This window comes from Vanellus vanellus (assembly GCF_965231255.1).
Source record: "Vanellus vanellus genome assembly, chromosome: 26".
NCBI classification, from domain to species: domain Eukaryota; kingdom Metazoa; phylum Chordata; class Aves; order Charadriiformes; family Charadriidae; genus Vanellus; species Vanellus vanellus.
In genome coordinates, this window is record NC_138931.1 from 5,732,548 (window position 1) to 5,845,238 (window position 112,691).

Sequence of the window (112,691 nt, forward strand, 5' to 3'; positions counted from 1 at the left end):
GCAGATCAGGACATCTAGTGAGTTGATTGCATAATAATTTCTTCCATAAGGCCTATTTTTAATACTGTAAAAATGCACAGCTCTCTCCTTCACAACACCATAAGCAAATTTCTGGGTCCTACGCTTTGGCATAAACCGGACAGGAAATACGCATGTAAAACTGAAAGCTTTGCCCGATTATTCCATTTGCCAAACCACAGCAATAGTAACAGCCTGACAGATTGCTTTGCTGAACTTCACGCATCTGAGAGTTTGCAAGACAAGCGACCGAAGGCACCGTGAGTCCTTCCACCGACTCCTCCAGGCTCCAGCACCAGCCCCCGGGCAGAAACACGTCCACGTCTTACGTGCCGCAGCGAGCAAAGAAACACACGTGCGATGCCACGGCTCTGCGCACATCAGCGCTGCACAAACCTGGTACCAGACGCCGCCTGCTCGGCTCTCACTCCACGCGCACGTAACCTATGAACGCGCACGACAGAATCGCTCTGGAGCCAGTGCTGCCGGGTTCGCCGTCACTGCCGAGCAGCGGGAATACACAACCTCGCTCTCTTCCCCAAGCCCCCGCTGAGAGGAAAGGAGTCGCAATAACCCTTTAACCTGTGGAATCCCTTCCTTTCCAGAGCACTAGCAAGTCCTGCTTGACTTGCTCTGTAATTAATAAACCTTTTAATTCATCTCGTAATGCATTTCCCCAGCCAGGATCAGAAAATATGGAATATTACTGGTTTGGAAAAGCATCTAAAAAATAAATGGGGGGGATGGGGGACAGCGAGAGGAGGAAAGTAAGAAGCAACTGAAAAGGATATGAAGATCCTGAGAGCCAGGCGTTCCGACTAACTAACATAACTTAAAATGGTTCAACTATATATCACTGCAAATAGAGTTCTGACCAAAAAATAATAATATTTTTTTATATATATATATATATTGCTATGTCATTCATTTCAACTACGAGGTTCGAGGTCCTGTGCGAGGCGGTCCTGCGGGAAGCGCACCTCCCAGCTCACAGCAGATTAAGGCTTTTGCTTTCCCGCTTTGGAAGGGAAGGGCGCTGAAGCAAACGGATCGCCGCCGGGCAGCTCTGTAGTCCTGGAAGACAGAGGGACAACAGAGACAGATCCTGCTATCGCCTGTCTGTTGGTCTGAGAAACCACTTTGTAAGCAGCTATGGGCTTGACTTCGAGACCCTGCCCATCTTCGGGACTGTAGTGACGGGAATATTTTGACAAGGATTGCGGACGGAAAGGCTGGTTCACCACAGAGCCCAGCGCCGCCTCCTGGGGCAGCGCGTGTCCTCCTTGGTTTCTCTCGCTGGCAGTGCCAGCCTGCTCTTGCAGCACCCCTTTGGAAGGGATGTTCTCCTGGGTCTCCACGGCTCTTACGGAGGAGGGATGAAGATTGCTTGGCTGAGTAAACCCGGCAGAGGGATACGGAGATCTCGCCGAGGCTGCGGACCCACGCATCGCCGAATCCAGACTTGGGAACAGCGGGTTAGCTCTGGGTTGGACATCGCCTCCTTGACTTAGGAAAACGGGTGCTGCGAACGGTTCCTTAGACATACTATGGGAAGTCAACTCTTCCACGCTTTTCTTTTTAGTGAAAGGGGCCCTCAGAAATACATCTGCTTCTTCCGGATGTCTGTGAGCCACGTTGCCCTTGGAGATAAAAGGAGCTTTGGTAAAGACATCCACCTCATCAGGCACTTTTCTCGAGCTTCGGAAAGGAGCCGTGGCAAAAACATCTGGCTCGTTAAAAACCTCCCCGGTGTGTGACTGGAAGGCAGGGAACAGCGTCTCCCCTGTTCTACTCTGGGAAGAATGGGAGTGGGGATCTTCTTTGGAGGCCTCCTGTCTTTCCCTGGGCGCAGACTGCAGGAACCCCGCACACAGCTTGCAGGTTTCCTCCTCCTCTTCCGAGTCCATCAGTAAAGGCCTGGACCCGCTGCAATCCAAAATATCTCCTTCGTGGTCTGTGCCCTCTCCTTCGCTGCTGTAGAAGGAGCTGTTGCTTGAAGGACCATCTCTCGTTAAATAGTCTGACTCCGAGTTGTGCTGTGTTTTCAGTATCTCAGGCTGAGCCTTGTACAAAGCAAGTCCATCGTTGCCAGAAGGTCCTTTGGAGAGTTCAAGAGCTACAACTGGGAACAGGGCCGGATCCCTCTGCAGACCTAAAAATGCAAGAGAAGAGTGTTACTCAACAAACTCCATCTCCTTAGTCATAAGAATGAAAGGTACGTCTTACACAAGAAATGTCATGCTGTTCAGATTTAAACCACCACCACGCATGGAAAATGGGAAGGAGAGGGAGGGCAAATAAAAGGAAATAAAAATGCCAGGGGAGGTATTCACAACACACAAACCGACACACAACTCAGCACCGCCTCACAGCTCGGGGACACCACAAGTACCAGTTTGGAGAAAAGAGATGGAAGATGTTTGACACACAAATGGGCACCCCCAGCACTCTCTCGGCACCATTCCACAAGGTTTGCTCTGCCACCCACCACCACCACCACCACCACGGGAGAGGCTTTCACGTTGTAACACCGCTGCCTGGAGTGAGGCTCCAGCAAACAGACAGCTTTTGTCATTTCATTCCGCACTGTCGCTTATCGCCTGCCCTACAAGCAGACAGAGAGCTTGGCACAGCCTCGATTTCTGTGAGCCATCCCACGGATACGTGGGATTACACTGTGGCATGTAAAATACACAGGGATGCCCTACAATCTGCTGAAATAACAGACGCGTTTCAAAGAATGAAGGTCGGCCTATAGCTTTTCATGGATCCTGGTAACTATAGCAGCATTCTTTTAAACCACTGCAAGACAAATGATTTTAAACGCTCCATACCATGACTTCAAATCAAGTTTCTAACATAATTGTAACGATCTGGCTTGCTTCTGCGTTAGCGTAACAAGACAGTGCGGGGAGAGGCTTGCTCTTCTGCTCTTCTCCAGTTACAAGAGCTCAAGATAGGGTTGGTTTTGCCTTACAACACAGACAGAACAGAAGATATCTTACCTTCAAAGAACTACTGGCAGCTTAGGAGTATGTCATTGGGCTCATGTTAGCAAGAGGATAGGAAAAAGGCACGTGAAAACTAAGCAGTACGAATTGCAGGAAGAACGAGGAGGGTAAGGAGGTGGTTTGGTATCCTCTGAGCGATGGCCATGCGAGGTATTAACCAACCCCCCCCATCACGACAAAATAGCCTCATCGCGGCCAAACTCTGCCCAGGTTTGCACACCCAGCGCAGCGCGCAAGGCACCGCTTCTTGGTCGAGTCTGTAGACGTATACGAGTTAACCCGCTCTCAGGCACAATTAAAGACACAGCAGTCATTCATTAGGCATCAAAATCGGTATTTATTGTGAAACTATTCATTAGGTACATTACACTGCTAAACAACGACAGTGTAGATATGTGAACATTTTATAAGTCGCTCTACAAAAATACTCTCTCTCTCTGCTGAAGCCTGCGTTGTCAGCACTGGCTTAACCTTAGATGCCAATCTCAGATTACAGGAACGGTACGACTACGGCGGTGGTTTCTTCCAGGAGGGTGGTTATACATTTACCAGGTATTATTGTGAGATTTTGGGAATACGGGCTGAAGCAGAACAAGACCGGTTGCCACATCACGCAAATGCCTCTGAATTACCCCGTCCTCGCTGCAATACAGCGTACAGGAGAACAAGGAAAGGAAAAAGGCATTTATCACGGTGAACATTATGCCAACACAAACCAACGACCCACTTTTCACGAGAACAGAGCAAACAAGTCATTTGCTCAGAATTTCCTTTTTAAAGAGTTACTTGCGTTAGCAGGCGTCTATGTTCATGTAAGCGATGACGTTTAAGACACAGTAAGAGAAGGGTTGACAGGACATAAGCCCGCTTGCTTAGGACAGGAGCAGCATGCTTCTCTGACCTTGGAGGTGCTGTGCGATAGGCAGAATGCTCTGTTTTCAGGAAAAATTACTTTTTCCCATGCTTTCTTGCTCTCTCTACCCACCATAAGCAAGAAGGGCACCAAATACGCTTGGAAGAAGTTTTCTCTCTCGCTAAGGGATGTACGGGAGTTACGAATGACTCTGGGAGGGGAAAAGGGAAGCGATGCTTCAGTAGGAACTCGTTCCAGCCTTCAGTTAAGAGCTGGTTTCACTCCGAGCTGCGAGGGAACACAGCGAGCAGGGAAGGGCCCTGGTAATTTGAAAACAACAGAAAGGGGCACAGCGCTATTAAACTGCAGTGGGTTACCTGAGACACTGGGGGGATTTACTGACAAGAGAGGAGCACCATCTACACTCCCAGGTTCTATTTTTCTGGTGTTGAAGGAGAAAGACCCGGCTTCAGACACCATCCTGCAATAACTAATCTCAGGCACCTTTTCTTTGCCACGTTCTTGGGTTCCCTCAGTTTGTTCCTTTAGCAGAAAGCAAGGGGACAGTCCCAGGAGGAGCTATGGCAGCAGCACCACAAGGAAGACGACATCACGGCAGCATTTTCCTTTAGTAACATCTGGCTGCATGTCTAACCAGAGAGCGTCTTAGACATCTCCTCTGACAGTTGTTAATCTCATATGTTAAAAAAGGTCTGAGCTATGCTTAGCCACTGAAACACGCAATCAAACGAAAAAACCCCAAAGCCCTTTGTGTGTGAAGGTCAGGTTAGAGCTAACGAGACGAGGTCAGTGCATTCCCATAAGCAGCCATAGCTTTGCAGGCGAACGTTTCAGAGGTGTGTGCTGCATCACTTGTAGGATGAAAGAGAATTTAAGTCCGCGCTTAAATTGAAGTGAAGCGCTCGAGGGACCGTTTCACATGAAAAGGCACAGCAGCTCTGTTCTGCCTTACAGTAAAGGAGAGAAAGGGTCACTCCACGAGCTGGTGACAGCACGAGGGCAAAGGACAAACCTCCTGAAACTAAGACAGTGTGGTTTTGTTTGAAGCCCTGCCCCTTTGCTGTGATGGCTCGGCTCCCGGTCACGCCAAGGGGACACTGTGCACGAGGCCTGGAAAGGTTCAGGCAGATGGTTTGCGTGAATCAACACACAGAGCACCCATAACCCCTCCTGCTAAAAGAGGGGCTTCTTTTGCAGAAGCAGCACTTCCCAACATCTGCCCGTGCCAGGATGGGCACCGTCAAGGGGCAGCTGCTCTTTTGTCGCCCCATCCTCCTCCGGACTGCCGCGAGCTGTGTTATTTCACAGGGAAGCATCCCTTATGCACGCTCAGGTTTTAACACACGCATCCTCCTAACAGCTGCCAGCATTACAGCATAAAATCTTTACAGAAGCTTGAGTTCATAGATAAGGTTTCTCCCTACCCCCGTACAACATTTGCGTAATTTTTTATTCCCAGGTGAGATATACGTACTAAAGAAACAACTCCTAAACTATACTCAGGCTCCTTTTCTGCATGGAGAACCTTCATAATAAAACCCGTTATCATTTGGTACCCCAGGAACACACCCTGCGCGTGTTCAGATGGGAACCTGAAGAAGACACCGTTTACCCCTGAGGTACAGCACTGACCCATGGAGTTCCCCCATCTTTTAAGGAAAACAGGGCACTGAAGTGGCAAAGTACCAAAATAACTGTTAGGAAAGCTATAAAAGATTTCCTTTCCCTATTACAGGGGGCTGGGAGGAAGCAGAGCAGCCACCAAGACGATGATCTCGTTTCTGGAGCAGAGCCCAAAACAAGAACGTCAGTGGAGACAAAGGCATTCCTCCACTCTAAAGCTGCTCCTCCGCCAAATAACTCTCCTGATGTCACAGAGCCGAAGTCAGAAAGGTCTCAACATGTGGTAACTGGTAGCTAAGGATCACCACAATTACTAGTATGTGAGATTACTGGTTTGGCATGTCAAAAGGGTCAGAAGACTTCTTACTCCTTCATTCTTGAACCAGTGGAGTTTTTCCGTGTGTTCTGATTCCTAGAAGCAATATCGTTAAACACCAACACAGAACTACCCCCACGTCGTGCTGGAGGGAGGAGTATCGAAGCAGAACATCAAAGGTCAACATCACCACCACTGTGCTGCTGTACAACAATCCGGACAGCAGAATTAAGCGTTTCTGCCCAAAGTCACCACACCGTGGCAGAGCTGGGAGCAGATCCAGGCTTCTTCGGAGCCAGGAGATAAGGAATTTCATGTTCCGGTTTTGGCACGCTTGTACAGCCATTTGCACCATACGCAGTGAGCGAGGGCAGGTGTTACACGCACCGCATTCCAGCAGTTCATGAACAAAACTGACCAACTGGAGACCACCAGCATCATTTGGTTTTCCCCTCACGCGTACTGCGCACAAGCCAGGGGTTACGTGCGCATGCCGTTTTTAAGAGGCAGTCTGTGACTATCTAAGAAAAACATAAAGCGAGTTTTCAGGGGTTAAACTCCCTCCTGCAGAGGGCAGGAGCATAAGTCACACATCAGCAACGTCCTTAAAACAACCCCAGCCACGCAACCCACCCTTCCTCCCAAGGAACAATGAGATGTGACGCTGCGCGTGGAGCCTGCGCTCCGGTGCGTAGGCACGGCCGTCCCCAGAGCACAGCTGCTTTCAATTACAGAAACAGAAAATAAATACAAAGAAAACCTTCCCCCTCCACCCAAGTCTCCGTTTCTGCCAGAGCGCTGCAGTTTTCACGGGCAGTGCCCACACACCTCAGCAAAGAGAAGTCACGGGAAAACTCCTCTCACCCGACTGTTGGTAATGGAGCTGCCCGATGAGCCTCATTCATCAGAACACTCCCTCACCTCAATTCACACCTCCCCCACATCCGTGTCAGCTACTCCCCAACTCTGACCGATTCCCAGAAGAGTTCTTAAACTAGAAAACATATTGGCTAAAAAGAAAATAACTTCCCACAGCCATGCACACGCTTCAGACGCTGGAGCAGCATGCTCTGTGCTCGAGGACATTTTCTGTAGGCAGAGGCCCACGTGCTCCACATTTCATGTTTGCTTGGATACCCCAAAACCTGCTGAACTCTGCCTTTGGTCTGAATCGCAGCTGAACTTCCATTGTGATAATTTTTTTTATTATTTTTAATTGATTTTTAAATAAGGTGATTTTGGAAAGTTGCTGGAGGCAATAACCTGCGAGTGTTCAGGCTGCAGAATGCCACCATCACCCATTTACAAGAAGCCCCCTCTAAAGATAATTGTGCTCTACACAGAGATCCACTCAAGCTGCCGCGTGCTTGTGGCAAACGGGCTGTGCGAGGAGGACACAGAAGGTCTGCCACAAAAGCCATCCCTGCTAAGATTCTTCCACCCATCTCTCGAGATTTCTCCAGCAGGCTGCGCAGCGCCTGCAGCCCTGGCCAAGTCCTTCATCCTTGGCCAAGTCCCAAGGAACCCCGTGAAGACTTGGACAGCCCCAATTCAGGAAGCTGCACCTTCTGGTTTTGGAACAGATGCTCCCAACACAGTGGATATTGTCTGAATTGCGGGTGCGACACTTGTGCTCATCTGGTTAAAAGACGAACTGGGGAGATTTCCAAAGGCAGCTCAAAACCCAAACCCCCTCAGAGAGAGAAAGAACCAGCATCTGAGTTCCCACTATTCCTTTTAACATCTCGCCACCCCAAAGCCAGAGTTTATTCTTGCAGCCAAAGCACAAACTTGACTTGAAAGGAAATTGCTGAGTGTACTGTGGTTGCATTTGTAGTATCCTATCAGGAGGATCCATCAAAATAGTCAATGCCAAGAACACTACTGCAAGCTCCAGCCTGTTTGGGCAGAACAGCTCCTCTGCCATCCCGCCGTGACCAAACAGCACGTACCGGGCAGAGAGAAGAACCACCCTGCTGTCATTCTGCTGACTGTAGGTTTGTGTTCTCTTACTTAACACCACCTGAGCCTACGACCCTTAAAAGGGACAGAAACATCTCCCATGGCTTCAAACAAGGCTCCGACCATCGCTATACGAGAGAATCACTCTTTGGGTACCAAACATCCCCCATGCAGACAGTGGATGAAAGTTCAATTTGTTCCTTCACAGCAGCAGATTTCACACAAACTCCTCATTTTTGACACTAACCTAATGCCTGTAGGACAATCAAATTTTTTTTGGAAGCTTAAAATTAATCCCAAATATCCACTCATTTCATCTCTCTTGCATTTTCCATTCATTCTGCAAACAAGTGGCAAGTATTTTCTGATGAAGGAGGTCTGGATAATAGGCATCTCTAAAAATGTATGCTTCCATTGTATCGTATTTCCCACCCAGATCCACGAATAGCTACTTGAAAAAGCAATAAAATAAACATTCACATCTGCTTATTTAATAGCATTATTAACAACCCAGTGCATTTATAATTTTTTTCCAGAACCCTTGAACAAGTGCCATTAGATTTAAAATCTTAAACATTCTTTAAAAGTACTTTAATTCACAGAAATCTTTGTTTCTAATATACAGTAGATGGTTACTTTTTAAAATCCATTCTCTTTTCATATAATCTCAGTATCTGACTATACAATAACTTTCTATCTATAGCGTCTTCATGTTTTCCAGTCCAGCTCGCCTGTGCTTTAGGAATATAAAACAAAAAAATAATAAAGTTCTATCCACAATTTTACTAAGGTCATTTCCATAGTTCTCATGTAAAGCTTCTCTTGGAAAGTGCAGTATACACATGTAATGATACAACACACTTAAGCAATACTTTTATTATTAAGTGTAGATTTTAAAAGAAGAGTAATGTAGAGCAGACACAATCGATGGTAGTTCTATTTACAGAATTTGTTAAACTAAGTGTTGGGGTGGGGGAATAGCGGAGAGACCGGAGATAGGAAAGGAGGAGTCACGAACTTGGATTTCTTTCCTTCTCAGCGAGAGGTCAGTACATACACATTTCAGTCGTTCATACTTTCGCACGTGGGGAACTGCACTTTTACTAATACAGCTACATACACATACACAAGGTTAGCAGTAAGCTATTAATTATTCCACTACAGAGGAAGAGTCCTTCTGTTCAGAAAGAGCTTTCAAATACAAGATAGAAATTCCGGACTTCATGACCATAAGCCAATGAAAACAAGTGTAGCGTATCCAGCTAGTTGACAAACTAAGCATGGGAAGGGAAAAAGAAAAGGTAAAACCCATCACGTTGTAGCAGCACTTATTTCAACCCATCTGAACCAAGCGCGTGCCTGTTCCACAAAGACTGACGAGTGGAATAAAGCCCACAGTAATCTTTGTCTGCTCAAACAAATGGTTCCATACTTAACTGGTTTGCACTATATGCAGTTACAAGAGAAAACGGGGAACCGAGAACAGATACCAGATGCTTGACTAAAACCAGGATTAAAAATAGACAAACAACCGTAGGACAATTTGTTTCATACACAATTTACAGTAGGCTGGGGGGGGAATTTTCTTTTTTCCAGTCAAACACAGAAAAGAAGTCACAGAAAATACATCTGCTGCTGCCACAATGCCCTTTTCATCCAAAAAAAGGTCAACAAAATGCTAGTCACAGCCATACTCACATGTATTTGGTTCAAAACCTTGTTATATTTCACTTAGGGTCATTTTTGCAGCTTTAACAATCTGGTTTGGTTTTTTTTTCTTTTTTTTTTTTCTCTTTTGTCTTTTCCCCCCCTCCCCCAAGGAAGCGCAGTTCATTCACAAGCAGGATTGTTAAGTAGCAAACCATTAGCTGGGGGCAGTCCGGAAAACTCTCTTCATACGCACCATCACCAGAGGTACTAGGCAAAGACTGCTTCAGAGGAACTCGGTGCTTTCTCCTCCTCTGAAGCATATCCTGGCAATTTAGACACATCAGCTCCCCTAACCTGTACGCTGCAGGAGAGGGACATCCCTACCGATTTCACCCGTCCCCTTCCTCCTGCCCATTCATCAGAAAACAGGAACGAAATGAAAACCAAACCCAAAAGACACAAACGCAAAGATTGGAACACAGTTGTTCACGCACTACTCTAAGGAGAAAGGAGTCCGTGGTACGCAGGGGTCATACATCAGCTACGATTATCTAATTCATTTACAGTTAGGCTTTCCATGGTGCTATGAGTACATCTCAGCAGGGCGGCTAAGGACGGTGCTCCCTTGAGACGCGGGCTAGCAAAGACAGGTGCAGAAGGAACCACAACGGGTATTTACCAGCTTTAGAGAGGACTACCTGGAGAACCGAGACAGAATCTTTCCCAGGGCATGGGAAGACAGGGAGAAAAGTGGGTGACTGTCTCCTGTTGGCAGATTTGGTTTTTCTTTTAATTTAAGGGGGTGGGGGGGGAAAGACCCAAAGAACCACAACTGAAGGTAACTCTTCTGGAAATGAAAACGGAGGATTAGGTACGTTACAGAAACTGCGTCTGCTACTGTGTCACTGCTACAGGTCTATGAGCTGATCCACCAGCAGTAAAGACCTGGCTATGTTGGGAAGACTGGACTCAGAGCTTCCACTGTTGTTTCTAGAATGCCCACCTGAAAGTGCGAGAGATAGGAATTCAGTATTGAACAGGACACACACACACGACAGTTTCAGATGTTCAAGAGCAAGCAAGCAAAAAAAGTCAAAGCAAAACAGAAAATTTGCTCAAGCTCTTCTCATTACTTGCATCCCAACAGCAACAACATTCCCCTGCTTGCTCTCCCACCCTCTCCCCACCCCCCGCCCCCACTCGCCAGACCTGCATGGAAAAACATCACAGCATCCAACAAGTCTCTACAACCCAGTTCTTTTTCCCAGGTTTCCCATCCAAGATGCGGATTTCTGTCCTTACTGAAGGATCTATAAAGCAATTACAAGAACTCCCACCACCTATAGAAAGGACTGTTCAAAGTTTTGACTCTTGAGAATGAGTTGCTGTTTTAAGAGCATCTTTGAGTTGCCAACTACCTCAAGGGGAGCTGAGCTATCATGTGGCTTTCTATAATTGGGGCTTTGATACTGAAGGAAAGATGCTCCTCTTTATTCAAGGTAGCCTATCTTGGCCCAGCTTTGGTAGAAATTTGTCTCTGGCTTTCAGCAGGAGCAGAGTTGCTAACGGCTGAGAGCTTTTCCTAATGACTGTCAGCCTTTGCAAGCTAGCATTAGAAGCAGAGCCGGGGTACAGCACATTCCGGCTGTAAACAAAAATGGGAGTTAGGGAAGTCAAAAAGTTCCACCAAACTAAAAAAGAAAAAAACAAAACAAAACAACCCCCCCCAAAAAAGGGAGCCCTAAATTATGTTTTTAGACCTATGCCAGCATATTGGAAAATCTAATCAAAACTCTTCCCCGGCGTGACTGCAGAGAGAAGACCTGTTTGACTGACCAGGCTGCAAAACGCTTTCTGTCCCTACAAGAGCTACAAAATGCAGCGCTATTACTTCTTTTAAGGAAACAGTGTGGCTTCTTAGACTCAACCCTACGTAAGGCCCCACGTTAATGTGATCTAGGTGACAGGAATGCTGTAAAAGGAGAAACTTCCCAGTCTCTGTCCTAAGGATTCTGACTGCTTCAAGTTCTTCAAAGGAGGTGGGTACCGTCTACCGAACTTCTCACGCTCGGTTCCCACAAGCACCTTTGAAAGACATGAGTTGGAAGGGAATAAACTCACTTTCAGCAGGAGTTTCAGAGTTATAAAGGATTATCACCATCACCTCCCTTCCTTGCACCTCATGCCGAGTTCACTTAAAAGTCAAAGGACTTCCTTCCATTGCCTTCTACGCTAAATAAGAATGTTGGAGAACGCAGTTCTCCATTGCACTTCAGCCACAGCGGTGTTTGTGCACTCTGCCTGGCAGACCAGTAGAAACTACTTCATGGGACCCAAAGAGGCTTGTATGTCTGTTATCTTTTTGGACAAGCAATCTTCTCACAAAGAGAATTTAGAGAAATTTCAAGGGCGGTGTAAATCAGAGAAAGACTAAGCTCACCAAATACTACAAGGACAATATCTTCTAGTTTATGATTTGAATTACTTCACATGTGCTACAGCACCACTGCCCCAGAACTCCTCCTTTTTTCCTTCCCTTTTTCACCCCCGAATCCTGGCTTACCTTGTGAATTTTTGGATATCAACACTGGAATTGGGTCAAACTCATCTTCTGTCACTTTTTCAGAGCCCTCAGGAGCATCAAAGCCTGATATCAGGTTAGTATCTTCTGCAGCATGAAGGAGAAACAGCAAAAAGGAAAAGAAGCAAAGATAGCAGAGAAGGCTGGTTAGAATTGCTACAAAAGCGTTAGAACCTCTTTACGTTTTCAGAGACGGGGTTTAGAAGCAGGAGTTTCATTCAAAAGGTGAAATAAAGTTGGTAAGTCTTTGGTAAAGAAGGTAAGAAGTAAGAGAGCCAATTAAATACAAAAGCGGAGGGGTTGTGTGGAAACAAACCTAAGAGCAAGCCAAGTCATGAGAACCAGAATCAAATTCGGCCGATCTGAAGGCTTAACCACTGGCACAGTTCAAAGCTGTGGTAAAAGCCTGGGGCTTAAAGTTCCCGAGGAGAAGGTATTCTTTGTCATCATCCAGTGGCTGTCAGGCATTAGCACAGTTTGAGAGCACAATCTGGCTCTCCAGTTACCCGCTCTCACGCACAGGGAGAAGAAAAGGGCTGAGAAAAAAAAAACCAAAAAAAAAAAAAAAAACACACACACAGAAGAAATTCCAGTCATCTCCGTGAGACAAAACCCCTGAGCTTTCACCTACGGTGATAAAACAAGAAGTGCAATATGAAGTCAGATTTCCAAGGAGTTTAAACGCCTGAAGATGTAACCGGATACAGAGAGAGTTGTTTTTTTTTTAAAGGCCCCAGAGCAGTTCTGGCACATAATTCCATTGATTTCAAACCACGTCAACTGCAGTTTGACACTTTCAACAATCTCCACAGTGGATAAGACATTTATCTGCCTTATCAGGCAATTACATACCTATAGGGACTTTCACACTCGCGCTGTGCATCACCCTTGGTTACTTTAGACACCTAAAATACCTTCCAAAATCAGGTCCTCAATTACAACATGAAATATTTCTGAAAGCCTGGCGAGGACACGTACAAGTCACCGGTTTCCAAGGAACAGGAACGTTCCTGTTTGACTCCTACCATGAGTAATAGCTCTTTACCTAAAGCTGACAAATACGCTCACAGGTTTTGTGTGAGGTGATGCAAGAAACCACTTGTGGAAATATGCTGTCCTCTGAAGGATCAGACCCAGAAAAAAAAAAAAAAACACAACACAAAACAAAACAAAAACCACCCAGACATTTTATAGAAGACTATCCTGTACAGTGTCAAAAACACAGAGACATTTCACCTTAACGGAAAGCTCTGTCTCTGGAGTTATTTATTTGTGGCTCTTCTCAGCCCACCTGGGAACCTTTGCAAGCATCCGATTTCCTTTCCACTTCATTCACACACACGGCTGCTCGCAGCTCTGTTGGCTGTACAAGAGCTGCTGAAGGAGCACTCCCCAGTCACGGACTATCTTTCCTAAGGAAAGGGAAAGGCCGGCGAGCGTCCCGGTTTGGGCAAAACTCCTTCAGAAGCGTTTGAGCTCACCACAGTGACTTTATCACTGTAAGCAGAAAAATTCTCCCAATACATTCAGCTCGGTGCGGTATTCAGCAAACGCATGTTAAGGAATCCTGAAGGCTGAGCGAAAATTCAGAGGCCAGAAAACAGCCCAGTAAAGGACAGAGGCAAGGAGCACCAATCCCTGCCCCGACCACCGCTGCTTTCTCAACTCCTCCCAGCCCTGCTGATAACTTCCAGTGTTGCGGTTCCACGGGCTGATTACACCCACGGACCGCAGCAGCCGCCCCGCAGGAGCCTTCCCTCACCAAAGCCAGGATTGGATAAAGAAAGCAAACAAAAAGAGAAGATTGAGACAGATGTACAGCTAACAACCACACCCAGAGCTATAAAAGCAGGGTTGGAAAAGAAGCCACAAATGAGTTTTGAAAAATTTTAATATTTTGCCCCGCTGCCCCCAATAGAAGTCTCATTTTCCTCCTCAAACGTGAGCCCTTCTCATCCCGGAGGGAACTGCAGAGCAGCCTGGGAGAAGGCAGGCAGGAGTCTGTTAATTCCTTTTCTCATTAAGTCACACCGACAATGTTTTGGCTTTGCTGTGTTCCAGACATGGAGTAATGACTGCTCGACATACATTTCAAGCCATTTACTCAAAATAAAGTGGCATGGAAGTGTACTATAGCAATGAGCAATCAGAACAACTGCTTGTTTAAACCCAAAAGCTCTATGAAAAACACAAACTCATTCTGAAGTGCCATCAAGTGTAAAAATTGATTACAGACCGTTTTTACAGCGATTCCTCTGAGGACAGATCATTTTCTGTTGCTATAGGGATACTTCCCAAACGAGCTAAGCAAAACCCATCAGCAAGGGGCACCCAGTAGTTCGCGTTTGCGCTCTGGGCCTCTTTTCAAGGCAATAAATAGCACAGAAATCCCGGTCTTCCCTCTCACCCGGGTGTACGCGTACTGCCCAATATTCACTACACGCTTGCCTTACGCAAGAGTCATCCGCTAACACGTAGCATTGTCCCCAAGGGACACATGCGCTGCTCGCAACTGCTGCAGCCCATAATAGGTATGTGCAAGAACAGAGCAGGAAAGTTCACGGGCAAGTGGCACCGCAGCTGATAGCTCTGCAAACTACTCCAGTGCCACTGCTCCAGCCACGCTGCGCGGAGAAGGGCCAGGTTTCAGCTGGGTGCTCTGCAGCTTGGGAAACAAAGAAAAAATAAGCCATCTGAGTTAGGGCCCAGGTCCCCCGGGTTTTCTACTCTCGCTTGTTAACGGAAAGAGAACAGAACCCTCATCACTGCACAGTATTTCCACAATTCCACTCAAGCTCACAGCCCAACGTCTGCAAGGGCTGGTCTGCAGCTCTCGGGAACTGCCACACACTGTCTGCTTCTCTTCTTCAGCTCTACTTTTTTTTGTGTTATTATGAAACTCTTCCATTTTTCAGTTGGATATTGCACTTAAGACTTTCATTCCTATTTGCTGTGACACTGGGGTTTGACTCAAGAAGCCTCTCCTGATAACCTCTGAAAAGGAAAACATTCTCTAGATGTGAAGGAGCTCAGGCACATGCCTCGGACACTAACTCTAACAAACTGGGAAAAAAAAAAAAAAAAAAAGCCTCTCGTTTCAAAGACCTCTGACACCAGTAGAGATGATTATCGGGCTCCCTTCCTGAATTAGTAACACGGCATAAAACCAGGTCTTAAATCCCATGTGAAAAAGCAAAGCCAGAATGCGTTCGCTTACAAACCTGAAGGGTTGCACACAACAGCCCACCCTTTAAGCCCACTGGGTCCCTTCTGCTGTATCCCCGTCTCCTGGAAGATGCCATCTGTCTTGGCAAAGCTGGGCTTTGCAGTCAAGCTGAATACTTTTATCTATATTTTTCCCCTTATGTACTTTCAACGTGCATTTCAAGTTTCACCAGCTTGGGAAGAAAACAAAATAATGGCTTGGGGGGAAAAAAGGGGGGATAAAACCACCACCAGAAAATGGGTCAGAGCATCTGCTTGTGTAAACCAGTATGGGCTTCACTTCAGGACAGCTAAAGACCGCGTCCGAGGACTGATTAGGTGTTAGAGACAGAGAGTCAGTTTACCTTTGTGAGGTTGAGCTGCGAAAGCTACGGGAGCAAACTCATCCAAGAGGTCAGCAGCAGGGTTAGAAAGCAGAGAACAGTCAAGCAGAGAGTCTTCCCCAGTGAGAGAGTCTGAATCCAGGTTAATCCAGAGGCCGCACGGTAGCATTAAACAGGACACAAACACCGTTAAGCTCATATTCTCACATTCCTCTTCCCGTCCGCTTAGTGTACAAACAGAGCTTTGATGCGAAGCCAGCAAAAAAGCTACCATTTTTGGCGCTGGAAAGCATTCCTTACTGCTCCGCAGTGAGGGCAGAGGGATTCCCAACGCCTTTAGCAACACATAACACATTCTCCGGGGCTAACTGCCCTCTGAAGCCGAGCGTGCAACAACAAAATCCCCCACAAGAGACAGGTTGTAGTAGGGGGAGCGAAGGGGAGCATGGGGAGGGAGAGAGCGTTGCAGGGACTCTCTGGCGAAACGAAGCGCACTGCCCATTTCGCCAGAGACCTCTGAAAAGAGATTGAGTCTGCCCGCTGGGAAAGTGGCCAGATCGAGCATTCAATTGCTTACTCCCATGCCCCAATGGGACAGACAAAAATCCATGACTGCTCCAGATTTCAAAAGCACTTCATCGGAGCAACGCTCTGGCACCTACGGGTCTGAAAGGGTGGGCTGAAGGAACACCGTGCAATAACACTGACCTTCAAGGAACCATGCAGCATCCACTCACAAGACACACAAGCAAGCCCAGTTTACACTGGTGGGCAAAGCAGCAGAGATGCTTATGTTCAAGCAGACAGTGCTTTTGGATTTACAGAGCCCCACGCCGGTACGATGCGTCCCTGTCCCCCCAACACCCTCCTGCCTCACCAACCTGTTCTGTTGGAGGCGACCGACTCGGTCTGCGACACAAGGCGTTGGGGCAACGGAGCCTCGAGGCCCGGTATGAGACTCTCAACGGCTACGTCAGGTTTTCCTTTCCAAATGCGCAAAATACCAGAGCAGAGAAGAAGCCAGAGGTTAGTTCGCAAGACACAGCACAAGTAGGAACTAAGGCGGCAGTTGTCTGAATCCTTTAGTGACCCTTTAATAGGTGTCAGCTACACTGGCAGCAACAAGAGGCTGAAGTTAGACCAACGTTAATTTAATCACAAGAGAAGACTGTTAACACATCCGTGGTTGTTGAGTTGGAGTTTTCCCGTGGGTGGGTTGGGGTTTGTTTGTTTTTTGTTATTTCTTTTAATTTGTGCAAGCCCAATTTGAAATACCCAGAGGGTGGAACGGGAGCGTAACGCCTGCCCTGCAGCTGAGCAGAAGGCCTGGCGCCGGGCAAACAGCTATAGGCTTTTGCAAGGTCCTTTTCCCAGCAAAAGGAAAACACTGACCTTTAAAGAGTCCCCCTGCATTAGAAGTAACAGATCATTAACACACCTACTGTGGAGCCCTTCACATATGCCCAGTTAAGCATGTAAAAAGCCAAGACCTGCGATCTTTTTTCCATTTTGAGTGCCCAGTGGAGCAAAGACTGCAGACCCTGGGGAGAAGCGATAAAGTTTTGGAACTCAACGTCTTATTGAAAACACCAGTCCCCAGTATGGTCTAATGTTGATGTCCATTCCGTAGATACAAAAGGAGATGTTTACAAAGGCTGGATAGAAAGATTTATTTTAATAGAAACCACAAAGGGGAGGGGAAGAGACATGTCACTGTCATACCAGCCAGTCTTGGGTCTTGTCTGGGTCTCTTCCTCAAGGACCAACGTCAAGGTAATGACTAAGAAGTTAAAGAATAAGGATGCACTCAAATGCTAGGACCAGAGATGGTCTAACTGGTCAGCCTAAGAGAGATTCATGAATATTTTTGTTTGCATAACAGTGTGTGTGTGTGTGTGTGTGTGTCTGTGATTTGCAGGATCATTATCTAAAAGTATTCAGACAACTGCCAAAAATTGCAAAAGGGAGAAAAAAAGCCTTTCTATTAAGGTGAGTCATTTCCTACCTTTCTATTCAAAGCTACAAGGTTGCGACCCAGGGGACCCTGGCTGGGACCCAGAGCCACAAAAGCAGCTGATTGCAACTAACTGCCGCCTGCAATTATTAGTCTTTAGTACATTTGGCAAGTAGACCAAATACAATTCTACAACACCCCAAAAATCTTTATACTGCCTGGAGCGTGTTGCATCCGGGCTCAAGGCAGCTTAGCACATTCATTTGCAGCACGTGCCCCAGGTCAGGGGCAACACTGTCCTTATCCTGCTGAGGGAGGACAGAGAGACAGACAGGCTCAGTGCCTGGACCATGGTTTCACAGGAAGTCTTCAGCAGAAACAGAGGGATTTTTTTTTTCAATCTTCTCCTTCAGTAGACAATTCACTTTCTTCTACCAAGACCAGAAGAATATGCAAGGCACAACCATGCCATGCTATCATGCCAAATCTTTAAGTCTAGAATTTAAATGCAAATACCAAGTCTTCGCTGTTCAGATGCCAGTCTTACAGGGAAATAGCAGATCTGTCTCAGCATAATCCATAACTTCCTATCGCACCACGTTTCACCAACATCAGCGGGTGTTTTGAGAGCCCAGTGGGGGTAAACACACAGAGTTATCATGCAGGACAAGACGTGCCATGTAAGACAGAGGGAGGAGGCGCCCTGAGTTTATTTTTACCATTCACAGCGTCTGACGTGCTACCGAAGGGGTCAGCGAGAGGCAGGATATCAGGGAGCAGAAGCGCAGTCTCAGGAGATTTGAGTCCCTCAATCAGTTTTTCTGGGTTAAGTGGGAAAAGAAGGAGGGAAGGCAACAGAAAAAAGCAAAAGCAAAAAAAAAAAAAATACAAGAAAAGAGAACGTTAATCAGGTACTCAGTTTAGTGGTTCATAGTCCAGTGTGTCAGCCTCAGAAGAGCATCTGTGCAATTTTGTGTAACACTATCAGTTAGAGATATTCGAGGGCAGCTCTTCACCAGCTGGCCGTGGTCATCTAAGACAACTGAGGACACCCTCACCCACCGGGTGCTGCTCTCGCTGAGGAGCCACTGTAAAATAGCACGCAGTTCTTTCTCCCCTACCCAAAGCACAAAAGCTTAGTGTGACCCACTGACGGTCAAATTTGAAAAGAAAAGAAAATCCGCAGGTTTTTCCCCTCTCACCTTCCTATGCTGGGGAGGTCTTTGTTAGTCTTTGTATAATGAGACGAAACAGAAGAGATGATCAGAAGCGCAGGAATGCTAGAGCTAGGTACACAATACCTATTAATTTGCTCAAGAATGGAATATTACAGCCCTTCAGAGCTTAAGCAAAACCAGAAATCATTGAGACACTCTGGTGCCAGACATCTGAACCAGCCCTTGGGTTAAACAGCTGTCTAGTTACCCATTAATTATTTCAACTATCAGGTTTCAAATCCGACATGCCATTCACAGCAGTAGAACTCCTGTGGTTCCTATTATCCTTCACACAAAGAAATTTAGATAGCCTGGGCAAAAAATTAATCTCAATTATTAATCTGGTGGATTAGTGATTTCGCAATCATACTAACCAGGTTTTCAATAATGAGCTTAATTATTTAGCTTTCACCAGGGTTCGACTTCCCAGAACAAGAAGATAAATAACATTTTCAGGACTTGGTAGAAGTAATCACCTTCAGCAGAAGCACTGATAAAATTTGCTCCAAACGGGCAAATACGGCCGTTTCAACTGGTTGAAACGGCTGCATTTATAATCTAACATTGGAATGAGCTGTGCCCCTGCCACAGTTACACCTTCACAAAATATTTACATCTATATTTTATGTCTTGAGTGTAAAGCCTGGTGTTATTTATTAGCCAAAGAAAATGTGCCCGTGACTGCACAAAAGCACAGGCTCTGGAACACTGCTGTATAAAAGACAGACCACGCTGAGAAAGCCAAAGAAAAGCTTAAGTTGCGCTGTTACATACATGGTAATAATATCAATCTTTTTTATTGCCCTTTCTAAATAATAAAATAGCCCAGCAGCTTTCAAACTACTTATTCAAAGCAGGACAAATTCTACTCCCCATGAAAAACTTCACAAGCCAACCCACTAAAGCAACCAGGAGGGGAAGGCAACCTAAAAAGCAACCCAAGAAGCAGCTGTTATATCATTGAAGGCCTGAAGAAGGTCAACTGAAAGAAAAAACCTGATGGGAACAGCAGCCTTGAATGTACTTGAAACCTTCCCACCTCTACAAGGAATACTCAGTTTTGAAGGTCACCAAAGCAAAGGTGCCCCGGCTGCAGAGGTGTCCTCCTTGGCTTCTCACTGCACCAAGAGGCTTTTTTTCCCTTGGATGAACGGAGAGGTTGGGAGCAGGGGCTCGGCAACATAAAGAGGCATTAATGCTCTCAAAAGGGGGCTAAGGAGGATGGAACTGATGATGGCATGTTGGGAAAACATAACACAACACAGGCGAGAGACTTGGGGCCAAGATGCCGGGGAACATGCTCAATTCCTTTTCCTGGAAGGGAAGTGGTGAGATATCAGGTATCCACCCAGCGTACAGCTGCCTAAAACAGTGTTTTAAATCCATGAATCCAGACAGCTAGGTCACAACTGTGGGAGAAATTATGGATTGTCTCAGAGTTGATTGTTTCAGATTGGGTTTGGCTCCTACTTTGAGATGAAGTAAGCTACAAAGTGACACGTACGTACATTGTGAATGCATTCCCATCTTAGAGGTTCAGGCCGAAGACACTCCTTTCCAAGCAGACTCTTACAGAATGCCGTCTGCCAACGCCCAGCTCTTAGCAAGGCACTTGCGTCAACCTTTACCTTCAAACCCATATATACAGTAATCATTCCTGTTATGACCCCACTTCCAAGTGTCTTGCTGCTTGAAGTGCACCTCCTTCAACCTTACCTTTCCAAACAGTTTCCTCCTTTTCCAATACCGCAGATTTCCCATTTAACACAGCAGATCTGCCCCTTGGTTGAGTACCAGAAAGTTGCCTATTGAGCTCAGCCACACTTTTTAAACACGCTATTTTCTATTATAAGAAAACACATGGTGGTGTTCTCCCTACATGTTAGTTTTCCCTCCTGTTCCCTGGGCTCAACTGGTTTTATGCAAAGCTTTAGACTGTCGGTGGTTCTTCGTCTTATTTTGTTACTTGTCTCACGAGATCTCCTTTCTTGTTCCCTTCACTGCTGGTGCTGACCCGCCAACGCCGTTACAGGTAGCCACTGCATCTGTATGGCATGATTAAAAGGAACTTTCTCCCTTTTGAGTGAGGCTGAGGAGTTCAACACAAACAAGAAGGTGTCAGGATGAATGGGAAAGGAGATACCAAAAGTAACAAAAATGAGACGCCTCAGTCTATTTTGAGGCTCAGCAGCTTATTTCCCTGGTTTCTGTTTTGTGTTGCATCTTGTACTAACCTGCAGGAATGAGATAAAGTAAAGGAACAGCAGTCGCTCTACATGGTGGGGAAATTCACATTCAACTAGGAGCAATGGAAGAGTTAGTGACAGCCCAGCCAAACCCACAGCTCTGCGTTAGTCAGCAGGAATACCTTCTCTGCAAGAGTTCGGTTTGGTCCCCGTAACACAACACACGTGTGCTAAAGGAAGCTTGTCTGAACCCACATCAGACATTCAAGTCCAAAAACACTCCATGCCTCTGCAGTGGCAAATAAACCCAGCTCCTAAGCCTCTGCTCCAGGGATCAAAGCAGTAACTCGAGGGCATCTTCTGCACACTGGACTGTTTCCCTGTGCAGGAACGTTAGGCTGCTGCAGTTTAACTATATGCAAACCTAGAAAGAAAATAATACCGCATTTTGGGTCCTGCCCCCAAGGGAATTCTCCAGCAGAAGTTTAGTTTGAATTTCCAGGAAAAAAGCTGCCTCACCTGCGAGCAAAGTCCCAGCTGAGAAGCCAGTAATGCTAACTGATTTGAATGAGTGAGAAATACAGCAGTGCAAGAAGAGGAAAAACCGGGATAACTAGTCTTGTTTCTGTTATCTGTACAAACACGACCGTTCCAAGTCACGCATATATGAAGTGAGCATCTGCTGCAGAACAGACTCCACCAATAAAGCAAACAGCACGCAGGATGTATCTGCCATTTACAGAAGAGATGAAGGGTACGGCCTCGGGTATGGACTTCTCTGCAACACCCTCTCCCATCTGCCACCCCCTTTGCAAAAACCTTCTACTGGAGGAAAACCAAGAGGGATGTTTTGCCACTACAGTTCCAGTTTCTTTTGACTCTCCGGGCACGTGGCCACGCAATCACAAGCTGCGTTTTACAAGCGGTCACGATGGCAAAGAAGATCAGTTATGCAGCAATGGAACAAGAAATAAGTAAACAAATACAAACAATTCTATGCTGCAGTTTCAGGGCCCATTGCAACTGATTTTGTGCATTTACAGAGCTCAGCCTGGAACGTGACAGGACAAAACACGTTCTGGCATATCAATCACCATGTGGTTAAATTCAGGATTTTATAGTATCAGAGGTCCTTCTACCTCAAACCCAACAGACACATCCAGATTATTCACATGTAGGCATACGGACAAGCCCGAAGATAAAGAAAGTTAAGAAAATGTAACCCAACGCAAAGATATTTTATACCATACAGCTCCTGAAGGGCTCTCAGGAATGGCTTTTATCAAACTCCAGCTGGGAAACATGTGCTTTAATCGGTAACTCTGCTCCCAACGTGAGGTTGCCTCTTGGAGGCATCCTTTTCCCGACAGCCTGCCGAAAATCTGCCAGATGCTTTCCAGGTCACAGGGAAAGTAAGCTTGATTCAGGTTCAATGATCTGATCATTGATATTTCAGTTTCTGTCGGGTTTTCTACTTTGCCCGTTCTCAGGCCTGACAGGATGGCAGCAGCTTTGCTCTGGCACTGCAGCAGCTAGTAGGGATGCTGGCTGAGTGAGACGTATTAGCAAGTCTTAAGAAGGTGCCTAAGCTTAAAATCACGCAGGGAGGATTAAAAAGTGCCCGATCAACCCTTTCCAGACCTAAAACCCAGCCACATATTGCAGCCTTTAGACTAATGTTTCACCTTCTTCCTAAGTTCCCAGTTCCTCACAGTAAGAAATAACCGATTGTTTCCTATCATAGAGTAAGCAAAATGTGTCGCAGAAAAAGCAAAGGAAGAAGCCTCGAGCTAACAGCCCGCAGAGGCATCCCCAAATGGCAGGCGTTGGTAGCTTCAGAGACTGGAAAACCAAATCACTTCCACCTGGAATGAGAGCAAGAGCCTTTCCTCTGATTTGCACCAACATAAGAAGGAAGTAACGCCATTTAGCATCAGCAGAATCAAGTATGGATGTACATCAGGGGACAAGAAAGCAAGATCAGTCATGCGTAGGTTGAGGAGCACAGCTTTGGACAATCCAGTGAGAAAGTTTTGACCTTTTGTCTTCAGATCCCTTCTTTTCTAACACATGCACAAATCTAATTTTTGAGATTTACAATTAGTCAATTTGCACAGGCTTTGCATCTGCAACACCACCACCGCCAGAGATTACAGGCTGGCATGCTGCGTTTATACTTGGCGATATACCGGTTAAGCGACAGAGTATATGCAGAAAGCACTTTAAGAAGGACTCAGATTATGAAAAAAAAAAAAAATATAACTCAAGAGACAAAGGAGGCAAATGGGGGTTTTAGTTAGAGCAGACTATTAGAAAGAATAAAGAGACTCCTAAGAAACTTGCGAGTTAAAAGGAACAGAGGGCAAAAATCCGACATTCGTTGGTAACACACCAAACAATCAAGATGCAACATCTCAAAGCCAAAGAAGTCCACCAGCCAGGCACCGCACACAGAAAGAACGTTACTCACTCGTGTACTGCGGAGGAATAGCAAAAAGAAAGACAATTCAATAGAGCACACAGCAGAGTTCTTTTCTTCGGATGTCAACTGAGAAAGAAAGACAAGGTTGTAAAAATCCTGCCAAGTCAACTGCGCTGCGAGTGGGAGGGCAGGTATAGATTAGTCACTCAGGAAGAATTCTGCCTATTGATTAATCAAGTATTAAAGATTAAAGGAAGCCCTGCACATTATTCAGCAACAGAGGACTTTGACTAATCAAGGGAAGGCACCGGACTTTCATTTTCCCAATGGAGTTTCTGTCAAATGGAATTGTTTCTTATGTAGCACAATGAAAAGAAAAAACCCATAGCAATTGGCATGCTTTAAATACACATGCACACAACACTGTAAACACCATGGAGAATAGTAGGACAACATTTAACAGTGGCTCCTTGAGAGATCAAAATCAAACAATTTTAGTTTAACTTTCAAGATCTCAAGTATTTGTCAACTAATACTGCTTCAGATCAAACTCAAAACCCAGATGGAACCACCACGAGATACTATGTACTCTCATTTAACTGTGATTCCAGTGGTCCATTGGCTTTGTTGCTCCAGAGCATCAAAACACCATACTGTACTCTGTTAATAACACGGCAATTAGTTTGTCGAGTTACTAGTTCCCCTTTTGCATTTTCCCAACTCAAGATGTGAACTCAAATCGTCAGTACACATCAATACGTGTTTGTGCAAGTCTGCAATTACTGTATCTCAAATCTTGCTACAAATACAAGTTCTTATTAGAAATACAGTTTTTCTTTTACAGTTGTTATAAACACGCTGACATAGGTGGGCATAGGTTATCTTCTCTGAATTTCTGGGCCTGGGGTAGGGAGAATTACGCTCATTAAAACCATTTCAGCAAGCATTTTGTGCCAAAATATAGAATAGCCCTCCTACATTAGCAATTGCAGCCCTGCTAAAGCGGCTGAACTGGTGTGTTTTGACAGGGATGTCACAGATTTGAGTCCTAGCTCGTGCTTCCAGGTGCAAGAAACTGCCAGTTTCAGCAATCTGATCTCAACACTTCACCGTTCTTTCCCATTTTCAGTTCTCCAGACGTTGCGATAGCCTGAAACTTACCTCCAGCTCACGAGGCTGCTTTCGCACGCTGCAGAGAAAGCCTGGAACCCCACGTCCTGAAGGCCGCGCATGAGAACACAGTGAGAAAAATCCAGTTTTGCTTAAAACTCCTATTTTTGAAGCCAATTATGTTTTGAGCAGGAAAAGTCATCCGGGCCACGCGTTTTTGATAGTTCTAGAAACAGGCCAAGGGTGTGGACACATTTTGTTCTGAAATTGCACTGCAAGATATCTACTTCCTTAGCCCTGATAAGCATCCTCCTGGGCTAATGTGGAAACACACAGGTCCCTGAGTATTTGAAGGAAATAGGCAAAAATAACCCTTGAAGTGCTCTTTAAAAGCTTCAGAGAACTCCAACATGACAATGACTCTTTAATAAGCAACGCTGTTTGCCTTTTCATCACAGATGAGAATCCAGCGTGTGCCCAGATGGCACAGGCGTGCTTTCTTGGCCCGCGTTTCCTTCCCCAGCTACATCTGCATGTTTACTTAGCTGTGCCGGCCATGGAATTGCTCTTATCTCACCTTCCTTTACGGCCAAGACAATGTCGCAGAGGCCGCTTGGTGTTGCTGTTCTTCAAACAAATAACTAACTCCACTAAAGACACATTTGTCTCTCAGCTGCAGCGAAGATGCCGAATTATCACAGGGAGTAAATAGTTGTGTAAATTCACAAAGAACGACCCATCCTCTTTTGAAAGAGGGTAGAAAAGATTGACTCATTGCGCAAAGAGAGCATTGTACTCGGTACCGATGCGGAGACGCCACCAGCACCACCGCCCTGCACACACACGGGCTCAGCCCGCACATGAATCAGTGCGGTGCAATCCGCGGCACGGGGGAGTTTGTCCTCCACCCAGAGAAGAGCAGAGCTTCTCCTTCTCAGCTCTCGCACCTCAGTGCTGCTGCTCAACAACTTCTTGCTCGCTCTGCTGCCAAGGACCCACACCCACCACCTCATCTCTCTCTTCTGCAGAGCGGAGAGAATAAGTCAGGACTGCTGATAGCACCGGGTACCTGGGAGAAGAACATTTATCTGGAACTGGAGCAAGGAGACAATCCCCTCCCACCCCCACCCCCCAAAAAAAACCAGCCCTCAAACAATTGGAAAGGAGTATTTTTGCCAGTATCTCAGAGGGCATTTCACTGGGTCCACCCTTCACTTACTCAAAAACTTGTTTACCTGAGCAGATGTGGCTGGAGTAAAGAAGATATATCTAAAACTTTTCCTGACATTAACGGATGTCTGAAGAGCGCATTTCTAATTCAGCAGTTAATAAGGGACTTGGGCTAAAGCAGAAGTATTCCCATGCTCTGGGTCAAACCTCCCATTAAATACTTCTGCAAAGCAGGTTTTGAGGATGGAGTCCAAAGTCTGTTCATGCCAACAGAAGTGAAGTCAAAAGAAACAAAACCTACTGTACGTAACGGGCATAAAAACTCCAGACTTGGGACTATTCACAGAGCGAAGCCTCAATGACAAAGGGAAAGATATGCCTTGAAGCTTCATAACTCAGTTTAATTTGAGGTCTCCAGAATACCCTGTGCAAAATTTAGCCTCCCATGCTCGTACAAGCTAAATTCACACTGATGGACATTTAGTAGCCACACGTAGCAGAAAAATTACTATTCTGATGAAATACTCCATTATGATTAATCAGCAGTGAAGCCTGCAATAAGCTTATTAAGAAGAACTTGGCTCGCTTTCCTACACATGCACAAGGAAAAATGTTTTCAGCATGAATATTTAATTCTCCCTTATTTTAACAGATGTTTTGCCATATTTTTACATCCCTCATGCCAGCTCCTCTTACTAGTTACAATTCCATTAAGAATTGCAGCTATTACGCATCGGAGAAGGAGGAATATACTGAAAACCATTCTACTTCCACTTGATTATTGTCCAGAGCTGGCATTTCTGCCTTCTATAGGGTGCTGTTACCTCTTCTCTAGAAGCACTTACTGAGAAGCTCATTACCCACAACAAACAAAAGACAACCTCCTCTATGATATTGGGCATCTCCAGCGCCATGATCCACGCAAACAGGACAGCCTGCCCGAACTTGCTGCCCAAGGTTTGTCTTTACCATACACATTTAAATGACTACACAGAACCAAACGCGTACCATATCCTGGGCTGCATGAGAAGTGCGGCCAACAGGTCAAAGGACGTGATTCTGCCCCTTTACTCCACTCTCGTGAGACCCCACCTGGAATACTGCATCCAGCTCTGGAGCCCCCAACATGAGGACATGCACCTGTTGGAGAGGGTCCAGAGGAGGCCATGAAGATGATCCGAGGGCTGGAGCACCTCTTATATGAGAGGCTGAGAGAGTTGGGCTTGTTCAGCCTGGAGAAGAGAAGGCTCCAGGGAGATATTTTTGCAGCCTTCCAGTCCCTAAAGGGGCTACAGGAGAGCTGGGGAAGGACTTTTTACTGGGGTATGTAGCGATAGGATGAGGGGGAACGGCTTCAAACTGGAAGAGGGCAGGTTTAGATTAAACATTAGGAAGAATTTTTTCACTTTGAGGGTGGTAAGGCACTGGCACAGGTTGCCCAGAGAGGTTGTTGAGGCCCCATCCCTGGAGGTGTTCAAGGCCAGGCTGGACATGGCCTTGGGCAACCTGGGCTGGTGGGAGGTGTCCCTGCCTATGGCAGGGGGGTTGGAACTGGATGATCTTCAAGGTCCCTTCCAACCTAAACTATTCTATGATCTCACTAATCTTACAAGCCAGCAGTTGTACATAAAGCCACATCTGTTGGCTGTAGCTCCACAGCAGCAGGATCCTCCATTTGAACATATTTAGGCTGTCTGGGGATGCACCCTATGGCTATTTGTCATCTGTTAAGCATCATTTCCTCGTTTCTCGGGAATCTGTGATGGAAAGGTTCATCTGTCCTTCTGAGCATACAGAGGAAAGGTGGGAAAGCTCAAGGAGGTCTCCAGCCAACAGTCATGTGATGCCACCTGCACCCTCAGGTGCCAGCACAAGGAGCAAGTCTGCAGCTTAAGCAAAAAAAGCAGCTGAGCTCTCAGCCAGATCCTCAGCTGCCACAGGTTTAGAGTGCAGAGAGCCGACAAAACTGGCTCTGTATGACAAACAGGCAAAATACCAAATCAAAGCCTCACTTATGCCTCTACTGAAAGCCTCCCTGAACAACCCCGCTCTTGTAACCACGAGGTAAAGGCTCACGCTCTTCCTCCTGAAAGGGCTCCGCGTGCTCCCAGTCTATCAAAAGACAGACGTAAAATGTTTTCAAAGCAATGAGATTCACCATCAAGGTTCTTCTCAGAAATAAAAGTATTCCAAAGAGAAAGCAAATATTTAACAAGCATTCAAGGAAAGTCAGCTGCTTCTGCACAAAGCGAAGGCAGCTTGGATGCGTGCAACTGGAGATGCCAATATACGAAGAGACTAAAGTCAAACCCAGCTCTGCTGACCCGAGGGGCACACCTAAAAGAACACCTTTCCCATGCAAGCCAGCACATCCCTCCCATCCAAGATCTCTCTACTTGCTGTGGGGAAGTTTCTGCACAGGTAATGCAGACATAATAAAACAAAGATGACCCTGTTCTGCGTGACAGACACACAGATTGAAAATCAGAGTCCAAATTCAGGATTTTTATCTTTTCTGACTGAATTTACATGCACGGACAACCCCCCTCTGTTTTCCAAGCTAAGGATAAGTTCGTAGCTCTCGTCCCTGAAGACATCCATGGGCTCAAATTTTATGTAAAAAAAACCCCAAATCCTAAATCAGAGATGGTCTCCTGCAGGTTCCTGCAAAGACAACAAAGCCGCATCTCCTGCACACCCCTGCCCCCCGCTTTGCCCCCAAGGAGGGGGATCCACTGAACTCAACAGGACCAGACACACACAGGCAGAGAGATTAGCGAAAGAAGGTTTAGCACCTGCCTGCAAAGATACGCAACCAGTCAGGGACAGATTTGTGGGACGAACAATCTGGCACCACAAAACCTGCAGACAACTGCTGCTCCGCTAATTTGTGCCCAAGGGCGGGGTTGAAAGGCAATTTCTCCGTAGTGGTTTCTGTACTGTAAAGAATTCGAAATGTCCCACAGCTAAGGCTGCGACTGTTGCTTCTTCTGGTTGTGCTGTATCAAAATGCGGTAGGCAATAAGGAAAACCACCATCTTGGTGTGCAACTACACGCATCGAGCATGCTGGCAGAGAATTAAATAGCAGCCAGGGTTGACAGACTTCAAGTCAGGAAAACCAACCCTTCCTATAGCATTTTCAGGGGGAAAAAACATGTAGTCATCTGCCTTCTGTAGGTTCTTTTCGAATTATAGCTGGGCAGTTCAGCTCCCGGCAAGCGCTCACACAGGGGAGAAAGCCTCTAAGTTCCGCTTCCTTTCTCAAACTGCAGCGTTCATGAGTAAAATCCTTTTTGAACGAAAACACATTTCTCGTGCTCTTTGAGCATCAACCAGAAGGAAGAAAGTCCCACACGCTTATGGAAAAAAATAGATAATTTTTTTTTTCCCTGAATTGCTTAACTTTCCATGGAGAGATGCCATCTTTACAAGCACAACGTTTCAAAGTTTGGGTCCTCTACTGTCAAACCACCAGTGATCCACAGCTTGAGCTGAGGACAAGGGTGAGAGCTGTAAGAAGTACTTGTTCTCTGGGGCTAGCTGACAAGAAGGGACCTGTCACACACATTTGCCAGAGGGCTCAGAGAAACTCCAAGATAAAAACATTCCTATATTCCAAATCCCACTGATTTGCAAATAAGCTCCTAAGCACTTACATAATCTTGTGCTAAAAAGTGTTGGCTGCTGCAGTCAGAAATGTGCACACAGGAAAGGTTTTTAAGTAGTACCGCAAAGCAAACGGAAATAGCTACCAACTGCACCAGAAAATTTTGCCAAACCAGAAAAGGTTACATGTTAACTTGTGCTTCACATGAAGTATACATTCGCAATAGACGTTGGAAGCCAAAGAAACACCGACTCTTAGGGGAAAGAAATATGAACAACACTAAAAACTACAATTTCAAAGTTGGAGACCAATTTGAAAATGGCTTAGGTCAGAACAGGTGATTACTTAGTGATTATTTTGGCTTTGAACACTGAACCTTTAAAGACACCAACACTGTTGGCATTAGAAACAATCTGACAACCCCAGAGTCTGCCACGAAAACTAAGGGCTGTCGTGCTCAGCACCGCTCCCACCACCACGCAGACGTTCCCCGGCAGAAAGCGCTACACATCATTGCTACCGCTGAGTTCAGCGGAGCTTGTCAGCGCCCAGCACCATTGCAGGTGTGCCTAGAAATAGAACTGGAAGATTAAGAGTACAAAACAAACAGGAACTTGCCCCCCTCCAGTTACCTGGCGTGTCGGATAACGGGAGAGGAATGAAAGGATCAGGCACAGTCAGAAGAGGAGGGCTAGTGTCCAGACTCAGAATGTCTTTCGTTTTTTCAGCTGGTAACCAGGGAGAGAAAAGGCAGAGTGAAACAGAGAAGAGAGAAAAGCAGAAAGCATCGAGTGAAATCTCAGCACAGGCACAGCTCAATATTACAGAGCCCAAGCAAGGGCCTGACAAGAACACCACACACACGAACGCACTCAGAACAAGTTTACGTTGGTAGTGAAAAGAAAAAAAAAAACAACACCCAAGTATTACCATGTAGCTCTCCAAGACAATTTAACCCACAGATCTCAAAACATTCCTTGAAAGGAAGTACTATTATCTCGCTTTACAGCGGCACAAAAGGTGAAATGTCTGAACAAAGGGCACACAGCAGGCCAGCCCCCACGTTGGGCCTCTTTGTCTGAAATAAAAGATACAGCATCTTGCATCAGACCAGCTGAGACAGGCTCATAGCTACAGGCAAAGAGAAAGAGAAGGGCTAAAAGTGCCCAACCCAGCGCCAGCACCGAATTTCCTAGACACCTTCCTATGCCAAATCACAGGACAGGAGAGTCAAGGGGCACATTTTAAAGACAACTGCTAAAAGAATCCAATGTGCTACAGCGTCCAAAAAGCCCAGAACACACAGATGCTTCTCAGGCTTTGCAGAAGGTTCGTTACAGCTGAATCTGTAGCTGCTGCTACTCAACATTACTCCACAAAGGCTGATGGAACATCATAAACTGTTCACAGGGCACTGAACAGCTGGACAAACTCAGAACGCGACATCCTAGAGCACTCTTGCGTCATGGACTTCAACTGCTTAATTCTCAGGTAGAGCCAACAATACCCAGCTCAGTTATAAGCTCCTCTAAATCTCTTTTCATAAATAGAAATAAGCATAAATGGATTTGTCACTTCTTGCCTCACAAAGCATTCTTCAATCTCTTCCCAGGACTCCTCGCACCAAGGGTTGGTGCACTTTGGTGAGGAAGCACCAAACAGTTGCATTTGTCACCGGTAACAACGGCTGCGTAAGACGGGGGAGAGGATTACTTGCATTTAGGGCCCTGGAAGCAGTTTTCCAATACTGAGTTTGGCAGGTCTCTGCTGCATTCAGCGAGAACCAAGGCTGAAGAACTAGAAACAAGCAGCAGCACTCCCCAAGCTTTTTCAGCATAGAAGAGGCTGCCCACGGCAAAACCTTGGTACCCCAGCACCAAAGGAGACACCAGACAAGGTCACACGTGCAGAGGCCTCTGCAGAACAGCTCCTCAGACCAGCCAGGTCTCCTGACCTCTGGACCCAGTGCAAAACTTCTTGCCTTCACTATTTAACATGTCAATTATAAGGACTAACTGTGCTGTCCTCTGAGGATTTTCCCTGCTCTCTCCTGTCTGATGTTCTCCTCATTGGGCAGCAGAGACATTATCCCCCTCTCCTCCTTCACGCAGCCTAACAACTGCAGGCAAGGAATATCCTCCAGCATGTCTGACCAACGTCTCCGAGTCCAACTCCCTTATTGCACGCTACGTGTTACTTCTAATTATGAGCTGCATGGAACTTCCAACACGTTAAGAAGCTTTCTTGTGAACTTAAGGGGCTCAATTAGTTTCTTCCCTCACCAAAAGCCTCACCTCTGCCTACAGACAGTGCCTCCTGTCTCCACTACCCAACTGTGACAGGTACATGTGCTATTCCTGCCTTCCCTTCTTTACTGAAGGAGCAACCCTACCCTACAGTTCTCAGAGTCAAGGCTCAGCTCAATTTATATCAGCTTTATCTTCCTTTTAAAGAGGCTATGACAAAGAGTTGCCATTTTTCTGCAGTGCTGTCCAGGGCATCGCCCTCTAGGATGTATTCACAAACTCACCCGATCCAGCAGTGAAGGAAGAGCCACCGAATGCATCTGCTTGGGCTGCAGACGAAGCCGGCTGGAAACCCGGAATCAAGTTCTCTGTGGAACTGCCCATCTTTTCTGGAGCTTTCCCTGAAATGCCAGACATAGATTTAGGGGAAAAACTTCCATTCTGAAGGTCGCTTACCTAGATTTTTAGGACACTATTTCTGAATGTGACGTAAGCCTCTTCCTGCAAATTGTAACTTGCAGATGAAGCTGAGTTTAAACTGTAGCTTCTACAACCAACTGACCAAAGCCACTTTAAAAGCAGTTAGTACCTTTGAGGATCATGCTCATTTAATTGCAATTGCTCAGCAAAGAGGACAGGGACTGAGAAGGGAAAATTGGAAGGATTTAGCTCTTACAGGCACAGAGGACCATGATAATATGGGAGCACCCCAGCAGCATCTGACCAAAAGCATCATCATTCCATATGCCATCTTCCGTTTTGAGAGCAGGCTGGCATCAAACCATCTCCATGAACCTACCGTCACCTAGCTTTGCAAAGTCCTTGTTCAGCAGCTCCTCAGCTGTGAGCTTGGAGAAGTTATCATCATCGAAGGGATTCCACGCGGAGACATCGGGCGGGTTATAGACATTCTGCTGTGAGGTCCTTGGGGAACCCGAGGGTGTGGTGGAAGCAGATCTGGATGTGATCATCCCAACCAAACAACAGTCGTTAATAACCCATCTGAAATCCTCTGGCCAGCACTATGAGCTGGTCCAAGCTACTGCATTACAATTAATTCCTACTTAAAACAGAACAAGTTATTGCACTCGCATGCTCAGAAAGCTGAGACCGGTCAGCCTTAGCTACTCATAACCTGGTTGAGCATTCTAGTGTCAGGGACTGAAAGGAGCATCGTAAACATCCCATTTGAAACAATTTTCTGCAATGCCCATGTGGAGGCTTCCTGCCTGCAGACACTGTAAAAGTGACCTAGCAAGGACTCCTGGTGACGTGCTGAAGCTGAGCAGCAAGCATGAAGCACGCACCAGGGCTACTGGTGGAACAACTGAAAAGACACCAGCTTTTGTAATCCAGAGGAAGGCCCTGCTCGCTTAGCTTTTGGGGAGCACGGAAGCGCTCAGGAGGACTTTGCCCATGGGGAAGTTTTTTCAGCAACTTTCTGCCAAGCCCTAAACTGTGGTCTTGGGAAGGCAAAGACTCATTTTGACCTCAGAGTTTGCTGCCTACCTTCCTCTCAGAGCTTCACCTAGGAAACCTCCGACGAGCCTCATCTACACCCTCCTCCCTCTGCGCCCTGTGACACCAAGCGAGCAGCCACCTACTTGGACTTGTTGAGACTGGCCTCAGCAGCCGCTGCCTGTAGGAGCTGGGTAGACTTGCTGGCCGGAACCCCAAAAACCGCACTGTGGGTCACGTCGCTCAGAATCCTCCTGTGTCCTGCACGCTGCGTCTTGGGGGAGGACGGAGGGGTGAGAGAGCCCAGCTTCTGCCCTTGCACCGCTGCGGGGGGAGTGGTTTGAGGTTTTTGCTGTTGCCTCATTTGTGCCTGCATCTAGGAGAGAAAGTAAAATGGTACGTCCTTGCTCGTGAACAACAATCATGATAAAAAAAACAGCTGTATGCCGGAGAATCTGACCTTCAAGTCATGGACTGGGGATAGTCTGGATGGGAAAAAAACAAACAAACAAACAAACGAATTGGGGGTGGGAGAATTTGCTGTATTTCAGGATTAGTACAAACGCACAAGCGGAGACTTTCTCACCTTTCTGTGGCGCAGCTCTAGAGGCAAAGCCCCTATTAGCGCTCGTCATGAAAGGCTAGCTGGTCTCAGAGACTTGCTCATGGGTAAAGAGGCTGAGATCCAGGGCAGAGGTAAAAAAAAGGAACCAGATCCTAGTGTGCAGGAGTCTTGTCATAAGGACACGTGGAGTGGGGTAAGGTGAAGAGCAGCGCTTCTTCCAGCAGATAATGTGTGATTGGGGTCAAATCCCTAAAAGAGTATAAGTCTTCTGCAGAAATCTTGTGCAAGCAGCTTTCTTTGGGGGGGTTCTTTGGGGGGGAAGTGCAAGGACCAAAGGAGCAACATTTGTCATTAGAATCTAGAGGAGAAAAACAGGCACGTTTGGTTTAGGTGTAAGCCAAGATAGCCCCGCTACAAACCCTTTGGAAACTTCTGATCTTATTACCTCAGTCTTGTGTTAAGCTCACAAACCCATAAATATTTGAAATACTGTTTTGTAGTGATAAACAACAGCATGACTTCCAATTATGTGATTTATTTTTTTTTTTCCCCCAAAATCTGTCTGTCAGTGAGATATCATGGTTGGATTTAAAGTAGGAAAACCAGGATGGAAAGAGCAGAAAGCTGTGCCTGTCACCTCCCTTGCCTGGGCACTAGCTCCCTGTTCCCCGCCCTGTATCATCCCAGGCCATTTTCAACCAAGGAAGACAGAGGAAACGCTTGGAAAGACCTAAGAGGGCAATGAGAAGAGAGTTACATCCCCAGTGTGGTGCTTAACTACAGTGGGGCAAGGCAAACAAGTGGTTAGCCGTCTTGCTTTTCATCTGGCATTTTCAGGCAGGCTAATTCACTGCGGCTGAGCAGCAAGCTGACCTGACTGCTTCTGATGCACCCACCTTACGTCTCGCTATATAGGTCACTGCAGAACAGTACATTTGATGCTGAGAAATAAAAGGGCAGTGCCGAAATCTCCACAGAAATGAATGCGGAGCTTATTAAGCTGAAGTCTTGCAACGCAAAAATGTTTTGACGGGTCCTGGCTTGGTATCTTCTGCTCAGAGACTCTGCTCTGCAGAGACCATGTCTCACTATCTTTTCTAAATGAGCCAACGACTGCTTTTCCCCTCCTGACTGCTGCAGGAGTGGAAAAGTGTCCAGACGCGTCCATTCTGATCAGCCTTCTGGGGGGATAAGGCTAATTTTCAATCCAGCTGATTTAATAAAATTAAGACTGTTTTTGTGCTAGTGAATCACAGCAAAGCTCTTTAGAGATGCACTTCAATACTACATTTCAGGCATTTCTCCTCTAAAAGGAACAGGGCAATAGTGGGCATCATCCAAGACCTGTCTGCATGGACTGATAACCTCCCACCAATTTCAATAAGCTGACCTGCCCCAGGTCATTCAGCAAATAGATAACAAGACCAGGAACACAACAGCTCCAAGCTTGTCACCTACCCTAACAACCAGCTTAGTGCTGAAAATTAATATTAAAGCGAAGGGGGTGAATATGACGGAGCCTTGAGACACATCAGAGAGTAAAGCAAACAATGCTTCCCCAGCACTGCTCAGGTCACTGGCTTATGGAGTTTATTAGTCAAATTAATTCCTGATGTCACTTGAAAGGAAGCATGTTCACGAGATTAATTATGTCCTGAATGACTAGCACCTCACGAACAAGCAAGCGCAAATTGACCCTTAGTTGGACTCAAATATTGCGTACCTGAAGTGGTTTGTTACCAGATACCGTTTGCTTTGCACATGTGCAACCCGGCACAGCAAAATAACGGGCAGCCTCCCCTTGCCTGGTGCCTGCACGTGCTTTCTTTCCAGCACGCAAGTAGAGTTAGGGAAATCCCTTTGTATTCCCAACACACAAGCGAGAGTGGATGGGATTGTACAGGAACGAAAGCAAAAGGCACAGCTTCTTCCCATATGTACTGCAGTGACACTCTGGCAACGGGGATCCTGCCCTCTGGCACAGCTTCCCCACATTTAGCGCCGCAGACAGCTGGCTATTTCCCTGTTGCAGACAGCCATATTTTCCATTAAGTAAAGAGCATTTATTTTGGACGCACGTTCAGATGATTAGTGAAGTGGATGATTTATTTACTTATTTATTTTTAGATATGGTGCTTCGAAGAGTTCCCTTCCCATAGTATTCATTAAAGAAACAACTAGGAAGGCTGCTTGCACCTTCCTCTGCATCAGAGCCCCGACTATGAGACAGAAGTTTTCCAAACAAGCAGCATCATGAAGAAGTTCTGTTGCCTGGTGCCCATCCTGATGCATTAAGTACAAATAAGTTTTAAAAGAGTTGATCACATGTCTTCTAAGGCAGCATGACAGGAGAGGGATAGAGAGAAGCTGCATTAAGCAGCTACTTATATCTTCTTATCTGCTTTCAACTCATCACCTACTCATCTTCTTTCTATGGAACCAGAGCACAACACCAGAGTACAGCAACCCGTTGGAAAGAGCAGTCCAAACAACTGCACGTGTCTCCGGGGCAGCAAGGTTAGTGCTGACATCTGCGACTCAGTAATAAAGCACTAGGGGCCAGCAGGCTCTGGGGAACCTGGGCTCCGTGGGTCTGAAAAGCCAACTGCCCCCCTGGGATACTCCTGGCATAAAGGACCTGGAGAGCACTTGCCACAACTTCAAATCCTGCTGCCCCGCTCCTTCCTGCAAGGCTCTTGCCACTCTTACCTCCTGCGGCGGCGCTGGCTGGGCTGCACTTTGCTGGGCCTGGGGCGGCTGCGATGGTGCCGGGACTTGCTGCTTTTGCTGAACTGCTGCTGCCGTCTTCTGCTGCATCGCTGCCTGCTGGGCCATCATCTGCTGCTGCTGTTGCTGCTGCTGGTAATAGTTCTGCATCAGCTGCTGCTGTGCTGGCGCTCCTTGCTGCATCACAGGGAACTGGGAAACAATCAGTTGTTGAGCTGCTTGCTGTGCAGTTGGGAACTGGGGTACCACCACCAGAACTCAGGGCCAGCCATGGGAACAGTTACAGCAAGTGGCAAATCAGCACCGGGCTGCGATGGCCTGGAGACCATCTGCAAAGGCGAGGTGGAAAACAGCTTTCTGGTCTAACATTACATCCTTTCTGTGTTACACCTGCCTGCACGGAGCTCCCACGGCACAGACTCTCCCATGGTCCCAAACTCCTTTCTCCATTTTTAGCAATTCTAAACCTTTCCCCAGCATAGGAAGAACTACTGTCCCTTTGCTTCCACTGTTAAATATGCTTTAGCAGAGATCTGTGCTGGTATAAACACCTCAGTTAAGCACGCAAGTCTGTCACCTAGACACATCCCGTCTAACACATCATGTGTTCACAGGCCTCCCTGTCACCGCAGCCTACCGCACACACAGACCTGGGTCTCACCACTGAAGAGGCACACCAGGCTTCTGGTATCACAAACAGCAGAAGAGAAACTGTACCCCTCTGCTCATCAGTTGAGCGTTGACCCCAAGACCCTGAAACACTTGGAGCTGTAAAACCTTAACCGGCACTGCTTATGTTATGTTTGTACTTGACAAAACTATCTCAAGGTCTGCCACACTGACAGTTAAAAACGCCAGCCTTGCATAGCAAAGTCTTGCTAGAGAACTGGAGACGCATTAGAAAAATGCTTAAAAATGGCACGTATCGTCCTAAAAATCAGGGAACTTGCCATAAATGCAACGATACAGCCTTGCAGGCCTCTAGCACAGGAAGCGCGCAACAAACATGGTCACACACCTACCTGCTGAGCTTGCATCATCTGCTGCTGCTGGTAATACGCAGCCTGTTGCTGTTGCTGCTGCTGCTGCTGTTGCAGAAGCTGCTGCTTCAAGAAAAGCTGCTGTTGATGCTGAGGTGTGGCTTGTGGCTGAGTAGAAGGGACCTGGGGCTGCGCCTGCGAGGTCTGCTGCGCAGCTGGCGCCTGCTTGGCTTGTGGCTGTGCCGGGGTCTGTTGAGGTGCTGCTTTTTGCTGGGGGACGCTGGCAGGGAGCGAAGGCTGAGCACCACCCAGGGCAGCAGGTCCTGCAACTGGTAGGACAAAAAATAATAATACAGATCCATTAGACCAACGTGCACCACAGCCCTGCGGTACAACAGCACCCAGCAGGAAGGCACCGCATAGGGAACATCGTTTCACCTTGTGGCTGAATGGTTGCTTGAGCTGTGGGTCTCTTCCTAGGTGTCAGGGCTGGCTGAATGGGTAAAATTCCAGGGTTGGGTTGTGTCTGGCCTGCTTTAGGTCTCTGGCGAGGTGCTATGGAAGTTTCTGTCGTAGGGATGGGATCTGTCAGCCTATAAAATAAGGGGAGGAATAAAAGGAAGAGCAGTGAGAGCACAGGCTTTGATAGCCTGACAGTTGGCGCACGCAACACACGGTAAGGGTTTAAAAACTCATCCATACTTCAGCAGTACATGACTGATAAGGGCGAAACACTTGCGGGCATCCAGACACACACCCCGACTCTTTCCAGAAAACTGCAAGCACAATAAAACTTAACGGATGCATTCACAACAATTAATCCAACGCTATCATTTTGACTTCTTTGCCAATTGTGGCATGTTCTCCTGTTGGACAGCTGGAACTTGTCAAAATCACTCAACTCATTCAAATATTTGCTACAACATATTGTTTAAATCCACTTAGAGATCTGGATGAGCAGATGAAGGACATAACAAATTAGCTTAAGAGCAGCTGGTACCTTTGGGCAGAATTGTCTAAATTGCCATCTTTACAAGTTCCTTAACTTTAGTACATCGACCCCAGACTCAGGTCATTGGACCTCTTCTGACCTCTACTCAATATTTACCGAGCTCCAAAAATGCACAGCAACAGAGCCAAGAAGCGAGACACCACCCTGCCCTTCTGTGGGTACATTTGCTTGTTAGATATCAAGTTGTTCTACTTACGTGAGGGTAACTGCACTCAATTATTTAAACAAACAAAGCAGACTCCTGGGACTGACAGGCAGGAGGAGAGATGCCCTATTTCAGAGTCTGAAGAAAACTGCTGGTTTTGGAGTGCCCACTGCCGTACTGCTCACTTTGCAGTACAATAAGGTACAAGTTTTGCCCTACAGAATTTACAAGTCTCCATTATAGTATCATAAGCAGAGCAAGCAGCTGCAGGAGAGGAGAAAAACCACAGCAGTACAGTGGTTTCCACACTAATTGGGCTTTTCAGATGGAGACTGCTTGGGCTTTCGTGTCCCATTCCCCCCACCCCCGAATAAATTACAGGACTCTCGCAGAAATCACAGCAATTTCATACAGTAATTATTGGGTCAGGTTATCATCTGCCGAGGGTGAAACTCAAACAGCACTAGTCCCCAGTGCAGTTTCCTCAGCAGACTTGCGTTCTTTGGGCCAATTCCAGGCCCACTGCAGTCTTCCTCCTGACTTTGCTCTCAGGTACTCTGGGTACTGCCTCCGGATGGATGACACAGTAGATTCATCTAAGCGCACGAACTTCAAGTGCTGCTGTCAAGCAATGTCTCCAGTACAAAAAGCCCAGCTGTTGAGTCATGCTGAGTATCGCCCCAGTCACACACCCTCCCCCTGCAGAAAAATTTCCCCTAATATCTGCATCTTCTGCCTTTCAGATCAATGGTTATTTATGTCGTTGAAGCAGAAGCCTCAGGACTGCAGTGTTTGTCTCCACGTATAACTGTAAGCCCACAAGCTAAATATACCAAACACCTTTCCTAATAAACAGCAGAAAGACAACAGATAATAAAAAGGGAGAGGGCAGAGCATAATGCAGATGTGGTTACCTGGCCTTTGGTTGACTCTTCTTTGCAGCAGCTTCACTCGCTTTAACCGGATCTGGGAGTTTAGCGGGGATTGGAGAATTCTGCAGATCCCAAAACACACCAAATTTTGTATTTTAAGGACAGAAAACAAAGTCAGAAATATTTTTCAAAAGCATCACAATGAAATGGGGAGACTGGGGGATCCCCAAAGCAACTACTCCTCATGCTGGACACAGGACAAACCGCTCAATGTCAATGTCATGAGGAGACAGTAGTTTGGGAGAGTCTTTATCAGGGAAGAAACCAGTTCAGCTTTTTGACCATTTACTACATGTGGAATCTAAATACGAAGCTTCATAGCACAACCTGGGTATTTTTAAGACAACCTAGGGACAATAGCAGCGATACTTATTAATACTGCTATAAATAATACACACACAATGGTACCAAACCCATGTCTTTTTCATAAAGAACATAAATAACCACCTGAACATGGGGGGGGGGGGGGGGGGGGGGGGAATAGGTTTCCTCTTACCTGGAAACAACAAAATAAAATGTCATGTCAGAGATGTCCACCACACCATATGAAAAATACTTGTCAGCTCTATTTTTCATTTGAAATCTATCAAGATACACTAAGAAGGGGCAGATGGCTGTGTAAGGTCTGATGCAGTTCAAATGTAAGAGTTGGCTAGTCCCAGCCAGACGGCAGACACAGAACTGCTACGTTTAAAACCAACTGCAGCACAAATTACACACGCTATGATGAACGTGCCTGGAAATCAAATCAGTTTCACGAGCATGGCCTAATTTTCCATGTTCACATGCACAAGATCTCCTGGTTGGCCTCACACTGGTCACCGGGTGAGGAGGCAAGTCAGGGACAAATGGAAATAAACAATGTATGGAACAAAACCCGATTCCTGACCCCACGCCAAAGAAAAAGGAAAGACCCTCCTAATTACAGAACTGGGGAACAACCGCCAGAATGCAGCAGAACACTCAGTATTCAGCAGGTGCCACCCCCAGTCTCCTCCCAAGCCCACCCCTTTGCTACTCACCTGGACGTTCTGGACTGGGCATTCCTTCTTTGCCAGTTTGAATGCGAAGTAGGAAACCTGATAAATATCAGGTCTCTTGTCAGGGTCTGGCTCAAGCATATACCCTTTAAAAGACAGAGACACTAGTATCAGAGCAACGGAACAGACAGATTCACATGAGCCATTTGTGGCAGAGCTACAGTTGGCATAACCAGGTGCCAACAGGGCGCCCTGCCTCTTTCCAAGCATCCGGCCAGCAGTCAGCGGGGCTGAGCTGATCATCAGGCTCAGAGAGAAAGGGGCAAAACAGACAGTCAGGATGGACTAGGAGACATTTTCCAATATAGCTATGAACAATTTGTAGCTGCTATTGATCAAAGGTTCTAGGGCAAGGAGGGGAAACGCAGCCTGCCCGCTCAGGGAACAGCATTGGTTTCCACTTCTGCATTTCCAAGAGAACCCGCAGGAAGAGAGCTCGATCCAACTCCGGTGTGTCAGTGGGGCAGGGAGACAGGGCAGCCACATATACCACCACGTAAGCAAAGAAAACACCAGGCTGTTCTGCAAACACATCCAACTCTGTGTTAGTCAAGATTGTGGCTAGGAAAAAAAAAAAAAAAAAAGCTGTGCTGAAAACAAGAGAGCTGCCCCAGCTCTGCCAAGAGTAGTGCATTGTACCCTTAATTACACATTCACTCTAGTCAGTGGGTTATTTATAAATCATTTCAGTTCTGTTTCTCAATTCACAGAAGATTAATTCTTATCGCCAATCTAAGCCTCTGTGGTTCTTTTCAGTTCCTTATCCAAATAGATTTAATACTGGAGAAATACGTTTCTGCATAAATAGGCTTATTGTGCAAGTTTCTGTAGGACTCTTAAACCAAACGGTTGTCTGTTTTCCTGCCCTTCCACAGAGTCCACTACAGCCTAGCTAAATAGAAATCTCTTCGTCATCATTTCTTTCGAAGAGTGATCTCCTAAGCTACTAAAAGATCACTTTATCCACCCCTGCGTGCAAGAAAATCTCTTAAAAAAAAAAAAAAAAAAAGACAAACACCAACCGGTTCACTGCAGGAGCAGGGAATATGAGAAAAAAAAACCAAACTGCTATTTTTTTTTTTTTTTTTTAGTCCTGCAGAAGTAGATTATACCACTGTCAGAGACACTCACGGATGAGGCAGTGCATGTCCTGCGAGTGTCGAGAATTATCTGGAATGGTGAAATTGCCATCACAGATTGCCACCTGGCTCTCCCCAAACGGCAAGGTGAAGTAACACAGCTTGTACAGTAAACAGCCAAGGGCCTGAAGAGAGAGAACAGGGCACAGGATTTAATAAAGCGAAGCAAAGCAGAGAACGGTACAATTCAAATACCATTGTAGGTAGCAGGGAAAGCGCTTTGCTTGGACTGCGCTAGGGGTTCCGCGTGACATCAGACCTGTGATCAACTTGAATACAAGCACAGTTCTGCGGGAAGATAAATAACGTGAAGAGCTCTCCCTCACCAGGCTGAGATGCTGTAATCTGGGGGATCGTGTGAGTACCACCATCACACACCCTCCCCAGCTCCACACACCACTACACATAGTGTAACCCTCAACGTCATTAAACAGGCAGAGCCTGCTTCTGCCACATACTGGGAGGAAAAAGTAAAGTAATAGCAAAAATAAATGGTAACAGTCATCTTTAATACATCTATCCTGACAAGGAAAAATCCAAACCATTTCCAAGCTTAAGTTCAATCGCTATAAATATGTACCAGGAAGAGATATATAGAGAAGTCTGCAGGCTGTTAGGTTATATCACCCTTCCATCTATTTCTGTGCTGCCTTCAACAGCAAGAACCACCACCTATTTCAAAAGAAAATACAATTTTTGCACGAAAGGCTAATTACGAAACACTCCCACCATCTCAGAGGGGAGAGGGGGAAGCATTTCCTAATCCCAAGCAACTCATCATCATCTTATATCTTTTGTCATAGTATTTCACAACTAAATGGCACTCTGGTTTAAAATAACCTCGATGAGATTTAAGGAAGGGAAGGTTACAAGCGGGACAAGTGCTGTGACGAGCCTTGAAATCGAGGCCCCGCTGTGCACACTCATTTGGAAATGCTCAGTGGGTCACTGGAACAGAATTCCTTCCATGTCAGGAAGGAAAGTGCCATTTGAGCCTCTGGGTCTACGCCTTTCCACATTATCACAGGGAAGGAGTGCAAATCCTAGGTTCTCCTCTGGCTGCCTTTGAGGCCCTGACAGTCTTTTCATGCTGTTACAGCTGTGACCTTCCCTCTCCGCGTCTCTAACACCGGGGCAAGTGACCCGGCACTGGTACGGGGCCCAGTTCTACAAACCTCCCGCTGAACTCAGCGCTGCAAGAGCCCCACAGGAGCTGCTGAGTTCCTGACTGCAAGCTGAGCTCAGAGGGGACAGAGGACTCTTCCCAGTAGATGTCACGCCAGGAATTTTCCCCTCTTGTATATGCAGATGCAGAGCTATTGAGAATACATTAAAACTCTCCTTATACTGCTTCTGCCTTGTTACTTCCTAGCTCAGGGCTTCAGAAACCAGACAGACATGCTCTGAATTAGCATTTTAAACACATCCCGTTTGCTGAATTGCCACTACGCTACAAACAGCACATCCTTTTTTTTCATCTCCGTCCCAACTAGAGGGAAGCCTTCCATCCTCAACCAGGTCAGCCAGTAATGGATTACACCGCAGTTGCATTTTGCTCTCAACATGAAAAGCATGGCACGATTGCACCCATCATTAGAAACAGCAGTGCAAAAGCTTGGTCTTTGGCCAGGTTTGACAACTCAGACCTCTGTTACACTGTCCAGGATAAGCATACTATTGCTCCTGGGATGAGGTCCATTTTCTCCATTTTCTACTAAATTCTGACCGGTAACTTTGGCGAGCCAACCCAGGCACAATAAGTCACAATACTCTGAATTTTCTGTTTTAACTCTTAAGATACAAAATCAGGTTTGCACCGTTCAACCCTGAAATTGCATACATCTCTAAATTAGAACCACATGGGAGGGTAGCATGCAAAGAAGCATGCGTGTTTTATCCGCAAACCACCCTGCTCAGCAGTAACTCATCAGAAACGTCAGGCAGAGGAACTCTTTATTCAGAAACTGTCCAGTCTCTCACAGAAACTAGGTTAGCCCCAGCCAGAAAGTTACCCTGTCATTATGGTAATGAAAGCAAGCTGCAGTCTGGTTGTATGATGTTAAGCAGTTTTTATACGTACCCAGATGTCTGCTTTTGTAGTAATAAGTTTGCCACTATAGAGGTTGACCATTTCTGGTGCTCTATAGGATAATGTAGTGTACCTGTAGCAGAAAGATCTATCAGTGAGTTTGAAATGGTTATCAGATGCATTTTTACAATGTCACATTTCCAAATAATTCAAAATTCATTCTTTTCCTATTCATTTTAGGGAAAGGGATACTAAAGACATTAATTTATTGGAAAATCTTTTAACAGCAGCATCTGCTACACAAAACCATAAAATACTAATGACTGCAAACTGCCCTGTGAAACTAAAGCAGTAACCAAGATCCTTTCTAAAGCAATTTACTCACAAAACAGTACAGTCATTTTAAGAACTAGAACAGAAATATTCAAGGATTCAGAGTATTAACAAGGTCAGTAGCCAAATGTCCTCTGCAATGTCCTCACTGCTGGGGCTTTGGCCAACTGTATTACAAAGACTGTAACAGGATACGTAGCTCCTAATAGACTTCCCTACCAGGAGTCCTGCTCACAGTCACTGTAAACACGGGAAAGATTATTTTGTATCTCAAACTATAGCTAGAATCTGCCTCATTTTAACAAAGAGAAAAGCTGGAAACTGTGGCACAGTTTAAGAGACTCTTATGATAAGATTTCCTATCAGTAGGTCTATAATTTCTGCTGTGGCACCTTGCACGCTGTTTACCTTGATCACAAGAAAGCACTGCCAAAGGCAAAGTTTCTGTAGGTTTGTTAATAAGCGTACAAATAGGGCATTCCACAGGCACTGCAAAGCCAGACTAGGAGCGCTCTAAAAACTTCAGTCAAACAAGTCTAGGAAATCCAGGCAGGCATAATTGAATCCTAACAAAAAGGAGGCATTTGCACACATTTCTAACGTGCTGCTTTCTAGCCAGAATATTGTATTAGCAGAACTGGAAAGTTTGCAGCAGTGATGGTGTTAAAACTAAAGCAAGACCAAGGACCTGGAATCTGCTCCGTTCCTGATCTAGGTCCTACTGAACTGCCAGCTAAGTTCCCTCCGTAAAGGCATCAAGGTGCGCCTCGCTGCTACCGCTCTAGCTGGCTGTGCACAGGGCAGGAGAAGGAGCCATCAAACACCTCAAGGTCCTGACATGTTCTACAAAGAACTGAGGAGTTAGGCCATGCGTTCCCTTAGTCACTGCAAAGATTTATGACGAGCGGCTCACGGAGGACAGGGATTTTGTCATCTGCTGTACCGCAGTTCAAAGAAGCTAAGACAGATGAGGGACAGAGACAGACTGACCCCATATATAACTGAGCATCTCGCTACCTCATCAAGGTGGGCAATGTCTCTGCATTAGCACACTCAGTCTTTCAGGTCCAAAGCAATTCCATCAAGCTCAATTTATTGTTTCACCTTCCCCCAGGCACTTATTTACCTGCAGCAGACACCTCTACGCAGCAGCATCCAATCTGCTGCAAGAGGCCTGAGTAAAATTTAGTCCCGGTAGAAGAAAAAATGACCCTTCAAATACATACTATGTCCGAGTTGAAAAGGAAAAGCACACTTACTTTTTGATCTCCTCCTCTACCGCATTCACCCCTTCTGTCTGAGGGTTCTGGAATTTGTTAGTAGCACTTCCAAAGTCACACAGGACATAGTGGCCACGATCATGCAGCAGGATGTTTTCAACCTACGAGCATCACAGACAAATACAGAATCGCTCAGACAAAAAAAAAAAAAACACACCACCAACATTTCACTTTCTTTAGATGAGCCAGGGATTTTAGCACCTGAAGACATATCAGACATGTCTGACATAAAAGCATAACATGACAGCAAAGAAAATATGCATCAAAACTCTGTCACATCTCTTAAAAGAGAAGTCAAATCATGGAAGCATAGTTGTAACACTTCCTTCCATCCTGCCACCTCTCCTTTCGCGAGCACATCACCTTGCCTCTACTAAGACTACTATGTGCTTCAGGACAAGAACTGTGTCCCAGTGGCCTTAGCGCTCAACTTCCCTGAGCTACTACGACGGACAGTCTGGCATTTGAATTTGGGACAGCTAATACAAGCCGTCCACAGCTTTATCAAGGGCTGTAACCCCTCACTGCCTCACGGGGCAGAGAGACAGCAAATGGATGGCAGCACACACGCTTCTGTACTTTATGAAATGATACTGCATCTCTCCAGTTCTCTGCCTGCATTTCACCTGTCACTTAGGGTCTCATTCAAAACAAGCCTCAGCTTACGCTCACAGTTTAGTTGCTCGTTATCGGAATGTGCTGGGTACCCCGTACTCTCTAAACAGTGGCTCTATCAGCAGAGGTTCATCCAGGCTGCTGAGAAGATGACCCCTTTCTTTCAAATACTATTTGGTAGCTTGAATCAGACAATTGAGACCAATGCTGGAACAAACACCTGGGATAGCTGAAAAGAAATATAAATAAAATCAGCAGAGTCACTGCCTTTCCCCTAAATACGCACACTTAATCACGCATTAACAAAAGTCTAGCCTGTGTCTACCTATAAAAGCTGTCTAAATGTTACAACACCAACATAAGATGTGGGAAAACCTGGGTTCGGTTCTTTGCTTTAGCAGACCGTCCCTATATTCCAGCTCCTCATCTGTACAGTGGCATTAACAGCATGTTCTCTCAAGGGAATGCACACAATTTTTAACATATTTATCTTCAATCAATGTCAAATGCTCAGATACAACAACGAGATAAAACATACTGCTCGTATAGTTAAAAAAAAAAAAAAATAATCATCACATAAATATTCCCTAACAAAACCTTTTGGAAGTAGACCTCCCCATCAAGGATGATCTTTACAAGAAGGAAAGAAAAAGGAGTCAGCATTTTAAGCCTCAGAAAATGCAGCCAAATTAGAGCAGCTGAGGGGGGAAATGCTGGCTTGAAACCAAGGGTTAAACACCACCCCTTCCCCCCTTCGCTCTCCATCTGCTTTGAATAAAGCATTGCACACAGATGTTCTCCCTCGCAGATCAACACTGACAGCATTATTCCCTATTCCCTGCAAATGCTCATCAAACATTTCCAGAAGAATCCTTCCACTTTATCCAGCTGAAAAGTCTGACGTGACTTCTCACTGAAACGTCCTGCAAGTTTTATTAAACATCAGCTCTGGACTATCCGGCAACCAGGCTCGTTCAGTAACCTCCAGGAAAAAAGAAAGAAAAAAACAAACAAAACAGCAAAACAAAGTACCCGAATTACAGCTACCGACTGCCAGGCCAGCGGACACTGTCTTTTTAAAAGAGCATGGAGGTGCCTCCTTCCAGTCAAACCCTCGGAAAGCTGCAATCCAGTTTTCAGCACTGCTGAGCGCTTACAACTCTGGCTGAAGTCTTTGATATGCCCAACGCTTAAAGTCAGATTTAGACCCCAAACAAAAATCTTTAAAGGAAGCTATGAGTTGCCTTAAGTTTTTTTTTAGTTACAGAATGTAGCTAGCTTCGGTCTCTACTCTCCAAAACAAATGCCTTGCTTTGGTAAAAGCTTAAGTAAACTGCTAAAAACACTGCACAGACAGACTGGTGAGGCATAAGGCTTTCCTTAACTAGCAAAATCAACACACATTATCCTCTCATGAGAGCAATGGCTTCTAAGGTCAGTATTTCTAAGCAGCAATTTGGGAGGGATGCATGACCAAGGTATGCTCTCTGACTGCTTTCCAACACCTTCGGTCTTTTCAGAGATGTTTCAACCTCCCTTCCTCCCCTGGCACCATTGTACTTCTGAAAGCTTGTTTAGTATTTCATAGCAGAGAGATGAATGCAACACGACATCTAAGAGGGCTAAGTGATTTTGGCACAGGCATATTCTTAACATGGTCGACGCAAGGGCTTAGCATTAGGGAACTGGACAATATCGCCCTCTGAACACAGAGCCATCCAAGCTAATTCCAGGCAAAGGCTTGTTGGTAGCATCAGGGTAAAACCTGGCATTACAAGGAAGGGTGATGGAAGGCAGAGAGATAAGAGCAGCACAGCGTGACTGCCTTATCACACCACAGAGAAGTGCAACACCAGGAGGACTCCTGCTAAAATGAAAGCAGAAGAAACTAAATCCTTAACATGAGAGCACAACCTTCTGGTTATTTCAGAAAGCAGGGGAAGGAAAGGAGAAAGGTATCTTGATCAACAGCATCCTCTGGGTTGACTGACATAGTATTTTCCTGTATCCCGCTGTGCGTTTACTACAAGAAAAATCAGGCACTCATCTGCAAGTCAGACATCTACTCCCGGAACCAGATGGGTTCAGACTAGCAGAAGCATCACAGGTAGAAGTGAGAGAGCTCTCACTGCAGAAAGCTCCGAGCTGCAGAAATCTAAGTTGGCTCTAAGTTGGTGCTTTGAACAACATGAGTTCTAGGACGCGAGACTGAAAAAGACAGGGTTAAATGTAAAACAAGTTATGCAAACAACTGCCACTAGATATAGGGTAGTTGTGGAAATTGTTATCATCAGCCCTAGATAGATTTTCCCCTCCCTCCAACCTCACTAAGCCCTGCTCCGCTGGGGGCTGACAGTCAGTTTCTGCGCATAGATTCCACCTTCGCAGCAGAGACTTCCCAGGCAGAGTAATACAACAGACAGCCATAAGAAGATTTCACCATTTCTTCTTCGATGTTAAAAGACCTAACTTAAAGACACAGAAAGTGTTCTCACTCCAGAGAGAGAACAAAACTAAACTTTTTAGGGAATGCCCTGCAACAGCAATGGCCTACGAACCCTGAGGGTGGGGAGAATACCTGCAATAAGCACGCAAGGCAGACCTACTGCCAGCAGGCTTACTCTGCCTCCGCAGGGGTGCTAACGCAGGCAGAGGCGGCACACGAGGGGCTTCCTAACTTTTAGGAAAAAGCAGTATCAATATATGCCTGGTTTTGCGGCAGGCAAGCAAGGCACATGAAACTAAACATAGCACCCTGTACTGCACATCGTTCAGCTGTGAACACACCGGGACAGACTGACCTGAGAGTTCACCATCAGATCAGGAAGGAAGACTTTAATAAACAAACTCAGGGATGACATACTGTCCTGGTTTGAGAGACAGAGGACTAATTTCTAATGCTTAGGAAAACTGCGCTTTTAGGAGACTCTAGTGTTTGAATTTGCGAAAATATTTACTTTATAGCCAGCTATGATATGTGGGTTTCAAGGTCTCAGTGTTTTCGAGCTCACCAGGTGCGGGGATGAGGAGGAGTGAGACTCGGGCACTTGACCCAAGCTGGCCAACAGGGTTATTTCATACCATGAAGGTCACATTCAATATGAATTAGAAAGTTTGCTGAGAAGTACTCTCTCTCCCCTGATGGTGGCGGTCCAGAGAACTTCTTGCCCAGTGCCGGACCCCTGAGCCCTTCCCTTCCTCACAAAGCCGCAGCGCTCACAGTGTCCCATTGCTGGGAGTGGCCAGCTTCCTACCGACAGAATGGGCTGAGGATAATCCTTGTATATTTTATATTGGTATTGGGATCAATACTGGTTCTGTAGTATTATTAATGTTAATTATTTAGTTTTATCCTATTAAATCTGTTTATGTTTCAACCCTCGTGCTTCCTTGTTTGTTCCTGATTCTCCTTCCTGGGTAGTGAGGGGTCATCAGGTGATAGAATAATTGTCTAAATGACAATAAATTGTAGTGGGTTTCTCAAACCATAACATATACTATCTTTTTGGTAGGCTTCATTCGCAGCGAGATGCCCACTTTCGCCTATAGGCGCGCTGCTTTTAAGCACCCTTAGGTGCAGTTGTCCCCAGCTGTTGGTCGCTTCCTACCAGTTGGGAGATTGTGCCAACAGGAGGTAGTTCTGCTTCAGGCAAATCCTGTTGGGTTAACTCAAAATCACAGCCGCAGGCCGCTGAAACCAATCCAGCTGCGTTTGTCTGAAAAGGCTTAAAGATTATTCACAACGATTCCTTCTGCTGGCAGAGCTCTCTGGGCAGGAACTTCCAGTGTTAGAGCAACATCAAAGAGCTGGAAGGCAAAAAAAAACCCCAGTCTCCATGCAGCTGTCTGCAAAGTCAACATCTGCCCACTCTTCAGCAGGGTTATGTTCACCCCACCAGAACAGCTACCCGAGGGACGCCTCTCCTCATGCTCAGAGCTTGTACAAAACTTTTCTGAACCTTAATCTCTCTCTTGGAATTGTTCTGGAACTGCAGCTCCCCCTTGGCATTACTAAATTTGAACTCGAACAAAGTCAAAACAGATCTAAATCATTAATTGCGTGTTAGTACTCAGATCCTCAATTGTGACTGGAGTTCCAGAGGGTCATCACCACAGAAATAATACAATATTTAAGTGGGAAACATGTCTCAGAGCAGAGAGGAGCCAAGTCTCTGACTTTGGGCAGAACTTACCAACCAAGAGCCAGACCGTGCGAACTTTACTGATCTAAGCACGCAGCGCAGGCGAGACATCAGTCCCTAACAGTCCATTTCAATTGCAACTCCGTGTCAAGAGTAACACTCAAGATCAACACACTAATCCATCACAGATGTCCCAGAATTTATTCACATGCCACACAACGAGTTTGTTCTTTATTGAAAAACCCCAGGGATCCGTCAAAAAGGTAACAGCAGGGGTTAATATCAACTGTAGAGGTTCCTGTTCCTAAGCCTCATCCCCTCACCCCAGTTTTCCTTCTTTATACAAACTCCTGTGTGATTCCCACAGACCTTAACAGCTTTAAATCCAGGCCTCAAATTTGTAAGACTCCACCCGTTTCACTCTAGAAACACAGATGTCTGACTTGTTTCATATATCTGAACTGGGGTCGCAATCGTCTGAAACATGTTAAAGCATACCAAACCCTGAAGAATTTTTCCCCTGCGCTACCTGGCTCTCGCTGGCACGCATGGCGTCTTTTGCTCCTAAAAAACAACGGCCAGCGGCACACACCACACATCTGCCAAGGGCTCTGAAACCAGAACCTGACCCACAAAGCACATCTGAATTTCAAATGCGCACAAGAGCCTCCTTCTTGACTGAATATATTATTCAGGCATTTTACGAGTTAGTTGAGAGGAAAGGGAACGTCTTTTTGTTTGTTTGTTTGATTATAGGCATGGGATTTTTCAAAAGCTCTCCCCACTGGCCTAGCTCTGTTCCCAGCTAAGCACACAGAGTTTTACAATGCACTTGCACGGTCAGAGTCAGAGGCCAGCTTCAAAAGCTTCTAAGGACTCCTGCCCCAAGGCCAACATCTCTGGAGGGATCCTTTTAATGTGGGTCCGGGAAACAAGTTTACAGCACGCTTTTTGTGAACTACCTTATACGATCAGTAGTATTTCAGGTGGTATGAAGTCACTGTGAAGAATTCATCAGATACATTCTGGCACATCTCCTGTGCAAAACAGAATTCTTCACAAACATTTGTGTTTTTTAAGTAGATCTATAGATGGTAAACATATGGTAAGCAGCAATGAGAGGCTCATTTCTTTTTTTATCTTCCAATAGAGAGAGGTATTTATGCCCACTTTTCCTCATTACTAACAACAGAAACACAGCACTGGTATTCAAAGCCTGTCTGCCGTGGCGTAGGCAGCAAACAGACACGTTAAGGAGGAGGCACACTCCCTGCTGTGTTACTGGAGTCCACAACTCACCTTCAAATCCCTGTGGATTATTGGCGTTTTACACTGATGCAACCTGGCTACGGCTTCGCAGGTGTCACAGAAGATCTGCAGGACCTCGTTCTCCGTGAAGCCCGTCTGCAGGCGCTGGTTCATGAGGTTCACCACTTGACCTCCTGAGGAGGAACAGACACCGAGAATCAGAGCAGGTATGCAAAATGAGGTCTGGCCCAGTCTAAGCCCCAGTCCTACCAGATGTCACCTTAGTCTGCTCCCTGTCACACTGTGGCTGTACAGTCAGCGCACAAGAAGTTCACGAGTTCAAATTCAAAATTCACACCAAGCCTTCCCCAGAGGCTTTTTGCAATCTGCTTACTCATCTTGTTTCATTCTCATTTCCTCGCCTAAATCCCAGGGGGTTTCGCAAACCAGCCGGCAGGCGTTCCATCTCATCTGGGCTTTGAACAGCGCTTCAAGAGCAGCAAGTTTGCTTCTAAGGCCCACATCCACCTGGCTGCGTTGACACTCAAATGTAATTTGGACTGAGCAGCACCTTTTTCTTTCTTCTTCAAAATAAGACTCTTTTTGTCAGACTAGAGGAATAAAAGGCTGAATTTGGGGCGCTCACAGTCCACAAAATAGTTTGCCATGTGTAAGCAAGAGGAGGGAGAAAGGGAGACACCCAAACCCCCCCCACAGTACTAAGTGGTGTGGCTACAGCCAGGCTGGCAAAAAAAATTAACAATCCATCTGTAAAAGGGAAACTCCACACAAACAAAGACAAGTTTCCATGAGCGAGTCCTGAATTTGCCTCAACTTTGAGGTTTTGCTGCTGTCAAGGCTTTTCCAGAACAATCCACAGAGAGGTTCTTCCCCCCCCAAAACCACCCTATATACACAGAGAAAAAAAAATCTCCTTTCTGAACCTTTGGTAAACCAAACCTGTATATTTCACAAGTGTTTGAAAACTTTATTTTCATGCTACAAAAGAAGAGCTCAGCTTCATAAATAGTACAGCTGTGAACATTTCACACTCAAAGTGAGTGCAGTTCTGCACAGAGACACACTGATTTGGTTTGGAAACTGTTTGACACAAAAGGAAAGTAACAAGGGAAAATCCAGCGTGTAACAGCAATTCCTCCGCTTCATTCCGAACGCCAGAGACAGAGACAGGCGTGTGCCGAGCAGAGCATCTGGCAAAAACAAGCCACGTGAGAGATACCACCTTGCAGCTCTCCTCCTTTCAGATGGAAGGAAACACCTTAGAAAGATGGTTTTTACTTCATCCGCCTGAAATTTGGCGCAGAGGGGAAGCTCGTGCAGCTGGAGGGAGTGCTTTCCGAATTGCTGTGGTTTGCGTTTCCCTCCACAGTGGGGTCTGCAACACGGAGTATGGACTTACCGGCACTGCCAGGCCCGTTTCTTACAACACTCCTTGCGATATTTAGGTTTAAGCTTACAGAGAGCTTATGTAATGATTCCTTCAGCAAAACCACACAGAAGGTTCTTCCTTCTACCAGCAAACAAACCCACCGCAAGTCAGACAAGATTACTGCATCAAAACCAAGCAGCAAAGAGGGCATGGCAGAACAGAGAGCTGCGTTTTGTAGTTCTTTCTACAATGCACCTGGCTTCAGTTAAAAGCCCAACAGTCCCAAGAATACCTATTTCCATCAGCTGCCACCATCCAAAACGGCCACAGACTTGTGGAGTCACCTGGCCAAAACATTATTTTTGCATAACGCTGTTCCTGTGAGAAGCATTTGAGCACAGCACATGCATCATTTTCCAAACACCACATCCTAGCCACAAGAGATCAAAGCTTTGGGACAGCTGGAAAAGACTGGAAGAGCCTGTCTGGCTAGAGATAGCCAAGCAAAAAGGTCAGAGGTAAAGGGAATACTTTTTGGCTTCATACTATCCATTTCAAGCTTCTTCCAGAACAATCCTAAGTCAGGCTGAAGTGGAAAAAGCTTGCAATATGACATAAAGCAAAGAATTTCATTCCACAGCCTGGCAGCTTTAGAAGAGCTACTTCTTGTGTGGACCAGTTTAGGAAAACAGCAATATATATTTAAGGATTCTCCTTCACAACAGAAAGGATCTAGGACCACCATGGACAAGGGTAAAAGTGGTACCCATCCCATTAACAGGGTCAACATAGCCTCATGTATCATCCACTTCTCCGCACCTAGTTTTGGCTTTGCTTTGTTCAGAAGGGTTCCTTGGTAGCCAAGGAAGGGCCAGGCCCAGGAACAGGTTTGGTTTTTTTGAAGGAAGATGTTGTTCAAGTTTCCTGTAAGCGCCAAAAAAGGGACAAATCTACCACAGAACAACACGTTGAGCCCACACTCACCTCGACAGAAGTCCATTAGTATCAGCACTTCCCAGACATCGCCGCTGCTTACGGAGTTTATACTGGAATCGATGTATCCAACAATGTTCTTGTGGCCAGACAGATCCCGCTGGAAGATAAACAAACTCAAAGCATAAACCAGCCATAAAGAGTGGGCAACATTTTGATCTGGTTCCTTCACACTGAACAGCTTTCCTAGCTCTTCTCCTGTCTAGGCGCAAGCTTCTGTCACTTTGGATTAATCATCACACAAAACTTGAACAAACGTGACGTCTATCTCTACCTGCTTTCCTTCCAGAAGGATTTGAGACAAACAGCATAGAAACAGCCAGCCTGATGAACTAACTTGTTCAGGGAGCGGTCCAGATGTTTTGCACGTTCCCTTAGATGGCTCAGGCTGAGCCACCTGGAGCTGCTCCTCTTTCACACAGAGGGGAGAACAAAGGCAGACGTTTTGTGGTGGGCACACACAGTACATGTTGTGCTTACTTTAACCTCTCCATACACTCTTCTGCTGGCAAACAATATCCCAAGTCTTTGCATGCTCAAAAAAATCCACTAAGGTAATAAAATAAAATTTAAAATAAGATACTTCTAAAAGCAAGGTTAAGTAACTTGATGGACTAAAGTTCTTTTATCAATGACTTTCCGTGACACATGCTAAATTTGCAAGGAGAAGTCATTTCTTTGGGACTGCCAACTTCACACACGCTCCCAGGTGTGATAGCCAGTCCATGTTCAGCTTCACCAGTAAAAGAAATCAAGATTCTGCTGTAATGTTGTAGGGTTGCAAGAAGTGCTGTGAAGTGTAAAATGCTTCTTTATCGCACAAAAGCTAGGAAAGAAGAAAATATTTCCTTTTAGTGACATACCGGTTCTTCTGGACAAAGATTTGGGCTTATGATAATACTCAGTACAGGAGCAATCGGACCTGCCGCTAAGAAGGATACTTCTTACCCTTACTTTCCAGGTCAGCCACGCATTTCAGAGAGGCACCAAAGACAAGGAGACAACGGAAAGCACTGGCAAGTAAAATCCAAGTAAACAAGCTTTGTGAGCACAGCTAAAACCTTTGATGTACGATCTGATCTCAACTTGTCCCATGTAGCATTAGCTACGGTGATGAGAAAGCATGCCCAAAAGCTTCACTGCACTATCGCACAAACTCCAGAGGTTAACTTTAAGGTATTAACCTAATTAAAAGCTACTTCAAAAAAAGACAGAATTGCTACAGGTAGAGCTTCTGCTACAAACACCATCTACCCCAAACCTATACCTTGTGTTGTAAATTAGCAGAATGAGGATTTTGTATTTCCTTCCCCACCTCACAGTTGCTCTAAATATTCATCAATACCTTTGATTACTACTTCAAAAGTGGCACTTTCCATGTTTACCAGGCTCCAAGCAAGACTAAGCAAATCTATTTGGATCGTCTCAATGTTTTGTTTAGAGATGTGAAGTTTAAAACGGCTATTAAAAATAGCTATCCTATCATGCAACTCCTTGCATCCAACAATGTAGAGAAACAACCCAGTGCTTATTATAAACACTTCACTGTTTCAAAAGCCCAGGCAATAACCGACTGACAAATACTGGTTTTAATCTATCAACCTCACCAACACAGAGATAACCTTCACCCCAATGCAAAAGATTAGAAGTTGTTGTGACACAACTCATCTCTGGATGGAGGTCTTCCATTCATGCACTGATTTGAGCTCAGAGATGGTTACATCAGAATCATCAGCTTTTTCTGACAAAGTCCAAAAGGCTGAAGACTTGAGCCCTGAACTGAAGATTGTTACACCGAGAAGTCTAACAGCCCCAACCACGCTCACCTCTTCAGCTCTTCCTTTTCCCATTAAGTTGTGGGGTTGACATAGGAATTTTTTTTCCTGCCCTCATTTTCCTGAGATTCCCTCTGCTTTTTCAGCTCCCATGTTTTTCTTGTCCACAGAAACTATTTAAATAATTCAATATGAGATTTTCACATGGTTGCATAACTCAGGGGTTAGGTCTTTCCAAGAGACAGACAGTTTTGCTAAGAAAACCCACGGTTTGCAACACGATGCTACACAGATGACAGGCAGAAGGTGACCAGGCTCTCGCACCATTCCACTCCCAGTCTGGGGCCCCAATGCAAAACGGTGACTTACCATGATTTGGATTTCTCTTTTGCAGACTTGCAAGTCGTACTCGTTATTGACGTACATACGCTTCAGGGCACATTTCATCCCATTGTTAGTCCTCACAAGAAACACTATCGCAAATCCACCTGCAGAAGACACAAAATCATCCTCTTCATTAACAAAGAAACCTCTTGGTCTCTGTTCCCAACCCTGCCCCTGCCTCCATCTGCCTTCAGAGTACAGTCGGAAGAGGGAAGGCACTCAGCTGCTACACCAACAGAGCCACGCTGGGAGCGCTCCTTACACGTGCTTAGCTCCAGAGCTTCCAACTTTGCCACGACAGTTATTTCTGGGAACTAAAAGGAATCCAAGGGGGCAAATCTTCAGTTAATGGAAGCAAAGTTAATATTTAACATCTCCATAAAAGCAAGCAATTACACCGGTTACTTGCCCTGCCAGACAGTCCTTCATTGCTCCACAAATTTCCATTATGAAGAAGAAAGCTGAAGTATAAACAGCAACGTTGCCTTGGACAGAAATAAGAGCTACAGATCATCCACTGAATTACCAGAGGCCTGAACTTAAAAAGCTTCCGAACTTTTGAAGCGTCTAAGTTACATTACAAAGCTGATTTGTGCAAGGAACAGAAGAAACCCATCTCCCACACATGGTTTGATGTTACTGCTTTAAAAAAAGAAAGAAAGAAAAAAAGAAAAAAGGAGAGAACAACAAGGAAAAAAAAAAAAAAAAACCAAAACAAAAAACCACACCACAATTCACTTTGTGGTCATTGCTATTAGTAAAGTCAGGACTCCCAGGACATACTTGACTTGTTTAGGATGAAAGCCTTTCATCTCTGTTAGCAATGCATCAAAATATATGGGTTTTACATTTGTAGTCCTAGACAGAAATAGGAAGCTGAGCGAGGATAGAGGTGTATAGGCATCAAAGTGTCACACCTGGCTCCCAGAGATCAGACAGAATGAATCAGAACAAAGAGTCACACGGACCCAAGCAGCCAAGAAGTGCTGCACAACGGTAAAAAGGGAAACACGACGACATTATCAATGCCACAACCTAACAGCACTTCACCTGCTCTCATTACCTTGCATTACAGCACATATTTCTTTTATGCTTAAGGATTTCTGAAGAATCAGCTCAATAGTCAGTTATGATTTGGTGCTGCCATAGCCTTCAGAAGTCCCCCTACGCCAAAAGCTGTAGTTACACACCGTAAAAAGCTAGTCACATCCCAAAGGATTCTCATTTTAAAAGCTTGAGCCCTTTGGTGAATCCCATTCTTTACAAGCTGCCAGAGACCACCAGATCAACAATACATACGTAGTTACGTTTGACATGTTTGTACATAATTATTACTACCTAAATGAATTCCTCCCCATCACACAAAACGTGATAAGCAAGACAGCCACATTTGGGTAAAATTTAGTGTTAAAATAGTTTGCATTTGACAACCCCAGTCATGCAACAACTAGTGCTTACAAGCTGTTACCATGTCAAACACCACAGCCAAGAGGCCCACTGCAGCTTTTATTAAAACTGAGATTTACTTTTACTATGAAAAGATTGAAAAAGAGCAAATGACCAGATAACACTTCTATGTTCAAAGTATAACCCTCCCATTTGTTATCAAACCACTTTTATGGCACTCATTACAGCCCATCTTCCAAAACAACCACAGAAGAGTTACACATGCAAACAACACGCCTGTCAGCACCAGAGCTGTTAAACAAAAATCTCTCTTGGAGTGCAAACCCCTTAATTTTTACACATCATGCTTTCTTTACCAGAGGAACTAGACCAGGATTTCCAAGGCAGCCCCAGTGACTGCCACGGGGAGAGCTAACAGGCAGCAGCCCAAGAGAAGTTGCAAAAGATGCAACCGAAAGAAAAAAAAAAAAGAAAAGAAGAAAATAAAGTGTCAAGACTTCAATTAAGTCTTAAAAAACTATAACCAGGCTCCGAAACGGATATTCAAATTTGGAAAAATAGGATGTGACCCTGGGATACAGCAAGCGATACAGATGCTGCTCACTCCTGACAGAAAGGGTTTTTAAAACCCCTGTAGTTCTGCAGGGCCTCATTTCTTCATACAGCTCAAATTCAGACACAAAAATAACCCTGGCTCTCTCCCTTAAGCTGCTTCAAGTTGAGGATCTCAAATTACAAGTCATTTTAAAGAACTCCTAAACCCACAGCGGTAGCCTTATTGTTCTACCCTAGCCACATTTGTCTCATTTCTGGAGAACGAATCTGCACATCCCGCTGAGACATCCTTTGGGCTAAAGCTATCAACGTTGAAAAAAAAAAAAAAAAAGCAAGACAGCACTCTACTGATTCCCCCCCCCCCCAGCCACAACCCACAATGGAGCCAGTAAGAAATAAGGAACCCATAACCAGCACCACTACCCCTCTCCCTACTTTCTTAACACATTATGCTTTTTAAAAATCATTGGGGAGATCGGGTTTGGACTTCATTTTAGTTTCGGTACAATATTTTCATGGACCACAGAAAATCTAGAGAAAAATATTAAACAAAAAGAGCAAACTTATTTTTCTTTTTTTATTACAGAGACTCAGTCATCATCAAAACAAGACTTTTATTCCCCCCCCAAAAAAAGAGAAAGCCAGAAGTCATCCATGAGAAGCCTCCTCTCCAGGGGTTGAGCTCCCTTCCCACCGCTCCTCCCGCCTGGAGGCCAGCAGGATACTGCAGCTCTGTTTACAGTACTAAGCTCAGCAGAAACACGAGCTGAGCAGAAAAAATATAGATCAATTAAAGCTTTTTTTTTTTTTTAAAAAAAAAAAAAAAATCAGATCCACTAAATTGAAGGACCCCCTTCTTCTAAATCTTTGCTTCAGCTGAAGTGGGACTGGTACCTCTTCAGGCCAACTGCTGATGTCTCATGAGCAAAGTTTTGGGCAAGGTCCCCTTCCTCTCATCTGCATCCTGTGCTAATTAACAAAGTCACTCCTAGAGCACCCTCGCTAGAATATGTACACCATGTTATTTCACTTACAAGCAACCAGGGCCAACTGGCAAAGAAAACTACAGTCTATGCAATGGAGAAGATAGCTAAACCATCCCGAGAGCTCAAAGGAAATAGAAATTTAGAATCTAACAACAATAACAACAAAATTAAGTAAGTTAATGCTTTCTGATCCAGGACTGCAACATCAACACACAGGGACTTGACAGAAATAAGGCCCAGACCACCTTCCAAATGGAGCAGTAAAAGATGAACACATCAGGAGCCGCATCCAAGGAAGAGGATGCCCACAGCATTTGCAAAGTTGTCACAGCACTGATACAAGTCATAGGAAAATTACATCCTCATGTCCTTCTCTCTCTTACCTTTAACTCCCGCAAACTTCAGCTGATGACACCCCACATGGAAGCTGTGCAAAGTCATTTAACTTATTTTGTCTGCAAATACACCTACCAATTTGGTTACTTTATTATTAAACTCCCACTGACTGCAGATTAAAGCATGACAATTTTGCTACTAGTAAAAGCAGCATGCTTCTCTCCAGAGAAAACAAGTATTGATTTAATCAGGGTACATACAGCAATTTTTACACAGCAATCTACAGTAAGCGACTTTGCCATCAGAGAAGCAAAATTTGATGATCCGCATGCATTTGAGAGAGTGTGCAAAGCTTTACTTTCTAAACAACTAATACGTCACCTGGTCTGATTGCCTCAGTTAAAACAGACCACAATATTCCTTCTAAACTACAGTTTGCTGAGCCCAGGTTTTGGCTGTACCCAGGATTTAGTCCAGAAAGGCACAATATAATCAAGAATGTCTAGCTTCCCTCAGGTAGCCATTCCACAGTTAAATCAGAAGAGGTGTGGAAAAAATGCCACCCTAATCTGAATTTCTCTGCATTTATTACGCCTTCCGCTGCTAATTGGCTCCAGCACTCCCAGCTTTAAGTGCAGAGAAGGGGACTGTGAAACACCCAGTAAAACAGGAGGATGAGGGAAGCAGAAAGGGATAGAGAAAGAGCACAAAGCACAGCAGCCTCTTGTCACGCTCCTCTTGCACAAACAGCTCTAGAAATACAAGATCCAAGTCCACCAGCAGGACATACGGGCCAATTTTAAGAATACTGAGAACCTACACCTGCAAATTGGCTTCCGAAGGAAGCAGCAGTTGCACAGATGGGGCAGAGAAATCAGGCCACCGAAACAGGGCTTGATCACATCCATGCACCAGAGCAAATCGGAGGTACGACGGGAACGCAGCTCCTTCCAGGCTGCTGGTCTTCCCAGGCCAAGGTCAGAGCCACAGGCGTGTCTGCTTACCCATTTCTCATGCAACAACCGCTGTACATCTGAACATCTGGAAGTGGCAGGGATGCATTCAGTAGTCTGTACCTAGACCTAGAGAGGTTTCCTTTTATGTTTCTTGTGCACAAGAGATGATTTTGGAGCTTTGGTCTGTCCTTCACCTCCCAAGTCCCACGCACGTTTACTACTGACTGCTCAGAACTGCCCCTCCTGCTAAAAAAGGCAGTACTTGCCCAAAACTGTTGCATTGCAAAAAAGGTTAACAATAACACCACATCATCATTTTAAAGTTAGGGGTTAATTGCAAAAAAAAAAAAAATGTTAACAGTAACACCACAGCATCATTTTAAGGTTAGGGCCTAAGATACCCGAGTAGGTTACTAGCTAATACACTGCATTTCAGAGCACTTGAATTTGACAACCATGGCCAACACTTCACATTGATGCTGAAAGAGTGGTTCCAGAAGGACCTGTGCTCCTACAGCTACCTCAAAAGCAACAACTTTGTTGGTAAGCAATGGATAGAAAATCCGGTTCATGTTTTTTTTGCAAAGTATGACAGAGAAGAGCGGCAGGAGGATCCAATAGATGGCTGAAATGTCCACTTGGCATCATTAGACAGCCCAGAACAGGGATGCTGTTCAGCACAGCCCAGGAAGGGACCAAGCTATCAAGCACCTGGACCAGAGCCAACACTGCCTAACGAAGACTTTCTAATGGATTTAAGAGTTTTCTTTCACCTACCATGCACCCTTATGCAGCAGAAGAGGGCCCTGTTTGCAGATGCTGATGGGTGTCTTCTCCTACAGGTGGCAGTGGTAAGGACGAGTGCTGCCCAGCTCTCACTGTCTGCCTGAGCACTGCCACGCTGAACGAGCGGGTTTTGGTTAGACAAGTCTCACTGATGTTTTTTCACAGCATCACGCTGAAATTAATGCACTTCCTTTGGCTTCTAACTGTCTTGCTAAAAGCTGCTCCCCACTGGTTAACCCTCCTCCTTGCACACTTCATACCTACAGCATTACCACCTCCTCAGCCCTAAGGACGACTTTCGGCCTCCGGAGACTCCGACCACAACCAATTTCTCCCTCCTTATTCCAGCCCAGCCCCCAACTTTGCTAAATCTGGGCAAAGTTGAAAGGAAATAGATCAGAGACAAATTGACAAACAATTATTTTGAAGCGCTGCCAGACACACATTACAGGACCATTTACTTCTATTTTCAGTGAACGGCAAGCAAGACAACCTTCCCAACAGCCAGAAATCGCCGGCTCTGATGCACTATGCCAGCTCCGACACAATAGATGGAGGTGCCAGGATTTGTGTCACTCCAAGCCAGCCAAGGTCAGCTCAAGAGCCTGCGCTGCCCCAAGTGAAGTTGGATAGCTGTGCCACACGTGGCCAGGCAGGGTGGGTCACACACAAGGCAGAGCTTAGAGGCAAAGTAATCCAGGCACCAGGAACATCCTCACCTCTTTGCCGGCAGAGCCTTTTTTCCAGTACACGTATGGAAAGCAAAAGGCAAGAGAGCACTCCAGGCTTCAGATGCAAAAGAGCAAATAAATCCAGAGGCTTCACAAGAACCAGAAGGGAGAGCAGCAAGAACTAAGTCTGAGAGTCAGCTCAGAGGACAGCTCTCCCTTGCATTCATAAGCAAGCGCCTGTGATTTAAAGTTCCAGAGGAAAGACAACTCTTTTCCTATACAAGCCAGCAAAAGCTAAAATACCGCCCTCATTCTAAGACATAAAATGTTATTTATACGCTCATCCTTAAGACATATGACCTTGTTGAACAGGTAGAGTATAGTTGGTATTGCAAGCACCATCAGCTTCAAGCCAGCAACAGCCACAGGTCTCTCGGGAAACATCACTGTCTTTGGCACTTAGGCCTGCCTCTACCTCTAAAACAGCGTGGGAACACGGTCATCTTGCTACACACTTCTGGCCTCACTCTTGTTCTTTTAGGATAAACCAGGAAGAAAATGGGAAGTTCCGATTATCTCCAGTCAATACAGATGCCAGAGCAATTTTCCATGCAGGTTTGTGTCTGCGTACTGGCCAGTTTCCAGCGCCGGTAGTTATATTTTCAGCCCTTCTGTAATTTCAGCAGGCTGCAGAACTCGCCACAGCCAGGCAAGCACTTCTCAAGTAGGTAAAACCAGCCGCCCAAAGCTGCACGTGATCCCCTCTCTTAGCTCCTCGCAAGGTAAGAAGATAGCGCTCTGCTGCATTTAAGTGATTCACGTGTACCACGAGCCTGGAATCCTCTTGCAACCAGTAAGTCCCAGGCAGCCAGCACTGCCCATCCACAAACGAGCACAAGATGCTGCTTCCAAGCAAGTTGCCCTAACTAATACTATGGTGAGGAAGTTTGCAGCGAAATGGGTTGCTCCTTCCACCACCCTTTTGCAATAAGCTCTTCCAGAGCTGCCTTTCACTGGTGAACATATAAATTAGCCAAGCTCATTACGTGCTGCTGCAGCAGACGGACTGTACGCTGAACACAGCACACCTTACCCTTGATGGACACCACTGCCCTCCGGCACAGCCTGCACCCACCTTGTCCTTTTGGGATGGCACCACTGGTGGTGATGGGGGAAACCATCAGAAATAGCTTGTCCCGAGAACCCCCTTCCTACCAACACGATCACTGTATCTTCAACACACAACCACTCACTCAGCTGTTTGAGTTGCATTTAAGTTCTGCTCCAGATCTCCAAACACACCCTATCAGGTACCTGTTTAAACAGCAGAGAAGAGAACAAGGTATTACTGCAGGCAGGTTTTATGCCTGACAGACAACAGGTCCCCACAACGTGCCTGTTTTGTTCGTGCTGAGCCAAAATAAAGCAAGTTCAACTGTAGCCAGACAGCATTTGAAGCACCAACTCAACAGACCGCTTCAGAGTTAATCATCGTCCAGAAGAGGACCGGCTGGACTCTGGCCTCTCCGCACAGAGTAAAGCGGATTGGATTTCACGGGATCTGCAGGACCAAAGGCCTGATGGTGATCGCCCAGCTGCACCTTTGAACTCTGCAAATAACAGCTACAAAAACATCTCCACCACATGGATGTGTCTTCCCTCCACAAATGCTTTCAAGTTTTGTCTTAGATCGCAACCCTCGCATTTTTCCAAGACTGTTGGATAACCCAAAAGCAGAGAGGTTTGAGGAGGAGGAATCACTCCTCTTTTCAGTTAAGTTAGTCAAACCATTGGCTTGAGGAAGCCAACTATCAAATCATCAATTCCCACTTGAAAAGAAAAAAACAAAAAACCAAACCAACCACAACAAATCACTGCTTCATTTTGGATTTTCTCCATCACCCTTCTACAAACAAGTTAGCAATATCTGGAATTACCATAGTTCCTGATACACGTTCTGGATGCCACTAAAAACTTTATTCTTCAGGGATGAAATTCTTTCCTGAGCCGGACAAATAATGCATGTGGTTTTCCACTGAATTGCTTCCAACTTTCTATGTTTTAGCTCTATCTCATCCACCTCCAAGCTCTGCATGCAGGACAGCCCCACCATGCTTTAGTACTGAAGCTGAGGGGACAGCCAAGTGCTTTTCAGATGTCCCCAACAGATGCCCTAGGAATATTTAGCCTCCAGGGACAGCCAGCAAGGCATTTTAAGCTCCGGTTGTGCTAGCAGGCACTTAATTTTAAGTGCTTTACTGAACCAGGCACAAAGCCACTCCTCATTTGCACAGTCCAAATACTTATCGATTCCTGTCCATCAAGAATTATGTCATATTTTGCCTTATCTCACAAGCCAGAAGAACTTCCTTAGCGTTTACTTTCCTAAGTACAAGGGGCAGTCTCACTCAGTTTTTTCATTTTTTCCCCACCCTTAAGTCAGGACGCTGTGATCCAGTTACAGGAAAATCCCATCGGCTCCCTTGCACAGGGTGTTTGCAGCTCACCCTTCCTGAAGCTTTACTGAAACATAGTTCCCAACACTTATTTTTCCCTAGTCGTAGCCACAACCAGCTGACACACAGACACGGCACATTACCCATCACAGGACAACACCAGAACCAGTTTCCCTCTGCTGTTGTACTGAGAAAGCCATCCTGCACCTCTGACAGCTCTCTGGAGCTGGTGTAACATGCAGTCATTTAGCAAAAGAAAAAAAAATAGTTTCTCCCTAGTGTGTATACACAATAGGTGCTTTATGATCAAGAATGACAAAACATTGGGGCATCTTTTTCAGGGACAGAGATGGCTTCAGCGAACCTCAACTTTGGAGTCACTTACCCTTCACCACAAAGAAAAAAGGCCAATGAAAACACTCTGGGCAAAGTTAAGCAATACAATAATCTGTTATTTTAGACAATGCCCAAGTCCAACAGACATTAGCATCAAGCTCTGCAAGCGCATCAAGGAAAAGCACTCAGATGTGCCAGTGCTTCTCTCCTGCTGTTCTTCCTGCCAGTTTTCAACAAAGGTCAAAGAATAACCCAGTCTCGGTTCTCCCCACCCATAAACCAAGGGTGAAGATTGACAAGTGACTCATTTGTAGGACAGGGAAAAAACACCAAGGTGCCCTGGGATCCTCTCCCCAGCCCCCACTGGGGCTGCTGAGCTGCAGAGACCACCAGAAAAACTTCCCGTGACTGCTAGAAAGCATTACCGTGCATCCCAACACGAGCCTCACTGACAAGGAGTCTCGCCCAGCAGCTCCTGTAGAAAGCACCACTCTCAGTCCTGAGAACACAGCAATAATGGGAAGGAAAGCAACGGGGAACAGTCCCTTACTGGTCACGTCTCACGTGTGATGATCTGGTGTTACCCTCCACACAAACGAATATTTGCTGATTAATTTTTACATGGGCTTTTTATTTTAATTATAGTTCCACTAGTCAACTCTGATGGACATTAGGATTACAGTGCTATTTTTGTCGGTATTAATCTGTGCTAATATATTCTTTCTGCTGTCTTTTATTCCACTCTTCCATCACCCAGCAGGATGGTATTACTGCAGCATACCTGCTAAAAGCTGTACAATTTCAAATCCCATTTTTCCCTTTTTGATGCAACTTGTCCATCACTTCTGAGCTCTGTTCCCAGGGCAGGATATTGCCCCCCAAAATAAGTTTTCTGTTCCAGTATTACCCCTTTTTATTACCAAAACTTGCCCCCAAACCGAGAGTCATATTGTGAAGCGTTCTGCTTTGACACAATAACAAGGAATTGGAATGGTCAGGATCGCTACACATTGTTTTTTCTGCTTTAGAAAGCATCTACAACACCCTTAAAATTAGACAGAGATGTCAGCATTAGCACCTTTAAAGAAAAATACAACAGCTCCCTCAAGATTTGTTTTTAAAGTGGTTTGAGGTTTAATTAAGAGGCCACAGTAAGGAGGCAGACTTTGCATTAGGTCTGTGCACATCCAAGATCACAGCTATATCAAAGAAAGTAGAGGTGACACTGGCATAATCTATGATTTGCTGAGTTCAACCTGGAACATTATCTCTGCTCTGACTTCCTTGAGATGGAGATTATCAGACAAACAAGCAATTTGCAAACAAACCCTCTGTTCTTTAAGCTATGGTCTTAAAGAAGATGCTACTAGGGGAGGAAAACCTGTGATTAACAAAAAAAGCAAGCAATTAAGAATCTGACCAAAGGACGCACGGGTCAGCATGACAACATACTACTCATACCAGCAGCATGAAGCAAAGGCCCCGCATACACAGCTCACGTCCCCGAGCAATGCTTTCCAGACACGAGCTCTGCAGGCTGTCTCCAGAAAGCAAATTTGTGCTAGAAGGGCACCTTCAGGTGTCCAACCAGGGAAAGGCCAGAAAAGACCCCTCAAACCACAGCATCTCATAGTAAGAGGTAGTAGCGACTCATCCTTACAGGACAGGACTGAAGGTCCACCCAGAAACCCCTCTAATTATGTTTTTGGGCATGGTACAACACATTACCAACAGGAAGAAACATTTTTAGAGGTTTCCCAGTACTGCCAGGTATCATGAAGGGCCCCGACTGTTGCCAAGAATCCAGTCTTAAAACTGAACATTAGATCTGTTACTCCTAAGCTTGCTTCGATCTGGTGAAAGATTAATCGCTGCTACAGTCAAACAGCGTTTCCTACACCCTCTGCTTTTTTAGAAGACAGCGGGAGGTTGTCTGCTACCATAAAGCCTGCAGAGAAAGGGGCACTTCAGTTTTCCCCAAGCAAAGACACCAGACTCACTGCAGTTAAACAGATAACTGCAGGATCACTAGCACTGCCTTCGGTATTTTCTTCCTTTTTCATGGTCATCTCCACCTAAGCAGCATCCAAAAAGGCGAGCGCTTTGGGCCTTCAGACTTCTCTCTCCCTCCATTTGTTTTATAGTTTCTGACTAACATACAAAATCTGCATAAATAAAGAGGATTTTATCCTTGCCCCAGTGGAGTCAAATGCAGGTAGGTCGAGGATGACGAGATTAAGGGACAGAGGGAGGCTTTCTCCACCCTCATTTCACCCTCTCCAAGCTGCAACAGGATACTGGTAAGCAACACAGCACTGTCTCACTGAAAAAGCGTGGCCCTATGTCACTGTCTGGCATGAGATTTCACCTGACTCAGCCTCTCCCTTACAGGCAGGACTTGGTCATGCCCATAGTCACTCCTGACACGTCTGTCTAACCTGTTCTTTAACTACTCTACTTACACATTCTCCGCATGCTCCTGAGCGGTCTGTCCCTGGAGTGGTGTTACCCTCACCATCAGGAAGTCTCACCAAACTCTCCATTGTTGTGATTTCAACCCCAAATTCTTACCCTACACGCCACAGATGTCAAGAGGCTACTGCCAGTCTTTTCTCCACAACGTCCTGCGCAGCTGGAGGTATGCTATCCTATCCAGAGTGTCTTTTCCAGATTACCTAGCACAGAAAGACTAGAAAGACTTCATATAATGGTTTAGGTTGGAAGGGACCTTAAAGATCATCTAGTTCCAACCCCCCGCCACAGGCAGGGACACCTTCCACTAGACCAGGTTGCTCCAAGCCCCAACCTGGCCTTGAAGCCTGGTGGTTGTATTAATGCTCTCCTTTATGTTTGTATTTTTTTTTGTTTTATTACTACATGTTAGAGTACCATTCATCACGACACTTGGGGTTTGGGATTTAATTAATGCCTGTGACTCACTCTCCCACCCAATTCCATAATCCCCTGGTTAAATTAGGGTATTTACATGTTACTTTAGTTCCATATAAGCAAAGATTATTCACCCTCAAGTTGCACGCACTGAAAACACATAGCCTATCCTAGAGGCACAGGCTGGCATCATGTCTCAGGAGTATGTGGACATAATTGGTGTTTGTTTCCCATGATCCAGGCTACAAAATTAGGATTTTCTTTACCTAGGCTGCGTCAAGAGCTCGGAGGCTCAAGCACAAAGTAGAGACAAGGTGTGCTCTGCCACCAGCTGAAACAGAACAGGCTCATACACAGAAACCCACAGCTACGAGTGCGACTTGAATGACTTTCTGAAGGTGGCGATGAGAACAGAGAGGTGAAACGTGGGACACACTGCACAGATAACAGAAGGAGCAGTAGTCTCTGTGGAACCAGGAAAGTCTGAATGTGGATCTCCTGGTCTTACTACACCCAAGTTCCTCTAAGTCCAAGCGGTGCGTGTGTTTGTGTGTGTGTACATGTGTGTTATAAACCAAAGAGTCCAGTTCTGAACAAGACCAAAACAAAAGCCCTTATCCCCTGCCAACAGACTCTCCAGCTGAGAAAAGCAGATAATAATGCTAAACTAAACAGGTCTACTCTCAGCTGAGATTTTCTACCTCAAAGGAAATAACAAGCTTTACTTAGTTGGGGTTTTTTGTTTGGTTTTTTTTTTTTTTTTAAGTCACTTGACCTATGGTAATGCATAACAGTGCCAAGTTTGAGGGACTACCTCAATGTAAAAGGCCTGCCCCAGCACCTCCTAGAGTAGCACCTGGAGCAAGCTATTCAGATGAACTCTGTGCATCAAGACTACAAACCACTGATCTCTGCAGGGTCTGCACAGTACTGCGGGGGTTCTCCTTCAGCTCAAGGGCTCGAAACACAAAGATACAAGTCCTTAGAGTCCATGCAGGCCTAATAGCTATGATGTAAATGAGACAGCAGAAAACCAAGCATCACACTTCCTTTCACGCACGGGAGCAGTCCCCGGGAAGCTCCCCATGCTCATTTCCAAGAGGAAATATGCAGCTCTCAGTGTCTTAGCTCACCACTTTCACCTGTACAGGGAGTTAAACACCATTAAAACAAGACAAAAATCAGTGTAGATTCTGGCTGGTTTACTAAGGTTTAAGTTGTGGGTTAGTGTATTCTTTGAGCTGCTTCCATTGTCCCTAAACAGTGCTTTAAAAGGCTTCATACTGGAGTGGAGATAGAACTGCTCTGGGAAACTTATCAAATCAGATCTTGGAACATCAACTGCCAATTAAATAGTCTGAACCTTTAAGAGTTATCTTGAGGGCAAAGACAAAAAAAAGCAAACCACTAACTCCAGCTGAGCGAGCTTCATTTGTGTAAGTAGCAATGGTCACCATCACTCAAATTTCATCCGCGTTCTGACCATTTTAAGTGGCCAGAGGAGCAAATCAGAGCTTCAAACTGCAGGGAAAATAAACAGCACCTAGATAAAGCATAAAAGACACCTAGTATTTTGAGACAGGAAACCTGAATCAGGCACAAATATCAGTACAATCAGCTGAAGCCTGCATCTCCCCAGATGAGATACTAAGCAGATGGAAAATTAGCTAAGCAGGTATATTTGCAACAAGGTCAGGAATTTAATAGTGACCATACTCAAAAGAAGATTGTAACAGCGATACAACTGTAAAAAGTCAAAAGAGCTCAGGGTTAAACTGAACTTACAGGAAATGCAGCTTCTCATTTTAAAAATATTTCTAGGGTTACTTTAACTGAAGAAAATAGGCTGCCCAGGGAGGTTGTGGAGTCCCCTTCTCTGGAGATTTTCAAGACCCGCCTGGATGCAGTCCTGAGTAACGTGCTCTAGGCAATCCTGCTTTAGCAGGGGAGTTGGACTAGATGCTCTCTAGAGGTCCCTTCCAACTCTGATGATTCTGTGATTCTGTAAAATACACGGGCTGTGTATCAAGTTATCCAAGGATAGCATCCTCCTGGCATAGGACAAACTCTAGAAGAATAGCCAAACTCTGCTGGGCAGCAGCCCCATACAATCACCAACCCACCTTCCCTCCTTACGGAGCACGGAAGGATCATACCAAAGGCTGGGGCTTCCCAGGGTTGTCCTACTGCCAGAGGAAAGCAGCGCTGGGAAATCAAGGTGGATTCCGAGTTCACCTGGTTCACATTCACACCGACACCAGTCCTGAGCAGAGCAAGTCATAAACTCACATTCAATCCTCCATTTCACACAGCCAGGCTGTGGCAGAGAGAATTGCACGTGCAGCCCTACAGCTCGAGGCCTCAAGGTTTAGGCATGAGGCTCTGCACTCTTCCACCAACGATAACCATTCTAAGCAGCAAGAAATTCTCCACGCAGCTCACATTTGAGCTGGAAAGGATTTGGTCTCCACAAAGTAAATTTGCACATATGAGCAATAGAGTTTGCATGTTCTATTGGCTTAAAAGAAGCAGAGCTTCCATTGCTGGCCAGCAACAATCCGTCAGGCAGCTTCACGCTGAGCAAGTTTGCTGGGCACAGAAAGCCCAGAATCTCATCAGCTTTGTGCCAGATACAAAATGCAACTGCTGCAGAACTGACTAAGTGGGAGGGGGGAAAGAAAGAGTTTTAACAAACAAACAAAACAACCAAACCCAACTACAAAGGTATCTCCAGTCGTGAGCATTGATTAGTCAACACACACCATGAAGGCAGAGATCTGCACCCAATACGGCAAAAAAAAGCCCGAGGTGTGCGGGCAAAGCCCTGCTTTTTAGAAACTCCTCTCACTACCAACTAAAAAAAGCAGCGGCTCTCACAGCCCCAGCTGTAGCGCTGCTTAAGCTCTACTCTTAAAATACCACCAGACAAACTTAAATAGAGCATCGAGCGTATCCACCAGAGCAAAGGGCTTCTCCCCAGGTAAAGCAAAGGCTCTGCTCAGGCAGAGCTCGTGGGTCAGATTCTCAGCAGGAGCGAAGCAGAGGCATAGTTAGCCCTACACAGATTTACCGTAGCTGAGGATCCTAACGTGATTATCCAATATTACCAACATAATTATAGGGCCCTCGCTTAGTGTCATTGCTGCAATATCTAGGCCATGACAAGACAGATTTAGATTTACAGGCTCCACCCTCTTCTAGGCGCTTTTTAAATAGGCAGGACGTCATAGTTAATGTTAGTGTGGCAGTCATGGCCACGAGTGCCTAAATTGTGCAAAATAATACAACTAGAAACGTCACTCACCACAGAACAGAAGCACAGTCTTTACCTCTCCTCATTGTAGGACAGCATGACTGGTTGGTTTGGGATTGTTGTGGGTTTTTTGGATGAACATTTGGTTTATTAGCTATGATGCTCACAACTGCAAACAGCCACAAAATATTTATATAGTCAGAGGCATTTTCACTGTATTGACAACACAGAAAAAGCTTAACTGCCTCTTTCTCACTTCTCAGAGTTTTATTTTGATAGGTCTGATTTAAAGCTGTTCAGCTTCACTTCTTTCCATTTTTCAGGACCTTGCCTCATTACAGATCTTTAAGAGCCACTCCTCTCCCCTAGACGATTCCCCTTCAACTCCCAGCCAGTTCCATGGAGAAAGTCAAAAAAGGAAGCTGTACATCACAGAAGGTACCAGAGAAAGGAGGGGAGGAAAAATATGGCGGGGGGCGCACGGGAAGGAAAGGAAATTAATCTCTGCCATGGAACAGCATATTAGAAGCCTAAAATAATCAGTGGGCAAGATCCATTCTGTGCATTAACTCCGCATTCCCTTTTCAAAAGCTCTAGTCCAAGGGCAGCAATAGCTTATAACACTACCTCCAAGAACACAGTGAGAACATGGCCTGGACACCTTAATTTAGAAGTATTAAAGTCTCACAGTATTTGTGACAGCAATTTCATAACAAATAGCAACTGACTAAAGGCTACGGAGCTGCACTGGCCTTCACAGCAGGGAGCACGTTGCGATGTTCACGTGGGTAGATTTGCGAGGCATGTGCTCTGCTTTACAGTCCTGTGCATCCACTTGATTCCTCCCCGACAGGCAGACTCGGAAACCCAAAGCTGACCGAGCAGTGTTTTATTACTATGCAGCAACATACATAGCCTCCAAGTAGATTACTTGGCAAAGCAGACACAGTCCCTCTCTATTGTGACAATTTTAGTCCTTGAACTTCCCCCGTAAGACTAAAAAAAAAAAAATAAATTAATGGGTCATGAATAACTCACAGCTTTAAAAAAGAAAAGAAAAAAAAAATCATTTGTTTAGTTATCAGTCAGCCCTCTAAAAAGCACATTTCAGCTGCTATTATTCCAAGCAGCTGCTAATAGCATCTGAGACCTCGTTCATCTCCAAGTGAAATTAGCAATGGCATAAACATGCTGCGGAGCATGACTGGTTCTGAGTGAACATGACTGGAACTGCAAAGCCAGCAAGAAGCTGCAGCAACTGCACGCAGCTGAAAAGCTTCACTGGAAAGGCAAGGAAGCGGTGAATCACATCGACGGGAGAAAAAACAAAACTCATTGAGCGGAGAGCAGGTTGTAGTTGGAGGCAGGGAGGAAAGAGGAAGCAGAAATAAGCTGGCCGGGGCTGGGACTGGTTTTTAACTGGACTTGCTTGCGAGGGCCAGCCAGAGAGGGCTTACTGGAGCCCTGAAGTGCTATGGTAACAGCAAACTCCACTTGGGAAGCAATTATGCAAGGATCCAAAGAGAGCTCATGGCAACAGACAAGTTAGACATTTAGGAATTTTGATTACTATAGTAGCACCCAGACATCCCTATTGAGCAAAGCAGCATAAAAAAACACAAGAGAAACCCTAAAACTTACATCCTAGGAACAGCTCATGCTTACAGCTAACACGATACTATAGGAGTTTCCCACCACCACATGTAGGTTTGCGTCAAACAAGTTTCTTCTGCTTAAACCCAGGAATTCAGATTTCAACCTTTTCAGGTTTCCTGTATAACTACAGGTATAATCTTGAGCCACAGAAGTGCCATCTTGCTGAGTAACAGGAAAACACAACTTAAGGGCTACATAATATTGCCCTAAAGAGGATATGCTAATCAAACCCTGAAGACAGCAATGAACTTTTCAACTCCTCGGTACATGCCAAGCATGGAGAGAGGTATCTACTATCGCACCAGGCAGCTCTCAGGGAATTCAAACCACTAGGTACGGTCAGGAGCACACGGTATCCATCATTCAGCACAGGGAAAAATAAAGTAGAATAAAAAGATAAAGTATCAGCCCTACATGAAGCAGGGCTTTGAGTTTTTCTACATAGACACAGGTGAGGAAGGAGAGAGATACGAATAGGCATATGCCTGTCTTTTCATTTGTCAGATGTCCAGAAACAGGAAAGGGTAGCAGGGGTCAAGAACCTGCAGTCCTGTGACTGTTACTCACAAGCCCCATAATTATTAGGGATTTAATTCATCAGCTCAAATGAACTTACATAACTGCTTAAGAATCCCAACTTACATATAATATACTAATATATGCATTTCCAGCCTGCTCGGTCACAGAAAAGCTTCAAAGGTACAACGTAAGTGCTTCTTATGTTGTTAAGTTCAAAACAAAAGCAAAAGGTAGAAAACCACCATCTGTCCCACTCCAAAAATAGCATCATTTTAATTTTAAAAAATCCAATACATGTTTAATCCTGTCACATGTTCTGTTGAACGCTGTGTGAGCAAGGTTGAGTCTGTGTGTTTCCCGTGGTCTCTGAATAACATCAGATTGTTTGAAGATACTGTGTGTTAATTATCGTGTCATGATCAGCTGTAAGATTACAGCTGCTTGCACCTAGTGATGCATTTCTCTGAATATGTCTCCTAAAACGGCAGCACACGAGCATATTTTGGTACCGAACGCAAATGTTGAGCCTCAGCAGGGAGAGGCGAGGGCAGCCAGGCATCTCCCAGGAGCATGGACAGTCTTTGTTCTGTGTTTTCATTATGTGACACAGGGCTCTAGTCCATGATAAAAGTTCCTCGATACTATGGTGACATGAATATTAATGACACTGTGGTTAAAACACCAGACAAGGAGTAACATTTGCATTTAATACAAGGCTTCGTCACTGCTTTCCTACATAGCCCTTATCAAACGGCTGCATCTTCATGGGCTTCAGTTTCTCATTTGTAAAATAATTTGATAAGCCTTTCCTCCACCATCTGTTTGTCTACTTTGCAGAGAGGGGAAGGGGAACAACCACGCACAGAACCACACGTTGTATGACACCTAGTACACAGGAATCTATGTTCCCTGAAGAGCAGAGACAGCGCAACAGTTTAAACTACAACTGGTAATCAGGTATAGAAACAGAAGCGTAAATTCATATTCACATATCTCTAAGTACATCTTCTAACTCCAAAGCGATAGCTAAAGGCCAAAAGAAAGGCTCTGCCTTTCAGCAGAATTTTTCTTGCCAGAAATATGCACTCAAGGCACCCCAGGACCGAGTCTGACCCAAGTCTGTACTGCCCCTTCTCTTTCTCTCTGCCGTACCATCCCTCCTTCATCCTTTGTCACACCACAATCACACATCAGTGCTCTGCGATGCCTTTTTTTTTATTGCCTTACAAACATAATCAATAAAAAAAAAGAACATAAGAACCAGCAGGATCTCACCAGTTGAAAACTGGGGCTGGCTTCTTGTGTCATCTTACACTTGCAGACTTGTGAAAGGGCCGTAATGAATATACAGCCAAAGAGCTTAAGTCAGAACAGACTCAACTTTGCAAGCAGCACTTGCTGAAATTCCCAGGGAATATTCAGTGCAGATCAGCTACCATCCATGTCACCTGCTCCCCAACACGGTCACAAGCATCCTGCTGACACTACCTGCACTGCAAGGGGGAACCTAAGGCACAGAGACATCGGATGAGTTTAGCAGGTATCTCTCAAGCGTGTAAGCTGCCCAACGGGACATTTGCAGAACTCTACTCAAAGCAACAGGGATCCTGTTAAGAGAGAACCTTTCGATCCCAGCCACTGAGCCATCCTTGTTTATCTCCTGCCTTTACCCCAACTCTCTCCCCAAACAGATATGGGGCTGCCTCTTCCCTCCAGCCAACGTCTCCTGCCTACTTGTGCTGAATCCCAGAGGGCTGGCTACTCCTTGTTATTCATCCGCACTCTACACGCCACGCGTATGCCTGCCTAATGAGAGGTGCTATGATACCTGCATAAAAAAGAAAGGTAAGTGTCAGCACATGAGCGTATGCACACACACATGTACTTTCACAGATCTTTCTCCTAACTTAAAAGGATATTTTTTTTTTTTTTTTTTTAAGGATTTCACTGTATCTTTCACGCCACCATTCATTTGCATGTTCCCTGGTATTACACTTCTTGCCAAAGGTCATGAAGAGCGTTGTTAGACTAGAGCCCAAGGGTCAAGAGCAGCCACCAGTATCTTCATGTGAAGGCACTGCTGTCGCAAGGCAGGGATTTCCTATCGATCCAGCTCACTCCTCCAAAGCAGCAGCTAAACACTGGAGAGAAGGTCTTTATTTCTGAAGCACTTCCCAAGTCAGAAGCAATTAATCCTACAGAGGTTCATGACAGGTAACTAAAGTATCACTGACTTAGCAGGTAGGTCATGCAGAGAAGGCACATAAAGCAATAGGTCTGCACGTCTGTGCTCCTCACACATCAGCACTGATTATTTGTGTTCATTTTAAGTATCTTAAAACACCCTGAAAGTCTGTTTTACATCACTGTCACTCCCGCAACATCTGAATAGCTTCCATGAGCAATCCAGGACAGCAGTTAAAGTCACAAAAACAGGTACACCACATCAAACCAAGGGGTCATCTTCCTTGCTGTGGTGCTTTGAACAGAAACTGATGTTCAGGGGGAGCCCATGTGAACCAGGCCACAGCATGCTTCTCACAGAGTATTCTGCACTCCTTTAAGAGACAAGCTCCGAGTTTATTTTACTGCTGTTGTTAGAGTTGTACAGCAAAAGCACACATCAACCTTACAAGCATCATTTAGCTCACAGAAGTAAAGGAGATACAAGCTAAGATTTCATCTGAGTAACAGCTGTGCATTTAGATAGCTTCAGAAGACCATGTATTTTACTATCACATGAAGAGCGTGCCAGATTGGTTTTTTAAGTTCACACAGGCACATTTTGGGGTCACCTCCCTATTACAGCCCTACAAACACCAAATAGGAAGGAAAACCAGCATGTTCCCCACAGCAAATGAATGAAGATCAGATCTACCTGTCCCCATCGCAACATCAGCTTCCAGCTTAGCTGCGGGGTGGATGTACACGCACGCAAAGTCTCTGCTTGGGTAACTCAGCTGCTGATAGCTTTTTTTTATTTTTAATCTATGAGATCACCCATCACCGGTACATAATTTGTTTCTGCAAAATCATGAAGCAAACCAGATGCTATGACCATCTTGTTCCAAAAAAGTCTTTAATCCAATCCTGTGACACATGGCCCGGGGTCCTGATGTCAGCATGGGTTCTGCCACAGAGCAAGCGTAGATTTATGCCCAAATCACATGTGTGCCAAGAGCACGCCCATTTAAAACACACAGAGGCAGCATTTGAGAGAAAACACAGACTGCAATTAAAGCACTCAATCTGGAAGGCCAGAGATCAATTCCTGACTTGGCCACACATACTCTGCATTGCTTCACCTTCCTATCTCAGTATATTATTTCCCAGCAGCCCTGAAAGGAACGGAAGGACATTTTCACAGACTGCGCCAGGGCTCAGATACTCTGGCAACAGGGTAGCGAGAGCTCCTCATGTTAGAAGAGCTGCAGCAGCTCTCCTCTGCTTTCACTCTACCGCATCGTACTGTAGGCAGCTAACAATAACCTTAATTTCCTTTAGTGGCAATGCCTGGGCTTCCCACAAGAGGAGAAAAGGAAAGTTTCTGTAATGATAAAAAGCCACAAATGAGAGAGAATTACCTTGCAACTGTGTCTAACTTAAGCCTTTCCAAATCTTTTCCTTGTGCTTGTAAATCACTGTCAGTATTGTTCCTACACTCAAAAAAAGTACAGCAGCCAGTATCTGATTTAAGGAGGTAGGTTTCCAAAACGCTACCTCCAGAAGAACATGCTGTGCTTCCTCCCATCCAAGAAAGAAGGCATCCTTCCCTGGGCAACTTATTTATTCAGTTACCTCTCGTTATCAGAAGAGAACTCCTCCGTAAACAGAGTTTGCTTATGGCTTGTTTCTCCTCAGAGACTTCCTGTCTCCTTCCACATGTGAAACACGAGTAAACACTTACTTAGTACAAATGAAGGCAAATTGGTTGTGACTTTCCAGGAGCGCAACAAGTCCTGCAGCTGGCAAGCTGCTGTTCCAAAGCACAGCCTCAGTCTGCCCAAATCATTATTTTCACTGGGAAAAGTCACCTTCAAAGGCAGCAGCTTCCAGTCTCAATGCAAGTGTGCGGCACCTAGTCAGTTCTGACCCCTTATTAGCCATGATTAATGGAGGTGGGTGAGCTTGGAAGGCAGCAAGTGCTAAACCCAAAGTGGATTCCAGCCTGTCTTCAGCACATTTATAACTTACCACCTGCTCTCTTCTCTGCTGACAAGCTCCTGCACAAAGGGGAGAAGGCCCACCACACAATAAAAACATTACGGCAGTACATGTTCTCCTTAGATCCAGAACATCATTGCTGGTGTTGCAACCAGAGGTTCATAACCTGTTCCTATATAGCTACTAGAACACTTACGCAAGACCTGAGTTGGATAGTTAAACCCTGTGTTTTCCCCAGCCAGAATCCCAAAACTAAGCTTTCTTATACTAAGTAATTGACAACTTCATAAGGCTGGCGCAGGACTGCTTGAATTAGAAACTATTTTGTTTTAATGTGGAAGGCTCTTTCTGCGAAGATGACTAGGGAAGACTCATCCCCCCATGACCGCACTGGGCTAACGCTGCCATTTAATATGCTTTTAGCCAATATAGCTGTTACACAAGAAACTAGCCACCCTCGTGTACAATCCCAGACCTGTTCTCTGACATGTTGCATAAAGCTTACAAGTGAGGCTAGATGATGTGAGTCTCTGGGCTATACAACTTCTTACCCAGTTAAATCCACTAACACCTTCTTTTCCTTCCCGATTACATCTAGGGACATGGCACACACTCTGCCCCAGCAAAATCTGTGCTGCTAAAAGCACCAAAGCACTTGGGATACCTCGACATTTACCAAATAACTCACTTGAGATTCTTCACCGGTTTGCCTGGCTTGTACACCCAAAAAACCCAGACTACTGAAACACAGAGGACCCAATATCATACCGTGCAGCGCGAAGCACGGTGCACATGCCCTGCATAACAAGGTACACAGGAAAAGCAATGGGGAAAAAAATAAAAACATAAATCACATGCCCCATTCCAAGAGGAGAAATAGTTTAATTCCTAATCCAAATGTCACTGGTCATCTGATTAGCAGCCGGCACTTGGCAGAAGCTAGAAGGCAATAACTGACAAAATACACTTCAAAGCGATGTCTTGAACCAAACCACACTGGAATTGGGTTGAGGGTCATGTAAATCTGCAAAATTGCCTCGGACGGGGTTTGTTTTAAAGTGAAGTTATTTCAGAAGAAGCTCACATGTCATTTCAAAGTATGACAGTGACTTCAAGTTACAGTGCTGCATGCTCCTGCGAACGGGAGTGCTGGGGGCAAGCCAGGCAGGGGTCAGCAGAAGCCCTCTGCAATTAGCCCAATCTCACATTTAGGCAGCTCAGGGGGCCACCTTCCTCCACAGGGCACAGGTTGTGCATTCACAGCCTTACCAAGCTCTTCATAAACACGTCAGCCTGAAGGTCTGCTAAAGAAAACCATGATGAAACCTTCTCACAATGTCTGTTTTTTCAAAACAGAGTAAAAAGCATAGCTGGCAAATTTAAGCTAATTTTGCATTGGTTTATAATGACTACCATTAAATGCTTTGAAATATACATTAGCAGCACACACATAGGCATGTATCAGAAAAAGAATTCAGTGAAATATCTGACAATTATTAAACCTGAATCCCCTAACTCAGACATTTTAAGGGGAAAGGACTACAAGTAGCACCTTCAGAAAAATACTACTAATTGAAAAACTGACTTTTCACAGACCTGAAGAAATGCAGCCTCTATTTTTTGCTAGAAGTAGACCAAGACAAACAAAATCCTGGCTCGAACACACACCCCATCAACCTTACGTACCTTGGACCAGTTCAGCACTCTGTTACAATATTGCAGGTACAGAGTAACACAAACATAGCCCTCTGAAATCTGGACCCTGGGGCAATCCCCACCTCGTTTGTTGTAGCTCAGAGGAGTCCGTGTGGCTTGCGGTACTTTGCCACACATGTACATCCCACAAACTCCTCAGCAAATTTCTGATTTCTGGCAACATCCTTCTAAATGTTTCTGCTGCTCTGGTCCTCATCACAGAGTCACCATCCTCCTTACAGCTCCAGTGTGGGCTTTGGGGGTAGGTTCCCCACCCCCCCAAAACAGGTAGAAACAAAAAGCAGCAGCCAATTCGATCACACTGTTTTGGTTTCTTTTCATAAAGAAAACAGTAAGATAGTTGGCTGACTCACCCACACGCTCAAATGCCTCCTAAGCACTCACCTCAGCTCCCTGAAACACCCGTCACCTTTTAAAGTCAGTAACAACCCCCCCTCAGCCTGTTCTGGAGCACTATGCTGATGCCACCGACTTTAACCTCAGCCTTGCAGATCTCCAAGGCCAGCAATGCTGACCTCCCAAAGCGGTTAATCCTCATGCAAACTTGGAAGGGAATTTTTCAAGAGATTATTTGTGATATTCTATGGATTAGAGCAAGACAACTACAAAGACTCAACCAAGAATCACCTATTGCAATGTATGGTTTGAAAAAAAAAAAAAAAAACACAAAACAACAAAACACAAAACTGATTCACCGATATTGTAACACCATGGACAACCAATCATTCAAGTTCCTTCTATATTATTCCCATCCACTTCCTTCCAAAAGGAAGGAATGTTCCTACCCACCCAGGAAAGCATGTATCCAGACACAACTATTTTTAAGGGGGTGGGGGGTGTACCTAACCACAGTGGATATTTTGGGGGATGTACGCAAGAGACTGCGAGCACAGGGAGACATCTGCCATCTGGCACACTTCACAGCGCCTGCATTAAGGACTCCCATCCTGGGCCAGGGAGCAGTCATCTTCAGCAGGGTTGCTCAGCAGAATTGAGCGTGACCGGTCACAGCTTTGACAGACAGAGGTAAATCCCAACACTTTAATTCCAAAAGTTCTGGTTCAACCAGTTCCTCAGGCTTGCAACTCAAGTCTCCCCCACACCATCCATCATCATTTCAGAGACTCTTTCGTTTAAGCCACTTTTACATCTCATTTATTTGCCAGGCTTCACATGCTGCACCAAAACACAGGCAGGCCTCTCCTCTCCTCTTCCCTTCTAAAGCAACAGGGATGAGAGACGTTTCTTTCTCAGACAGGATACTCCACCTCCTCCTACAAAGCACTTCCCAGGGGACTTTTCCTTTTAGCAGAAATAGCCAAGACTTCACAAGTTACCTTTTCAACACTGCTGAACCACCAAAATTCACTGCAGATACAGAAAAGTTTTCCAGCCAAGGACTCGGACGTCAGTAGGGCAGGGACCATGCTGCCAGAGAGCTCCCCAGGTCTCCAGCTGAGTCAGTGAAAAAATGCTGTTTACCAGCACTTGGGGAGCACGCACAGCTACACCAAAAGGCCAGAAGTACGCAAAGCTGCACCACTTCTGACCCATGTTGACTCCCCAGATGACCTACGTTTCCTATAAAGGAGATGGCATTTTCACCCCTGTGTTCCCATCAAAAGGCAACAACCTGCAAACCACTTTGCTCTTGTCCCCTTGGAGACTTCCCTCACCACACAGAAGGATTTGGGACAGCCTGCACCAGGAGTCTAACTGTGAGGAAAACACCTGCAGAGCATATTTCACCAAAAGAACTTCCTTTGCCTTATGGCATGGGCAGGAAGAGAACACAGCACCTATCTTACAGGCCTGCTGCACCTCGCTTGACCTGTGCATGCGGATATAAGAGCTGTAGCCAACCCCAGGCCGTGCTCCATCCCAGAGGCCAGCCAAGAAAACAGGAGTCACAGGGAAAAGCCCTCACAGGCAGCAGTTCTTCCAGGACAGCAAGGTACAGAAAGGAGGCACTTCTGCCACGCAAGCTGTGCTGCCACCTTGCACCTTTGGTGGCCATAGCTTAGGCCTGCTGAGCAGGAAAGAGCCCAGTGACACCAGCTCACTTCCTGGTGCCGTCAGCACCGGGGCAGAACCTGCCAACAGATTATTCATCAGCAAAAAAAGACTGTTTTCCCATGTTACCAGGATGAGGTTAACCTGCATTAAATAAAAAGACTGTGACAGCTTCTCAGGTTTAGCTCGCATAGTTCCTAAGCTCCTAGGGCCAAAAGGGTCTCGGAAACATCAGCCAAGGCAAACCTATATTGCAAATTCCAAGTCAGGAAAAAAAAATAATCACTATAGTTACTAACCGAAGGACTGTCTTCCATGCTCCTCTCAGCTCAGCATGCAGCAGAACATATCAGAAACCATGTCTGAAAGATGGTCACAGATCTGTTTGCTTGTACACTGTGGTGACTTTTTACAAACCTGAACACACACAGCGTACACAGAGTCCCTTTTCCATTTTAGGGTTCTTTCTGTAAAAGCCAACACAGGTCCTCCCACTCAGCTCTCATAAAGCAGCTACCCTCTCCCTCGCAATTACAAGATCAAAACAAAACACTGTTTTGACTGAAATTGCAAAGGATGCTGCGCAGGAGATGGACCAGGAGCAGGTCTAAGGAGGCCAACATCTCTCTGAAGGTCGAGGCTAAGGTTACCAGACACAGACATTTATAAGGTTCCTTAGAGCCCAAACAAATGAAATGCAAAGTGATAGCTAAAGCAGGAGCGCTGGTTACAATTTTAAAAAATACCACCAGCAGCTTGCTGCACTGCAAGTACTGTACGCATAAAGAGTTTTATAACCCGTACTGCTCATTTTTTTTGTAATTGTTATCTTTAGGGGAAAAAAAAATGCAATTGGGATTACTACTACCCCTGCAGAAAGCCCACACAAACAGAAATCCCTCATCCCAGATCACAGCTAGCTCTGCTCTGCCCGTCGGTGGTTTATTCCTCTCTGCTTAAGGTAGGAAAGGAGGCAACCGGCTAAAGAAAGTTAGAGTGAAGACCACCGCTATCTTTATTTACAGCACCTTGTTCTGCACCAAAACATTTGACAATTTTGGTTTGGGGTTTGTTTTTCTTAAACTCCCAGTTCAGGGAAGGTGGGAAACAATTAACTTCTGAGATCCCCTCGATTTCTAAAGCATTTAATTAAAAACAAAACAAACCAAAAACACAAAAGCAAACGAAGCCCACACTGGGCTTACACATGGGAAGACCAGACATGTCAGCTTGCAGATGCCACTGGATCGCAAGTCTGTCAAGGACAATGAAATATTAGGGGAGTTAGGGGCAGAGGGGAGGCGGGGTGCGGGGGAAAGGCCAAGGCCTCCCTCTCCAGCTTTGTGAGGGAGAGGAGGAGGGATAAAGAAGCCAAGGCAGCGGGCTCTGCAAGAGGCCCAGGGCTCTTACCTTCCGCCAGCACCTCGTCCACCGTCACCTGGTGCCGACCGATGCTGAACACCCGCCCGATGTACCCGCTGCCCGGGCCGCCGCTGCCGCCGCCGCCGCCGCTGGTGCCCGACCCAGGCCCGGAGCCAGCCTGCTCCCGACGCGAGTCGAAAAACTTCTTCATTTCTCAGGAGGCAGCAGCAGCACCAGCAGCCGCCTGCTTACGGGGGCGATGCTATTTTTAAAGTCCCAAACCCCCTTCCTTTCCTTGTCCCTCCTGCAGCCCGGCCGGGCCCGGCGGGGGTGGGGGTGGACCCGGGGCCGCTCGCCTTGCGGGGCCAAGCCGAGCCGGGCGCGCCGTCCTCCGTGGAGGGAGGGGGGGTTCACACCTGCAAAACCACAGGGAAGAAGGGGAGGGGGAGATAACGAGAGGGGAAAGGCGGTTATCCCCACACCAGGGCCCGGGCCACCGCAGCCCCCTCAGGGAGCCCCGACTGACAGGGCCCCCCGCCCGGTACCTCTCTGCGGGCAGGGGGTGCCTCCATACACCCCGCAGCGGCACCCGGGGCCGGCCGGCCTGCCGCAGCCCCAGCAGGCTGCACCGCGGCGGGTCACGGCGGGGGCCGCCTGCCGGTAGGGCCCGGGGCCCGCATCGCTGCCTGGCGGAGCTCCCGGCGGCCACCGAGCCCGTCAGGGACCGACCCCGCCGCCGCCGCCGCCCCCCGCCGGCCCCATCCGACCAGGAAATGGGCTGTCACAGGAAGTCCCGGTTGCCGGCGGGAGCGCCGCCCCCGCCAGCCCGGAGGGCTCCGGCCGGGCCCCGCCGCCCCAGGATGGCCCCACACACCGCCAGCGGGGAGCGCGGCCGGCACCCCCCACCCCACAGCGCGGCGGAGGAGGCGAACGCGCTTTGGCGGCGGCGGCGGCGGGGGGGGAATAGGTGGAATGGCGGCAGCCGGCCCCGCCGCGGGGCACTCTGGGAGCGGTAGTTCCCCCGCGCCAAGCGGTGGGAGCCGCATCGCCGCAGCGGAGACTACAACTCCCGGCATGCAGCGCGGCTCCGCCCGGGGGCGGGGGGCGCGAGGAGGGGGCGCTGTTTCGGCGGGGCCGTGAGGGAGCTGTGGAGAGGGACCCCGGTGCGGAGGGTTCCCCTCAGCCCGTTTATGACGTTTGTTTTCGAAATCGTGCGCTTAAACTTGACATTTTCCTGTCACAAGCCCCTCCCTCTCTGACATCTTGGGCTTGAGCTGAAGTACGAGGCTTGTCTTCACACAGGCCCCACCAGCGCCTGGCTCAAGAGCTTCAAACAAAACTAAAAATAAACTAGAGATGTCGCCAGCCCTCAAGATTCGTTGAATGCTTTAAATGTAACGGCTGATATTGTAAAGCCTGCACCTTAGATTTACTATTAAATTATATCTTCCTCCTCCTCCCACACCAGCTCCTCACAGCTTGCAGCGAGGTGCCCATAAGCAGCAATACAGCTCATCCAAAGAGCCCAAAGCCCTTGGGTCCGGCTACAAGGAAGTTTAATTTAGCTAAAATCTCATGAAATTTCCTTTCAATGAACTTTGGGTTCCTTCCAGCTTTTTTCTTTTCTTTTTTTTTCCCTCAGAAATCAGGAGATTTTTCCAGCCTACGGCATCTGCAGCAGCCGGCTCCTCTCCTTTCCACATGCCTTAACGGGGAAGGCCAGAGCTGGGATTTCAAACAGCAGAGGGAAACATTAAAATGGCAAAAAATTTGGTTTTCCCAGCCTGCTGTCCCTCCCTTTCTGTTTCCCAGAAAACAGAACCGCGAGAAGCCTGTGGCTGCCAGAGTAATGCTGCCATGACAGCACCGTGCTCCTTCCCCCCTCCGACTGGGGCAGGATTTTCCCCATGACTATTATTTCCTGTATTATGGTAATAACTACAGCCATCCCGCTGACAGGCTCCTGTTCTGAGCGGATAGGCTAGCCAGGCCCTGGTTTACTGTGGGACAGCAAAAAAATATTTACATTTTGCACAGCCCTTTTCCTTTTTCCCACATCGCTACCTTGCTCGACTGGGCTGGCTTTTGGGTACGAGCTCCCAGCAATACCAACAAGACTGGATCAGCATGTTGTAAACAGACCTAATTATTATTTTCCCCCTGCAATGTTTGAAGACTTTTAAGATACATACGGATCTCAGAACAGGCAAGTATAATTGCTGGTGATATTTAGCATGTTGGATATACAGATCTAAAATGGCGTCACTGTACAGTTGCTTTTCTGCTCAGCCCACTGTGCCTCTTTGTTATGGTTAATGCTACACCTCTTCCATCATCCTTGTTCTCAGCAGTTTTTGTAGGTGAGGGTCTACAAGCCCACCTCGCAGACCTCAATGTCCTCCTTGACCACGGTTTGTAGGGTGCTGCAGAGCAGCTCCTACCTGCACCTTATTACCAAGTGTCACGTACAAGACACCCTAAGTCCGCACGGCTACAACTGCCATCATTTCAGCCAGTCAGCTAACACAAGGGTGAAAGCGGTCCTTTTTCATTTAACAGGCTTTCGTCTTCATTAGACCTTGCTCAGCTGTGGTTTGGGGCTATGTGATGAGTTGCCAACGGTCAATACAGAAGGCTGACTTCCCTTCAGATTAAATATGAACAGGGTAAAGTCTCCTTTCCTTCTATCCGTTTATTGTGACCTTCCAGTATCTGAAGGGGGCCTACAAGAAGGCAGGAGAGGGACTTTTTACAAAGGCATGTAGTGATAGGACAAGGGGGAGTGGATTCAAAAGGGAAGAGGGGGGATTTAGATTAGCTATTAGGAAGAAATTGTAGACTGTGAGGGTGCTGAGCCCCTGGCGCAGGCTGCCCTGAGAAGCTGTGGCTGCCCCATCCCTGGAGGTGTTCAAGGCCAGGTTGGACGGGGCTGGGAGCAACCTGGGCTGGGGGGAGGTGTCCCTGCTCAGGGCAGGGGGGCTGGAACCAGATGATCTTTAAGGTCCCCTCCAACCTAAACCCTTCTATGATTATTATTTTTTTAATTACTCTAGCTTGTGAAGCATCCCCAGGCATCTATTAAGACTGAGGTAAAACACCCAGTGTGAAAAGACAGTCCTATAATCAGTGATTTCTGGGGACTCTGCAGAACTGAACAATTTCCAAGGAAATTGGGCAACTCTGTACAGTACAGGGAAATGACTCATTTCCAACTAAAGAAGATAAAGCCTACTGCCGTGCAGAGAGCTTGCAGATGCACTGCTGAACATCCTAACTAGGCACTCAGAAGTACTACTTTTTTTTTTTTTTAAATGTACCTGGGAGTGCTGAGGTATAATGCAGACGAGCGTCAGACCCACGTACAACTACAGAGCCCTGATGTTCTGGCCACAGGCACACAAACTCTGTTGGTGACCATTTCGGGGAGCAAAAGCCCAGCAGAAGCCGATCCTGGGTTGCAGATGCTGATGATATTCTTTATTCCAGAAGGCACGAGGCTCGGCTACACTGCTGCAATCCCAGTGACCTTCATAGGGATCAGAGAGAACTGAGCCTCAAAGCTTTAAGTGAAAAAGCTAATCAGTGATTGCCAGCAGAGACATGCTCTAGTGCTTCCCCTGTGTTAGCCTGAAGCAACTCCAGGGTGCTCACAGATTTGTCCCACTGCAGAGAGAAACCTCAGTATGACTAATAGTGTCAATCCTAAACACCAATTTTTAGCTGTTAAAATCCCGTGACGCTGGTTTTAAAATATTCGAGTCCTGACGATGTGGTCAGCAGAGCTGTTTGCTTGCCTGCATATTGTCTCCCTCATCCCTGGCTCCTCTATACTGCTAAGAAAACGCATTCAAATCCCCAGGAAGAAGCACATTAATACAGCCGCATCCCTCTTGATCAAACTTTCCAGACAGCTCAGCATTTTCTAAATAAAAACATACGTTTGGAAAGGTTTCATGCGAGTAACCTAAAAGCGAGGGCACACTGTCCTCTTCTGGGCATTGCGAGAAGTGGCAACAAGGTAGAAAAGAGCCTGCACAGCTTTCTGTGCCGGGTCACACGTAATTACCCAGGGGCAACAAGGTAATGGCCACATTTTCCTGTATTCCCTGCATAACAATTAAGTCTTCTCATCCAGTTATTTTTATCTTGATAAGGATGTTCCCTTAACCACAGACATTTACTGCAGAAACTTTTGGCAAGCTTCTCGCCAGCTAAAGGGTGCTGAGCTACTATTCTATCCGTTGCTATTTCTGCCTGTGTTTTCTGGAATCCGAGGATTTCTTTTAAAGTACATAAGAGCAGCCCACAAACACTACTAATATGACCAGAAAAGCCATCCCTTTTCTTTAGCATCCCCAAGAAAAGGTCAGCTCTCAAGCATACTATCATCTAGCTTGCAATTTGTTGAGGTTTAGAGTTCAGCAGAGGAACAAAAAGAAGACTTCCAAATTCATATCTATATTTTACCTGTTTAAAAAGTAAAAGTTTCCACCTCTTATGTGTTCTTGTTTGCCATTGTAAGACGTACTCACCAGTTCCAGCAATGGCTACACTTCCTGCAGCTAGAAGCCAACATCTTCCATCAATGGTTATGGCACTGATGGCCTATATAGCGCGTAGACGCACATGGAAATAAGTGAGCTGATTGAGATCATGTTTGATGCAATACTGCACAGCATGGATTGATGCTGCACACATCAATAGGATTGACCACCAAGTCATGTTTCTCAAGGAGCATGGCTTTGGACTACGAATACATGCTATTGTTTAAAGCAGGTGTCTTTGCCTTAAGAGAATGTTGCAGACTGGGTTCTCACTGGGAAGGGATTTATCAGCTGTGTTTCAGGTGTCAGGGTCCTGAGTGACCCAAACAGTCCCACCTGGGTCTCTACCCAGCACCCTTTGCTCACGGACCATGACCTCCATTTAAGCACAGGCCTGGGAGACTCACAGGTTTTCTAAGGCAGTTGTAGGGTGGTCCTGGCTGTGGTCCTGTCTTCTGCCTTTGCTGGCTGAGCTCTGGACTTGTGTTGTAAGTACTGCAGTTTCCTGGTGTTTCTAGCTTGGTCTCCTGGGTAGGCTGTGGACTTGTCTGCCCTGCTTTGTCTCCTGATGGCTGGGTGGTTGAGGAAGCTGGCTCCTGCCCCTGATTCTAGGGGTATGGCAGGACTGAGTCTTGCTTGTATGCTTACCTGCAGTGCTGTTGGTATCCTTTGCTCCTGGCTTGTCTTCTCTTGTGCAGCAGCCCTGCTTTTTTTACTTTTTAGCACTAGATACTTCATAGAATGGTTAGAGTCAGAAGGGAATATCTTGATCCAACCCCCCTGCCCTGGGCAGGGACACCTCCCACCAGCCCAGGTTGCTCCCAGCCCCGTCCAACCTGGCCTTGAACACCTCCAGGGATGGGGCAGCCACAGCTTCTCTGAGCAACTTGAGCCAGTGTCTCACCACTCTCACAGGGAAGAATTTCCTCCTAATATCTCATCTAAATCTCTTCCAGTTTAAAACTGTTCCCCTTCATCCTATTGCTCCACTCCCTGATCAGGAGTCCTCACCCATGTTAAGATGCTTAATGTGTTTTCCCTGCTCTGCATACTGCCTCAGCCAGTGAGTTTCTGTCATATTTCCATGAAGGCATGAATACATGTGTGCCTTAGAAGTTCCCCTTAGCTGGGCAGTTGTCGCCCTGTTTCCAGACCCTAGAGCTAAGTTCTAGCCAAATTACAGAGCAGCTAAGTAAGATAAAGCTACACAGAGGCAGATATTAATTAAGAAGAAAAAAATGAAAGCTACTCATTTCCTCTTCAGAACTATATGTATGCTAATTGAAGTAAACATTCATTAAGCCCATTAAATGAAATTTAGGTTTGATAATGCATTTAAGGCTGCTGGAAGCAATGGTGTAGCAGTTCATAGCCTGCAGCTCGTGGGAAGGTTTAGATTGTACCACAAATAACATACAGCTTCCGTGGGGGCATTGGGAGTTTCCCTGCCTGAATGTCTCTCTGTGGAGCTGGCAAATGCCCTAAGGCCTGGGGCTTAAATTATATCAATTAGTCTTGATAGTGGGGGTTTGTTTGAGACAAAGTTATTATATTTGTACAAACTGTAATGTGGTCTAGCCCATCTCTTGTCTTAAACGGCAACAGGCTGTACCATGATGAGCGGCATAATTCTGATTGCATTGCATCCACAGTAGGTGATGTCTTCCCAGCAGGTAAAGGGAATGGCTTATGGAGGCCAGGCAACCCTGGCTCATGTGGACTCCCATGCGTCTTCTGCTGCAGATTGTACCTTAGGCTCTGCTGGGGATGTTAAAGCAGACCTGTTCAGTTTGAACAGCAGGAGGTGAGACAACACAAGCAACACAGATCAAGAGCAAAGGACAACTTGTATGATGGCATGGGGTTCTTTTGAAGGTAAAAATGTCACCTCACAAGTGCCTAACCCCACCATAGAGGTGCTTGCTGACTCCAGTCCTCTTTGGGATGGCATTCATTAGCACAGGCGGCCGACAAAGCTGTCAACCAACCAATGGCCCAGGACTGTTTGCCTTCCCTGTGGTTTATAGCTTTAGTTAATAAAAGAAAACAGTAGACTGGGCTCATGGCCAAGTGCAGCCTTAAGTTTCTCTGTAAGAGAAAGGCAGAGTGTGTGGGTATTTCTGAGACTGTCAACACAGCATATGCCATGGGCCAGCAGCATGGAAAGCACTGGGTGCGGTAGCACCCGAGACACTGTTATAGTAGTCACTGTTATAAATTGTAATAGCATCTAGGATCTCCTCTTGCGTGCCTGCCTGCAGGACACGCAAGCATCCCTGTCTTAAAATTCTTGCAATTGAAGCACACTTGAAATGGGGAGTTTGGCTCCTGGCTTTTTCATACAGCTGCTCGTTGCTGTTTCCCCTTATAGCTTATTTTCTAAGGCATGTAGACCACCATGTCTAAGTAGTCTCTTGTTTTAAAGGTTAGAGGGATTTTCTCAAATCAGTTCTGCTCCCCTGTGCCTTCTTGGCCTTATGTGACATGTACATTTATGCAATCGGCCCGGGTCTCTCCAGAGAGCCTTTGACTCGCAGGGCAGTACTGGTATGCTGTGCTCAGGGCTTTGTAAAGTCCTGTCTGAATTGCGAAGAGGTGGAGGGCTGCACATTCCCCTGGTAACACTGACTGCGTAAAACCAGTGTTTCTAATGGTTATGGTAAGTAATGGAGAGCTCATGCTTTCATTTCTGATGTGAACTGGAATATTTCAGTCTCCCCACCTCAAATAGACACTGCTTACCTATTTCTGGGAGTGTGTCTGTCACCTTCCTTCCTCTCTTTTTGTTAAAAGGGCTTCACGCAAATAAGAGAACAGAAGCTTCAAGCTGGCTCTTCCTGGGGGTCTTCCCTAAAACACCGCTGTTCCTATACCAAGGCTACCTCTGCTTTGTGGAAATGGCTATTTCATCTTATGCAGTGCTGAGCTGGAGGTAAGGAGGCATCCATGCTCTAAGCGTCAAAAGTACCCCTACGTCTCTGCAGCGAGTCCTTATATCTGTGATTAACTTTGTGATTAATCTGATAGTAATATGCAGAATGTGAGAATTCTTTACCCTCTTACAAGCACGCAAAAATCAGTGCTTTAGAAAAGCAAGCACTCGTTTTCAGCCTCCACCCTAACCTCAGCTACCCGCTGCTATGGAGACAGTCTCACTGAACTACAGCATTGCAACGCAGCTCTGACAGCACTTGTGCAACAGCCGAGTAACCCCATTTTCAGGGGCTGTCGATGGCAAACTGCTGGTGCTCAGGTATAAAAATGAGCATTGCCTTATGAACTTCCTGAAAACACCTGCATAATTTCCCAAGGTCCAAATTCTGCCCCCCACTTAAATCTGTGGGACATTGGCTAATGGCTTCATTAGTGCCAGGATTTGGACCTCAGTGAATGAGGTGAGGCTGTTTCTCTAAAGCTAAAGACAGGTACCTGCTAATCAAATGACACACTGAAAATCTCTCCTTCCAGCACCAGGTTCCTCTGCTCTTTGAGGTGCAAATTTAAAGGCCAGGTCCTTGGGGCAAAAACACAAATGCTGCCATTTTCTGAGAGGTCCAGCTCTGTTCTCATTGTGGGATCTAGAATAAATACCTCCTGCTTAACAGGCTGGCTGCTTGAGCTCAGTTTATTTACTTAATGCACACTGCCCTGTCTTTCTGTGACCTTTAATTTTTATTATGTCTTTTGTAGAGATGGTGGAACAGCAGGATGGAGTGGGAATACAGAGCAGGTATGCAACTGAGTAAAGTCTGGGGATTTGGAGAGCTTTATAACAGGGGGTTTAAAATTATCTATGGGACAAACGGGGAAATATCAGTGAAAAGAAAAGCAATGTACTTTGTCACTACAGCGATAGGAACTGTGGGCTTGTCCATTACTGTCCCTCTTTTGAGGTGAGGACAGCAAAGCTATGCTAGATGGTGCTTCAGGCTGGAGATGTTTCAGGATAGCCATAGCCTTTCCATACTCTAAGAGATGAAGACAACATGCTGAAAGCTGAGCAGACCCTACATGATAGGCTCCCGGAGAGACAAAGCTTTGTCTCTTGAACCTTATATAAGAAACTTCTACAGCAACAACCCCTCTCCTTCCTGAAGCTCCTGTAGGAAGGTACAACAAGGTGGGGACAACTATTGCCCCAAATCCCCTTCCAGAGAAGCTTGGATAACTCTCAGCATGGTCAGAAGCTTTTGTACTTTGTATTTTTTTTCCTTTCTGGTCCAAAAGAATTGTGATTGTCTTCATTGGATGGCTACAGAGCCAGCACCCATAATCAGCCAAGATTATAGAGAACTCGGCTGTGTGTTGGGTCAGGATCTGGCTTCTGAATGGACTATGCTTACATATGCTTACAATTCTGGATGGCCAAAAACATCCACACAAACACTTTGCATCTTCAAGTATTCCTCCCTACTTGGAGCCCCTCCCAGAGGGAAAGAAAAGGTTAAATTATGCAAATCATGAATGGCAGGATTGGTGCAATATTTAAAGGATAAATAACTTCCAAAGAAGATTATTAATCTATGGTCTAGAATAATTACTGTTGCATATACCATTGACTTCAGACCTCAGGGCTAAAGAGGCTGGAAAGCAAACAGAAGAAGGAAGCTTTTGAAAATACGCAGGCTAAAAAAATCAGAGGCAACATAAGATGGAGAAACACAGCAGTTCTCTTGCTGGTGGATTAAAATGAGCAGGAGACAGCTGACGTGAGAGGAAGGGATGAGAATGGAAACTTTAACAGATGTAGGAAAGAAGAGTTTCTCCTTAGTGACTGTTGATAATATGTACATGTCCACACTGAATCCCACTCGGGGTAAAGTGCCAGATTTTGCAAGGAAAGGGACTCTGCAGCGGAGAAGGAGAATGCTTGTGGCTTGAACCCTATTTTTCTGTTACCCTCTGTTCAGTGTCCCCCCTGCATCTGCAGGGAGTGGGTAGGTGCCGTCTGGCCTCTGTGGGGTTGTTTTTGGGAGACTGAGCTGGAGTGGGAGCTATAATAAGCCAGCGGCACAGACATGCTCACTGGAGCACAGTCTGCACTCATCTGAGCTGCTAAATTTAGGTCTCTTCCAGCAAAAGAGCATGTGCAAAGAGGCACAGGGATGAGGTATCACTGTCGTATGAGCTGGAAAAAAAGAACCTGAGAGGGTTCATTTACCCATTATAATAACTGTACTTTTGGCATCAAAAGAGTCCCTGAGGATAAACACAGGGAAGAGAAGATACGTATTATTGCAAGGTTGACTTCCCTCTGTCAGTCTCATGAGCTTGTCCAAGGCTGACCCTGGCAGTGTCCCATGGGGGTAACACTGAAGTCCCTTCGCCTGAAGTGTTTTGACTTTAGGGCAGCCTGATTTATTGGGGCAAAAAATAATCGTTTTTATGAACATAATCATTCTTACAGAAATCATGGATGTTTGTGATGCAAAGTTCTTAGACAAGGGGAAAGGATGCTGAAGACCTGGGGAGGTGCTGTGGGAGTGAAGGAGACAGGATACAGGTAAGAAATCCCCACAAACAGCATGGGGGGACGACTAGGACTTCTTGCTTGAGGCTGTTGAAGCCTGTGTGCTCCACACCGTCGTCCCCCTCGCTCCCCCTTTGGGTATGCCCTTTTACACAACAGCATCAAGCGAGACATCAGAGGCTGGCTGCGCGCTCGGGCTGCAGTCAGACAGACCCTCTGTCCCCAGAGCTTTTTACAGGCAATGCTGGGGAGCGTGGAAGCCGTCCCAGCCTGCCAGTCCACCTTTGTTTGCGAGGGTCTCTGTGTAACCCCAAATGTGCGTTTCCTAAATGCACATAAGGCTCCCTAGGGAATCTCTCCCTGCTCTGGATTACAACCAACTGTTTACGGAAGGGCAGAGGAGGGGAGCAGGGCTGGATTGCCTTCCTGTCAGGCGTTGGAGAAAAGCTGCTTTGCGCCGGCGAGTCCCACCCCGCTCCAGGGCGGGGACTTTGCCATCCGGGGCAAACCGAGCAAAGCTCTCCCCATCCCTGCCAAAGCACCCGCTTGGGACAGCAGGTGAGTGCCAAACTACCCGGGGGTCCCCTTTGGCATGGGGAAGAGGTCGCATGGCTGGAGGTGCCTGGGAAGATGCCAAGCACCGGCCATGCTTGCCAGACCGCAGGGGCTGGTAGTGCGGCTGTGCGGGACTGGGACAGGGATAGCCCTTGGCTGGGTGGATGCCCTGTTGGGGCCGTGATGCCAAGGCATTGGGGCACTGGGGCAGCCCCGCAGGGCGCAGGCCTGGGGTGAGGAAGGACGGGGAGGCAGGTTGTGGGAAGGAGGAAGATGGCTGACTCTTCCCAGGCACAGGGAGCACAGGTTTTGCTTCCTATTTTTGCTGTGGCCAAGCTGGCATGTCCTCCCCGCTGGATGCTGGAGCGTGGAGGGAATGGCAGGGGGCTTGTGAAGCTGCTTTGGGTGGGTGCACGGGCTGAAGTGAGGAGCACAAGCCTCTGCTAACTCAGTTTTATATTTTTATTCTTTTTGAGGGCAGTGGCCAGGCAAAGGTCATTGTGTGGGAGGTGCTGGGATATTTCGGCTGGCTCGGGGCTCGCCAGCAGAAGGGAGATCCTGTCCTGAGCTTCAAATTGGGCTGGGATCAGGGTCAGTCACCCTGCTTTGAGCCCCAGACCTGCCCCGGGGCACTCTGCCTCCCTGAAGCACAGCCAGCTGCGGAGGGAGCAGGCTGGATCCAGCACACTGGAAACAGCCAGCGGTGGCAGAGCCATGGAAAAGCTGATCTGGTGCAGGGTGTGGGTTTGTGTTCGAGTAAACGTGCACTGAATGAAAGAACTAGTCAAACAAGTCCAGTGTTTGCCTTGCAAGGGGATGGGTCGCAAAACGGTGGTTTTCCACTCCAGGTCCTAGGTGTAAGACTGGCAACATGTTTATGAGCTCAAACTTGGGGGAAAAAAAAATCCCTTGTTTATATCCTGTTAAGCTGTTGGGAGCTTTGCTTGCTGGGAGCTGCGTGTGCTCTGCGCACAGTCAGGAAAACTTGATTCAGAGAAAGCCTAGATTTGAACTGGGCAGCACACATGATAGTTCCAGCTGTTTTCTGATAAATGACGTTTATTCTGGATTCAGCTTTTTGACGACATTGGTGTGGATTTAGAACTGCCTGATTAGCTGATAAAGCCTGCCAGGAAAAGGTCATCCATGGAAAAATTTGAATAATGGGAGGGATGCCTCGTACACCTGCACTCTGCCATCTGGCCACGGTGTTTTGAGCTTGTTCGAAGCCAGGTTTGCTGTATCAGCTAGCTCAGGCCTTTATTCTGGGATGAAGCAAATTACACCAGGACAGGGATTAGCCAGGGCACCTTAGCACACTAGCTGATTCTTTGCATGCATAGTTGAATTCTTCAAAACACGGAGTTAAGTGTTGCTCCTGTCCCGAAGCTGTTTTCCCTGTTTGAGCTGCAGGCCAGGAGTTGTGTTAAGCTGCAGAGCGCTGGCAGGTCTGACTGAGCAACCCCTTTCCATACTAGCAAAGGAGGTGGCTAGGAGGGCTTTATCCATCTAGTGCCCCGGCAGCAGTTCATGGAGGCACCTTTGCCTGTGAAAGGGAGCAAGAGGGTTACAGGGGCAGGGACCATTGCTGGAAAACCTAGTTGAACTGCCAAAGGCTTCCACCTGTAACTTCAGTGGCTCATTTCTGGTGGCACCACACACAGAAATACACTGGGAATGGAACAGTATTTGCAGATTGTGCTGTGGGGTTAGCGCTGCTGCCTTTTGCAGTGCTCTGCTCTGTATCTTCCCAGTGATGGTTAAGCTGGATGAAGAAAGTGGAATCTTACAGTCAATATTCAATGTGACATTTCTGTTGTAATTTGATATTGCAGGAGCATTTGCCCTGAATCCAGTACATGCATCCTTTCCTCATGTTTGCTTTCTTTCTGCCAGCTCATTTGCACTCAGAATTTCTCTGCCTCCTACTCTCTTTTCCTTGTTTATTGACCTTTCTTCTGCCCTCTAATTGACTTACTAAACCAGCCTATCTAATGCTCCCGCTTCTCTGTACAAACCAACTGAATGGTAAAACTGCATCAGAAAAACATCTGTGAAATTCAAAGCCATTGTTTAGTGTCTGGCTAAAGCAAATTAAAAAGTTGGCCTTATATTTCTGTAAAAGACTAGAGAAGAGCAAAGATGGCTTTTCTGAGGTCTAGGTCATATTTTGACCACTGAAATCTATCATCATATCACAGAAAGAAAACTCAACACTAATAATTTTCCATCTGTTGCCTGATTGCACAGTGTGTAATAATGTACAGATGACCTGGAGAGCACTAAGGAGCGCCTGTGTGTAACATATCTATGGCAAATGTTATACTGAGAGTCAACATGCCCAAACAGAACCTTCCTGTGGTATTCCAGATTTGTAAGAGTCATGTGAAGCATGAGCAAAGACACTTCTGTTCTTGCACAACTGTCTGAGCTCATTGATAGTGGCTATTAAGCACCATGAGCAGGATTAGGGAGCGATGTCGTCAGCCGCTGGCATTGCTGCTTCTACTTAAGGGCTCTAATGTGAGCACCTCAGCTCACGCTGTGTTGAACTTGAGTTGCAGGGAAGTGAACCTTGTCCTAGTACTCGACATCCTGTCGACTGACCAGGGATATGGGAAAACACTTTGGGTGTGTTCATGTGTAGGCTCTATGCATGAAAGCAAAATTATGAGCAGAAAAAATAAACCCTGGGGAGATGGCAAATAAGCTATATATATCTATATATAAAACTCTTGTTGAGGGTTTTACCAGTCAGTTAAAACTGCAGTACGAGGAATTGCACGTTGCACCAAACTGAGGAGATGTTGAATACAGCAGATTTTAAGAGGGAAAACAATTCTCCTGTCCCGGTCCTCGAGTGAGGTTGTCCTTTGTGTGGTCATCTAGACTTTGATGTTGTCTCTGCTTCCCAGGGAGCGTCTGAAGGCTGTTAGGACAGTGCAGGCACCCTCAGGCTCTCACCTGGCAAGGTCAAAGCCATGTGCTTTGAAGGGCACAGGAATCAAGTCTGTTTTCTTTGCCCCCAGAGCTACACAGTCTGCTTCTCCTTGTAGCCTCAACCAGGCTGTCATGCTAGCAATAAAAATGAAATTTCTTAAATTAATAGTGCTTATCATCTGCTCATGCCCCACATCCCATTTTCAGACAGGGTGAACGCCCTGGCCTGTGCTGTTAGAAACCAGCCTTTGTTCGGTCGGTACAAAGCAGGACTGGAAACTTGGGGATGCTGCTATGGGTGTTCCGTAGGGCTGTTCAAGCGTTGCTTTTATTCCTCAGAGAAATTACGTGGTTATTTAATCAGCCCTATTGACTGGCAAGGGTAGGTATAATTTATTAATTATTTGCTAGAAAACTTAATACCTTCTCTGTTTTTTATTACAGTTGTCTAACTGCCTGAGGACTCGAACAATAACAGATTGACCAAATACAAAAGCGATGGTGAGTGTGTTTTCTGTACCATGCTGTGCCAGGCGTTTGCTCTGATCAGATAAAGGTGGGGAGTGTAGCTCAGATAAGGACACAGCAGGAAGAACGCTGTCACTGTCTGTCCCTTTATGGGGGGGTGACTTTATCACTTCTCTCTGCTTCCTCATACTAGAGAAGAATGACCTACACATATGGGCTTTTCAGTTTTGGGAGTTAATGGAAAATCTGATCAGATATTAGTTCAAAGAGCATGAACTTCTCCAGATAAACTCCCTGGGCATATTATTCTTTCTGGGTTCCGCCTGCAAGGTAACCACCTATATGGTAGTTATCCCTGTGCCTGTTTCAGACCCTACAGGAATGTTAAGCAGTGTTTTGCTAATGATTTTCATGAGAACATGGGGATAAAGAGACCACGTACTCCCACAGAAAAGGCACTGGACAGGAGGCAGGAGAAAGCTGTTTGTGAATCGCTGTATTGAGCAAAACACCACGCTTCCCAATGCGTTTTTTTACAGAATGATGGTCCTTGACTGCCCTTAGAGAAGTCAAGAATAGGGCTTTGGGAACACTTCTTCTGTGATTTACTCAGAAAACTGCTGGGAAGAAGCCCCAGCTAGACTAAACAGAGATGTTGGGCTGCCTGCCATTATTTAACCGGAAACCAGATACTCCATGGGCAGCTATATGAAGATATTTCCTTCTTTTAGTTGTGTCCTTGTGGCTTATTTCTTATGTGGCTGAGATGTCCCTCTAGAACAACCTGTTTCTCTTTAGGGTGAGATGGAAGCCTGATATAAAAATCACTCATGTTTGGTGACTTTACTTGCTGTTGCTGTGTTTGCATCTTTTGAATTTATTTTTTTTTTAATTCAACTCTACTGTATGCACATATCACTTTGAGTCTGCCTTTCCTAACTCCTCTCCTGTGGGTTTAGGCAACAATCAAGGGGGTCTCAAGTTTCAGTGCTGAGCAAGAAGCGCAGGCACTAAGGAAGGCCATGAAGGGATTTGGTAAGTTGGTCTCCCTCCACTGTTAAACCCTCCCCCCCCCAACCGGAGCATTGGGGTTGTTTTGTCTGGCCATTTGTTAGAGGGGAAGTCTAGCCATTTGCGTTGCCCCACTGCTCTATGAGGGCACTGAAAGGACTTGATCAGGCTGAGACTTGAACCCAACTGGAAATCCAGGTCTTGGCCACAAAAATATCCTTAGTCAGGCTCTTGTCTTTCCTCTCCTGTGGTGTGGTACTGCCATGCCGCTGGCTGAGTTGAGGCACTACTGTACGTTGATTTAGTCACAAGTGCTGTTGAGAACCAGGTTGTGTAAGAAATAGAAGATATTGAGAACCAGGTTGTGTAAGGAACAGAAGATGGCTAATGGCACACTCTGGACAAGAGCAGAGCATGCTGTTGGTTCTTGTGCAAGCAGCCTAACCGGTTTCCATTGGTTTCTTCCAGGCACGGATGAAGATGCCATCATTGAGATCTTGACCAAACTAAATGTTTCCCAACGTCAGCAAGTTCTGATCACATATAAAAGCAGTATTGGCAGGGTAGGTGATCTTCAGAGATTAGTGACTGTGGCGTTAACTGGGAGATGCAGACAATTGTTGGGTTATATCACTTGAATGAAATGTGAACAACGTCCTTGTCTTGACAGTAAGGTTAGCACAAGCTTTCCCTGGCCAAGTTTATTTTGGTCTTGTTCACCTCACAGCAGCTTCTCATCCAAGGAGGGTTGGAGCCTGAAGAAGAGTGGTAAATGAGTTCTTTCTGTTCTTAAAGGCTGTATCTTCTCCCAACTCCTTTCTCCTCTCTCCCTCTTCTAGGATTTGATTGATGACTTGAAGTCTGAGCTGAGTGGGAATTTTGAGAGGGTGATTGTTGGTATGATGACTCCTACCACCATGTATGACGTGCATGAACTGAGGAGGGCTGTGAAGGTTTGGATATATTCCTTTTACATTGCTTAAGTTCTGGTCAATTAAGTATGATATGGCATAATTATACATTTATTATTAATTTTTCATTATTAACTTTTGTCTAATTCTAAAAAAATCCTAGATGCACATCAAAATAGTTGTCATTATAATCTTGGATCTTGTCTTCACAATTCCCTAGGGTGCAGGAACAGATGAAGGTTGCCTGATTGAAATTCTGGCTTCTCGCACAAACGAAGAGATTCGGCGCATTAATGAGAACTACAAGTGTCGTAAGTAGTGCAAACTGCAAGCTGACTGAAAAGTCACTTGTGTGTATGTATGGACACGTGAAGAGGAAGGAGAGGGGTCTGTCAGCCTTTAAACGTGACAAATCAGCCAACGCAACTATTGTCGTTTGTCCAGAGAGAACCTCTGAGTTAAATAGGTGTCAACAGCAGGACTGCCAACAGCCTCAAGGATTAGAATTTCACTCAGAAATTGAATCAGTGTACATAAAACAGGATGGGGTGGTTATTTCTATCAGTTAGATGTCTGTCCATGTGTGGAACTACTACCAGTTTTATACTGGCTGGGCTCTTAATTTTAGCCTATAGCACAAAATATGATGGCTGGACTGCTATGATGATGTTTAGAGCCCTGAGCACAGTTAGCTGCTTCCCTAGCTTACAGCTGGCAAATGTGGTGGACAATCAGTGTCCAGGTGATGGACCTGTTACTAACAGATGTCATGCGTGTGTCCTCTTGCTAGAATATGGCTGTACCCTCGAGGAGGACATTGTGTCCGACACATCTTCCCTGTTTCGAAGAGTCCTTGTGTCCCTCACAACAGTAAGTCCAGGAAAAGGAAAATGGGGGTGAATCTTCTGTTGCTGATGGACATGCCTCTCACTTCAGTGATGAGGTGTTTCAGGCTGGTTTTTATTTTACTGATCTTACATTTCACCTTGCTTGCATTTTACCCCCAGCTTCTGCAGGGAGAGGAGTCTGACTCTGGGTATGCATTAATGCCATGGCCCAGTTAAAGTGGATTGTTGCTCGTCTTAAAAGGAAGTACAAATCACATCTGAGCTATGTTTTGCTGTATTTGTAAGCTACTATTCAATTTTAAGAATCCTATTATGCATCTCCAGTCACTTGTTTTGAATGGGGAATTTGCAGGATTTGCTTCTATTAGTCGCTGTGGTGAATTGAGCTTTTCATCCTTGTATCTCTGCAGGGAAATAGAGATGAGGGAACGTATGTGGATGATGCCCTTGCTCAACAAGATGCTCAGGTGCGTAGCAATCTGCTTCCTTGCAAGAATTGTCTGTTCTTGTACATGTGATGTGTGGCGAATCCCTCCTTTTTCTAGACCTTTTTTTTTTTTTTTTTTTTCCCTAAGGCAGAACAGTAAACTTGAAGCTATGCTAGACAGCAGTGCCCTAGGGGAAGACCTGGGCTCTAGTCGCAGTTTTGACCCTTAGAGAGGCCTCTTCACTGTTCTGACTTAGCCAGTGAAGTGGGGATAATGGTTCTAGCCTCCTTTGCAGCTCTGTGGTGAGAGGTCTCCAGACAGGCTGGGTATTTGGGAGGGGAGAAGACAGTTCAGTTGAAAGTTGCTGTACTTGCTTAGTATTTATTGAAGAATATCTGTGATCTAGATGAGCCACAGGCCAGCAGTGCTCAGGCACTAAGAAAGTAAAAATCTCACGTTGGTACACCTGATCTTCTTAATTAGCCTTGCTTTGTCTATTCATAATGTCTTCAAGTGCCTGTATGAAGCTGGGGAGAAGAAATGGGGAACAGATGAGGTGCAATTTATGGCCATCCTCTGTACGCGGAACAGATGCCACCTGCTAAGAGGTAGGACCCTCCATGGTGTCCTGGATTTTTTTTCCCTTGTTTGAGGAAGATACTTTTGTAGGAGCTTTGTACTTTTGTTCATTAACCGATTGTGAACTCTTCCTGAGACAGCAGGTATCCTATAGCCCAGTCACATTCAATTCTTTAAGACCATTTTATTCCCTCCTGAGACAAAAAGGGACTTGAAGAAAAACATCAGTACAACTTGCTCCAGCCTGTAAATTGCAGATAATGAAGTGTGACTCCCATTGGGGCAGAGCTAAGCATTTAAACTGCCATCATTAACTAGCAGTTCTTGAAAATGCTAACAGCAGTGGTAGGCCAATTAGCAAGACAGTTGATGATTAAAATTAATTATTTCTGTGGGACAGCCCTGATTTAGCTTACAATGTCACAATAATGGTACAATGTTCATGCAGAGTATGAGGAGTTTGATCTTGCAGAGTGATCCTTGGTGGTTTACACAGTCTGCCCTAAAGCTTCTCATTTGCTCTCTTTTTTTTTTTTTTATCACTGACTCTTCCTCCTAGTTTTTGATGTGTACAGAGGGATTGCTAATAAGGACATAACGGACAGCATTAAATCTGAGATGTCAGGAGACCTCGAAGATGCTTTGTTAGCTGTGGGTGAGTTCCCAGCTTTTAAACTTTGTCTACAAAGTAATTAAATAATTGGAGATACGGTATCTTGCCCTGGCTGGCTGTTCACATAGCTTCAGGAGGCAGATAATGTGTGTCTTGTTTGCAAGCCGCAGCGTTTTACTCTTTGTGGATACAATCGGGTGGGAAAGCTCTGCATTTTATGATATTGTTTGCTTTCCCAAGTGATGTTCTGGTAGCTGACATTTGCTGTCAGGGAGCATTAAAGCCTTGAAGAAAATATTACTGCGCACTGGGTGCGGAGACGTGGATTTACAGCAGATCACTGACTATAGATGTCTGCATTGTACTTGCTGCTTGTTGGCCCTGAATTGCATCTTTACAGAATAAACACCTTCACTGGGAAAGTGCTGTAATGGTTTGGAAGACCTTCTCCCTCAGTTTTTATTGACCTTAATTCTCTTGTTCTTGTCTTCCTTACAGTAAAGTGTGTGCGAAATAAACCTGCATATTTTGCTGAAAGATTATATAAATCCATGAAGGTAAAGAGCTTTTGGTGTGAAATTGCTTGCTTCCCCCCCTTGCCTTTCCATACTCAAGTCAGTAGCATGACAGCAATCATTAGATAAAGAGAAACTCTGCGATTAACTGGGGGGGAGGGGAGGGAGGAAACCCGAGCTTTTATATGGACCTCTTTTCCCTCAAAATTGTCTAGGTTAGAAGGGGCCTTTAAGATCATGGAGTCCAACCGTTAACCTAACACTGCCAACTCCACCACTAACCCATGTCCCTCAGCAACCACATCTACATGTCTCTTAAATACCTCCAGGGATGGTGACTCCACCACTGCCCTGGGCAGCCTGTGCCAGTGCTTGACAACCCTTTCCGTGAAGAAATTTTCCCCAATATCCATCCTAAACCTCCCCTGGCACAACTTGAGGCTGTTTCCTCTTCTCCCATCGCCTCTTCCTTGGGAGAAGAGACTGACACCCCCCCCTCGCTTACACCCTCCTTTCAGGGAGCTGTAGAGAGTGAGAAGGTCTCCCTTCAGCCTCCTTTTCTCCAGGCTGAACACCCCCAAGTCCCTCAGCCGCTCCTCACCAGACATGTGCTCCTGACCCCTCACCCCTTCTCTGGACACACTCCAGCACCTCAGTGTCTGTCTTGTTGTGAGGGGCCCAAAACTGAACAGAGTTCGAGGTGGGAGCTCAGAGCAGTATCCTCACCCAGCAGCAAGCTGCTAGTGGATCACTCCACTAATGTGAAAATGCTCTGATTAGGAACAGACCCCACAAATGATCAAGAGCTAAAATCTTCATGTTTGTGCTTTGCAGTTGTACATGGTTAGTTTATTTCTTTAGGGCTTGGGAACAGATGACAACACACTGATCCGAGTGATGGTGTCCCGCTCTGAAATAGATATGCTGGATATCAGAAGGGAATTCCTGACCATGTATGGGAAATCCCTCTACTCCTTCATTAAGGTAAGCTTTTCAGTGTTAGAAACAAGGGGCTGGATTTGGAAAGCAGCCTAAAGGAGACAGGTGCCCACTTGACACCTATTGGGTATTTTAGAGGAGCTGGAACTAAGATGACTTTACATTTATGTACTGAAAATGTTCCTGAATGTTCTTAGTTCTTAAATCGTCAAAGAGGATACAAACCCTACAACAAACTGTATGTGCTGGAAAGAATCCAGCCTTGTACAGAGTTGTAAAACTAATTGTGTTCCTCTTCTCTTCCTAGGGAGACTGCTCAGGAGACTATAGGAAAGTTCTGCTCAGGCTCTGTGGTGGGGAGGATTAAAGGCTGCCTGCTGTACTACCTGGGTGATGGGAAGCACTTGATCATAAGGATTTCTTTCTTTTTAATTTTCCCCAAATATCTTATTAATTGCTAAGAGCATTGACCTAGGTTAGTTAATGCTCTGGTTAGATAATGGCCATTCTGGCTGACCCTTTTGATAGGCTTTTATGCTTGGAACACCCATTTGTCTACTAATTGGGCTAGCAAAGCCCATCTTGAACAGAATGCTGTAACCAAATACATAAAAGCTAAATTGTTTCCTGACGAGCTGTCCCTTTGCCATTGCATTCACCAGCAAAACTTATCCACCGAAGCAAAGTGGGATGCAGAATATGAGAGGCCGCACAGGGAAAAATTAACCTCATCGGTACGTGGAGAATGCAGAATGCAGGCTTGCTTCAGCTTTTGCAAGACAACTTAAACACAGAGAAATCAATCTCCTAAAATACAAGCATGTTGATCTTAACTTTCCCTCTGTTAGTGTGGAGAATTGCCTTACTGCACTTTATATATATGTTGCCTATAGATCTGTAGGTAGGGAAGATGTCACTGGTGACATCAGAAAAAACTCTTGCTGTCGTGGTTACAGGCCAGCCCTGTATTCTTAGTCCATCTTTCTTGACTTGTGGGAGTATAAATCATTGGGGTTCTATTACAAACCCTTCCTCTGGAGAAAGTGATGTCATTAGAAGGGTGCCTTTTAAAGAATGACCTGTCCCCAAAGATGTGTTTCCTCTGCACTACCGGATGCCTTAGACTGGGATTCCCTGGACTAGGGGAGCTCACCGGATCTCGCCAGCGCTGGCAGGCTGGAGCCCCGTGTGACACTACTGTCAGAGGGTCCCAGTTTTGTGCCTGTGCCTAACCTGGGCTTCCACACTGATCCCTTTCACGCTTTTTCCCCAGACCCTACACACCTGCCTCTTAAGCTGAGTGTTGTTTTCACTACAAAAAATGTGGTTTGTGTTTGGTTTAGCAATTTATTTTTTTTTTTTAGCTGTTGGTATATAATCCTGTTTTGAAGGCATCAGACTGATGGTAGAATTTGAAGGCACAAATACCGCTAAGGCCTACACCCAGTTCTGTCACCCATTTTCTTCTAAATTAGGCTACTGTTGGCTTGAATAGGACATCCTTCTGTGGCCTCTAATAAAATAATTTTCTTTCTTGCTCTCTGTGCTGTAATTGGAGATACATTCCTTAGTTTTGGTGGGAGAGGAGGCAGAGCTTTTTCCAGTTCTACTGAAGCCTTCTGCTCAGTGAAAGAAAAATTGTCTTACCCAGTACAACAGGCTAACAGATGCAATCAGGCTTGGTTTTGTGTTTAAATGCCTTGTGTTATGTTGCTGACTTTTTAAAAATGAATAAAGGATTCATTTCTGTACCTTCTGCCATGATTGTGTGTTCTGGGAGAGGTAATGGTGAAGTACCTGTCTCCGTGTTTTTCCAACAAGGTGCTTTTTCTCCTAAGTGTGGACCTCTGTACACCATCAGAGCAGGGAGAGGCTGCAGGGAGATGCCTCTCAGCTCTTCAGCTGGAGTGGAGATTCCCAGGTGGAATGCTGCTGTGGGGATGAGGCTGCCTCCTCCTTAGAAAAAGGCAAAACCAGTGGGCCCACCACAGGAGGATGCTGTAAATCCCCTTCCAGCAGCGCTCCCCTTCCAGCAGCGCTCCCCTTCCAGCAGCGCTCCCCTTCCAGCAGCGCTCCCCTTCCAGCAGCGCTCCCCTTCCAGCAGCGCTCCCCTTCCAGCAGCGCTCCCCTTCCAGCAGCGCTCCCCTTCCAGCAGCGCTCCCCTTCCAGCAGCGCTCCCCTTCCAGCAGCGCTCCCCTTCCAGCAGCGCTCCCCTTCCAGCAGCGCTCCCCTTCCAGCAGCGCTCCCCTTCCAGCAGCGCTCCCCTTCCAGCAGCGCTCCCCTTCCAGCAGCGCTCCCCTTCCAGCAGCGCTCCCCTTCCAGCAGCGCTCCCCTTCCAGCAGCGCTCCCCTTCCAGCAGCGCTCCCCTTCCAGCAGCGCTCCCCTTCCAGCAGCGCTCCCCTTCCAGCAGCGCTCCCCTTCCAGCAGCGCTCCCCTTCCAGCAGCGCTCCCCTTCCAGTGCTTAAACTTTAGCGGAACTCCTGAAATGAAAACTTAGTTGGGCCTTTTGGACCTGGACTAGATGTAGAAACAATTAAACTTAATTGTGTCCTTCCACATCCACCTGGACTAGGTGTAGAGACAATTAACTGAAACTTAAGATTAAAGAAATTTAATTGTTGAAGGATTACCGTATCAAGAGCTTACTGCAGATGAACAAGGCCCATGGAGGGACTACGTTCCTGGTCTCTGATCTAAGAGTAAGATGACAGGACATATAGTCTTTGGAATGGGGTTGAGATAACGGTGTGTCCAAGGGGAGCCTTAGGAGATTATAATACTCAAACACATACCTTCTTGTAAATAACGACCACACTAATTAATGGGATGTCCCAAAGTGTTTAGAACATTTAGACTTGAATGCACATGTGTGATGAGGGATGGTAAAGGAACTGCAGCTCACCAATCAGCTGGGTCTCATCGCTATAAATACCGGACTGTCAGAAGTGTGTGCTGTGCTGGCTGTTGTTACATGTCCGGCACCCAATTCTGCAGAATTGAAATACAGGTAAATCTCGCCTCAGTGTGGTGACAGGTTTTTTGCACACTGGGTGAAGAATCCTCATCTGGGGACAACGGGGGGGGCAGATCATAGAATCGGCTAGGTTGGAAGGGACCTTACAGATCAAGTCCAACCATCAATTGAACGCTGATAACTCCACCACTAAACCATGTCCCTCAGTGCCACGTCTACGTGTTTTTCAAATACCTCCAGGGATGGCGACTCCACCACTGCCCTGGGCAGCCTGTGCCAGTGCTCGACAACCCTTTCCGTGAAGAAATTTTCCCCGATATCCATCCTAAACCTCCCCTGGCACAACTTGAGGCTGTTTCCTCTTGTTCCATCACCTGTTCCTTGGGAGAAGAGACTGACCCCCCCTCGCTACACCCTCCTTTCAGGGAGCTGTAGACAGCGAGAAGGTCTCCCCTGGGCGTCCTTTTTCTCCAGGCTGAACACCCCCAGGTCCCTCAGCCGCTCCTTATCAGATATGTGCTCCAGACCCCTCACCAGCTCTGTTGCCCTTCTCTGGACATGCTCCAGCTCTTTCTTGTAGTGAGGGGCCCAAAACTGAACACAGCACTCGAGGTGGGGCCTCACCAGTGCCAAATACAGGGGGACAGTCACTGCCCCAGTCCTGTTGGCCACACTGTTCCTGATACAGGCCAGGATGCTGTTGGTCGCCTTGGTCACCTGGGCACACTGCTGGCTCACATTCAGCCAGCCGTTGACCAACGTCCCCAGGTCTTTCTCCGCCAGGCAGCTTTCCAGCCACTCGTCCCCAAGCCTGTAGCGTCCATGGGGCTGCTGTGACCCAAGTGCAGGACCCGGCAGTTAACCCTGTTGAACCTCACACCATTGGCCTCGGCCCATCCTCTGTAGAGCCATCCTACCCTCAAGCAGATCCACACTCCCGCCCAATCCGGGCGTGCAGGCCCGCACCCCCCCAGCTCTGCAGGCGGGAGCACCAACAGCGATGCAACCGCAGCTCAAGAAGCCGGACGGTTCCTCTCGACCACCCACCGTCAGGCAGAGAGCTGTGATGACGCCGCGACACTGCATTGGGTGCAATTACCGCTTTTTCCTGCAGCCCCGCGGCGGCACCCGGAAGCCCGCCCGCCGCTGCCCGCCGGCGCATGCGCGGTGCAACTACTGCGGCCGCCGCGCATGGGCACTGGCGCTCCCCTTCCCGCGCAGGCGCAGAGGCGCGGTGGCAATGGCCGCCGCCGCCGGCCGCTGGTGAGGAGCCGCCGTCCACCCGCCGCGCCCTCCCCGCTCCGCTCCGGGCGGCCCCATGAGGAGACGGCGGCGGCGGCGACGACGGCGGCGGAGCGGTAGCGATGGGCTCGCTGAGCAGCCGGGTGTTGAGGAGGCGGGTGGGCCTCCCGCGCGGCGATGGGGCGGCCGGGGGGGATGGCGGCGGCGGCGGCGGCGGCCGGGGCGGCAAGAGGAAGCGCGGCGGGGCCGAGGGGCCCGGTGACAGCGACAGCGACGGCGAGGCCGAGCGGGAGGAGCGGCTTCTCAACACCCCCCGCAGGTCCGGGCTGAGGGGGGGGGAGCTGGTGGTCGCCGGCTGTGAGGGGGCTGCGGGCCTCAGTCGTGGCCGTGGGCCTGTCAGGGGGTGGGCGGCGGGAAGGGGCTGCAGGGCCGGCGGCTGTGGGGTGGTGAGGAGAGGAGAAGGGGCTGAGGGGCCTGGCGAGGCCGGGGGTGGGGGGTGGGCTGTGGGGGGCAGGGGTTGGGGCACTCAGGGGCCGAGCTTGGGGGGCTGTCGTGTAGGGAGGAGGTGGGGGGGGGGGGGGGGGAATGGAGGGGAGAGGTTTTCGGTGTGAGGCGGGTGGTGGGCCTGGGGCAGGGGATCGCTTTTGGTTTGCTTCAGAAAGGTCCTAGCTGCAGTAAACGAGAGGGTAAGTGAGTGGGGAAGTCATGGCAGGGCGGTCAGTCCGTTATGGGGAGATAAAAACCTTTGCCGAGTACTTTAGTGTGGCTTCTCTAACAGAATAATTTGAAGGAGTGTATCTTTCTTTGCCTTTTTGTGTAGGAAAAAATTGAAAAGCACTTCTAAGTATATTTATCAGACTCTGTTTTTGAATGGGGAGAACAGCGATATCAAAATTTGTGCTCTGGGAGAAGAGTGGAACTTGCATAAGATATATTTGTGTCAGGTAAGTGGCTTTCTTACAATAGAAACTATTTTTAATAGAATATCTGGTAAATGTTAAGTGTGACTTGAGATTTTTTTCTTTTTTTTTTTTTTTCTCCTTATACTTCAGACTTACCACTCTTTCTGTGGATGCAAATAGTTAACCAATTTGTGTTGTGCTTTTGATAGTAATGTTAGGAAGCGTAGATGTAGCTTCATGTTTGAAAAGTGTCTTTAGCTCTGTCTCTTGCTATTTAATTTTTTTAATCTACTTGTCTTAACCTTAGCGCATCCTTTGTGAAAACAGTTGCGAAAATTGTCTTTTTATGTCCTGAGAGTATGTTCTTGTTTGCTAAGCAAATGGCTGAGGGTTTCCTGCAATGTTAATATCATTGCAAAGCAAAGAAAGTGCTTCCAGAGTGGATTTGTGAAGCACTTGGTAACCCGGTTCAGTTTTACTGTTCATTGGGACTCGAGTGTAGGTGCCTGAAGTGAAATGGCTGGAGCTGGGTCTCTGTATTTGTTATGTAGCCCTCATCCTTGGATGAAGGCTTTCTTGCTGCTGCATGAGGAAGGGATGCACAGAAGATCTAAAAAGGAGTAAATCATAGTGCATACCTACAAAAGAGAGGCTGTTTCTATAAGCGTTTTATCTTGGATTTGTATTAAGGTGAAGTTCTTTGTTCTACTTCTTGTGTTTTGGGAGTGAAGAGGTTATCTTTACTGTCTGTTCTCTGTATTACTTTTCCTGTGACAGAAGTGGGGAGACACGATGGCTTTGTCTTGAAATGTGTCATTCAGTTGTGCCGTTAACTTTAAAGTGGGAGTCTAACCTTGGAAGCAATTTATTTGAAGCAAGAAGAGAAAGTAATGTCAGGTACTATACCTGAAAATGCGTGCACTTCTTTGTTAGCTGTAGTCAAACACCGAGCGGTTTTACATGTTTCAAGATGAAGATGTCACTATGAGATGCTCAGCAGGTTGAATGCAGTTTCTCTGGTACAACAAATGATGGCAGAAGCAAATTCTTGATTTTTTTGTTACGTTAATGCCATGATTCCAGTTTAGGCACAGCAATTACTCACGTTGGCCATAGTGAGGGAAATTTTATTGCTTTCTTGTAGGAAAAAGCCTTTTATTTTACATGTGTTAGAACCTTTTAGTAAGCATAAAATGAGGGCCGGAATGTCATTTGTGTATAGCCCAGGAGTGACCAGTGGCAGCCATCTCTGGCTAGAACAATGAGTGTGTGACCAGGGGGGACAGCTGACAGACACAGCTGTACTTGTCCACTGGCTTTTGACTCCGTGTAATAAAGGGAGGATATAAGTGGGTTGGACAGTTACGTTGTGCAGCGTAAGCAGAGTGGGCACATTGCAGGTTTGTCCTTAGACTGTTGTTGGTGACGATGTTTTTAATCACCATTGTGATTCTGTTGTTGCTACATCTCAAGTTTGTGAAGCTAGTCCTTAAAGCTTAGTTGATGACTAAAACTGAATGTTAAATTGCTTCTGTGGATGTTTTTTAACAGACTTTGAAAATTGCGAATTTCTTCTGTAGAGCCCTTGTTGTACAGGTGATGTTCTGGTGAGATGGCATTTTGTGGTTAAGTTAACCATGCTCGTAATTCAGGTTTCTGTTTCAATTTATGCTCTGTCATTGGAATTATGTCACAGTAGGTAAAATATTTTTGGAGGTTAAAAATAACTCTCTCGATGAAATTAGGACTCCTCTGCCTTGTTGAGCAGACTGTCTCAGTCCGAATGTCTCTGTTTTCTAATCTGTCGAGTTACTGCAGTTAGTTTGATAAATGACAGTAAGGTGCTGCTCTGCCTGTGAATGGCAGATCTGAGAAATGGAGGATTTCCTTTTTCTGATGCTGTTTACTAAAATGATAATTTCCCACGAATTTGAGGCATTGATCTACATGGCAAAACTAAGGTAGCCTCATGAGGATTAGTAAGCTGAATAAGGTTCTGGCTTTGAGAGCAGTGTGTTGTATGTCATAGTTAGGGGATATGCTGAAGGTATAGAAGTACTTAGGTAATCAAATAAAATCAAAATTGGTTGTTATATTATTTGCTGCCCTGAGTTGAAATGCTGAGTTAAGAGGTCAGGGAATATTGTCCTGTACAAATAGACTTTATTTTTTTAATCTCTCAGGTAAACTTCAGTGAGTGATAGCATCTCATAATGGGCACATCTGCTGCTGAGAAGGAAAAGCATGAATCCTAGTAGAGCAGTATATTTCACTCCATTTGGATGGAAACCTATCAAATTCTAGTTTTATATGCCTTACACTTTATAATAAAAGGTATATTTACGTAAATGGTGTATGTGTATGTGTCCTTGGTCTGAGACTACAATCTTGTACATTAATTTGTATGTCTTGCATGCTTTTTTTTTTTCTTCCGATACCCAAGCTGGCAATGCTTAATGCCTGCAGGATTTGTTGCCCGCCAGTAACATTAAGGACTTAGTTTGTGGACTAATTATATCCCCATTGGTGGTGTGGTTTGTAGGAAAAGAGCTTATGTGGCTTTTCTGGCCCTTTAAAGCTCTTTACTTACTCTGATTACAGACATGTAGTCCAAATTTTCTATACGCATTTTCACTTTCAGAAATAAAGCAACTACAATTAGCCCTTTCTCAGGTGTGTCAGAATGTTTTAGCTTGTGAAAAGTTCCCTTAATACATTTTATTCTGCATAAAGGTAAATATTAACGTTTTTTCATTCCGTGTGCTGCTTTTGACAGTTCTAATTTGAATGAAATCTCTTACTTGAGTTCTTTTTCTCTCATCTTCCCTCATACAGTCAGGCTACTTTTCCAGCATGTTCAGTGGATCTTGGAAAGAATCTAGCATGAGCGTCATAGAGTTGGAGATTCCTGACCAGAATATTGATATTGAAGGTAAGTGGGAACCTTTTATTTTACCTAAACACTGAAGGTAGAGCTTAAGTTGAACCTGACAAATAATAACTGATTTCTTATTTTTTTTTAATAATTTTCAAACTAGTAAATAAGAAACTTGAGAGAATGAGTTCTGTGCTCATTCAGTTTTGCACTTAACTCGGATCACCCGTAGAGTTGAATTCATTTTTGTACCTCTGAGTTAGGAAGCGCAGCTGCAAAGCAGCCACTTGTCCTGTTGTTTTGGCGACGGGGCTTTTGAGATCAATGTCTGCAACGCTTATGGAGACCCAGGGGTTAGAGTGGGAATCGCATCTTCATCTGCCTAGTCCTAAAATGCTACCGAGTGGAATGCTCACAGGGGACCGATGTGAGTTGGCAGAATGTCTTGCTATGGTTCCAAGCTCCGCGGAATGAAGAAATAGTGTTTTTCGGAAGAATTACAGAGAAACCTGAACATCGTAGCAATATCTCAACATTGTGCTAGAGGTCGATTGCAGAGAAGGATGATGAGGTTTAGCTTCTTTTTATCTAGTTTTACTGCTCTCCATGTTGCTCTGTGGCATGACTTGGTGGCTGTTTTAAGATGAGTATTTTGTTTAAATAATGAAAAGGACCGCATTTTATTGGGTAACGCCATGTTTTGTGTTTATGTGTGTGCTTGGGCTGGTAAATGCTCACTTTTTATCCAGAACAAATAAGATTGTAGAGAATGTGTGCGCTCGAGTGGTTTGGTTATGTTTATGGTTTCTTTTAGTTATCCATCCTCAATGTCCTGTCTTTGTTTGACACTTGTACTCTTTTCAGCTCTACAGGTGGCTTTTGGCTCACTGTATCGAGACGATGTGTTAATAAAACCCAGTCGAGTAGTCGCACTTTTAGCGGCAGCCTGCATGCTGCAGCTTGTAAGTAATAAATATGCAATATTTTTATGGTTTCTTTTCAGATAAAGATAACAGTTGACGATATACTTACACGCACCTATTGTTTCACCCAGAGAAATGAATCATCTTTTCAGACTAAGTGGGGAAAAACCCCAAACGTAACGCAGTGGTTTTATTTAAAAATGCTATGACTAAGAGTCAGTTGTAATATTAAGTGCTGCTTTGAGAATCATATCTAGAAGGAGATTAAAAATATGTTTTAACAGCTCGTTTGTTCTACCCTGAAGGTATTCATTAAGCTTTTCTTTCATGTGATGTAGTCTTAAGAAAAATCTATTTTTCTGAGGAGCGTTGGTTTAAATTTTCTGGATGGCATAGCGTAGGTCACTGTAGCACATGTGACTTTCGGTAATTGTTCAGGCATGAAAATTTGTAGGAACTGCAAAATCTTTGACTTTTCCTGTTGGGAAATTAAAATTTTGAATATTTGTGGGTTTTTTTCCTCCCCACAGGATGGCTTAATCCAGCAATGTGGTGAAACAATGAAGGAAACCATTAATGCAAAAACTGTGTGTGGTTATTATAATTCAGCGGGGACATACGGGTTAGACTCTGTGAAGAAAAAGTAAGAATTACTTTCTCCAGGCTTCTTTGTACATTGTTAATTAAAAGTGTGAATTTACAAACAGTAATATAATCCCCAAGTTAATTTTTTTTAAGCTGTCTGACTTCGGCTGTGCTTGTTCTGTTCAGTTTGGGAGTTTCTACTATAATCAATGACCTTAAATTTACTGAAGTGCATTAGTAAAGGCAATGTATTTGGTCTTCAGTGTAATAATGAAATAATACTTGTGGTCATTGACTGTTTTATCACAAAGCTGCTTAAATATTTAGAACTTAAGCTTAACTTTATCTTAATTAGGAGGGATAATTACGCATTTGGGAGTGGAATGCTGAGGCTAGTTCTAACTCTAACTGCTTCCTTCTGCTGTGAATTAGTTTGTTCTCAGAGCTTTTTCTGGTATTAATACTTTGAATTTAGCTTTCACTGTACCCTGAGAGAAACAAAATGCAAATTTAAGAGTTACAGAAAAATTTGGGAAATTTTATGGTAACCTTCATGGTTTTGAAATAACTCTTTTTCATGTTTTACGTGTTTGTGTCTCTGGTTAAAGTGGTATTTCAAAATCATGTGGTACGTAATCAGGCTTTGTGAGCCTGAGCAACAGTTGCAGGAATGTTGACATATATAAGAAAAAAAAAACCCCAAAGGTACTAATTCCTTGCTTTTAATCTAGGTGCCTTGAATGGCTCTTGAATAACCTGATGACTCACCAGAGTGTTGAACTCTTCAAAGAACTCAGGTACAGGCTTCAGTTAACGTTGAGCGGTGAAGTACAGTTTCTTCCAAAGGATAGAGCTCGCTACAAATAACGTTGTAGGGCTATTGATGGTTGCTTGTTGCCTAGCTTGCTTGCTTGCTTTTGGCTATACTGTCTCATAGAACTCTTATGGTTTTTCTTTTTTATTATTTTTTTCCAGCATAAACCTCATGAAACAGCTGATTAGCTCTTCTAACCTATTTGTAATGCAAGTGGAAATGGACGTGTATACTGCTCTCAAAAAGGTACTTAGCAAAGGGGCTTTATGAATGAAGTTGAACTCCTGAGTAGTAGTTGATTTGTAACATGATGAGAATTTTAGCCATTTTTTTTACTGGAAGTATTTAATAGAGTATCAGAATCTTTGTAGGAATGACTACATTATGAAAATGTCACTTGAATAATGCACGTGTTACTTGTGTGAAAACTTCTTCAATTAACTCACTAGAGTTTGTTTGGTTTACCTAGTGGATGTTCCTTCAGCTAGTGCCTTCTTGGAATGGGTCTTTGAAACAACTCTTAACTGAAGCTGATGCCTGGTTTGCCAAGCGTAGGAAAGGTAAGATTAATTGGCACGGCTTTAGATTGTGGAAGATGCGGGTTAGAAGGACAATATGATAGTCTTTCTCTACTTCCAAACTTTCTCCTGTTTTCTCTGTGGAGGCTTAACTCTGCCGACAGTCCCTGGCATCAGATTCTCAACAGTGATAGCTTTTTTTTCCCTGGTTTTTGCCAAATATTTTCAAGTGAGCACATAGCTTTTTCAGTCACCGTTTTGTCCACATGTTTTCAAGTGAGCAGGCATGGCC

The 112,691-nt window shown here is 45.9% G+C and overlaps 3 protein-coding genes across 5 annotated transcripts in view; 2 read left to right on the top strand and 1 right to left on the bottom strand.

The window, feature by feature from the left end:
* Positions 1–880: 880 nt before the first annotated feature.
* AAK1 (AP2 associated kinase 1) lies at positions 881–82,405 on the bottom strand. The gene is made up of 22 exons (XM_082495831.1): positions 82,291–82,405; positions 81,794–82,161; positions 55,670–55,788; positions 53,517–53,625; positions 51,194–51,336; positions 45,117–45,238; positions 43,576–43,657; positions 41,488–41,620; positions 40,339–40,442; positions 39,299–39,378; positions 37,666–37,820; positions 37,270–37,556; positions 36,230–36,439; positions 33,102–33,331; positions 32,297–32,454; positions 31,782–31,898; positions 29,884–29,979; positions 18,257–18,358; positions 16,465–16,566; positions 15,605–15,715; positions 12,018–12,122; positions 881–2,170 (listed from the first exon to the last, which is right to left on the bottom strand). Exons 2-22 carry the CDS (start codon positions 81,954–81,956, stop codon positions 1,017–1,019), a joined length of 3,882 nt encoding a protein of 1,293 aa, XP_082351957.1. The 5' UTR covers positions 81,957–82,161; positions 82,291–82,405; the 3' UTR covers positions 881–1,016.
* A 9,224-nt stretch (positions 82,406–91,629) lies between these two features.
* Positions 91,630–103,317, top strand: ANXA4 (annexin A4). Of its 3 annotated transcripts, none has more exons than XM_082495775.1 (13): positions 91,630–91,792; positions 95,699–95,755; positions 96,682–96,757; positions 97,202–97,296; positions 97,573–97,686; positions 97,865–97,955; positions 98,435–98,514; positions 98,903–98,959; positions 99,435–99,528; positions 100,059–100,154; positions 100,611–100,669; positions 101,489–101,611; positions 101,874–103,317. In XM_082495775.1, exons 2-13 carry the CDS (start codon positions 95,753–95,755, stop codon positions 101,931–101,933), a joined length of 948 nt encoding a protein of 315 aa, XP_082351901.1. In that variant the 5' UTR covers positions 91,630–91,792; positions 95,699–95,752; the 3' UTR covers positions 101,934–103,317. The 3 variants fall into 3 exon arrangements, with proteins under 3 accessions (XP_082351901.1, XP_082351900.1, XP_082351902.1); XM_082495774.1 differs by lacking the exon at positions 91,630–91,792 and adding an exon at positions 92,020–92,317; XM_082495776.1 differs by lacking the exons at positions 91,630–91,792; positions 97,573–97,686 and adding an exon at positions 92,020–92,317.
* A 2,464-nt stretch (positions 103,318–105,781) lies between these two features.
* GMCL1 (germ cell-less 1, spermatogenesis associated) overlaps positions 105,782–112,691 on the top strand; it is a 20,020-nt gene continuing 13,110 nt past the window's right edge. The window contains exons 1-8 of the mRNA XM_082495856.1: positions 105,782–106,101; positions 106,603–106,726; positions 109,520–109,616; positions 110,424–110,521; positions 111,013–111,125; positions 111,799–111,864; positions 112,043–112,127; positions 112,351–112,441. Of these exons, the coding sequence (XP_082351982.1) occupies positions 105,905–106,101; positions 106,603–106,726; positions 109,520–109,616; positions 110,424–110,521; positions 111,013–111,125; positions 111,799–111,864; positions 112,043–112,127; positions 112,351–112,441 (871 nt within the window). The 5' untranslated portion in view covers positions 105,782–105,904. The remainder of the gene's footprint in view (positions 106,102–106,602; positions 106,727–109,519; positions 109,617–110,423; positions 110,522–111,012; positions 111,126–111,798; positions 111,865–112,042; positions 112,128–112,350; positions 112,442–112,691) is intronic.

Bases quoted from the DNA above. Each gene is read 5' to 3' on its own strand.
- AAK1 (XM_082495831.1), bottom strand. From the start codon at position 81,956: ATGAAGAAGTTTTTCGACTCGCGTCGGGAGCAGGCTGGCTCCGGGCCT. The intron at 43,658-45,116 runs GTAAGTGTGCTT...TTTCTGCTACAG, and splicing joins GTAGAGGAGGAGATCAAAAA to GTACACTACATTATCCTATA. The intron at 33,332-36,229 runs GTAAGAGTGGCA...TTTCTCTCCTAG, and splicing joins AGCCAGCGCCGCCGCAGGAG to ATGCAGGCACAAATGAGGCA.
- ANXA4 (XM_082495775.1), top strand. The intron at 96,758-97,201 runs GTAAGTTGGTCT...GGTTTCTTCCAG, and splicing joins GAAGGCCATGAAGGGATTTG to GCACGGATGAAGATGCCATC. The intron at 98,960-99,434 runs GTGCGTAGCAAT...AATGTCTTCAAG, and splicing joins TTGCTCAACAAGATGCTCAG to TGCCTGTATGAAGCTGGGGA.